This window comes from Rhizophagus irregularis, chromosome 8, assembly GCF_026210795.1.
Source record: "Rhizophagus irregularis chromosome 8, complete sequence".
In the NCBI taxonomy this organism is placed as follows: domain Eukaryota; kingdom Fungi; phylum Glomeromycota; class Glomeromycetes; order Glomerales; family Glomeraceae; genus Rhizophagus; species Rhizophagus irregularis.
Window position 1 is genome coordinate 1,027,341 of NC_089436.1, and position 113,677 is coordinate 1,141,017.

Genomic DNA, 113,677 nt, shown 5'->3' on the forward strand with positions numbered 1-113,677 from the left:
ATTAAACTGGACTGTTAGCAATACTAATATCAATAAATAAAATATATAGGGTAGAATTATTGTAGTTTGAAATTTCAAATTATAAATAATAAAAATCTAAATCAAGCAAGAATATATTAATGTTTTATTGAGAAATTTATTAAATAAAAGGATTTTGTCTATCAGTATGTGGCAGATGTCTATCAATAAATGCTTTAATTATTTAGTATTGTAGTATATTATTCATACTTTTAACTGGCATTATTTTATTATAATATTATAATATTTTCTTAATTTTTTTGTCATTCAGAAAGTTAGATTGAGACAAAATTACCATTATTAGATTCCTTTTTATTATATGATTCAAATGGTAGTTTTAAAATTCCTGTGTAGCATCTGTATAATGTGATAGTTTAAGTATAATAATAAGTATTATGATTTATGAATTTTTATATTGTATAAAAATAATCATTTCCAAAAGCAATAAAGCTCAATAATATAATAAAAGATCATTATTTAAATCTTATAATTGCAAGAAATCTAATAGTTGTAATTTGTTTCAATACAAATTTTAGTTGATAAGAAATGAAGTTTAAACTTTTTATTTCAAACTTTTATACCAAATTCAATTTTAATGTAAAAATTATTAGTAGTATTTCTCTGTAATAATGTAATATAACAAAATGCAATTATAATAAAAGTAAATAGTTTTTTTTTAAAAAAACATTGAAATTTATTATTATGTAGGATTTTGAGCATTTTAAAAAAGTTATAGCTAATTATTATGCTTTGATTTCTATTAAATTTATAACTACTTGGTTTTTAAAAGGTAAAATAGATGTAAAAACAATAATAAATTTTCATTTTTTTTATTACTTTTTAAAATAATATTCTAAAAATCCATTGGGTATTACAAAGTTTTAATTTAAATAGGAAAATTCTAATCTCATATCTAAAATAACAAATTTGGCTTTTTAGAGGGGGGAAACTAAAAAAATTAAATTTATATTTATATACTAAAAATGCTTCAAATATTATAATTTGTTTGGAATTAATATTAACTAAAAAAAAATTTTTTTTAGCAGTTTCCTTCCCTTTTATTGCAAAGAGCCCAAATGATATTTGCACTACCATTCTTTTACCAGGAACTGTATTTCAAATTGAAGTCAATTATATAAAAATCATTTAAATTTAAATGCTTATAACTTTTTATTTAGATATCTGTTCAAAAATCTAACTGGTAGTTTAATAGTATCCATATTAAAGAACAAAGTTACTGGATTAGTTTTTTAAAATTTTGTTTTTTAAGATGTTAAAAGTTTTTTTTAAATATAGTTTCTGGCACCATATAAATTCAATAGAAATTTATGTTAAAAAAATAAATTACTATTTATTAATACAATATAAATAATTAATCTATTAGTTTAATCTATTAATTTAATCTATAATTAAATTTTTAATTAAATAAATTGTTACAGATTGTAAAATTTATAAGGTTTAACCCAAATTATAAAATTTTCTAATTCTATATTATTTTATGTAATTACAGATAAATTAGTCTATTACAAAGAATTTCATATTTATGATAGGCGTCCATAACGTACAGTGAGAGTGTATGATATTAACGTACAAACTGGCCCGAGTTTAGGAGTTATGCATTTGCACGTGATGGCGTTAGAATTAACCCCGGCCAGTTCGTACGTTAATATCGTACACCCCCACTGTACATTAAGGAACCCCATTTACCATTGTTATATCCCTTTATTTGTCACATGGTTAATTTTGGCCAAAAAGTTCCATAATTTCGGTAAAAAAAATCGGAATAACAATTTTACACGAATTTAGTAAATCTGGCTGACATTAATAGCCCCAATTATATATATAAAAGTCCTGATCCGGAACACTTCCGGAACCTCCTAATTTTATATTGTGTTGTAAATTAAACTTATCAGCAAACGTTATAATATATATTTAATTTAGAAAGTTCTTAAACTCGCGTAAATTTCACTATTTAATAAAGATAGAAGTTCTAGTATTGGTGCATACATTTATTCGCATAAATTAAACAAATTATAAATATTTGTAACAAACAACAGAACAACAACTTTAACTGGCCAATAAATATTAATCTGATTCATCATTATATTTTGATTTTTAATGAGTTGATAAATATAATTTCGATGTATTTGACATTAATGAAAAATTATGAGTAAAACAAATGAAATATATCTTTTAAATTTTCAAAGGATAAGATCATTTTTATATTATAAAACTAATTAATAAACAAGTTTTATATCAAAGTTTAATACATTATAATATTATTTCGAATTTTTTTTAATACTGAAAATAATACGCGAGTTTGCTTTATTATAAAGAATTATGAACGAATTATGAACGAATTATGACCCGGATTATGACCGGATTATGACCGGAATAAAAAACCACTGATAATAAATGTGATGTTGAATGAATCGTTTCAGTGGAGAACAGACTTTGCATACTAATAACTTGCCGAACTTTATAATATTTATGGAAAATTAATAGGCATGATTTAAATGATGTAATTATATGCATAGTAGATAGCTTTGTATGCATGATGAAATAATTTATATATATGAAAATCTAAACCTTCTCTTTTAGCATCAGCATTTGATTTTTATTTATTACAAAATTGGAAACATTCGGGTTCATCCGTGAATCTAAATGAAAAAAAAAATAATAATTTCATTTCCATACGATTACACAAGTAAAATGATTAATGAGAATAAAAAATTAAATTTCTTATGAGTATTATCGATCTTTTTTAAAGGGCTAGGTCGTATGTTTTTCATAAATGATCGATATATTACTAAAACGTGGCATCAAATTTAGGCATTTCAAAATTTTTGACGCCTGTCAATTTTTTTTTGGATACATACCATCAAAAAAGTTCTAATACGAAATATTTATCACGCCAATGCGTAATATAAAAAACAATTATATAGTATAGTATCAATTAAGGGGCGATAATTAATGCAGTGAAACTTAATGTACAAATGTAACAGTTAGTCAGTTAGTCATGGGACAGCCATCATTTTGTTGATCGAACCGGTGAACTCTGTATAGAAATAAAAACCGTTTCCGTTTCTCCGTAATATTTTAATATTGCAGTACATTTTTATTGTAGGGGATGAATTTTGGGCTATTCTAGCCCTTTTAAATTTGGCTATAACCAATCGAACGTTACTTTGTATATGCGAAAAAAAATTATTATTTTTTTTTTTTTCGCGGTAACGGAAGTCTCCGCTTGGTGTTAAACTTTTCTCAGCCTTACGACCGAACAATCAATAACGCGAAATTAATCTTACTTGATCAACAATTACCTGGATTCTATTCTATATATCGTTCGGTATTGGATAAACTTTCGGCATTACAACAAATGGAAGCGTTTCGGCATACAATCCAATCCTAGTGACATTCTTCACAAATCACATTATTAATGTACTATTTCTTTTATAATATTTTTTATAATAATAATAATATCTAAATTAGATTAAATATTATTATATCAGAATTTGAATAAATTTAAATTTAATGTCGTTCAAATAAATAAAACAAATTTTTTTATTCTGATTTTTTTAATTCTTTTTAATTACTTAATTTGATTTAGTTATAAAAGAAAAAACAGAATGTATTATGAAAATCAATAAAATAACAACAGGATTTCTATTTTTAGTATATGAATGTCTATAGGTCTGTCTTTTAAAATGGATTCTTATTCTTATATTAATGAAATCATTACGTGTGACAGTAAAAAAGGTGCTTTATTATTTGGTTCCTTACCTTAATATTAAATTATAAAATCTTATATTATCACATATATGTTTTGTGTAAAAAGAAAAAGGAAAAAAAAAGGAAGAAAAAAAAGAAGGTTTTCAAAATTTATAAATACCATGGGGTTGAATTTTTGAACTGGCTGTTATCCTGATTTCTTTATAGAAAAAAAAATTCTGAGATTTATTCATTTTTATTTATCATTCGTTTAAGACAAATTCAGTAACTCCTTCCCCCTTTTTTTTATTATACGATAAAAAACGAATTTTATAATTTGTTCAATTTGTGTTATATCCATAACCACAATACGATTTCTTCTTCTGGAGGAACCTCTGAGTTAACAGAAATTCCAACACGTGAAATTCGACACAAGGTTTGTTTTTTTACATGAATAAAACTTTATGTATAAGAACGCTTCGTGTTTTTAATTTTGTTATCTAATGAATTTTTTTTTGAATAGTCCTCAGTTAAAGTGCGATAACGATGATTAATCTAAATCATGTTGATTTAGAATAAGATATAATTACAGTCAAAAAAGAAAACAGTCGATAAGTAACGTTGGATGGTGTAAAGGTTGAGAAATTAATACTCTTGAAGAAAATTTAAAAGTTAAACTATTGCTAGACACACTGCAACACGAGTAGATGATATCATGGATCATGTTTATTTCGAACGATTAGATCTTGTGGAAGTACGAAATACGAAAGAATGTCAGACTGTACACATAAAGACGCCTAACGTATAAATGCTGCAAATTTATAAGTCATAATTATTTTAAAGAAGTTCATTTTTCTCCAGGTTCGTAACTCTTCCTCAATGGCTTATTATAGGAGTAATCACATGATAATGACCATATTAAAATTTAAGCATTGATAATTACAAGTGGAATTGTTGCAGTTTGTGTTGAAATTATAAGATTCTGCTACTTCAAATTAAGATCGTATGTTTGGGGGAAACTTTCATTGAAGAAATTGAAAACATTCATGGATCAGCCTCGGTCTATGTATCATTACAAGGCCCAAAAAGATATATGGGTTTTAATATTGCTCCCTAAATCTTTGAAGAAAGGACAAAGGCTTATATAATCATGTGGACTCTTTTCTGTCAGGTGGTATGATATCTCATGATTTCAGAATACTCATGATTATTGATAGAACACCAAAACTGAAAACATTCAATTATCCTTCACGTTCTACTGCATCTAAATTATTATATGAATTATTAGGAAGTTGTAGCTGCTAATTGTGATTAACTATCCAATTAATTTGATGCTGCTAAAGACAGATTTGAAGCAAAATAAATTTGACAACTAAATAATCATCTTATATTTTCTAACAATATTTAATAAATTTATAATTTAATATTTTCTTCAAGAGCATTAATTTCACGATCTTTACACCATCCAACGTTACTTAGAGATTTACAATTTTACTACAAAGATTTATTATAGGTTTTATATTAATAAATTATTACTAATAAGAATATAGTATACATTAATTTAATTAATTTCAAATATTTAAAATTTCATTATATTATATTATTATTTACATATAATTTTATTTTATTATTTATTTATTTCAATCTATATGGAGAAAAAATGCAAATAAAAATAGATAATTATTGAAAAATCCTTGGCATACGTACTATCAAAAATAATGCTTACCAAGATTTTAAAAACAATTATGTCAGCGTATAAAAATTCACATATATACTGTATTGATTAGATTTCTTTTAAACAATTTGTAAAACACTAAAAATGCAGAGGATCCATCTGTTTGATGGCGCCCCGATCCTGTACCACCTTTCAAGCATGAAACCAAACAAAGAACTATTTATTTCTTTTTCTTTTTTTTTTTTTTTGAACCTAAATTTTATTCATTTTTGGAAATATTTTTTAATTGAAATTTGAAACATTACTCAGAATCTTTTACCAGGTTTATCATTAAGGTTTAACTTTAAAATTAAAATAGAAATTTATATAATAAACCCATTTTGAGATGGACCATTATTATGAAATAGATAAGATGTATGCATCTTTATTGTTAATTATTATCGAGATCAAAAAAAAAATCAATAATATTATTATCAAAGTTTTTTGGTAAGAAATTGAAATTTTGCGGATTCTATTTTTATTAATTAAAAACGAACACGTATAAATTTTATTTTACAAAAGAAAGTAAGACCAGCGCAAAATTAATACGAATGATTTTATGAATTGATAAATATATATAATATGATATATGTAATTCAAAAAAAAAGAAAGAGAATATTAAAAATGGTTGAAATTTTTTACAAAAAAATAATGAGTGTTTTTTTTTTAAACAAGATTTTTTTTTCTTATATATATATATATATATATATAAATTCTAATATGTACAAAAAGGAAGGAATGTTATTATAAATAATTTTGTTATTATATAATAGATTATTTGGAAGGTATAATTGGTTATTGGTTATTGGTTATTTTTTTGTTGCCAAAAACCGATATCCAACATTATATGGTTTATATTCATTTAATTCTTCGTACCAAGCTTCAATTAATTTATCATATTCTACTTCATTCTCAACTCCAAGCGTAGTTAAGAATCTCGTTTTAAATGTACGGAATAATAAGCCTATATAATTATCATTAAATATGTTAAAAAAATCTTCGAATTTTCTTGTATTTCAAAATCAATTATTATTTACCAGTATTATCAGATAATAAACTTCCAATTCTACCAGCCCATTTACCATATGAAGCCATAATTTCTTCTTTTTTTACGTCGGTAAGACTTTCAATATCATTCAATAGATCAATCATATGTGAATATATTGTAAAATCAATATTTCTCGATGTTAGATCCATGAAAACTAAAAAAAAAAAAAAAAATTGTTAAAAAAAAAAATGTCGGGAAGCCTTTGATTGGTAATTCCGCAAATAAGTCCGCAAAAAAAAACACTTACGTGCGCTAAATAATAATCGTGATATAGGCCCATCTTTTCTTGGCTCTAATTCTTCTTCAACTAATTCTATAATTCCACCTGATTTTGTAACTCTAACAATTTCATTAATTGCAATCTTCCAATCATTTGCACTAAAAGATGTAATCAAAAATCTCATATGTACGTAATCAAAAACATTATCTTCAAAAGGTAATCCATCCAATATATTAGCTTCCATGAAATCTGCATTATCTGGTTTACTTTCTCTAGGGAAAACTGGGGTAATATCCATCCCAGTAAAATGTGATTTTGGGAATTCATTTGCCATCTCAATTAACCAAGTTCCTGGTCCACAACTACAAGAATGATAAAATATTATTAATATTTATTATACAATATTAATTATATTATTAATATTATTAAGGAATGAGTTAAATTATATACCCAACGTCCAAGACATGAGCACCACCAGAACTTAATCTTTCTTTCACGGGCGCAGAATAATTTCGTTGCCATATGTGTTTACAAATATAATGTTTTATATGTAATCGATCAAATTCATCATCATCACAGGGGAGAAAATATTTCGAGTTTATAACATTATGAAACCTTCGACCATCAATGAACCGATATTCATCATTACTTCCATAATCCAGTACATCACTAATAATTAAATGTGTGTCAGATATTGGAGATCCTATGGTAGAAGTTGGCATACGATAAGGTTTAGGTTTTCTTTTTGATTTTGGTTTACAAAAACAATTCCCCATAATCAATAAAAATATATACAAATAAATAAATAAATTTATTTATTTATTTATTTATGGATACTAAATAATAATATAAGAGAAATTAAATTTTAATATTAATTCAATCGATTCAATTGAAAAAAAAAAATACGATTTCTTACGGTTTTTTCGCTGTTGACTTTTCTTTTTTTTAAAAAAAAAACAAAGTTTCTTCAATGTATTGAAAATCTAAAATCGAGACTAATTCTAATTTCGTTTATTCATCGCAATCCACATTCCGTTCCAGACAAAAATAATAGGGGGGGATGAATATATATAAAAAAAAAAAATGAAAAAAATTTCTTTTGGTGGGAACCTGTCCTTAAAGTTTTTTTTCTAGGATGAAGATTTTTTATTATTTATCCTTTTTTTTTACAATGAAAAATTATTATGAAATAAAATTTATTTTTTTTTAGAAAAAATCAAAATACTAAATTGGGATTTAATGTCTTTTCCTCTTAATAATAATAAACTAAAAATAAATTTTTTTTTTTTAATGTCCTTTGTTCTTTGTTCTTTATATATATATAATTTACAGAATAAGTGATTTACAGAGATTTTTGTTTAAAAAAGTGACAGGAATATTTTGACCTTTTTTTTTTTCATCAAAACGTTAACCTAAAAAGAAATTTCCTTTTGGGTTGAACGTCTTAGGAAGAAAAAAAAATTGTACAAATTTAACAAAAAAAAAAATACCCAAAAATTACCCCGTATTTAAATATCGATTTCTGGCATTCGAATATTTAAGATGTAGATCATATAATAAAATTGACTTTATTTGGTTATTTGAAATGTTAAACTTTGTTTGAATGTATAATACAACCATGCAATAGTGATACAGGGTTGAAATGTTACGGGTATGATTATAAATAAACCATTCAAAGCTTATCAACAAATAACAATATTTTTCTTTTTTCTTTTTTTTCTTTTTTAAATAAAGAAAAAAAAGCGCGGGAATTCACATAACATGCACACATACTGATTATTATTGTTACAAACAATATCATAGTCATAAACAAACATAATCTGTTAGGCAACAGCCAACGTTTTATTTGGTGCAACCGAATGTTCACTTCTTTTCTATCAAGATGTTTATTTAAATACTAAGAATAAAAAAGAAACAATATTATTTTTTATATGAGTCATTATTACCATTTAAGAAGAACGGCGAAACGTCTTTTTTTGATAAAAATTGGAAAATAAATGCAGTTAACGAAACTTTAAAAAAAAACCCCCCCTAAAAATAGAAGTAAGATTGGGGTATCAATTTCCTATTTTTAATGTACTTGAATAACTTGAATAACTTTAATACCCGGCATAAATTTCGGCCGATATTTAATTATCGGTAATTAAATAGCATTGAAATATCCGGATCATTTAAAGACAATGATAAATTAAACTCCGATACAAAGGCTTGATAATTCCCGCCTAAGATCCTATTGGAAATTTGTGTTACCACGCACCTGCGTCATGGGGTTTAATCATAAATATCGTAATGCAACTAATGTCACATTTTTAAAGCCCTAAATAATAAAATTTCGTCAATCAAAAAAATTTCCGTAACCCGGTAACAACTAACAATGTATTTATAAGCGTTGGGAACATCTATTTTTTTGTTTGACTATTTTATCCCTGATTTTAAAAGAGATAATGTTGTAATTAATTTTAAATGAACGAATTTTGTAAGACATAATCATTGAAATTTCTCCTTCCCCCCTTAAATTTTTATATCTAATTTGGAAAATTGGAAAGGACTTGATTTTTTTAAATTTAAAAAAAAATTTTTAATTCAATGAGACATTACACAAAGATAATACCGCCTTTTTTTTTTCTTATGTAAATAACGTGCGTGTTACCAAGCAAACAAACAAAAAGGGCTTATGATGATCCTCATTTTTAATTAATTGAATCCGGAAATTTTATTCGTTCATTACTATTTCACTTTTTATTAGTATAAAGCAGAATTAATGCGTTAAAAGTTATTATTTAATTAGTATTTATTACATTATACGAATAAAGAATACTGGAACATTTTTGAAACCTGTTGAAAAAATTAACATTGATATTTTGAAATTTGATTGGTATACGTTAAAGAAATTTATTTATTTAAAAAACAAGGTTTCTATCTTTTTAAGATAAACAATAATATTTTACGTACTTTATAAGGAAATTTCATTTATGATATATGAAGTAAACAAGGGTAAACACAATTAATTCAAGGTAATGAAGGTAAAGATTCGTCGTTTTAAGTTTCTTTTGCATTTTTTTACAATGTTTAAGGAATTTCTTTTTACGGTTGTCTTTTCTAACAAACTTTCTCATACTGTATGCACCTTAATTTATGATTTAATGATTCAAGAAATCATTGGTGTATAACATGTGTAACGTATGCTGTATGCATACAATAATCTGCACTACATTACACACCGTTCAAATATACAATAATACTATAATAATATAATAAATACTATATAATTTTTTTGATCATTCCTGATCTATAAAATAATAAAATAATAAAATTGTTAGAATAATATTAGAAATGAAGTAATTACTTTCCGATTTTAGTATTAATTACCCCTAATTTATTTTTCTTATCTGAAATTGAATCAAATCCTATTTTTGGATTTAAATAGGATAAATAAGAATTAGTATGATATTCCACGTTATATATATATATATTATATATATATATGTATAATTTGAAATATAAAATAGTTAGACCTTTTATTATTATTAAATTTAATATTATTGTCTTTAGAGAATTATTATTATTGTACACATGAATGAATTTTTAAAATGGTAAATTTATCTTATAATCAATACACGTGTATTAGCTTTGTGTGATTTCAAATTTTCGAACTTTCTAGTACCTTTAGAAGTTTAGATACCTTTTGATAAGATGAACTTACTTTGATCAGTACTACTTTATGAACAATAATTAAAAAAAAAAAATTAAAAATTATTTTTATAGTATAGTACACGATTAAAGTTATCAAAACTTTTACACGGCGTAAACAGTTCTGTAAATCTCTTTCAAGACCATTAATGAACAAGGCGTATTTGCGAACTTGGAATAAAAAAACAAATTAATTTAACCTAAAAAGTATTTTGCAATGATTTTCTAAATATAGTATATTTTTTTAAGAATTATTTTCTTTTATATCCAATTATCTTCTTTATATTTAACATGGTCCTAATGATTGGTATTCCAGCAGATTTTCTCATCTGGATCTAAAACTTGATTTTTGAATTTATATTAAAAATTTTTTTGAACAAAAGTATGGGAAAGTATCCAATCAAGGATTATATATTTATTTATTTATAAATATTTATGAATATTAGAATAAAATACTCCTGTAAAAATTTTTTAATAAATTGATCACATGTCTGAGTTTTTCAGATATAGAACTAGAAAAGTGATCATTTACCGGAGTTACGGAAAGTTTTTTACGGGACCAGTTATATTCCATAAAACACAACTCCACATATCATCATACCTTTAATGAAAAAAAAATCACCACTTTATTTTTTCGTTTATGAAGTTCAAAACTTCAGTAACAATAACGACTGATTAAAATTCTCCTGACGAACTCCGTAGTCAAATAACAATTTTTTATAACATACCGATTATGGAGTATATGCAGAGGTAAAATTCATATGCAATCTCAATACTGTGTCTCACCAAATAAAGGCAATCAAAAAATGAGGTCATCTTATCCAGACCTTAAAATACTAGCAGACTCAATATTCGCTCTTATGTACAGATGTTAAACTTCTATATCAAAGTATTTAGACTGGCTATCGGTATAATAATTTTACTATCCGAAACGATGGACCGTCAACATCACAATCCATATTGTTTATAGACTATTATAAAAAGTGTTTTACAATTATGAAAATGTGGAACGACTCCGTGCGAAATTAAAGGAAAGTAATTATAATATAATTTTAGTCCGTGCTATATAATTAATCGTTGAAGCAATCGATTGGCTTTAGTTCAGGCAACGTGCGGAGAAAAGGAACGGTAAGAATTTAAGAACACTGAAAGGAGTTAGTTCAATGTCAAAAGACTTTTAGAATCACTATAGTATATAGACTCCGTCAATGGATCACAGGAGAATTATTTAACCCTGGCTACGTCAAATATCGATTACATAATCTATGTAGCTTGTTTTAATGCATGTACATGTACATGCGTGCAGAACTGAGGAATATAGATATTGTACCCACAGTCCTATGTATAGTAAGTACTCATCATTTCTGGCGATCTTATTTAAACATTTACGCGTTCCCGATTATTCATACATACATACTTCTATTAATAACAAAAACTTACGTAATAGAGGGATACAGAGTCAACCTTCTGAAATTCGCAAGATACCCGAGATACTGTACTATACGATCTACAGTATATTATAATATACTGTAGCATGATTATATAGTTGATGAACATTATTTTGTTTTTAAAAACTTAATGTTATTAATTGCTTCATTTTAAATTTTTATTGGTATTATAATTTTAGGAAGCATAAAAAAAATAATATTTCATCATAGAAATAAATTATTAATTAAATTATTTAATATTATAAAAGTATGATTTTTAAATTGACTGGTACAACGATTGGGTTCTTTTTCATCAGAAGTTTGAATATTAACAGTTAATTCTTAATCATATTTTAATTATGTAAGATTCTGTCGGGATTTTGGATCCGAGATTTTGAGTTTCGAGATTTTTGGACGGAACCCAACTAACACTAAGAACTAATAGTTTTTGGTAAAAGGTCTGTATTTGTGCTGTCGAAATTGTTTTTACGGTTACAGCACGTGGAGTCACTGGCGTAACGCCGGAATAAATCGTAAATGCCGTAAATTCAGTAGTGCCGTAATTCAATTTGCTATAATTTAATTCGATTTGCTATAATTTTTTATACGCCGTAAATATCTGAAAGCAAGAGAACTTAATACCGTTTCTTAACGGTAAATTTCAAAAAAAAAAACCCTCTTCCCCTTCCCACTCATCAGTAAGTAAGATCCGCAAAAACTGCTCTAAAAAAAAGAAAGAAAATGGTGTGCGCTTTGAACTGGTTTTTTTTTAAAAAAAAAAATTATGGGGAACCGTGTTCGATCACGTGATCTAGAAAATTACATCAACATCCTGTTTATTGACCTTAGTCACGTGATTTAAAATCGCTGCTGAGTGCTGAGTTAGAACCACTTGCTTAATTCTGGCCGATGCGATAATCAATCACGTTATCTATTAGGTTGGATTACCGAATCTGCTTACTACATACTACTTCTAAACAGTGAGTTGAAGTTTTATTATGATATCGAAAAAGTTCAAATTACTAAAAAATTAACTTCTTAAATCCAGTGATATGCATTGAAAGCTTCTAACGACTTTATATTGGAATTGGACCTTCCAATGATTTTTTTATCCATATTATTCTACATATATACGATATGTAAATCTATGATATTGGAAACTTCCAGTGAAGAATTGGAAGTTTCCAATAATAGCACATCGCTGATCACTGTGACTTAATCGTTCTTTTAGTTCACCTCATTCAATTTCAACCTCTCCTTTTATCTGTAGGCAAATGAAACGTGCAACATCAAATGTGATGAAAATTGGGAGATTTTCAGCCAAATTCCTAAGTTGCTTCAACGGAGTGTTTTATTTTCTACTTTTGATGCGTTAATGGAATAGCCCAAACGGTTAATATTCCCCGTCTCTTACACTAGTCAAATTATATTGCATTAAAAAAATTGCCTCAAATAACTTTGTCGTATTCAAGTTGATGAAAAAACGTGCAATCTATTTTGTCCACTGATACTTAACTGGTAAAGTGACTTATCCATGTAGCGAAAGGCGCTTTTACAGTTCGAGTATACTGAGGACAATCTCAATATAACGTACAATATTAAGTATTCTCACTACAAAGGATGTATGGTAATGCGGTAAAAGAATCTTGGACGATTGATTGAAACTATGACGATTGATGAATGTATAAATAATAATTGTCGTGAAAAGTATAAATATGCTGAGTTTGAGTCCAATGCTTTTGTGACACTTCATAACTTTTAAGAGTATTGTAGTGCTAGTTATTTGTTAAAATTTTTTCTTAATTTCAATCAACGAAATAAATAGAATTGTTTTGTCAAGGATAAAATTTTACAATTCCAAATATTCTGGATATAAACTGAAGTTTATTGATAAAATTATAGTACAGTCAAATATAGCAATACAAATACCTTAACTAAATAAATTTTACTTCATAAATTCCACCAAATTTTTTAAAAAATAATGAATACATATATAGTGAAAAGTATGAATAAGAAATTAAATATACAGTATTTAAAAGAAATTTAATCATTATTACTGTTACTTTCTCCCTCTTTTTCCCTCTTCCTCAAGTTCTTTAATAAATGAATATGCTAGACCAAAGCCAACTCTAGCAATAACTTCAGTAGCAAATTCAGAAGCTTCTTTCCTAACGGTTTTATTCGAAGCTGCTTTATAAGCCAAATAACCAACTCCCGCAACGGCAGCAGCAGCAGCAATTCCAACAGCGACTTTTGCAACTTGGTCTTCAATTTGTTCTGAAGATAAAAAAAAAAAGACTATTTCTTAATACATTCAATTAATTGAAAAAAGGGATACGTATAAATAAATTTACCTTCTCGTACTAAAGTTCCAATTCGATTATTATCGTATCTTTGTAAAGAGTTAGTTTCAATTCGATTATTATAACATCTTTGTAAAAAGGAATTGTTATAAATTCCTTTAAGATTTTGCATAATAATTTCATCATTATCATCAATGAATTCGAGCGTGGCTTTTTCCGAATCATCCTCATCATGATTGTATGTTGCTACAAGTATTGCAACATATTTTCCTTCAAAATTTTCCGAAGCTTTATTTTTATATTTTAAAGCTTGAAATCTACGACCATCTCTCGCATTTACTGTAACCACAATAAAAATGCCAGAATCTGAAGCAAAAACAAAATCTCCATAACAATAATTATTATAATGATATGAATTCCAAGAATATTCAACCAAATACTTGAATCCTGGAAGAAGATTTTTTAAATTATTTAAAATAGCATTTTCTCCATTTTGTTCATAAAACCATTTATTACTTTTTTGATTATTTATCTTTTGAAGATAATTAGTAAAAGGATCATACCATTCTTTTGAAATTTTTAAAAGATTTTTGATTAATGAATCATTATTAAATTCGTTCCATTTAAATCTAATTCTCCAAGTATTAAAGATTGAATAACTGCTTATTTCTTTACGTAATACGTTATTTCTAAAGAGTTGACTAAATTCTTCATTAATACATTCTTCAACTTCATTAGTATTACGAATTTGTCTATGAGACATTGAACAACTAATTTCTGCTATAGTATTTTCATTTTGAATAGCTTCAAAAATTCCTTTACAAATTTGTAAAATAAGATTTTGTTTATCGTTATTATTTGATGAAAGGTAGAAAGAACTCGTTGGATAATTAGCGTTACAATTATAACAATGACAAGATACACTCATGATGGATTATTATATACGAGAAAAAGAAGAAATAAAGAAGAAAGTAACTCTTTAAGTTGAAAAAAAAATTGAATCTTTTTATAATTAATTTATTACCAAATTCGGAAACAAAACCGTTTTCTTGAATCAGATTATCTATTCATCTGATTTTCACATAGTTTACATCATTTGTTTCATTTGTTGCAGTTTCTGCACAGTTATAATATTTATGCTTATAATTATCAATAAATTAAAATTCAGGAGTATTTTAGTTTTATTTAGGTTGTATAATTAGTAAACCACTATTCAGAAAAGTGAGTAGTACTAGATATAGGTGATAAGAGAACAATCATTACTGATCGATTGTTATCTTGGTATTAAACATTTTAAACCCACAAAAGAAAATTGCTAATGATAAATGTTGTACAGTACATGTATATAGGTAGTCTGACTGCCTAGCAATTTTAAAACAGTTGGACGAAATTTTTGATAAAATTTTAATCCCAGTTGGAGTTAAAATGTTTGGTTAAAATCTTAGGGTCTCTTTAATGTGATGCTCGGGCATAAATCACTAAGGTTTTAAAACCAATTAATCGTTGCTTCTTCCTATAAACTTTCATCTTTTGTTGCAACCGCAGCAAAATCAAAAATGCGACTAAGAAAACTTTCTCGTTATGTACACATATATTTATTATATGAATCAAGTCTATTATTCATTTTAAAAACTTCTTGAAATCAAGTAAAACAGCGATTCTTCACATTGTAAAGAGAATTTGAATTCATTATCATGTGAAGAGTTAAAAATAAAATAAAATAATAACGCTTGAACGTTCATGAATAGTAAAAATTTGTTCATTAACCATTTGATGTTGAAAACGTATTATAAATTGTAGATATTTGAAATATGCCCTATAAAAACGAAATGTGTTAAATTTATTTTAAATTCGTGCTCATGTGTAATAAATGTCTAAAAAAGCACCATTTTGTTTAATTTTTGTTTTTTTGTAATAAGACATAAATTGGACAAAATGGTACTTTTTTAGACATTTATTACACATGAGCACAAATATAAAACAAATTTAACACATTTCGTTTTTATAGGGATGAAATTTATTTATTTGGAAGTAAACTTACAAAAATTTCTTATTAATTGATATTGTTATTGGGATTATTTCTTGATAATCTTGTTGAAATGCTCTATAAATCATGGTGTCGAGTTTTTTTTTTTGAAATTTGTGTACAAATTACATAGCCAATTGCTATAACGGCAGCAATTTCAAAAACTACACCTCAAACTGCAACTGATATACCTTGCAGTAAAAAGCAATAATTTTTTAATAAATTTATTAATTAATGAAAAAACGATACGCTCATACGCATAAATTATCTTTACCTTGTTAGGATGGATGAGTATTAACGATTGGAAGATCGAGTGGAAAATTCATATATTATCGTGAAAATTATGAATTTCTTTAAGATTTTGCATAATAATTTCATCATTTTAATGAATTCGATTGTGACTTTCTCTCAATTACGATTCTCATCAAGATTTCTGAAGTTTTAATTTTTACATTTTAAAGCTTTTAAGTTTTAACATCATCTACAAGGCATATTCATTTTTTAAAGATTTAATCCATTTAAATTCTATTTGTCAAATATCGATTGAAAGATACTATTATTTTACGTGATAGTCGTAATACGTTTTCTAAAAAGTGAGAATTTTTCAGAATTTCATTAGTATCACGTGTTTGTTTATATAAAATTACACTACCGTATAAGAAATTTCAATGTTCATTTTTAATATCTTTGAAATTTTCTCCACAAATTTACAACATAGGTTCTGTTCATTTCTATTATTGATATGTTTGCTTGAAATTCAACGTTACAACTATAACAATGACAATAATTTGTTATATATAAACTATTTTCTATTGATAATAATTTTTTGATGGTTATAAAATGTATAATATATCCAATATATCTATCTTATCTATCTATGCCGATAAGTTACTAATAAAAATAATTTCGCAATTTCAATCAATGATAAAACAGAATTACTTTGTTATAGACGGCTTATAATTGGAAATTTCCAGTCAAAATCTCGTCATTTAAAATATAAAATACTAGTTAATAAATGTTAATAAATGCTAGTTAAAAAAAATGTCGTAAATCAATTAATATAATTTTACCAGAAAAAAAAAAAATATTTCTATAAATTCTAAATCCCATAAAAAATTTTTCAAAAAAAAATAATGAATACATAAAAATAAAAATGATTAGAGAATTAATCATCATCATTATTCCTCTCTCTCTCGTTTTTTTCCTCAAATTCTTCAAATTCTTTAATAAGTGAATATGCTAGTTGACCATAGCTAACTGCTGTAGCAGCTCTTCTAACGGTTTTATTCGTAGCTGCTTTATAAGCTAAAAAACCAACTCCCGCAACGGCAGCAACGGCAGCAATTCCAACAACAGCACCTGCTGCGACTGTTGCAATTTGATCAACAATTTCTTCTGAGAAAAAAAAAAATTATTTTATTAACATATTAATTAATTGAAAAAGAGAATATGCATTAGTTAATTACCTTCTCGATTTCGATTATTATCGTATCTTTGTAGAGAGGTGGTATGAATTTTTTTAAGATTTTGTACAATAATTTCATCACTATCATCAATAAATTCGAGAGTGGCATTTTCCGAATCATCCTCATCATGATTATATGTTGCTCTAAGAAGTGTAACGTATTTCCCTTCAAAATTTTCTAGAGATTTATTCTTATTTTTTAAAGATTGAAATCTATGACCATCCTTTGTATTTACTGTAACCTTAATAAAAATACCAGAATATGAAGCGAATACAAAATCTCCATAACAATAATTATTATAATATGAATTCCAAGAATATTCAATCAAATAATCGAATCCTGGAAGAAGATTTTTTAAATTATCTAAAATATCATCTTTCCCATTTTGTTCATAAAACCGTTTATTGCTCATTTGACTATCTATTCTTTGAAGATAATTAGTAAAAGGATTATACCATTCTTTTGAAATTTTTAAAAGATTTTTGATTAATGAATCATTATTAAATTCACTCCATTTAAATCTAATTCTCCAAGTATTAAAGATTGAATAACTACTTATTTCTTTACGTAATACGTTATTTCTAAAGAGTTGACCAAATTCTTTATTAATACATTCTTCAACTTCATTAGTGTTACGGATTTGTTTATGAGACATTGAACAACTAATATCTGCTGTAGTATTTTCATTTTGAATAGCTTCGAAAATTCCTTTACAAATTTGTAAGACAAGGTTTTGTTTATCGCTATTATTTGATGAAACGTACGTGTTTGTTGGGATATTAGTGTTACAATTATAACAACGACAAGATACATTCATGATGGATTATTATATACGAGAAAAAAAATAAGAAATAAAGAAGTACTTTTTAAGTTGAAAAAAAAAATTGAATCTTTTTATTATTGATTTATTGCCAAATTCGGAAACAAAACCGATTACTTTGAACCAGATGATCTATTATTCATCTTTGATTGTTACATAGTTTACATCATCTACTGCAATTCTACTGCAAAAAGCTTGTGTGTTTCAAATTAACTGGAATTTATTCACATAACTTTGAGTGTAACAAAGGAAAAACAATTATCAAATCGGCTTAACAATTTATAGCAATAAACTAGTTAAAAGTAAGTTAGGCGAAACAATATACCGAAATATCTGTTCCACCAAAATATCCGGTTTAAAACCAGTTCCGGTTTATTGAATATCCAATATAGAATACTGGTGAATTTTTATTTTGCTGCAAAATAGCTTTTTATAGAGCTATTACCTTCTTAGCACTGTACTACTTCTAGATCATTTTCGACCCAGCAACCAAAATTGGTGTCATATGTCCAGTCTTGTTTTGAAAGGTAAGTGAAAAAGAGGTAAACGTAAGAAATGTAAAAATTAATCGAGTGTGATTATTATTAAAAAACTTCTTGTACTACTACTAGATCATTTTCGACCCAGCAACCAAAATTGGTGTCATATGTCCAGTTTTGTTTTGAAAGGTAAGTGAAAAAGAGGTAAAGAACGTAAGGAATGTAAAGAGTAATCGAGTGTGATTATTATTAGAAGGCTAATATAACAAATGCGACTAATTCTCGTTATATATATAAGTAATGTATTGTATTTTACTACATCAAGTCTTTGTATTATAAGAATTTTGTTGAGAATTTGAATTCATGACCATATGATCATAATGTGAAGGATAAAAATAAAGTAAAATAACGCTTGAACGTTCTTGAAATATTTTTCACCGAATGCTGATAATTTTAAGTAAAATCGAATTCTGATCCAGACTTGAAATCTGAATTTATTATTTGAAAGTAAACTCGCAAAGATCATTAATCGAGTTTCATTTTGTTATCGTTATTATTATTATTGTTGTTATTATTATTATCATTATTTCTTGAAATTTCTTGATAATCTTGATACGCTTTATAAATCATAGTACCAGTTGTTACGACAGTTTTTATTGGAATTCTTGAACAAATTACATAGCCAATTGCTGCAGCGGCAGTAATTCCAACAACTGCACCTGCAACTGATATAGAAGGTGATTCTTCTATGAACGAAAAAAAAAAATAAAATATTATAATTTTAATAAATTTTTTTAAATTAATGAAAAAACGACGATATTCATACCTTGTTGGGACGGATGGGTAAGTTGATTGTGATTTATTTCTTGAACCGAAAAAAAAAGAAGTAACAAAAGTAAATATAAATAATAAATTTTTAATAAACGTAATAACGAATTGAAAATTGACACGTAAAAATAATTACCTGGATAAGTAATCTGATTATTATTGAAAGATTGTGAGAACTTATGAAATTTTTTAAGATTTTGAATAATAATTTCATCATTTATATCAATAAGTTCAATTGTGGAATTCGTAAAAGTTGCGCCGATAAGTGTAATATATTTTCCAACATATTTTTCTGAAGCTTTACTTTTACATTTTAAAGCTTTGGTTTTAACAGCATCTTCATGAGTTATATCAACTTCAACTACGATGAAAACACCAGAATCTGAAGCGAAGATAAAATCTCCTTTATGAAGATTATTATCATCATCATATGAATCCCAAGAATATTCAAATAGATACTTAAATCCTGGAAGATAATCTTCTAAATTATCTAAAAGATTTTGTTTTAACTCATCTTTATTTATATTTGTATCTTTATCGGATAACCATTCATTTCTTTTTTGATGATCTATCTGTTGAAGATAGTTGGTAAAAGGGTCATACCCAGTGTTGTACATGGGACATGTCCCGCCAAAATTTTAATGTCCCGGACATTGTCCCGTCCATGTCCCGTCCACATCCCGTCCAAAAATTGTCCAAGTTTACAATTTGTCTTATCAAGACGGCTATAATTTATAATTAAGATCACGTGATTTTAATGTCCCAATGTCCCGGACATTGCTAAAATCTTTGGACGTGTCCTGGACTGTCCCGTCCCGTCCTGTCCATGGACATGTCCCGTCCCTATGACAACACTGGTCATACCATTCTTTTGAAATTTTTAAAAGATATTTGATTAATAAATCATTATCATGAGATTCGGACCATTTAAATTGTATTTTCCAAATATCGGTTGAAAGTCTTTTTATTTCTTTACATATTATCGATATGTCGTTTCTACTAAATTCTTCATTAATACAATTTTCAATTTCATTAATATTATGAATTTGCTCATGTAATATTGAACAAATAATTTCTGCTGAAGTATTTTTATTTTGAATAGCTTCAAAAATTCCTTTACAGATTTGTAAGATAAGATTTTGCATATCTGATGATGGGTAAATGATTTCTGGATAATCAACATTACAACTATAACAATGACAAACTAAGCTCATGATTATGAATTATAAGATAAAGGTTTGGTTAAAAAAAAAAAGAAAGAAAGAAAATATAAAAACTACTCACTTTTTTTTTAAAAAAAAAAATAGTAACCGAATTTAGACTCTGAATTTCTCGCCTATCGTTATATGCGTGAAAATGGTTTCATTGTTGTTTTTAAGTACTATATGTGGCGTATTATAAATAATGAACAAAGAATATTTTTATCAAAATAATAGATGTTCATATGATAACATGTAAATTCATAACTGCATAACGTTAATAATTCCATGTTTTGAAGACCCTAATAAGTTTAGAGTAATCAGCCGGGATTAAAGATCAACATCTTACATTATCAACTACAATTAAGGCGTATAAAAAATGGATTAATAAAAAATTGGATTTTCGCTATTTTTTGCTATTTTGTTATTGCAGTTTAAAGGTAGTAATCTCGGTATTCCGATTGGGTCGTCAAAACTACTTTTTCATCCTTGATCAAAAACAATTAAAATAATATAATTCACTTAATAATTATTTGAAGGTGATTTCTTTATTTCAAAATGCGTGGTACTTAAAAATTGATATTATCTTATAGTAAGAAAATAATAATAATAATAATAATTAAACTTTTGATTTTCCATAATTCTACACTATAAATTTATTATGGTACAATAATTTAATCATCTCTTCTTGAAAATGTTCGACAGATCAAATAACCAACAACTACAGCTGCGGCTGCAGTTATAGTAATTGTACCTATAAAAAAGTATTATATATATTTTTTAACAAGTATTTTAATTAATTAAAAGCAATTAAAGCAATTCCAACAACTGTACCTGTATTTAATATAGAAGGTGATTCTTCTTTGAACAAAAAAAAAATAATAAATAATAATTTTAATAAATTTTTTTAAATTAATGAAAAAACGATGATACTCATAAGTTAACTATTTACCTTGTTGGGACGGATGAGTAAGTTTATTGTGATTTATTCTTGAACCGAAAAAAAAAAGAAGTAATAAAAGTAATATAAATAATAAATTTTTAATGAACGTAATGATGAATTGAAAATCGATACGTAAAAAATAATTACCTTGACTATTATGAAATTCTTTAAGATTTTGCATAATAATTTCATCATTATCAATAAGTTCAATTGTGAAATTCGTAAAAGTTGCACCGATAAGTGTAATATATTTTTTACACTTTAAAGCTTTGGAATTAACAGCATCTTCATGAGTTATATTCAAATCAAGTTCATTTCTCGTATTAAACCATTTAACTTCAATTACGATGAAAAGCACCAGAATCTGAAGCGATGATAAAATCTCCTTTATGAAGATTGTTATTATCATCATATGAATCCCAAGAATATTCAAATAGATACTTAAATCCTGGAAGATAATCGGCTAAATTATCTAAAAGTAATTGTTTTAATTCATCTTCCTTTATATTTGTATCTTTATCGGATAACCATTCATTTCTTTTTTGACGATCTATATGTTGAAGATATCTGGTAAAAGGGTCATACCATTCTTTTGAAATTTTTAAAAGATATTTGATTAATGAATCATTATATCGAGATTCAGACCATCTAAATTGTATTTTCCAAGTATCGGTTGAAAGTCTTTTTATTTCTTTACATAATATGTCATTTCTATTAAAATTTCTATTAATACAATTTTCAATTTCATGAATATTATGAATTTACTCATGTAATATTGAACAAATAATTTCTGCTGAAGTATTTTCATTTTGAATAGCTTCAAAAATTCCTTTACAAATTTGTAAGATAAGATTTTATGTATCTGATGATGGATAAATGAATTCTGGATAATTAACATTACAACTATAACAATGACAAGCTAAGCTCATGATTATGAATTATAAGATAAAGGGTTTGGTTAAAAAAAAAAGAAAACATAAAAACTACACCAAGTCCATGTACCAAATTCACTTTTTTTTTTTAAAAAAAAAAAAAAAATAGTAACCAAATTTGGACTCTGAATTTCTCGCTTATCGTTATATGCCATTGTTGTTTTTAAGTACTATATCTGATATGTGGCGTATTATAAAGAATGAACAAAGAATATTTTTATCAAAATAATGAAAATTCATATGATAAAACATGTGTAAATTCATAACTGCATAACGTTGATAATTCCATGTTTTGAAGACCCTAATAGGTTTAGAGTAGTCAGTCGGGATTAAAGATCAACATCTTACATTATCAACTATGATTAAGGTGTATAAAAAATGTATTAATAAAAAAAATTTTGGATTTTCGATATTTTTGCTATTTTGTTATTGTAGTTTAAAGGTAAACATCGGGGACTTCATGATTTGATATTTAGTAATCTCGGTTATTCCGATTGGGTCGTCAAAACTACCCTTTTCATCCTTGATCAAAAACAATTAATATAATATAATTGATTTCTTTATTTCAAAAAGCGTGGTACTTAAAAATTGATATTTAAAAAAAAAGAAAAAATAATAATAATTAAACTTTTGATTCTCCATAATTCTACAAGTATTCTACACCATAAATTTATATTTAATTGGAATGATTTCCTCTTGAAAATGTTCGATAAATCATATAACCAACTGCAGCTGCAGCAGCAACTTTAGTAATTGTACCTATAAAAAAAAATATTACATATATATTTTTAACAAGTATTTTAATTAATTAAAAGCAATATTACACATTAAAAATGATACCTTGTAGTATTGAAGTTGTATCTTGATTATTTTGACTTGAGAGAGTTTGTAATCCATCAAATTTATCATCAGTTACTTCATATTTATCCAAGTTATTAAATCCATTAAATTCATTATATCTTCGTGGTGAAAAGTCATGAACTTCCTTAATATGTCGCGCAATAATTTCATCATTATCATTAAACTCAAATGTAACTTTATCTAAACTATTCGCATCAAGATCACATATAAGTGTTGCTCCAAGAAGTGTAATATATTTTCCATTAAATTCCATTGCAACTTTATCTTTATATTTTAAAGATTGATCTTTAACATCATTATTAAGAGAAGATATGCTTATATCATTATATTCATTTTTTTTAACATTTAAATATTTAGTCTCAACTACGATAAAAATACCAGAATTTGAAGCGAAAATAAAATTTCCTTCATAATTATCATATAAATTCCAAGAATAATCGATTAAATATTCAAAACCTAAAAGATAATTTTTTAAATTATCTAAAAGACATTGTTTTAATTCATCCTCATTTTTATTATTTAAATCAGGATTAAATGAATTAAATGTTCCAATATCTCTTTTTTGATCATCTATTTTTTGAAAATATTTAGTAAAATTATAATACCATTCTCTTGAAATTTTTAAAATATTTTTTATTAAAGAATCATTATTAAATTCATCCCATTTAAATCCTATTCTCCAAATACCGATTGGAAGTTTTTTTATTTCTTTACGTAATATCTTATGTTCAAAGAGTTGAATAAATTCTTTATTAATCAAATTTTCAATTTCATTAATATTACGAATTTGTTTATGTAACATTATATTATCATCATAAGAAATTTCTGTTGATGTATGTTTATGTTGAATAGCTTCAAGAATTCTTTTACAAATTTGAATGATAATATTTTGTTCATCCTCATTATTTGATGAAAAAATATAAGCTTTTGTTGGATATTTAACGTTACAAGTATAACAATGACAAATTAAACTCATGATGAAAAAGTTATTGAGTTGAAAAAAATGTGGAGAGAAGAATGTTTTTATACAATTATTTTTTTTTTCTTTTTAAAAGAAATGTAGATATTTTGGAGACAAAAGCATTTCTTGTTTTAAGATGATCGATGATCTCATTGTATAACATGTACTTTTACGCCAAGTTACATAATCTTATAGATACGTTCGTTATGATATATATTTACCGGATTTTGAGGATTTAAAATTTCGAAATTTGGAATGTTCCACCGAAATTTTATGGCTTCTATGGCTTTTATGGTTATTATGGCATTTACAGTTTATGGATTACGCTATGACCACCAGAAAATAATATTAGAACGTGATAATTAATGCGGTGATATTTAAATTGTTATTGTTAAACAATGATTCATACCTTCCATTATACTAAATTTGGGATTTGTTAACCTTAAAAATCATGTTCAATAAAATAGTTCAATATAAAAATTGGGTTTAATAATAATAAACGAACCTATTTTTTTCTTTTTTTTCGATTAAAAAGAAAAAAAATTTATCATGAGTTCCTACGTAATTGATATAAATAATGAAAAACAAAGATCATTAATTCTTAATATATGTTTTCAAATATTATCTTTTCCTTATCAAGAAGAGACAGAATCATTACTTTTGGGATTTTTTGAATTTTCTTCACATGATGATGTTACTAAATTACTTCAAAAAGTTTTTGGAGAAAATGGTATTATTATAATGTGTCATGTTACAAAAGCAAATTCGAAAATGGAATTTTATGTTAATTATGATAAAACTCTATTAGAAAGAATTATGCCAATTATTAAAGATTGGTATAAACCTTTTGTTAATGAATTACAAAATCAACATAATGTGAAAGTAAAAGAATGGAAGGAAAATTATGATATTGATCATTCTGAAGATATTTTAAGAAATAGAATAATTGATAATATTAATGATTTATTACCTGGATTTAATTATTTTGTCGATTTTAAATGGAGTTATAATGATGATAATGATAATAATTATAGCGTTTGTGAGAATGAAATTGGTGATTTGATATTTAGATCTGATTATGGAGGAATTTATTTAGTTATTGAAACAAAGTGGCTTAATAATAATCATGGTGATAAGGCAAAAAAAGCTAGAATAGATGGTATAAATGATGTTAAAGAACGTACCCTAAAATATAAAGAACTAGCTAAAAAGAGGTTTAATGATATAGTGATTGGTATATCTTATACAAATGAAAAGGGAAAAGATCCTATTCATTTTGTTGATATTACTGATGAGAAGATTTTTAATGCTATTAAGTCTAATAAGAATAAGAAGATTAAAAAAAGTAATTGTTCATTTATTTTTTACATATTTTTCTTATTAATTAATTATACTAATATTTTTGTTAATTTAGATGAATCTTCGTTTGATCCAGGTTTAATGGGATTTATGGCAGGGGTATATATTTATATATTGTTAAATTTTTTTTTTTTTTTTAATAATAAATTTAATTTTAAATTATTATGTTAACGAACATATACTTTTATTATAGACCACAATCACTGCTGCCGGAATGGCCGGAATTGGAATTTTACTCCGAAAGTAAATATACGGTCGTATAAATTATTAATTAAAACATTTTAAAATAGCCAAATGTTATTAGCCTAATGAGTCTAATGTTATCATTACTTAAGTTGTAGTATGTTAGAAAACATTATAGATTCTCGATCATCGATATTTTAAATACCATAATTCATATGTGTCGGTGTGGTCGCCATTCGTTTCTAAGTCATGTGATGTATTTAATAAATTAACGCGAATTCTAATAAAAACTTTGCTTAAAAATCCTAAAAAATTTCTCGTAAACCTCAGTTTTGGAGCTGATGATATTAGTAAAATTACAAACGTTCTAAACGTTTTTTAATTAGTATGATATGATATTTATTATAATATTCAGAAATTCAAGGTGTTTACTCTACAATAAATATAGAGTGAGTTATTGCAGTTCATAGTTTTGTTTAATCACGCTATAAAGTACTCAACTCAGCTGCTTTGTCAATTGTACGGTAGCATATACATGATGTGCAATTAATGCGGCACAAATTCATGACGCAATAGCCAGCCTATTATTTAAAAATCGTTTTTTAAACGATACGTGACCTTAGTCTCACATAGCATGATTGGGCTTCAGTTACAATCAAGAAAATTTTATTTAGAATTTATTTTTTAATTTAATTTTTTACAAGGACTTTTCAAAAGTAACAATTCACAAGTCGCGCGTCAGCGAATGTTAAAAGTTATTCAATTTTTTTTACACATTCGAAAAAAATATAATTTATAATAAAACAAATAGATATCAAAATTGATACCTAATTATGACAATAAAAATGTAAAATAAATTAATTATCTTAAAAGTGAATTTAAATGTATACTTCCGTAGGAGCCATAGAATCTAATGTAAATGATCCTGACAATTTTTCTTTATTCATAAATTGTAACGGATAGTGAACCAAGTGACCCTTTACTTTACTTAATTCTGCTTCAATTTCTTCGTTGGTTAATTTATGATTATGAACGTGACCAGCTGGAATCTTTGATCGATCTGGAACAAACGTTTTGAAATCATCCCAGCTCGTAACTAAAAAAAATAATTGTAAAAAAAAAATAAAATAAATTTCAATACAAACAAATTAGAAAAAATAAAATTATTAAGAAATCATAATTACGATTATCATCTGGAACACAACGAAACACTGTACGAAAAGCTTCTGTATTAATGGTAGCAGTTTGGTGCCAATGTTTATAATAAAATTCGTCGCTAACTGGATCTTGAACAATATAATCTTCTTTAGAGAGTTCTTGATAATCAACAGGTATTGGTGGTGGATAACAGAATGTATTAACTTTTTCATGGTCAGTTTCATTAAACAATCCAAGATGTTCCTTAAAGATATGACGGCGTAAAGTGGCTGCAAACTTTCCAGCTTTCCACTAAATAAAAACAAATTAAATTGAGTACCTTCTAATGCTAACTAAGATTTAAAGATAAAAGAATAATTACGTCTTTGCCAGCCATTTTAGAATCAATGTATTCCCTGTCTTCAATAACAGCAGCAATTTCAGAGTCAAAATCACCATTTTGTGATCTTTCATTTAAATTAGCTATAATAAAAAAATAAGTACAATTAATTAAAGAAAACGCATAAAGATTTTGAAGAAGAAACTTTTACTCACCGGAACCACATATAACAATTCTGTCATCAGCAATTAAAAGTTTGCTGTGAATGTATACTTCTTCAGTTATGTAGTTCCCAGAAGGATTTTTATCAGCAGTTTCAGCAACTACAGGATTTCTTCCAAACTCTATTTCATCATTTAATACGCCCAAACCTTTTTCTACGGACTTAGGATTGATTTTGTCAAAAGTACGAAGTGCGTAAAACCCAAGGTACTTTTCAGGGTTAGTAACACCATTTTGTTTTAAAACTTCAAAAATTGAATATCCACCTCGGCAAATTGATTTGAGTTGGTAATGTACGATAGTACTAAGAAAGTTAAATAAAAAATGAAATTGATATTTCGCTTAAGAAATAAGATCACATCAAATTTGGGACATTTACCGAATAGTACCGACATTACTGGTAACATCACTGGAATCAAATTCAGATTCGTAAGCTGGAAGCAAAGGCATGGAAACAATGATTCTGAACTGTTCATTATTCTTATAGGCTCTAATAATTCTATCTACAATTGCCTGTATGATAATTAATGAATGTGAATATGTATCATTCATTTATACATATATTATTAAATCTAAAATTTTACCTTTCCAATAAGATTCTTTACTGGATAATTGTCACTTTCTTTTGTGGCAGTAACTATAAAAAATAAAATATAAATACATATATAAAAAAAAATAGTCGTATAAATAAATCCTTCAAGGCTTCAGGTAATAATAATTAGTGTAGACTTACCGAAGAATTGATTTTCTATATATATGAAATGTTGAGATTCTTCAATAATTTTGACGTAAGCATTTTGGATTGAATGCTATGTATACAAATTATGTTCAATATATATGAATATAGATTCATGAATTAATAAGAAATTATAAAAATTACCTCCACTTCGTTAAGACCAATACTCCAAATGGAACTAGATCTGACAATTTGAACATCGCATGTACCTTCATCTGGATGACAACTAATAGTTTGTCCGTTACCATAGCTATAATGTTTGACTTGCGGAGGATGTTCACGATCATATTGTTTATCAGATTTGGCAATCAAAACTGGATATTCAGGACGATCTTCTGCCTTATTTTTTTTGATAAAATTCCAGCGTTGAACAAAATGACGCACAATGTCAAGTGTAGGTTTGCCAACCTGTGAATATACGCAAAGGATCAACCCTTAAATATAGTATTAGGAAAATTCGCATTTTACGGTTAAATGTGATTATACTTACAAAACCGATGGATACATCATGCCATGGCATACGCCCAAATTGTTTTTTATCGATTATAGTTCTTGCCCAAAATTTTACTGTAATTAAAAATAGTAGAATAAATACATATTTACACATGTTGGAAAATAATGATCAAAATCAACAGATAATATACCATCAAAAAAGTCCTTGATTCTAGGATTTGAATAATCTTGACCAGGCCAGATAGAATAATGTTTAGAATATTCATGGAAATCGGCAAGTTGATGCGTCGAAGTATCATAACGACCAAAGCACAAATCCAAACCACCAATGAAAGAAGTATGCCTATCGACAACTATAATTTTCTATGATTTTAAAGAAAAGGTTACAATACTTATAATTATTTTACGCTTAAAACTTAAAAAATTTAACATTTACTTCATGATGCTAAATTTCACGTATAAAATAAACACGAAAAAAAAAATAAGAGATTAATTTTAAAAACATCAATGTTTAATGAATTAACTAAATCAAACGATTAAAATAACAATTAATCAAATAAACCATTTACCGTCCAAAGTAAAGTCCCATTAATAAGATGGTTAGGATGTCTTTGCACTACCCGTTAATTAAATTAAAAAGACATTAATATAAAATTTTTATATACGGTGTATCTCAAAATCCTAAATTTACAGACAAATAAAATAAAATGCAAAATATTCTTACCGAGGATGTTCTTGTGCAATGACTGTAAAGTAGTTTTACTATGCCAAGAGTCATAAGTACTAGTTTTGGGAACTTCTTTATAAACAACGACATAAATCTTCACTCCTTCTTCTGCTTTCTTTTTAAGTAAACGGTCAAGGCGATATTCTTCATTCTTGGCAGGAGGTCTACGAAGATACTAAATTGAAAAAATTAGATTATCACGTGCTTGCGTCATGATAAATTACTATAAAAAGCTAATACCACACACCAATTCAGGCGAAAGCCACAAGTCTTCGATTAAAATTTCCTCTTTAGCGCTCATTAGAGCTTCCGAGACAGCATAGAAATAGTCCTTACCGTCGACATACCATTTTGCATGACAATTTTTTCTTTCTTGAACAAATGACATGTAACGGTTTTCTTTATCCCACTCGCCTTTAGTTCCTTGTTCTCCAGTTATCAGACTGGAGATAGCTTTTACAGCATCTTCAAGGAATTCCATTATGAACTAAATTAACTTTAAAATTGAAAATTCAAAACGAAAGCTTGATGGAAAAAAGGTAAGGAGAAACTCGACATTCCCATCTTTTTATTGATGAAAAAGTGTTTGGTTACTCAAGTACTTTAAAAAGGTTTATGGGATCAAAATACTTGTTATTGCCAGAGAAGTGCGTAAAATTTGGAAAAATACTACTGTAATTGCTAATTCAATAATTTTATTTCAATTTCTTTTTTTTAACATACGAAAATTTCGTACACCTATATGGCTATACACTTCCAAATTTACTTCGTCAATGCCTATTTCGTTCAATTTTGATGAATTTAAAACAATGTATAATGATGGTTCATTAGTTCAATGAAATAAATCATTATAGACATTACAATTAAAATGTTTTTAGGCAATTAGGCTATATCAAATATCAGATCAACAAAGATCGAATTTTTCGTCATACTTTATTTCTTTATTGTGGCGTTTGTTCCTCCATTTTTGTCTTTTTAATTTTTCTAAATTTTGATTTTTGGCGCCAAGTTTCTATAATTGTCGACTAAAAAAAGTTAACTTATCACGAGAAATAATTGTTTTCTAACCCGATTCATTGTAAAAGCAAAAAATTACCCAATCATCAAGAAAATTTTGTTATACAGTCATCATCTTATAGCTAATGTAGAACGAATATGTGTGTGGTACGGATTTTAGTATGGAGATGAGCTAACGGTATTATTAATAAACTTCAACGATAGTAACCTCAGAGAAACAAATTTTTTGAAGGTTACTTTTGTTACATTAATAACCTTGTGATAATTCATTAATAAATTAACAAGTATTTAAAAATATACTGTTCCACTACATATAGTACCCAAAAATAATATTTAAGACTCGGGTATTATACTTTCACGAGTACTATTCAATTTTAAAAGTCGAGGTTCTTGAATAAGATCCGGGTACTGTAATTAATATATTCGATAGAAAAATCTTTATCTTAATTGTTCAATAAATATCATTTGTACACAAAAAAAGGAATGAGTGGAATATTAAATATTTTGAGCAACATGTTTTTTTCTAAAAGAATTGTTGTCCCTTAAAGACGTACGATCATCGAATATATGTCTTAATTAGGATGAGACATTATTTATCATGTTCACTAGTAAAAGAAACCATTCCGATATTCGAAATTTAGAATTAATGCATGTACGTAATTAAATACATAAAGATTTTTCTTTTCGAGAGTTAAAATCCGCGAGAGGTCCGATCTTTAATTTAAAGAGAGGGATAAACGGGGTAATCAATTACTTAAAAAGAATCCATATGATTGCCAAATTTTGAAATGATTTCCATTATGTTTCAAATCTTTATTGTAAACATTAACCCTAATTTCGAGATTAACGATTTTGAAAAGGGAGTGAAAATTTCGATCATTGTGGCGTTTAACCTTATTCTAATAATATTGATTGGAATTTCATATGAAATTTTGAACTCGATTGTTTAATATTATAACAAATATTTTTATAAGTTCTGGCTAAGTAAATGACTTCTTGATCTTTAAAATTTGATTCTTCTAAATTACTTCAGCGACGTGACGACAGACGACGTCAAAATTATTTTGACGTCGTCACGTGACTATAAGTTGAGACCCGTCTAAAAAAATCTCTACCCGGGTCAACCCAACCCGTCAACCCACCCGCTACCCACCTGCTACCCACCCGTAATCCATATAAAAAATTACTATTTATTTTTGAATCAGTAGCTATCCATTCAACTGTAGCACATTTTTAATTCAAGTTGTTTTGGTGTACAATGTGGTGACCATTGTATTAATATGCAATTGATTTGAGTCTTTAAGTTGAATATCATCTGATACAATTCCATGTTTGAAGATAAAGTTCCACCATCATGCTTGTAACTTTTTACATTCACCATTTGAGGAAATAAGTATTTTACAGATATCACGCCCATTTTCAACCTGAAGATAATCTCAAACAAACTTGTTTTTTTAGTTTTTAGGTTAATTCGGATCTTTTTTTGCATGTGGTACTCCTTTTATTTCTTCAAACTCCTTTTCTTATAGTTGAAGCATCAGAGAGTTCATTGCTTTCTTCATCTGTATCTTCATTAACATCATCAGAAACAACATATTCATCCAAAATATGAAATATTAAAAGAAATTTACTAAAAAGCTAATTGCTTGATTCACTTATGGAGTCATTTAATCGTTTTAAAATAATCTTAACTGGGCCATTATTGAATCCATTATCTTTCCATCCACACAATGGAATAAATTGTGCCGAAAGCATCTTGTAGATCAAAATTGATCGAACTCTATCCACTCAAAATTGTCTGGTATTTACTTACAAAAATTTTCCTTCAAAATTGCAAAATTTCAATTTTTGAACCGTGCAGCGGCGGTAAATAAAAATAAATGAATTTTTGTGAAAGCACAATATTTTTAAAGAATTAAACAAGACCTTTAATACTGTAATATATTCCTATGTTGTTACGTCAGAAGATCAATCACATTCTTTCTACCAAATAAAGTAAATATGAATTCATTACACAATAATAATTTTCGGCTGCAAAATTATGTATTATGTAACTAAAACAAATAAAATAAAGAAAAAAAAACATAGCTATTATTATGCGAAATCGGGTCCCAAGAACCAAGAATAGTCTATATGGAGTTATGGACAAAAATACAGTACAAATCTAAAATCAGCTAATGAAATCACCTAAAAGTGACAGTTAAGCAAGGCCAACTAGCAACTTCGCTACTTTACTTGTCAAGTGATAATATTAAATCCGACCAGGTAAGTACTATGTAATTACACCTTTTTTTTGTTTTTATTTTGACGCTTACAGTCGTGGATGAGTAGGTTGGGTAAAGAATTGTTTTATTTATTTATTTTTTTTTGTCGGTTAAATTATCTGAATTGCGCAGTACTTTGTAAAATAAGAGTTTGGAAAATGAATTTCAAAATGCATGAGGGGGCAATCGGATTTTTATTGGTAATTGGTGAGGTGATAAGGGGTTTATTTACTGTAACAAAAAAAAGTGGGATGATATTGTATTTTTTGAAACTTTCTTGTTAGAGGAGGATTTTATTAAGAGCTCGAGTTTTTGTTCAATATTTTTTCACCCAGCGTCACAGACATTTTTCAGTAAAATTCTGGTTGTCACGCGTTGTATATTTTTATTTAATTTCACAGCATCAATTAAAATACCGTAATAATAATACTTTTAATAAAGATGAAGCAATAGTCATATGACTAAACTCTTTTCGGTATTGATTTTGCATAAATCTAACTTATTTTTTACTTTTATTGAAAGGTCCATTGCTGATCATGTAGCAGGGATAAAATTTTTACAGAGAATATACAATTAATTACTTTAAAGAGTAATAATCCTTTTCAATAATAATTATTTTATGGAGGAAGTAACTATATAAGTCAAAGACCGATGTAACTTCATACATATTGGCTCAAAATTACACAAACTGTGGGATATTTAATCGTGTAATGATGATAAAATAATAATTAATAATGACATTAAAAATTTATTTCTTTCCAAATTCTTTTCTTTTAATATATTAATACTAGTTACTCGCATGATATTATTGTATTATTGCATTCATTCATCATTTCGAATTTGAATAGAATAATAATATATGAAGAGGTGAATGTAAAATAAATCGACAGTTAGATCATGAGTAACGTAATTTAGCTGATCAAACTGAAGAAATTTGGATCCTCCAATCAAAAATTTTTTTTTTTATGAGCTTATCATTTATTGTATCAAACAATGGTAACATTTGACATAAAAAAAAATAAATAAGGAGTGAATCCGATATACATACAACAAAAGAATATGAATAATTCTGTGACAATGTTGTTCAATTATTTCGATATGCTAAAATATGTACAACAAAATCATACTCCAAATCAATATCTTGTATAGGGAAAGATATGCAAGATACAGTATGCTTACTCCATCATATAATGTTATAATTATCATTATGAATCGAATTATCCAATCTAAATCCGTCGACCATCTGTTATCTTGTTATCTTACTTCATTTGCATGACATTAAAGTTTTACGAGAATGTTACACTGATATATAAGAATATTAGTTAATTATATCCCACGCATGTTTTTTTTCCGTACCGACATTAACAAAATGATGAATGAATATTAATTTGGAAATTATGTGCTCATCTTAGTAAATAAAACCGAACTTAATCGAATTTAAGAGAAATTTATATAAAGAATTGATTGTCATGTTTGCTTTAAAAAAAAATTATATTCTAGAACTTTAAACAAATGATATCAAGATAATGAGAAACTAAATTGGTCAAGATATTATTTAGATAATATTTTATTACTTTTCTCGGCGGGAAGGCGAATGCTTATTAAAAAAAAAAAATGATTGATCGATTTGCATACATATCACTATAAAAAAAATAGTTGATTTCATCAAAATTTCGTAATTATCAATGCATTTATGATTAGATTATATATTTATTATTGTTTTATTGGACATTGCAAAATTATCGGTGATTTAGTGAGGTTCAATATTATTTAATGGATTAATAATCAAATATTTATAGATACTGTTGTTGTTAAAAATTGGTTTATGCGACCGAACATCTCTATAATGGGTAAGATGGTTAAAGCCAAGAACCAGTATTTTTGTAGCAAACCATCCACGTTTGATAAGTCTATTTTTAAATCTTAAAATCTTATTGTATTATCAAGATTGTTCTAATTATGGATCTTTCTTTTATACAATTCGATGTTCTATATATGCATATATTAATTTTAAATATTCTATATATGCGCATATTAATTTTATGCTATTGAAAATTTCTGGTTCACTAACTAACCAATCAGTTAATAGCTAACCATAAATATAAATATGAAATTGGTTCTACATATCGGGACTTTGTCATATTTATTTTTCATTGATGCAAGTAATTATTTTATTGTTTGAATTTTGTGATCATTTTATATCACGCTAAAAAGGTTCTTGTGCTCTTATAAAGAAGTTAGTCATATTATATTTTATAGTTTTTCAAGAGGATAAAATATTGACGCGCATTACAACGTTACCCCAAAAATAATACGCGATCTAAACAGATTTATTAATAATGATGCAAGTATTGTTACTTAAAAATTTTTTGTAATTATAGTATTATAGTACATGCTAGAATGTATTAAGTATATTAATAAGTCTTTATTTATTGTGTAAAACAAAGACTGTCTTGTGCCCTGTAAAGTTTCTGATAAAAAAAGTTAACAGCAAAGCCTCTTGTTACTTTTATGGATTCCTATCAGTAAAATTCGTTTAAACATAACGATATTTTTGTGTCATGTATGTAACAAAGAATTTGGTTTAATCTAAAACTTAAATTCAAAGAAGATAATTTCTTGTTAAACAAGTTTGGTTAATTTGAAATTCATCTTTAATTTAACTAAATTTATAGAACATTAACGGAGATTTAACTGATTCATAACCGGAGCATTTATGCATGCTAACCCTAAAATACTGCCGCCAGACCTTAAACACGTGAAAATCAAATTCCAGTCAATCTAATAAAGCATTGACCATAAGTTTATGTATTAAAATTTTTTGTGTGATTTGTATCAATAAAGATTGTTATCGAACTTTAACTTTAAATTCTTGTTGAGCAAACAAAGAATTCGCGTTAAAATTTACATATAAATATTTATGATGTAATGATAGTTTTGGAAAATTTTGATTTCCGATGAAAAATTATCATTTAAATTATGTTACCGAAAAAAAAATTTCTCTGGTTCTTTTTTTTTCTCCTGTTTGATCTTTTGTACCTTCCTACTTATTTTATTTCTTTGTTTTAATTATGACTTGCTATAGTAATTTTTCTTATGATCAAACATTCGAACTTTAGAAGTTGGAAGGATTATTATACACGGCTTTACAAACGACTTTTTCCTTTAGAAGGAAATTATTGTATAGTAAATAATATTCAAGAATTTGTGCAATAAATAAAACAAACATGAGATAACGAGTTTAAAATATCTAGATAACTAATAATTACGTGATATATTACAACAGATTGGATGATCAACGGTTGGTTACATTGCATGGTTTAAAAAAAATTTCACGTATATATTAAGTAGCTTGGATTTGTTAAATTCTCCTCCATCGTTTTTTTTATATTTAATTATCTTCTTCAATCCTTTATATATAACATCATTTTATCATTTCTTACTTTCCTTTTTTTTTAATTTTATCATTAATTCCCTCTCTCCTCATTCTCTCTCATTCTCCTCATTCTTACGTTTTTTTTCAGTTTTTTTTTTATATTTTAACTAATATGAAAAATGAACGTTCCAACCGAGAATTTGATTCTTCGGATCCGCTAAAATCTGTTAATTCCAAAAATATTTTGGACTCGTTTCGTTATTTTAAAGGAAGAAGATATCATAATTTGACTGATGTAACTTATTTATTTCCAAACGATGATAAAGAAGGTATTTTTTTTTAAACAAAATAATTTATTCAAAATGGGTTGCTTTTTTTTTAAAATTTTTTATCTTGTAAAATAATAAAAACCTTCACGTAATATTATTATTACAGTTGAAAGATTACATTTACAACACAACATATGCAGATTTGTTTGGAAAAATAATTTTTCTTCCCCGATCCATGAGTTATTAAAGTCTGGAAATGCGAAAGTATTAGATATAGGGTGCGGAGCTGGGCACTGGATAATAGATATGGCAAAAGAATATCCACAAGCTACATTTGTAGGCATAGATATGTCGCCAATATTTCCTGATGTTAAAGATATACCATCAAATGTCATTTTCTTACAACTTAATTTAAATGATGGTATACCGTTTCCCAATGAAACGTTTGATTTCGTATTTCAACGATTCTTGTGCAATTGTGTAGTATTGGAGAAATGGAAATTTTATGTAAAAGAAATGATCCGCGTAACTATTCCAGGTAAAGTAATTTTTGTTAAAAATAAAAATATAAACAATGATTACTCATCGATTACATATTTGAAATTTCAATAGGTGGGTGGGTAGAATTCTTCGAATTTGAAATTGATCATAGTGACAAGCAACTAATAGAAGCAAGTATGTTTGTAGTACGGATTTTAATTTTTTAATGCGCCACATGTGCATTTTTGTGAGTGACACAGTAATTATTAAATGTCTAAATGAATCCTTAAATGGATTTTTTTTTTATTTATCATTTTTGTATTAGTTCATTCGGGATTTAAAGCAAAAGGAATCAATTCAAGTCCAGAAACCTGTGTTCCCCAATTTTTAGAAAAATGCCAAGAATTGTCGAAAGTTCATTATAAAGAAATATATATTCCAATAGGAGATTGGGCAGGACCATTAGGCACTATGGTATGCAATAAACGTTACAATTAATTTATTTATTTACAAATTTTAAATTTTCCTTTTTACCTTTGATTAGATGACGACATATGTTTCAATGAACTTTGAAACAGTTAGATTATTACTTACTTCAGCTTGGAGGATCGATGATAAGACGTACGATTCAGGCTATGATGGACATAAATTCGATTTTAACGCAACTAATACTTATCTTAAATCAATACGATGGTTTTCTAAAAAAAATTAAAAAAAAAAAACTTCAAAAAAAAAAAAAACAACAACAAGTATATTATATATTCGACACGTAAACATCATGTTTCGAAATTACTTTTTTTTTAAAAAAATCTTTTTAATAATATATATATACATACATATATATACAAAATTTTCTCTTACTTTAAACATGAAAATATCTTAATTTTAAGAAATAATTTGGGTTATAAGATTATATGAATCGTCTTTTTGCTGCGGCATAGACAAAATATATATTTAATTTAAGCATGCAATAATTTGTTATATCAATTTCGTTTTTTTTTACAATAGTATTCTCCCTTCTTTTGTAAACGAATTAACTTTTTTTCCGCTTATTTTTTTCTATACTATTTACTTTTTTTCGTAGTTTTTATATAAATCCTTTTAACTTTACGTGACTAACATAACAATAATAAAGATGTTTATGAAATAAACCGTTATTTTTTCTTTTAATCCATCATATCGTTACTGATCCAATTTTGAAATCACATTAGAAAGATGAAAATAATCTGCCAGATTGACGAATTGAGCTTATAAAGATTTATCGGAAAATGTGATTTTTTTTTTTGCTTTAATTAATTAAATTAAGAAGATATAATAATGTATAAGTGTGGGCGCATGACAATAATGTAGAGCTTTGAAAATTTTTTTATTAGATGTATCTTAGTATCGTGAGATGTGCAATAATAAAAGTTAGTTGCCGTAATTATTATATTTTGAATTACATTCTTAGGTGGTATAATATTATAAACGTAAGTTGTAAATGATATAGCCAATTACGATTATGATAAAGCAAAAGCAAATGTATAGTATTAAATAAAAAGTAAAAAAAAAATGCTCTGATAAAATAAGAGCATACAACCATTATAATTAATTACTTGACTTTTATTCTTTCCAACTATTTACGACAACCATTAAGAAAATAAAAAAATTAATTTTTTTCAAATTTAAAAAAAATTATATGTTTGTTTATGTAAAGGTCTCATGATTTTAAAATATGTACTCTTGAGATACTTATCAAGGTGACATTTTTTCATTTAATAATGGACAATACAATACGATAATTTTTCTTTTCTCCTTGTTGAACAATCAAAAATCATAATCTTAGTATTTTACATTGAAAATTATAAATTTCTTAATTAGGAAACTCTTAATTGTTTATTTGTAATGCGAGGAACCAATTAAAATCTTAATTTCAATTATATAAAATTTACCCAGTAAAAATCTGAAATCAATGAGAAACTAATCTAACTTTAATTGATGATTTCCTTTGTTTATAAAAAAAAAAGACTATTTACGAATTTTGTATCGCCTAAAGTAATAACAATTCTGATAAAAAATTACCAAATTCAGTAGAATGGTAACGTAACCAATTTTTGACTTCTTCTTTAAAAAGGATAAATTAATTTAATGTTCAGTTTATTATGCAAATCAAAAGAATTTTCATCCATTCTGCATGTGTTATTGGGATTTTATAACGGTAGATGTTACCGATAGATGTTACCGATGGAAAAGGTCTGGAGACGAGGGTAGAACTCTAGAAGGGTCGATATTACAAAATTTGTTTTTTTTTTCGAGTTACTCATCATTGATTATCATCAATGACATCACAACCACACCACTTTACTACTATGCGCCAGTAATATTCGTCAAAACAATGTTGACAATTCTGAAAACCGTTTTTTTATTATCGTTCAAAGAAATTACTTCTTGTAATACAATATATGCATGTAGTACTAAGCATTTTGATTGTCGTCCATACTTAATTTTAATTGATTTTGTCCTACTTTATTTGATCCCATTTGTGGTTACCTTATTTGGTTAGTACATCCTATTCTATATATCAGATTATTTATTAAGTGCATTTATTTAATTGATTTCAAATCAAAATTAATTTATGAAAGCAATTATCTTTTCCATTCTGTTTTATATATTTTCCTGCGAATCCAATACAATTTATCCAATCAGTGAAGTTTTATTTTAAGTTTAACAATGAGTCATCATGGAATCATTTCGCATAAGCTAGCGTATAAAAAAAAAAAGGTACAGTCGTCATTCCTAATGCAAAAGTTTCTTGTTAGAATTTTTTTTTAAAAAAAAAGCACGTCATACAAGTCTCGATTTGTACGTTCATACTCTTTACAAATAAAAACTTCACCTTTCATTCATTCATTATTAACAAAGGTAACCGGAAAGAAACAATCAGGAATAAGCTTTACCTATAATTCTTAAATTGGGAAATTTGTAAATAATAATACATATTGAGCATTATTTGAAAGTTTTGTTATTTTTCTAAAGTCTTTTTGTTTGTTTATTCTTTAAACATTTTGTAGATACATATGACAGATATGATCGAATAGTTATTTTTGGAAACATCTTACAAGGTATTCCAAATCTTTTTCTGTTAATTTGAAGTTTTTATAAATATCTCTAACCTTTCCCCTGAAGTATCTCACTCTTCCTAATTTTTTTTTAAAAAAAATTTACTAATAGTTTTTTCATAATGACAACATATTCAACGGTCGCAATCCTATATATTCTCCTGCAGATTCTAAGCCTTGTATTATTATCATGTCTAATGTGTACAATTTTAAAATCAAAACCATATTTTACAAAATGGACATTATTTCAAATATGTATAACGGCATTTGGAAGTGGTTTAACTAATCTCCCAGTAGTAGTAATCTATGGAGATGATTTAGTAAAACGAGCATATGATAACCCTTTATGTATGATCTTACAGAAATTTTCATTATTTTTCATATATCCTTTTGAGTTCTTCAGTTGTGCCTTATCTTTCTATTTATGGTACGCATTGGTTAAAAAGGATTTAGATATTGAAAAAAAATGTTTTCGATACGTTTCCATTATTAGTTGGGTTTATACAACGGTTTATAATGGAATTTTGTTGAAATTTGCTATTAAAGAAACTAATTGGGGTGTTTATGCTAGTTCTTTGAATTGTAGAACTAGTAAATTAGCTGAATCTTTTTATGGATATATTATAACATCATCTATATCGGCATTTTTGGCAATTTTAATGTCATGTAAGTTTTGATGTAAAAAATATTTTTTTTATGAATTAAATGTTTGTTCATCAATATCTAATCAATAAATAAATATTTAAAATTTTTTTTTTAGGTCATTCAGCATTTATATTATATAGACGTTGGTCTCATTTTGCTACTATTAAGAATAGAAGAACAGCGATAAGATTAGGCGAAGCTGTGCGTTCATGCGCTTGGTGTTTTGTATTTGTGATTTCATTGGCTATACCACTTGTGCCTCGAGCCATACAAAGAGAAAATGATCCAAGTAAAAACAATACTATTGCAGTAATTTCTGGTTTTGGCTCAGCTTCAGTGTAAGAAATTTTTTCGAAAATTTTTTTTTTTCTTTGCACTTAATTCTCGATTTCTAACATTTTTCTCATTTTGTAAATTTTAGTGGGACATTTTTATTTTTAATATTCGGAACGAATAATAAAGCAGCTTACTTTCTTCCATGTTATTATGCTCCACCAGATAATTTGCGATTTACAATGCCTGATGAAGAATTACCTAGAATGCCTGATGCATGTTTAAAATCGAACGTAGATGATGAATATCGATTTAGTGATAAAGGTTCTTATAACACGCTATACGAAGACTATGATATAAATATTGGGAGTTCTAACAATATATGTCATATGTAAGAAAACAAACAAATATAAGTACTTTATATGTATATGTATATATTTATATTTATAGATTCCTATAGAATTTTTTTTTTAAAAAAATAACTTTGTATATAAAAATTTATTATTATTAATTATTATTATGAAAGTTATGAAAGTTATGAAAATTTATGAATTATAAATATTGTATATACATATACACATATACGATATTATAATTTATAGTATGATTATTGGTTTTTTTTTTAAGAGCAAAAATATAGAAAAAAAAAATTTTATTAGCGTGAAAAAAAAAATCTTTAAGAAAAAAAAAAAAAAAAAATTCTGCGAGATTGATATTTATTATTTGTTGCATCTATTTTTTTTTTTAAAAAAAAAAAAAAAAGGAAATTTTTAATAAAAAATAATCCGAATATTTTCTAATCCCGGTCAAAAATAAATTGGAACAGTGATACTTCCTTAGTAATAACATATAAAATGATAATATAAAAAAGGTAAATACATAAATGAATGCATAAATGACATACTCCCCAAAATGATGAAATATTTGGGTCATGGGACTACATATATATTTGTTGTCTAATGTAGATCAAATTTCATAACTTTTCAAACGCATAAATTTTTTCGATATCATAATAAAAAAATTATTTCTTATAAGATGCAGATTGGTTCTTCCTGAATTCGTTGTTTGTCAGGAGGAACATAATAACAAAACGGAAGAAATATTGCTGCTCTAGTGTTTGTTCCAAAAATCAGAAACAATATTATTCCACTATTGAAAAAAAAAAAAAGAAAATTATTTATGTATTAAAATAAATTTAAATAAAAGTTGTGCATTATAATAAAATTTTTTTTACTTACGCCGATGCTATAGTAAAAGAGCCAAATGTTATTATTGGAGAATCAACATTTTTATTAAAGAACACGATTCTTGGAATAAGATTGAGTGAAAACATAGCTGTGATCGTCACACAGCAAATTTGTAAGCGTACTGCGTGTCCCAATCTAATCGCGGTTGTTCTATTCATATTATTATTAAAATTTTTCCAACGTCTGTATAGTATAACCGAAGAATGACCTAAACATGAGAAGAATAATAAATTAAAATTACGTTTTTTTCTGCAAAAAAAAATATGACTAGATCAATTCTTACATGTCATGATCGCCACGATAAAAGTTATCATTGAAGTTGGTATTACATAAGCATAAAAACTAACCAAATTAATTGACCAATCAGTTGCCTTACAATTTAAAGGAGAAACTTTAACTCCCCAATTTTTTTGTTTACTTGAACGAGATATCTCAATAATATTGAAAATAATAGTGTATAACCAAATCGCACCAGAAACGTACCAAAAACATTTTTTTTCGATATCGAGTCTATGTGTAACTAACACGTGCCACAAATAAAATGTTATTACTAAGGAAAATAATTCTAAAGGATATATTGTATTATTTGAAATTTTATTTGATATAATACAAAGTGGAGAATCAAATGCCCGATCAACTAATTCATTACCATACATAATTATTGGTGGTAAGGCAGAAAATCCATTACCAAATGCAGAAATAAAAAGTTGAAACAAAGTCCACTTTGCAAAATGAGATTTTGATTTAAACAATAAAAAGATTAATATGGTTAATAATAATAAACTTATTAATTGCAATATAATGTAAAATATTATGATAGGTGAATATTTTGGCATTATAAAAAATTTTTTTTTTTTTTTAATTTGTTAAAAAAAACTTCGTTTCTTCGTTTTAATGTTATGTTACATAAAAAGCCTTATATTTTAAAAAAATGAAAAAAAAATGAAGGGGGAGTTTATATTTATTTGAATCAATGAAATATGCTAAAACTTTTAAGAGGACGTCTAAAATTTCGAGTATTTATTTATTTTAGTTTCAAATTTGATTGCTTGTTTAATATCACATTTTAATGCATAATTATTTATTGATAAAGAACCCATAAATTTATTATGTATATATAATTGATCCTTATAACCGACCGTACCTTCTTGTAACACTATAATAATTAAAGTAATAAATAAAGCAAACCTTACATCTTAGGAAGGGTAGTTGTCTTTCATTGCACGAAAATCTCGTTCGTAAATCGTTCTTGATAATTTTGATTTTTTCGGATTATCCGCGCTCATCCCGGGGATAAATTAAAAATTGTAGTACTACGAAAGTAATTGACCATAAAGATAAATTCAACGTACTGTACTTTAAGAACTTTAATATGAAAACTCATTGTCATAATTATAAATCGGTTTGTAAGACATTTGTATAACAAGCAAACAATTTTGATTTTTACATTTTATCAATCAATCAAATAAATTGTCAAATGATCAAAACAATCTATAAACAATATTTGTACTTTTTTTTGTTCGATTAATTTCTAATTTTTTTTTTATACATAAATAATAAATTTTTAGGACGGAAAATCTAAAATTAGTATGATATGCTATGATATATTAATTGGTGAATTTTTCTTACAATTTAATTTAAATATTTCCGATTCTCAAACAATTTTATTTATTATATCATATGTCATTAATTATTAATTCTGACTCACTTATTTTTTTTTATATTTTCTTTTTTGGTTTTTTTTTTAAAAAAAAAATATATTTATTTGATACTAGATAATATTCTATGATCTTCTGTATAATGAAAATATTTAAAGGTCAGAATAAAAATTATTTATAGTTTTACCTAAATCTAAAAATATTTTTGTCATTCCAAACTTTCAAGTTTCAAGTTGTAAAAATAATAATAATTTGAATTCTTTTTTTTTCTCATTACTTATAATATCAAAGTAAAACCTTGTGCGTATACTCATTCGTATATGATTTTCTCATATTATTTACTACAATTATTGCACAAAATCTATTAATTAAAGAAGATTGTTAATAAAACTCTCGATTTGAGTAATACGGAATAAATTAAAAAAAAAACCCCGAGATTTGATCATCATGAACATGTCGTGCATTGCGCATTGGGCTATTGGTAGATCGGAATTAATAAACAAACAATTGGAACAATTGGTAATTTGACTACTAAAATATTACGCTAATTACTAAATTAACTAATTAGAAAAAATATAATATTCTATATAAATCTTTTCACTATAATTAAAACATTAGCTATATTAATTGGTGATTCGAATATATGCTCTTTAAATGTAAAATATTTTAATCTTTGTAAAATTCCTTCAAGATGTACAATAAAATTTCGGTATTTACGAGTGTTGTCTTGATAGATTTGTAATGTTAAAGATGATAATTGTCTACAAGATTGATTTATAGTTATTGATAATGATTCCAACTCAGTCTCTTCATAATTTTCATATATAAACCATAATTTCTCCAAGTTAGATCCATTTACTTCAATAATTCCTTTTAGAACCGTAAAAGGAAGTACCGAATACTCAAATTTTAAGGATTTGAGATTTTGAAAATGAATCTTCGATAGTTCTTGACATTCTTCCGGATAAATATCCCATTTGTAAAATTCCAAATTTTCTAATCTTGTACAAGCTTGCAAAATATCTAAAGAATGAATAGTATAATTATCATTTCTATTAACAAATTTTATATTTGTTAACGAAAGAGGATAATGTTTTAATAGTGGTTTATCAAATGATGGAAAAGAATTTGTGATAATCAGATTTTTTAAATTATGTTGAATTTGTAATAATTTAGAAATTTCTTTTTGATTCTGTCTAACACATTCAATGATAAGAGTTTCAATACCATCACAAATTTTTGAAAGTATTGTAAGATTTTCAGGAATTAAATCACTAATTTCTAAGAATTTGATTTTTTTTAAGGATATATTATTTAAGATTTCTTCGTTTAAAATTATATCAAAATTCTCATAAATACCAATATTTTCATTATATAAATCGATCGTTAAATATGATAAATATTTACTTTTTTGTAAAAGCATTTGAAATATTTGTTTCCCATCATGTTCATACTTAAGATATTTCCAATCTAACCTTTTTAAAAATGATGGATAATCAAAGAGAAGTTCTTCGGAATTAATGTATCTACGATATACATCCAATAATTTCTTGGATACACAGTTTGAAGTAAACGTTCTTGCAAACTCTAATGAATATCTCCAAAGAATCACGACAACTATTCTTGCCCAATATCGACTAACAAGTAAAATAGAATGTAAAGTTTTAATATCATCCTTATAATTTTCGAAAATATTTTGTAAAATTTCCACTGGTACACTCGATTTCATTATAATATTTTGTGAAAATTTCTTTTATTATTAAATTTTATAAGGCAAATAAATAAGTAAAAAATTGAAAAGAGAAAAAGGAAAAAGAGAATGTCGTTCGGAAGAAAACCAGATACTTCCGTGAATTACCATATTTATACTTTTTTTCATTTACTAACGATTTGCCTTGATAGTTTCCATATTTAAGCAAAATCATGTGATAATCGAATACAAAAATAAGCCTACTTTATAAATTTAACCAAATTCCGCGAAATTAGTACGCAATAGCTAATTTTATCATAACCAGTTTTTTATCAAAGTTGGTAAAATGCCTAAGTTGGTTTTAAATCAAGGTTATCGTAAAATATTAATACTATCTTTGCTGCAATGAATTTTTTTTTTTTTTTTTAAAAAAAATATAATTCAACTAATTACTGTATATTCTTAATTTAAATAACTAGATTTAAATTCATCATATTAAAAATGTTGTTAAAAAAATGTTATTAAAAAAATGTAGGTTATGTAACTTTTTTTTAACAATAATAAAAACATTTTCCGAAAAAGGGATTACTAATATTTGATATCCAGCTAGTGGCGCAGTGCATAGGATGGGATTTACTGCGTACCCTACAAAAATGTCACGAAAAAATCACGTGACTGTTTTTGACACATGCGTCACACCCTTCCTTGTTTCCATTTTTTATAATTTTTTCGAGGTGTGAATCCTATTTGTCACACATTATTTGTCACATAGTTAATTTTTTAATTTCTTAATGCCGGCCGTTTCGTGACATTTTTGTAAGGTAGTCATAGGAATGGCGTTAAAAAAAACAAATTTTTGCGCGCAAATGGATTAAAAAATTTTCAGAAAATTGATCACGTGCCTGAGTTTCTTCGGAATAAAAAACTAGAAAAATGATCATTTATCGGAGTTTTTTCCAGAATTTTTTTATAGGGTAAGTATATGTCTACTAGGATTATACATACGTTTATAATAAAACGTTATGAAAATTGATAAAAAACTTTTTAAGAATTATCCTAATTTTTTAATCGAAAATTTTCGTATGTTATGATCTGATGTGGCGCAGAGATTATATTTTATTATTGCAAAGAAAAGAAACTGAAGATGCAAACGGGCCCTTCATCTATTCACAGGTTTTCGGTGAGTACCAATCAAACCATTTTTGTATACATATATATTTTTTATCCAATATTACGTGAAATGTATTCGATTGATTTTATAGTATAATATTTATTGTATATAGTTTTTATTTAGTATTTATTTGTATAATGGCAAAAATAATTAGCCGCAACGTGATCCGGACCCGGCTCAGACGTAGATCGTCGTGGAATTCCAGGGGATTTTCTGCGATTAAACCGGGTCCGGATGATCGGCAATCAGGAATTCGGCTCCGTTTTTCGGCTAACTACACCATTATATTTATTATATAAATATAAAAATTGTTGATACTGTATGTCTAATTAATTATTCCATGATAGAATATTTATTGTATAGTTACATATCTACGAATTCTACACAATACAAAGAAAAAACAGAGAACGATAAGAATAAAGGATATATATAGTGTAGATATCCGACATCCGCGAATGAATACGGATATCCGTGTATTATAATCTGACGATAAAATCCATTAACGTTAATATCGTCACCACACCCTATAAAAAAATCTGGAAAAACTCCGATAAATGATCATTTTTCTTAGTTTTTATTCCGAAGAAACTCAGACATGTGATCATTTTTCTGAAAAATTTTTTATAGGACTTCTTTCAAGACTCTAAAATATCTCCTACAAAATTAAGAAAAAAATAGAAAATAATTTTTCATATCGATTCACAATCTTAGATGAATTAAATATGATATTTTTTATCAAATTATTTTGTTTATACGGTAGGCAAAGTTTTTCAATTGATCTCTCGCCCGATAATTATGTATTATGCTCCGTTACAAACATGCCGTATGGTATGAAGTGAAATACTAATATTGACTAAAGAATATGATTTTGTCATGACTGTTTGGCCGCTCCAAGTCAATTCTCTGTTTAGCATAGTTACAATATCCGGATAAAAACTTTCACCTTTAAATTTTTGCCTAAATTAAATAAATTATGTGTTGATGAAAAGGGGTGGGCAAAATAATTCATGGAAATATAGCCACAGGACAAATAAGTACTATTTTCTGTTAAATTTTATTATATATCGTTTTCCAAATTCCAACCCTAAATAAGTATGACATAAAAATAAATATGAATAAATAAATAAATAAATATATAAGGATAGCACAAATAAGAGCGCTTATAGTAGAAGTTGCCTAATCCTATTGTCACTAAATTTAACTTCCCCATTTGCCAGCAGATACGGTTCACTTTTATTATAAAAGTGATTTTTTAACTGTCCTTCATCACGTACGTCATTTTACGGATAAACGAAATTTTGTATAACGTATAATTAATAACTTACCATAATTTTATGGGAAGCGGGATAAACAAGAAAGACGAAAGGACTGAGAGATGAAAAGAAGAGAAGTGAAAGCGAAAAGTGATAATCGAAACGGTGAATGTACATTTTAAACATTTGACCTTTTTCGACAAATTTTTAACAAGTAAAGAGGGTAAAATAAAAATTTTAAGTTATTGAGCTTTTACATTTTGTTGCGAATCTAAATTAAATTAAAGCAATATAATTGTTCATTAAATTCTCATTTTCCTTAGAATAAAAGTTTAGATTAATTCTCAAAGGTTTGTTAAAAATTCCATTAAATCTCATTTACCTATTTGATTACTAGTTATAAATTTAACCTATTTATTCAACAATAAATGACTAACAGAATAATATATAGTACATAAATAAATATTGCATATTATGATAATTATATAGTTGGTATTTACATAAGAAAATCAAGTTGAATTACTTAATAAGATAAGAAATGTTTTTTTTATAAAAAAAAATCAAAAAAATCATTAATATTAGATCCTCCAAGTTCAATTAAATCGAGTTGAATTGAAGTCTATTTATAGAATTTCCGCCGGTCCAATTTCTCTTAAAATTGCAATATCGCATTTTTTGCATTAGTTTGCTGTCGCTTGCAATCTAGACATATAATTGAGATTCATTTTAAGTGTTAATATCATATAAGTACAAATAATAATACATCTAATTGAAAAAATGATTATAACATACGTAATAAATGTCATCATACGTAAAGCATTGCCTTCGTTTTATTAAATCTCCGTAAGAATAATCCATTATTTGAAGTTGTTTTCTTTTACTGAAACCTATTTTATTAATATTGGCTATTACTCGATCTTTAATTTGGTCAATTTCGTTTATATTGGTAGCTTGTTCAATTTGTTTCTCCCAAGTTTGATTACTTCTTTCTAATTCGTTATTTGTAATTTCCACTATTGGACTAAGATAATTTAGTTCCATTGAGTCTTGACCATTTAAACAATCATTAATTTCTTTAATGGCAATAGTTCTTGCTTCCTGAATCGTTATCATCCCGTGGTGTTTTCTATAGTCTGTAATTAATTTGACTAATGGTTTTTTCTTAATGATATCGTCATTCGGAAAATGGTAACTATAATATGGGTTATTCTTGAATTTATTCTCAAACTCTTGCTTCCAATTTTCTTCTAAAATTTCATGAGCTTTACTTTGTAAATTTACATTATTTAAATCGGTTTCTATTTCTCCAATAGCATTTTTAAAAAGGGTATTTCCCGTTTGTTCAGCAACAATTTTTCTTTCAAACATATTAAACATATTGAGTGAAAATTATTATTATAATAATTTAAACTGGCGCGTAACAAGATTGTTAGATTTTTTTTTGTTTGGCAGTTTAATAGATACAATGGACGTATTTATGAGGAATTTTCCGTACACAAAATCACATTATTTTGTTCACACGAGTCACGAGTCGTGATACTACAAAAACAAATTTTCAAAAAAGTAGGGGACGATCATGTAACATTTTATAAAAAGTTTATATCGCATTTAAATAACGCACATATCTGATCTATTCTAATTAAAAATTTATCAGCGTGACCAATAGTCGGATAATAAAATAGATCTTATATTTACCCATATGCATGTGATATCCGGTATTTGCCGATTATTGTCCGGCAATGACCGACGAAATTGGCGCAGCAGTATCATGCACTTAATTTCGTCTCACACTCCTATTTGTTCAAATTATAATCAAACATTGAAAATAAATAAATTAAAATAAAAGATGAAAAATAGATCATTGTTTGTGATAAACGTTTGATATATTTGCAACAAAAAAAAGTCAGCTGACCATGTATCTTCGTAATGGGAAAAAAGTATTTTATAAGATTATAAAGTCATGGTATTAATCAAAGCTTTTTAAAAAAGAGGTGTGCAAGATTGCTAGTATAATGCGAGAAAGGAGAAAAAAATAAAGTTGCGTAGCGTGTTATTATTTATTCTTATTTTGTATTATCTTATTCATTAAGATTTTGACAATTCTTTATTTTTTTGAGCTTTTATTAGTAAAGTACCTAAATATAAGATACCGCAAAGACTTTATATACTAAAGATACTAAAGTTTCACGGATCGTTCGATAAGAATAAAAGATATGATCAGTAAACGTATTGAGTTACGCCACATAAACGTCAATGAAATGTTGTAATATTAGTTATATTAACCAATCACAAGAATTTTACCATGCTCGTGGTGGAATTTGATGGATTAAAGCATCTAAAATGTAACATTAGCCTACTTATCATTAGGTTTATAAATATCATATGCACTAACACTGGGGGGCATTACGCCATAAATTTGATAGATTATCAACATTAATGATCTTCCATTAAATTACGGATCTTCGGTCCCTGAAATTATTTTTAGGAGGCTTAACCCCCTGACTAGAACTCCTCGATATTTCTCCTCTTCACTTACCAATTATTACCTTTTCGTTAACAGATCAACGGACAATCCGTTATCATGCCAATAATTTCCTCCCGAAAAATTCCTTTAGTAAAAGGATCATACTGTATATTAATTTATAAAAAAAAATTGTTTTTGCGATTTACTTTCAGTAACAAATAGTGACGACCAAGGAAAAATTTTGTTTTTTCTTTATTAATATTAGTAATTAACCTAAAGTTCTTTGAATAATACAGAAAGTTGTGGAGTCCGGTTGGTCAAATGAGTGGAGTACAGTCATGTGAAGTATTACAAAAATGTAATTTGCGAACCTATTATTATGTAATATATAACAAAAAACTATTGTACTGTACGACTGTATGCCGAATACTACTATAATTGAATTGTTAATAATACACTATAATTATAAATTGTAATAATACCTTATGTTTATTAAAGCTTGAAATGCGTTACTTCGTTCTTTAAATTGTTCTTTAAATTATTGGGCTGAATATTTTGCTTTTTCTTTTTTCTTCACGTTTTTAATGTCTACGGCGAATACTAACTTGCGAAGATGTATGAATGGAATATTTTGAATATAAAATATAACATAATAAAAAAAAATTGAAATTATAATTGGATTGTAATTGCATACAACTCTTTTTAATTTTTAATTTAACAAGCTAAATAATAAAATTCTTATATTACGTACTCCGCATACTTAAAAGGTTTACATACGCACTATTGAGTACAATGTATTATTAGCGTAACGTAATCAACACCTTTTTAGCACTCAACACCTCTAACGGACTCCACAACTATTCGTCCCACCTAAGTTCTTTGGCAACAATTCCTTACTTATAGGATGTTCTACGATGAGGAAAAAAAAGATCTATTTTTATAATTAAATGACTAAAATTTAATTTATTTTAATATGGAACTAATGAAATTGTGAGCTTTTAAAGTTTAAAAATGATGAAATGCCTAAAACGCGTTGTATCATCGGTTACGGTACATTTCGCTAAAATCCATTTCGCCGAAGCCATTTCGCCGAAGGGATGTTTCACCAAAGGGATGTTTCGTCGAAAATGCATTTTATCGGATTTCACCGAATCGTCCATTTCGTCGGGACATTTCGCTGAAAATGGTAGTGATTAACATTTTTATAAAAAATATTCATCGCGCAATGAAAATATTTTTAGAGATCTTTCTTTTTTCCAGAATATTATCACTTTAACATTCAAGTAACTGATATTAATTGTTAAGCAATAAATAAATAACTTTATCCTCTGAAAACATTTATTCACGAGAAAAAGATTAATGTATTGTAAACGAGATAAATTTAATAAAAATATCTAATTCAAAAATTTTTCTAGAAAAGATTTCTTAATGTATTTAGTGTAAAAACAATAAAATAACCGAATTGGATAAATAATTTTTCGGCAAAATGACGAAATGTCCATTCAGGAAAATGGCTTCGACGAAATGGACGTCACTTCGACGAAATATCTCTTCGGAGAAACATCCCTTCGGCGAAATGGCTTCGGTGAAATGGATTTCGGTGAAAATTTCCGATACCCAGTAAAGGTTAGTATGCAATATTTAAGAAATTTATTTAGGTTTAAGGCCAAGTGATTTCTTTTAGTTAGAAATAATATTACAATGTTTAGATGCTAATCCATCAAATAGATCAATAGCATCCCAACTTTCTGTTTCGAAACTATGTAAAAAAAAACCCAACGAGAAATATTAATGTTATTTAACGAAAAAAATAAACAATTCCTGACGAAGTATGCTTTTAATTTTTCTTGCCCAAATAGCAAAACTGAATGTCTAATATTAATATTGCTAACTATTTTAACATTTGACGTTAAGTGTCCTTACTTTTACATCATAGAAAAATTGAAATAAATGTTCGTTTCATGACATTCTAAAATATTAAAAATTTAAAATCTAAATTTCTTCACAGCATCAAATTGTTTAGATAAATCGGATGGATCAGGGTTATCATAAATTTCTGAGATACCAGTTTCCGAAGCAATCAAAGTTGAGATGCTGTTGGTCTATTTGATGGATTGGTATCTTAACATTGTAATATTAATCCAGAACAAGCAGATGGAGTTCCACTAACAACATTTGGTCTTAGCCTTATGTAGATTTCTTGAATAAGTTGTTTCATGAGGATATCGTAATAAACACAAGTAGCAGCTGATACATCCACATGATCACCAAAGCCATATCAGATTCTTTGGTTGGTGTACTATTCCCATCCAATATTTCTGGAGCAACAAAAGGTATTACGCCATAAGTTTGCTGAGATGACACTGATTTGAAGTCCAGTATCGGTGATTTTAGCACCAACTGAACCCATTTCATTTTCAACTAGTATATTACCTCCATGCAAATGACCATGAACAAGACCTAGTTTATGAATGGTAATAAGACCCACCACAACATATCCACAATATCTCTCCAGCAAATAATCCCCAAAGATTCTTCAAGATATGAGTACAAATTTCCATTTTAATACCTTAGAACGAACATATAACATGACGTTGGGTCTTTGGTTATACCAAAGCAATCTGCTAGTGCTCCACTTTGTAAACATTTATGATATTTGCGTAACCTTTTTTTTCAAAAAAAAGAAAATTTGTTAGATAAAAAAAAATGAGGACATATTTCATTAAATACTTTCGGATAAATTAACTAATAAAAAGACTGTGTAACGATTGAATACTAACTTGATTTATAAAGACTCATATTATAAACGTTTCAATATAACCTTAATTCGGACCATTACGTGACCATACTTCAGCTTCCTCATCCAGATTCCACCTTGGACCTTCCATCCATATGGCAGAATATATTGAGCTGAAAGCGCCTCTTTTATTGGTATTTAAATTGATTGAAATCAATCCATTCGAGATAATCCATATCCTCATTGGTAGTTAATTAAGTATAATTATCTGTACTAGGATTTCCGCTGGTCCAATTGCGTAAATTTTCTTTCAAAATTGCAATATCGTAAGTTTTACACCATGCTGCCGCAGTTCGTTGTTGTTTGCAATCTGAACAGTTGCCGTATAATTGAGATTTAATGAATCTAATGAGCTAGACTGATCTCCAAAATCCATATAATTTTGTTTTTATTTTATTTTTTTTTAAAAAAAAAATTGAAGTGCTTTATAAGCATAAGTAATTAAAGTTTTGTTATGTAATTCATTCCAGAAAAGAAACAGGTCACATATATACAAATAGTGTAAATATTCTAACAGAAAGTTCTTTTTTTTTTTTGTTTCATTCGTGTAACGCCAATCAAACGTGATCATCACAATCGATTTCCGATAACATAAACAAATATTTGTTTTAAAACAGGTTTTTTTTGAAACGTAAAATGAATTAAATGAATTTAATCTATTATTTTTAATTTAATAGTATCAAGTGATATCAATCTCATATTTTGAATTTGATCTCGAAGTTGTACTATCCATGCATTGACATTGAGTCACTTCTATGATATTCATCTATTTCTTTTGTATTTGTATTTTCATTGCTAACATTTTTAATTTTTTGCATGGCTATCCTGGGTCGCATCCATTCACTGACAGTCATTTCACCGACAATTATCTCATCACCGACAGGGTCATTTCGCAGACAAATGTTTTGATCTCATTGATAGGGAATTTAGGATTAGAGTTAGGGTTGGGGTTAGGTAAGGAAATTAGGGTTAGGATTAGGGTTAGGATAAGCGAATTAGGATTTCAAAACCGTCGGTGAAATGACTGTCGGTGAAATGACCAAGACCCATGTAAATGATATAATTTTGATCGTATTTTTTTTTAATGGTTACGGTACGATTTAAAGACAGCCATTTCATTGACATGAAATTAACCGACACCATTTTGCTGACTTCCATTTAACCGATATGAAAAATTACCTAACTTCACACAGAACTGACAGAAATGATATTTTATTGATATAGAAATTACTCGACTTGCGAAAATTTATATTCATCAACTATCTGAGCCTCACACCGACTTTCCCGAAAAAATGTCCCGAAATTCACGTGATTTCTTCATCAGCGGTGTCATACATAAGTATAGTTTTTTAGTAGAAAAATCCTATTCATGTCACCATTACGACATTCGGCTGAAATCAAGTATGGCGTACAGTGCATGTAACGTATAAATATTCATTTTTATATTTTGTATTTATCGTTTTCTAATCAATAAAAAACAAAAGAGTTTTCATCGAATAAGTAATAATTATTTATCGTACGAAACAACTATTATAAAATTGGATGTTATTTATTGATTAAATTAATTTTATTATTGCAATTTGAAAGTAAATATGCCTACAATTTTTTTAAAGTAGTAAAATCTTCTTTATTAATTGTAATTACAAAGGAATGTTATGAGCAATTCCCCTTAAAAAATTAAGCGATTATCACGATCAAATAATTTGAAACTAAGGCGCAAAATAGTATAAATATCGGTATAATTTTGACACAAAAATATTTTCGAAGATTTTCATACGGATCTCAACATATTGTTATATCGGAGTTTGACTGTAAGAATTAAAATACTAAATATAATCAACAAAATATATGTGCGCTTTTCAGGAATGTAGGAAGGTTAAAATCTAGATTATCAAGAAAAGGAGATTTCTAGATCATTATTTTCAAAAAAAATAATTTTTAATCGTATATTCCTGCTGGAAACGAGCAACGTCAATAGTGGATCATTTTTTTTTCTAGAAAAACTGATGAAACCTTTCAGGGATTTTTTATTTAGTAAAGAACTTCTCGTTAAAAATTATTGTTGTATATCATAATAATAAAGATTCGAGACGCAGGACGCCAACTTGAGAGGTGTTTGTCTTTCTTAATAGTTCTCAAATGATGGCACAAATATATAATCAAAAATGTTAAAACACGTTTTTTATTTGCAAGGTTACATCTAGAAATAAAAGTAAAAATTCATCTTTTTTGCTTATCTTCCTGTTAGGTTAAATATATCTTGGCTGTTAAAATTATATTTATCCATACTTATATAAATCCCAAAAAAGTTTGGCGATCTTCTTGTATAGTATGTGAAAAAAAACGGAAAAGTATTTTTAAAAATAATAAAGATGATAATCCATGATTGTTTAATTAGTATAGATATCCCTCGGAAAGGTGGGATGTCTGCGTTTACCTCAGCGACTTGGTGGTCTGATCTCTTTTTGTCTCACCCTTTCTGTATTACCTACCATAAACACTATTGTGATAAGATGATCCCATTTGCCCACCTGGACTAATGGCCTGACTACAGGAACATGCCACTATCTTTAACCAGTATATAAACTATAGACATATTAAATATGTGGTCTGATAATGAAAATATGCCATTGTTATAGTATTATTATTATCCGATATATACTATAAAAATCTCGAGTATGATAAAAAAGAACCAATTTCTGTACATGAGAATTTTAAACCTAATTGTAATATATCTATCATGTTGTGCATATAACGACTCCATCTCTCTCACTCTTCTTTCCTCTCCCTCTTCGCTTCCTCCCTTTCGCCTCTCCCTTACTTTCTTCATTACTTCCTTCCCCCCATAAAAAAAAATTCCGAAAAAAACTCCGATAAATGATCATTTTTGGCGCCAAAAATGATCATTTATCGGAGTTTTTTTCGGAATTTTTTTTTATAGGGCTTCTAATGAACAAATACAGTATCAACGCTGGTTTACAGCTGATTTGAAATCTTGCAGTTTGCGTTAATCATTATATGATAAAATCATATAACTATAAGCAGGATATTATCAATATATCTAAATAAATCATGGTTATGAACATGGTCGTTTTGTATGACTATTTGGAAATAACTAAGGGTCAGTAATTGAAATTTGTAAGTTATTAGATTTTTGAGTTTAAAACAAATTTATTAAAAATAATAAGCTAATTACACATTCTTAATTTGAAAATCGATTAGGGAATAATAAACAATATGAACAAAAAATATTATCTAAAAAATCATTTAGAGTAGATTTCGTGTAAGAAATGGAATGAATTTAAAGGTAGGTGTGTAAGAATTATATAATTAATAGCCCCTTCCAACCATTGATTTTACTAATAATTTTAAAAGGAATGTTGTTTGTGAATAGACATTAAGCGTGAGTAATGTTACACATCCTTACTTCGGCTTTCCTTATCCAGTTTTACCTTGAACCTTCTATAAAATTCATCTCTTTCTCAAAATCAATACACTCAAGATATTCAATAATGAATTCATCTATTATAGAATTTTTACTAGTCCAACTTTGGAATTATTTCTTTTCGAAATTGCAGTATCGCAATTTATGCACCATGCTGCCACAATTTGTTGTCACAATTTAGATACCTAGAACAAAAAAGATATTTTACCATAAATTTGCTATGGTGATATCGTATAGTTGCCATTATTTACATACTTCGCGGCTTCTTAATTCAGATTCTATCTTTTTAGGTTGTAGAATATAGCACTAGTTAGCGTGATAACGGTGTTTATTGGAGGAAATTGTTTGTACGCTTGTATTATTTATTAAGAAATTGTACAAGAATACATGGTAGTGCCATGGAATCGTAGTTAAAGTTCGTAATTTGAATTACGTGCTATTGTGACTATAGTCATATAATCTTTTGAGATAGAGAAAGTGTGTACCGATTTTTTTTTGAAAAGAAAGTATTTAGGAGAGAGAAGAGCAACGTGCTAGCTGATAATATTCACGTAAAATTATTGAGGTACTTTTGTTGATATCAAATATTTTTGTAGTATTAATCAAGTTTTGTAACCTGACATTCAAGTGAGAGAGCGAGAGAGAGAATGTTTTTATGCAATGAGTCTCGCAATGTTATCAGACAAGGAACTGTGGCAGAATGATACAAAACTTGCAATACTACAATTTCAAGAGAAAGTTTCCGTAATTGGACCAGCGGAAATTCTATAATAGATGAATAAGTGTGAATCATTTAGTGGATTGATCAGATAGAGAATGATAAATTTATTTTTTCATAGCTAAGACCGAAGAAAAATTTCGGTGTATTTTTACATACGGGTATAAATACAGTAGAGGACTGATTTACATAAAGAAAAAAAACGGGAGTAAATCAACAGGTTATGTTATACATTAGTATTCATTTCGAAAACCATTAAGGGTGACGATCATTTTAATATAAGCTAGAATAGTAAATGGGTAAATAATTTACCGTTATACTTAGAGAACTATACTTAGAGAACTGGTCAAATTTTTATTTCTTCTATTCAGAGGATTGTCACAACTTCATATTTTTTTATTCAGGGAACTGGTCCTATTAAAACCATTATGCTCATAAATGGACTAATCGGAATAGATTTACATGAGGGCTAAAAATTATAACGTATTAAATAAGCTAGATTTCTCGGTCTAATTATAGATGAGATAAAAGAAACTTCATTCGTTAATGATTTAAATAAAATAATGTTGATTAATTCTGATTGTGAGGGAAATTACATAATTATTACATAACACCTTAGCGTTAACATTAAACCATAATTGTTTATATTACTTATTTAAATCTGTGCTTGTAAACGTAAAGATTTAACAGCTAAGGAAAAAGGAGTCAACTAATCTATAATGAATTAGCATTAAATGGAATTTAAAGAGTGTATTCCAACAAACTTTTTTTATAAAATTAATTCGGCCTTTTAATAAATTAATTATTTATTTATTGAACGCCATTGTGTTCCGACAGATGATTTCCCGACAAGACATAAGTTTTGCCAGAGTTATGCAGAGTTATGCACGAACACGTGATCGAACGGCCAGCGTTAGGCTGACGGGAAAATGACCTGTCGGGAAACGGTCCGTAAGTGTTGTGCTGTAAGCAATTTGTCTTGTGATTATTCTGCAGAAACCATCTTACTTTAGTAATCATCAAATGATAACTTTAGACGAATTAAACAAGGAAGCAAAACTTTGTTTTGTTACGTTAGTAGATTAGTTTTTTTATGTTACACCCATTTTATTGCGCTAAAATTTAATCGGATTGACTTTTAATTCGTATCAAAGCTAGGGAATAATAGAAAATTTAATTATTATTATCTATTTTTTTTTCATTTGATTAAATATTTAAAGATGGGAACCCAAACAATCATCAATATTAATGTTGACCTTAACCTTTAACCTTTACTATGTAACATTGAATAAAAGTCATCAGACAGACAGACTTTCAACTAAAGCTATAGTATGGACTCGAAATTAAGACCATTCCATGCTCGACACCTCTTTTACTTATGTTAAGTTACTGTAAGTTATGATATATCAATATTTCTATTGTAAATATTCGCTACACAATTCTCTAATATCAAATTGTTCTAATTTTATTCGTAAACATGGTTTCTATTTGACATAACGAAAGATATTACGCCAAATTTGTTTTATTTTATTTGTTTTTCATTAGGTCCGTGTATCAGCATATTATTCAATTGAAACCATTTTTGCTTTCTTCCGTCTCTCTTTATTAAAGAAGCTATTTTATATTCCCTCACTTGAAAGCAAAGCGTGTTTTAATTGAAACCGCCGGATACATGGACCCATTGATAAACCAATATCATCTAATAATTTTTGGAGCAATAATAATCCTTCAATGCTCACGCATATCTTTAAGAATTTCGCTCATAATTTCATTAAGAAAGATACAACATACTAGAATCCTTTAATTTTTATTATTTCATTTAAGTTTTTCTCTCAAGGATCGAAAGAAAATCTTCAGTTAGTGCATGATTATGGACATTATTATCTAATTATATAAGCATTCTTTAATTTAAAATTATTAAGCATTCATATCGTCATAGTTAAATAGTATAAAAAGAAATTATGAATATGTATATATGCTCTTACTATTATTTCAAGTTGAATTATAATGCTATTTATGAACTGATCAACAGACATTTACAATCTGCTATTTAAACTCCAAAATTGGCAAAATGTTACAAGTAAAATATCTCACAAATAATTATGTAACAACACCTTAAAATTACATAAGAATCTTGGAATTTTAGCAAATTTCAAGGAATTTATTTCACTTTTAATTTATATCATTATTCTTTAAAATCATCTTTAAGAATCTTAAAGTATTGAATATAAAAATAGTAATTACGTACAATATCTTATTTATTTATTAGTAACTTTATTTTGAAACGGTGTCAGATTTTCTTTTTTCTGCCGTTCTTAGGTTCTTTTAGTCAATATGAAAGAATCCGAATACTGTAACTTTTACCGTGCTTTTACCGAGTTTTCTATATCTATAACATTTATGTAACAATAAAATAAACCATGTACGTCATAGATTAATTTAGAATTTTTAAACGCTATCTATTTAAAGCATAAAACAGGTTTTAAGTGCGTATACTGTATCCAAAAATTCTAACTGAATAAAGGTTTCATGCCAATCTTTGTATATATGTATATATTTCTTCGCTACAAAGAAACAAATAAGTTATTGATCATTGGTCATTTATCTACACTATCACAAAGAAAGGGGTGCATTTAGAAATTTTATTTCCAATGCTCCTTTTTTAAAATAGTTTCATTAAATGTTTGTATAAACTAAACTACTCATGTGCAAATATTTTGTGTGATCTGCAAATAATTATTAACGATTATTATTAATGTATTTAATGTACTTGTACATTCAACGGCAATGACCGAAATACTATAACTTAAAACAACAATGAACTGATAAATAAGAGATAATAATGAATTATTGTAACGAATCTAACGAATCGGATTGTATATTCATTTTTATACTTCTTTTATACTTCTTTATTGCGTCTATAACTTATTCAGTTAAATTGAAATAACTTTTTAATTAAAAAGCTAAAAATAAATTTATGCCGTCAGATCCATCTTTTCATTTTATTTTTCATATAAATATAATATTTTTTCCCAAGTTGACATCAGTTGACATGACATGTTCATTGATTATATGTTATACTTGTTATAATAAAAATGATGCAATACGTGAATAAAATAAGAATTCGTATTACTTTTTATAGTTGATTATTGATGTAAAATGGTAATCATACAATCTCTTTTTTTTGAAAAAAAAAAAATATTTTGTTCGCCTCCCTGATTCATGCGAACAATATTCCGATGTGCAAAAATTATGATACTGCAACATTGACTAATTCTAATAATGGAAGGTCATAAAATTTTAAATAATCCTTTTAATTCTTTTGAAATATTTGTCGAAATCAAGCAGAAAAGACTGGTGAAAATTTTATGGATTCACTAGATTTAAACGGTACGGATTTAATGGATGGGATTCTATTAGTTCGACTATTATACAAGTAATGAAATCTGGTAAGTTTATTAGAATTTGAATACCATGTTATTTATTCTTCGGGCGCAGTCTATTTGGCACGTGATTCACGTGATGAAAATGTAATTACATTTTTACAGATGATGTTAATTCAACATCGTACAATATGCAAATTATTACATAATTCTTACTCATATCTTGAAGAGTTTATGGTTGAATAAATAGTGGATATGCTTTACGGTCAGTATTCGCAAGCCTTTGTTTGTCATTCATGAGTTTGGTCTTCGTAGACATAATATATAGAGATATTATATTAATTAAAACGAGAAGTCAGATGTTAAAATTACGGATACTGGATTACGTGCATGGACTTAGTTATTAACAACTAATATCATCGATCCTTAACAAAAATTTGCCAACCAAAGAAACCGATGGATAATATTAAACCTCACGATAAACAACTTAGATTAAGATCAAGTACTGTGAGTAGAGTTCCTATTTTGCGACTGCTGAAAAAATTAAATTTGTAAATTTGAAAAATAATTAATTATTTTAGCATATCTTGAAAAACAATTGTTTTCATTTGTCTCGCATTTAGCATATTTGCTTTGGGTTTATATTAATTGATTGTATATGTTTCCGTTCGCTTTATAATATTCCTCCCAAAAATTATTTATTAAAGATCGTTCAATAGTATACGCACTTAGATGACAAGGACAACTACGCAAAAAAAGCCGTATTTTAGTACTAGCAGTAATTTCATTTATTAATATCAAATCTATACAAATTTCTGAAGAAGAAGCACAAAAGCAGGTTACTAATATTTTATCAAAATTGAATATCAAATCCATAATCATTTACTATTATTAGTTGCACAATTTTTTTTAGTTCTATTTAACTCCAGTTCAGACATTCTTTCCCTTAATGGATCACTTTCATAATATCCTTTTGTATTATCTAATCCTTTCGAGAATCATTACCACATTATTAATTAATGATGAAGCGCTTGAAGGATCATGCGAGAGAAATTTTTTTCTAAATATGTAAAAAGTAGACTATTAGTTGATCTAAAAATAATTATAAAAGTAAGTTGTCTATCTACTATTTTGTTTTATTGTTCCAAATCACGCTGTTCATAAACAATCTTTGTATGGTCAATATCTGCAGGTTCTATTTTACGAACGTTGTTCTCGTTCACGAAACGATAATATATCAAAATTCAGTAAACCAGATGATTAGAATTCGTAAATTTGGGATTCTGTTGTTGATTAATTAGTAAGGCCGTTCCAACTTGATTGTTTGTTTAACGTACCTCACCCGTCTCAACTTTTTAAAAATCTCAATGTTGATAAACATATAATAACACGTGTTTCTTCTAAATTTACAGATTTCTGAATTTTCTGAAATTTCCCGATTTTTCCCGATTTTTTCCAAAGGTTTATTACATTTAGTTTGTTTAATTAAAACCCTCTCCCCTCAAACTTTTCAAAAAATCTGGACGTCAAACAAACAATCAAGTTGGAATGGCCTGACTAAAAATTGTAACATTAATCTAAAAAAAAGCAGGCGGAGTTTAGTGTTTAGATAATTCCGTTAATAGCATTTTACGTTGTTTGTAATATTCTTTTATCAATGCGAAATAAATCACATTTGTGTAGTATGCGATCTATTTATAATTTTTCGCGTTTATTATTAATAAAAGAAATTTTTTATTTTATATGAAAAAGCTTCAAGGATGAATATCAATTTTGTTTATATATTGACCATTATAATTATGTCATAAAAAAGATATTATGTCCCTTGAAAAAAGTTAATATATATATTAAAAATTTTAAATAAATGTATTTTTGTAATGAGATCAGCCGAATCCAAAATCCCCGACAGGTACCAAATCCCGAAAAATTGGCCCACATTAAGCTTTAATGCTGCCCGAAAGTCTCTCTGTAAAGTTTTGGATTTCGATGAATTTATCTCATATTTATAGATTGGTTGTTTATAACGATAATACATTCATCTTTTTTTCATTTACTTTTTCGTGAATAAATGTCTTCAGGAAAATAAAGTGATTTATTTATTGCGTTACAATTAATATCAGTTACTTGAATGATAATGATAAAGTGATAATATCTTGAAAAAAAAAGATCATTAAAATAAAAATAATTCGTTTAACCGTTTATTTTTCATTGCGCGTTGGATACTTTCTTATAAAAAATGGTAATCGCTACCACCTTCGGCAAAATGTCCATTCGGCGAAATGGCTTTGGCGAAATGGGTTTTGGCGAAATGTACTGTAACCAAAAATATAGTACATTCGATAGGCTGATTAAATTGATATATTTTATTTTATTTTATTTTATTTTATTTTTTCTTCACAATTTAAATTGATATATTTTATTCCCAATTTAATTTAGAAATTGCGTAAAATAATAATCATGATTTTATTAATTAAACGAGAATTTATGTTTCAATTAACTAAGCTTAATAAGGAATCTTAAATGAACTACTTATGACAAAAAACGAAATTGATTTAGGATGCGTGATAAAAAAAGGGAATAAAGTCTTAATATAATTTTTTATGGTAATATTAGTAAATTAATTTTGCTTCAATGAAATATGAAATACCGTATTTAACTTACAGTACATTTGTTAATGTTATCAGCTAATTATTATAGCTCAGGATTAAGATTAACAGTGAAACTTTACATATTTTCGCTAGATTAATGTTACAATGTTTAGATGCTAGTATATCAAACAAAATAAACAGAATTTTTGTTACATTAAACCAAGCATAAATGGTTTCATTTAAGATGGTTTTGTAATGTCCAATAATCGCTGGAGCTGTAACCGCCATGAAAAGCTTCTAATCAAGCCCAGTAACCAACCTAGACATATAGCATTTGACTCTTATAAACAAATAATTAAGAACATAAACAAACCGGTTTTATAGTTTAAGACTTATGGAAATAAAATAAGTTCGCTCAGTAAAGGAGTAGCGAATTTTGTTGTGATAATAGTTGGTCAAAATAGCTTATGCGTGTAGTCCAGTGGCTTCAACCATAAACTTGACTGATTCATAAAGTAAAATCTTAATGAGAAATATTATAATCATACCATAAAAAATATAAGAATAATTTTCTTAATAATCTGAATTTGAATGCAAGGGCTTCATTATCCTTATATCTGTCTTTGATCTTATTAAACTTTTCATGAAGGCTATCTATGTCCAAAAAATAATTTCTATGTATCGAACATAATTTTCCAGATTATTAGTGAGCTGAATTCTCTTTATATATTTCACATGTTCCTTGACGACTAATTAAAGACAATAAATTCCAATCCATTTTATTGCCTTCCTTTTTTTTATGAATTATTAGTAAAGATGAATGCGAATTTGAAGATTATAAAAGGAATAAAGGATAATGAAGGAATTATACAACTAATGGAAATGATTGAGGCCAACTAACCTATTGATAAAAGAATCATCTAATAGGTGCATTCTCTAGTATTTGTGCTACTAGTGATATTTTTTAATGACAACACTGATAGAATTAAATGAATGAAAGAATCAATTACTTTTTATGACACACGTATATTTACTTCTTCAATGCCGGCGGCATCTGATGAATCAATAGAACAAGGAACTTCGTAAATGCTGTTGGCTTAATTAAGCTAGCATCTAAACATTGTGACATAAATCTAACAAAAATAGTGAAGTTTCGTTGAAAACACTCAATCGTCGTCTGGTTATTTTCAGCTAACACATTTCCTGACTATTGAAATATCACCATGTCCTTAAGACTAGCTTATCTATTTACTCGTCGAAATATGAACATAAGTTTTAATGTCTCAATGTCATTTATCTAGCAAATTAATTAAAAAATGTTGATCCGTGTTTAAATTTCCATGTTTTTTCGTGAATTCATTTTCATGGAATTTATAACCTTCATCTTTCTAACACGGATATCCGGGAATGTATTATTTTCACTGAATTTTTACAAATGCCACGGAGAAATAATGAAAATATTCGGATAAAAATTTTTTATAGGGCAGAAGTCAAGAACGCGTAATTTAAGATATAAGTAATGCGACGTGGTACATTGTTAATAAGTAATTACATCTTTCGTTTATTAATTATTAGTGTTGCAGTTCATTGTCTTAGAGAGACCGGAAGGGTCTGATGAATGAGACGAAGTTTAAAAGAATGTTTTTTTTTTTTAAAAAAAAGAGAATTTTGAATTTTGTTTTCTAAAAAAGAAAAATCTTTCTTTTTATTCATTTCCTGACATTAATTCACAATATATTATTATATAAAATAAAGTTTTATTATATTAGCACCATTATCTTTTGTGGAAGTAACCTGAACCAAACCTAAAGTTTGTATTATTTGTGTATTTTTATACCGAGTAAATAAGGTAAAGTGGTTCCGGGGAATTCCTTCCTATCCCGCGTTTCTAATGACTAATTTGTATAATCAATAATTTCTCAGTGGGGGTTCTAGTCAGGGATATTAAAACAAAATGATGTCCTAATTAAGGTAATCTATATCCAATACTATTTCGTGAATCGTGATACATCAGGACATTACCGAAGTTAATTTACGTTTTAAAATATAATTAATAGATTTATTTTTAATTACATAAATCCAACAGATATTACTAATTACTTAATAAGATTATAAAAAACAAAAAGAAAACGCGTAAAAAAATGGACATTTATTAAATAAATGAATTGCATAATTAAAAGTCATATAAAATAGCAAAATTTTTTATTTGTAGTCCTGGCAAAAGCCGTAATTGCGGTGAAAATATTATATGTTATTTGAATATAGGGGTGCAGATTTTTCTTTTTTTTAGCTACGTCACTCATTAAGTCAATGAAAGGTTGTAACTTGTAACATAGCTCGATATTAGACCAATTATTATAAAATTTTATGTGAGCATCTGCAGTGACATTACTTACGTACTTTTTTTACTGCAGTTACGTCGGTAAAGTTTGCACCTCTATTTGAATATAAGATTATAATTTATAATACTAATTAGCCTTTAGAATATTAAAAAAACAATCTGTCCAAAACGCCGAAAAGTTATAAATTTGCGTTTTTTATTTAAAAAAAAAAAAAACTTCTTATCTTTTAATTACCTTGTACTATAACTGGTTTTTTTTATTTTACATTATTGTGAAAAATGCTTGATTTCATTTTCCCATCAACAAGAGGTAACATTACACAATTATTAACACCTTTGGAAATTAATGGTTAGCTTTCAAATACTTTCATGGAATTCTTTATTTGCACATGTTGATGCAGAAGGTGGCTAATTAGGTTTCCTTTTTTTTTAGCTACGTCACTCATTAAGTCAATGAAAGGTTGTAACTCGTGACGTAGCTCGATATTATATAAAAATTCTATGTACAGTGACGTTATTGACGTAACTTTGTTACGGCAGTTATGTATCAAAAACTAAAATATATATATTTTTTGTTCCTTTAAAAAATTAAATAAAGAAAAAAAGTCATATTTCATTATAATAAACAACCGCCGGCGCCCGAAATATATGAACAGTAAAATATAAAATTATGATTAAATGTTATCACAAATCAAATGTGCAAAATAAATGGTTTAATACTTATAGGAAAATGTTTACTATAATTATGATCAAGTATATGTTCGAAAACAGTTAATTACTAGAAATAAATACATAATTAAAATGAACGTAATAAGTAATGATAAACGATGAAAATAAGAAAAATTGTATAATTGGAGAGAGGCAATCATAAAATTGAACTTAATTGCATCATACTCCTTTGTTTATTTCATATTTTATCAATTGCAGAAATGAGAATTTAATTTCTTCGGATCTTCAAATAAGTATTCGGTAAATAGGAACATCACAATTGGGACTTAGTTTTCGTAAAGGTGAGATGCTGTTCTTGAATCCCTATAAAAAATTTTATCCGTTATTTCTATAAAAACTCCGTAAAAATGAGCCTTTCACGGATCCATTCACGGAAAATGTAAATAATTCGATAAATTCTGCGATATAAGGTTATTAATTCCGGAAACATGAGCCTTTTACGGAAAAAAAAATGGAATATAAAAAACGGATTGACTTTTTTTACGGGGGATTTGCCAATGATCATGGTATTTGTCGTAATAAGAGTCACGTCAAATGCTTTAGTTTGTTTAGATTTTTAGAGAAGCGAAAGGTACTATTGCGTCTTCTAAATTTAGTTCTTCACTTAGTACAAGAATTTTGTTTACATCAAGCTTCATTTGTGATCTTTTTTAGAATAAAGGAAATAATTAGATAATTAATTGTACGCCCATAATTCATTAATAATTTGAAGTCTGCCATTAAAAGAAAAAAAAATTCATCTTAATTTTTTAAAACAAAAAAAAATCTTAATTAAAAAAAAATCAATCTCAAAAATACCAATCGAATGGTCGCGAGCGGCTACGGAATATTTGATACGAGAAAGAAAATCTTAACTTCGTTACTCTATGAGAAAAAAGTTTTACAAATAAAAATTATATAAGCTATATCGTAATGTTATAACAAAGACGAATTGATTCTTGATATATGTTCTGAGAATAATTCTAATCAATCCAGATTTTATCTTCACTATTCGAGTTTTACATGTATTATTATATTAAATAAGCAATCAATCATTGTTAGGATCAGCTATATCACAAATTTTAGGACAGTATATATTTGCAAAAAAAAAAAAATTAAAAGATGTTTATTGGCAATTTAATTAGGAATAATTGTGAAATGATAATAAATTACGTATCACGCGTTTCCATATACTCATGGCCAATAAGGCAAATAAATGATGTTCGGAACTACCATAAATGGTAAATTCTTCGGGGTATAATTTTTTTACTATATATAAATTCCGTGGGAAAATAATTGTTGGCAAATCTTACTATAATTACTATAATTCGTGTCCATTACATAATTTGTTATTTAAAAATAATCAGAGAAATAAATCGTTTCTAATTTAAAATTCTTTATTCGCAAAATTAGTTTCTGACTTATGGCGCAGTAAAACATGACTTTTGTTACTTTTGTTTCGTTTATATATATAGTAATATTTATGTAATAAAAATAAATAATTATTTTTATTTATTTGTTGACATTTGATAAATGTGAGATATATATGCATTAAATGAACTTAAATTAGCGTTAGATCAGGTTACCAAGATTATCTAATCTATTTTTAATAAGTAATGAGAGCAAATAACGTGTCATTTTCAATACGTCAATAATTTATGCAATCAGTCAGCTATTATATGCATTGCATTATTTATTTTAATTTATATTATATTTTTATGTTTGCACAATTGGACACAATTGGATGAAAAGAAATGATTGATTGACTTAAAATTTCGTTTTATTTTCGACATTAGTAAGCAACTTTATCAAAAAAAGAAAAAAAATTATTAATGCGCAGAAAATATCGTAGACTATATTTATTTAGAGTTCTATCACATGTACTAACTTTTTTAAACAACCACCTCCCTTTTTTACAATAATTAAAATTCAGCCATTAGCGTTGATCATTTTTTTAAATCACTGCTATTGGACAGCACGTGATTATATCCAAACTGCTTAATTACAATGTTTGTTTGTTATCTCTTAAATTAAAGTCACGAATCAGAAAAATATGTATTATTATAAAAACGATCTAGTATTTCATCCATTCATTTTCCTTTACCTCTTAAATTTTTTTTTTTTTAATTAAAAAATAATTTCTCTTTTTTTGGGGGGTCTGTCTTTTAATTATTATATTAGTTAATATTTTAAGGGGTGGGGACTGAGGATGATTTGTTGCACGTGATCACAAATGCTTATTGTCCGGAGCGTAGCGAAGGACTTTTTATTCTTATAATCGAACTAACAATTTTGGATTAACCCATGAAATTTTCCTTCTGTCCATCCGCTGACGTCACCTCACTAATTACCCCTGCTTTTTCCTTTCTTGATTATGCACTGTAACACTGCTTATTTTATTTGGTGTTACGTATTTTTATATTATGCGAGTAAATAAGCGCGACGGACTTTAACAGTTTCCGTTTCCTTCCTAGTAATAAAATATTATTATTAACAGTGCTGCAGGTGGGGGACATATTCTGTTATTAATAATTTTTTTTTATTTTATCAAAGCAAAAACGCTTGAACTAGATTTTTCAAAGTACAATTCTAACTAATTTAATTTCTTGTTTCATTTATTAGCTAATAGGCGGCGCAAATTTTGATAAATATCTGGAAATGATAAGGGTTAAAAGCAATTTTTATTTGGGATAAAAAACGATAAAAAATAGTCATAAGATAATTTCATTAATGTTCTTATTTGCACGCAGCTGATTTCGTAAATTGAAAGTCCATCAATCGTGAGACGACACATTAATCAGCCCACAACCCGTAAAAGCCCCGCCAGCACAGCCAATACAGGAGACCAACCCCACGCCGCCGGAGCCGAAAATACGTAGGAATGGTAGTAGGGAGCTTAATAACATGTAAGTACACTTTTTGAAAATTGGCTCCATTTAATAACTTGATAATTCAATATAATTAAATTAACTTGGTTGGTTTTTTTTAAAATTAATCATGATAGATACGTTAAATAGTATGTTCTAGTTAAATAAAGATTAGTATAAGACATTTGACTCCTATAGTAAAAATAATTTATATAGGTAATATAATGATCGTGAACAAAGTAAAAAATTCCTAATTGTATATAAACTATTTATATAGCTAAAGTATTGCTAATATTGAAATGGAAAAAGTTGTGCTGATAAGTTATGTGCGATATGTGCGATAACGATATTAATAAGCGAAGACAAATCAACTTTTAAATTAGGTGATATATTCTTTAAAAATTTGAGTAGTTTCAAAAATATTATGTATATCAGTAGAATAAGACTATACGTTATACGAACTACCTAATAATCACAGCCCATTTTCTCAACCTAAAATCATTCAATCACCAACACTTCAACATCCTAATCCAGTTGTTTTCAAACAACTTCGTCACTTGCCTGCGAAATTGATTCCACTCCGTTACGGTAACTACATCAAGGCTGGTTCTGCTGAAAAAAAACGGTTTCGAAAACGTGAGAAAAACCGGTTGCGTAGGATACGCGCACGCAACAAGAAAAAGATACCGCCTCTAACACAAGGTCTTCTCTCTTCGGATTTTTTACTAATATTAACCTTTTTGATTATAAAGTTAGAAACGATTCGACGTTAGTTCAATTCCACAATACAACTACGGATACAGTAAGGCACTCATTTTACATAATATACGCAAGACCAATCCTCCTGTCATGATTGACACCTTACCGGCAGATAAAATGACTGACATTACTTTCGTCATATCAGAAAAAGACTGTAACATCATTAACGAACCGTCCGTCTTTTTACGATGTACACCTCCACCAGATTGTGAATCAACCACCACCATTAGTGATCGCTCATACGTGTCAGCCGAGGAACCGGTAGATACTGTCGTCTACCCACCCACTCCGGCCCACGAATAGATATATGACAGAAACAATTCCGGACCTATACAATATGCATAATTCCACACCTGACAGTATTTACGTGTGGCGTTCTCGGACAAAAGAACAATACGTGAGATCGAATATGTTAGAACTGCCTTTTTATTATAGCTTCTGTTCGCTCTTCTTTTTTTTGTTTTTTCTTTCCTTAGCCTTTTACTCTCGTGCGTAGTGGGCGGGACGTGTTCAGCCACAGGTTTATTTTTCGACACCAGGGTGGCGCTGTCAGATTTGGCGGTTCGTACACGATTTAGTTTAGAATTACTTTAGGCTTACGAATAGTTTGTCCCTGTAATTTGTATCGTGACTTTGTTTACCTGGAAATTAAAAATAAAAATAAAGATAAACCATATAAATTATAAATGCATTATATAATAAAAAAAAATTTTTTTAATTTATATTGTTTATTTAAATTATGTCTTTTTTCGATTATTCTTATTAATAAAAATATTACTATTATCAATATTATCAAAGTTATATTCAATAATATTAAGAATCACTAATTCGGAACACATTATTCTTAAATTCGAAAAATCCATTATTTTTTATTTAAGAATTTTTTTTTAAAAAAAAATCTTATTGTTCAATAGAAAACCACTTTACTTCTATTAAAATATAAACTTCTTAAAACGGAATTCTCTACGTTATTTCAATTACTCTTTATCATTCGATCACACTATGGAATGTGACATTGAAAATCCGCACCACGTGCACACCTATTGCAAGAAAAATTCTATTCTATGGAAAAATTATTCATGACTGTATCATTAAAAAACCAATAATTTCCTAATAAAACGAAAAAAATATTTATTAAAACCTTTCCTATTTCAATCGTTTCCTTTATTATAAAAAATGAATCTTGATACCAAATTACCTCTTTATTAACAAAACAAATAGAAATATTTATATTTAATCTTTGTTCTATCGATTTTCGAGTTTAATAAAACTAAATTTATTTATTTATAATACTCTATTATAGATGTACGTACACTCCATAATATCAAAGTGTGTATTATGATCCGCTACTAGTTAACTAGGAAGAACTTTGCGGAGAGAATTTCTTACCATGATGTGAACACAAGAAAAAGGAAAGAACAAGGGTAGGGTACACAGATGCATCGCCATTATAATGGAGTTAAATGGAGTAAAGTTTTGATTTGCGTACAATTTAAGAATTTTCGTCCATAGTTAGATCGTATTTTTTATCAAAATTTTTTATATGTAAAAAATTAGTTTGCGTATTTTTGACCTAAATTTGGTTAATATTACATATACGGTACTTATATATATCATACTTATTTAGTTAACCGCATTGTAATATTTAATATTATTATTGAAAAAAATGGTAAATTTTATAGCGAATGTACTGTAGATTAAATATATTAAATTATTAATGAATATCGTTGATCCTATGGACCGTTATTTTTGCCGTAAATATGCGAATGTGGATCAAATATATTAAGATATGTGTTCCTGATCCAAAGGGTGTTCCTGATCCCCAAGGATGGAGAACCAGGTAACACAAATGATATGTACAGTAAATGTTGAAATTATATATTCAAGATGAAATAATCAAATGTTCCTCTTTTTAGGAAAATGTAAAAAATTGAAAAAGAGACAAGAAGGTTGATTAGAATTCCAAAAATCAGCCCATACGAAATTGTGGGAAAAATCACAATATCATTGGCGAATGTAGATTTAGTCCGCTCCAAAATAATTTTTAGTTTAAGTTCTCCCCCTCCCCCCCTTTATTTTTAAAAATTCCAAAGGTAATATGTTCACATATGCTGATATGCCCCTTCTCTTTTCTAAAAATTGAGTGGTACCGAATGTTTCCGATTTTACCGAATATTTCCGAATTTTTAATATGTTAAATTATTCCCTCCTCCTCCTCAAATTTAAGGGCGTTAAACTAATATTTAGTTCGGAATGACCTTAAATATATTGAAAATCGTCGATCTTATGGACCCGTACCAAAATATATTAAGATATGCACAATATCATTGGCGAATATTAAATATGTGGGAAAAAATTAGTATGTCAGTAAATTTATAATAATTCATTTTCTTATAAATATCACCGAATTTTGACCTAATAAAAAATATCAAATCCATATTCATCATAAAAATGGTCTCTATTTCTCCACTCAAAATTTTCATTTACTTTTTTTGCTTAACATGTTTAATTGTGGAAGTCTATCCTCAGATTAGATGTTTGAGCATAAAAGATCCATGCGAGTCTTGCCTCTGTTCATGCGAACTTCATGAAACTAAAGAACAATGTCAAAAAGGATGTGCATCTCAATGTGACAATTAATTACCACATATTACATCAAATATCACTTAACAAGAATCTTTACGAATCAATATTTCCCAATTAAAATTGGTGAATAATTTATTTTATATTTAAATTCCGTCCTTTTTACATTAACAATTCTTAATAAATATGTATACTATATACTGTATTTAATTATTTATCTGTTATGTATTTATTTATCAAATTAATTTTGACATTTTAAAATAATTATTCAATTTTGAATCATTAAGTTGATTGCATCAAAGTATTATTTTTTTCTGGGCCAAAACAAATACAATGTTCTTATCAGAAATGTTATTTATTGTATTAATGTTATAAATTACAAGAATAGAAAATCATTATTCAGTATAGTAATAAAAAAAACTTAATAAATCACACGTTTATTTATTGTCCATATAAAAATTTTTCAGAAAAATAATCACGTGTCTGAGTTTCTTCAGAATGAAAATTTAGAAATCAGCTTTTAAAAAATTGCAAAAATTTTTGTTGATCAATTTTTTTTGCGATTTTTAAAAGCTGATTTCTTAATAAAACTAGTAATTCAATTATTTCAATTCTTGAAATCTAAGCTATTTATGATTCGAAAAAATCAGATTTTGGGATTTATTTTTCTCTATCTGTTCTGGTTAAAAAAGTTGAAAATCCACTTTTTTACATTTCAGATAATTTTAAAAATTTTTTTGCTATAAATTAAACAAAAAAATACTTGTTAATTGCCCTCGGATATTCAAGCTTTAAAAATAAATATAATAATATTATATCAATACTAATTGCTTTATATTGTAAATTTAAAATAAAAGTTATACGATAATTATGGAAGTTATAGAAGCCATGATGTCTGAAATTTTATTTGCGTATTTTTGTACTACATACTCATGTAAAAAAGTCTCCGCGTACAGCTCATACGACCCCTATAAATACTTAGCTAACTAGTTTTTTTTGGCGTCCGGAATTTATGATTCTTAGTATTTTTGATTGATTGATTTATTGTAACAGGTATATTTTTTTATTTAACTAGGCTGCTTATCAAAAAATTCTTCAACTTGCATATACTAAAACACCGTGTCTCTCTTGATAAAATTATATACAATAACATATAATACTCCACAACATATTACTGATAGAAAAATTAATATCAATCAAAATTATAGTATTAATAATAGCCAAGATGATGTAATCAGGATGTATAAAATTGAAACAAAAAATCAAACTTGTATTCTTTCTCACATTTTAGCGATTTTATAATTCCGTATAGAATCTATTAAATAATGTGAAATTTTTTTACGTTATACACCGACAAATAAATAATTTATTGCTAGTGAAAATAACAATGTAAGTATATTGATATATACGATATGTTCTGGTAAATGATCCTTTCTAAATAAAGAAGAAATAAAATATTAATTTTACCGTGTTTTTTAATTTTCTTTTATTTCTTTGTTATCTTTTTAGCTTGTATTTTATTTGTTTATTCGCGTTAAAACTTAACATCACAATATAAAAAACTGCAATATCGAACTAATTTCTCTGGGATTCATCTTCCATTTGAAGAAATATTTTATAGTTTTATAAAAATACCATTGTTATATATTGTACATATTTATAACGAAAAATTAACTAAATCTTTATTATCATTTTTTTACCTTTAAGATGGTAGAGTCACCAACAAAACGCCAAAAGTATCAAGACAAAACCAAACCAAAACTGGAAAAAAATGAGAGAAGAAGAAATAAACGTACTGAAAAATAAATGAATTCGTTAAACCACCACCACGGTCGCCAAATCGTTTCATTCTTTACCGTAAACACTACGTACAAGATAGAATTGAATTAGATCTGATTCAAATAATCCTGCTAATATGAGGGATGTTGCAATAATGGTTGCTCAAGCAAGAAACTTCCGAAGTAAAACAACATTGGGACCAAGTGGCGGAACGTATTGATCTTAAAGGTCATCTTTTGATGTTATCAATGGAAAGGATATGTCAGAAAGGAGTCCTGTATGAGTTGTGGTGTATGAAGTAAATTGATATGTATAGTATGATTTATATGATTTATGAAACCAATATTGTGTATGTATTCATTTTTTTTTTCATTTCTCAATATCTGATATTGCCCAATATTATACTAATGCCTCAAGTATTTTGGCCAGCATTTACTAAGCCAGCCGTCATCTGACTCACATCAGCTGTCAGTTGACACAATAAGGCCGATTACGATTTAATTCTGGCCGGCATTAATAAGAACCAATTTACAGTCAGTATCATCAACCATAATCGTGACATCTAATTTTTTAAGAGCTGTGTATATTGTAAAATATATAGACAGTTTCGTTATAAATGATCACGATAGTTTGCATTTTAACTGGATAAATAATCCTTTTTTAACCTGTCAACTTTCCATCCAAGCTCTATAATGAGCGAGATGTCTGCCCAAGGTGGAATCTGAATGAAATTGTAGTGTAGTTCGTAAATATATTCGAGCTATATATGAAACTAATTAAAGCGCGTTTAAATAATTGTACTTATATAAGACTATATATTCATAATCGAAGCTTATGTTGATCAGCAGTTGATGCTATTGTAGCTTCATTTACTGTTTATATTAAACTGATTAAAAAAGCTTTCGCCTAAATTAGTTATTCAGAAGCAATATCGTTAAGTTGAAAGTAGTGAACCTTTGTATCCGACAGTAATAAACAATGGATAATTTAATCTTGCTATATCAAGACTTTTGACAAATAAATTTCGCAGATTTACCAATAGCACGTTACGATTCCATAATTCGGCTTTTTCATCCAGATTCAATTTTGAATCTTCCATACATATCAAATTAAGAATAAATTGAACTAAAAGCACTTGTCTTTTAATATTCTCAACGAATCAAAGTAATGACCATATTCTCATCAGTATTTAACTATCACTGATCTAATTACGAAATTTTGATTGCAGCCATAATTTTTGCATCATGAGCTGTAGTTGTAGTCGTTAATAGATTCATAATTTAAAATACTAGCCTCTTGAAATCTGAAAGGGCTCAATGAACAAGATGATAATTCAAGGGAATAATAAAATATTTTTTTTTAATATATTACAGTGTAGTTCATATATTGCATCATTACACGTGACTTTTAACGAGGAATCAATGATTTATTATTTTTGAAATAAAAACGTTGCTGAAGCAATCGATACATAAAAATTGCGAACTACGTAACTGCTGTTACCAAAAGTAACTAGAATACATATAAAAAATTTATAACTACTCTTTAGGGAAGAATTCGGATGTGAATAGAATCATGTTGCCGAAATTTCAGGTTTCGTTTTCTGCCAGTCATTCCTGAAACTGAAAAGTCGAAATTCAAGCCGAAATTGTCTGGCTGGCACTATACATTTTGGCCCGCATTATTAACTGTGTAACATGAATTTGTGTAACACAAAAATCCATCACAGGCATGAAATTTCTCTCACCTGTGGCGAAACTTTATCCGATGGCACGTGATTTATAATTATGACCGGCACCACAAATTTGGCCAGAAATACCAAATAATTTCGGCCATGTTCTTAAATTTCGGCCAGAGTTTCGCTTCGGATTTCAAACCTTTCAGATTCGGCCATATTTTCGGAAAATTTATAAGCGAAAATATAATGTTTGTGACTACCTATATCTTATATTACTATTACTTCTTTTCTCAGGGGCTTTTGTTTTTTTTTCTTGGTTTATAGCTTCGTAGCGGGAGTTTGGATAGTAGTTTTAATGTATTTATAATAACTGATATATTTGTAATAATTAAGATGTCACAGAACATACAACGACGGAAATAACGAACTGAAGACAAAATTTGAAAATAATGACATAATAGTAATAATAACGACTTTGCACCGAATTTACGTTAAGTGGATCAAATAATTGCAGAACGAAAAGTATTATGTCATAAAATTTTCGAGACGATATTATAATACAACATAACAGTATCCATCTGTTTGGAATAAAATAAATTATTACGTCCTTTTTTTTATATACAATAAAGTTATACATAGAAAATATATGATATTATACGTGTATTTCATAAATTTTCTATAGTCCACAAACTGCTACACATGAATGATATGCATTAACTTTAAATGAGGGCACTTGTCAGCCTTCAACTTTGGCAAAACTTCTCGAAAGGTTTGAAATTCTGAATTAATTCTGTATAATTACGATATGGTTGATGTTATTGACAATATCTCATCGATAACAGATCCGTCGAGATAGGACTGTATAATTCACATGTTCTCATGATATCTTAGTATGACGAACACGCAAAGGGTTGTTGTATACCAAAATAATCTTTATGTATGTTTAGACTAAAAAAAAATAAAAAATAAGAAGACAATAGTTTAATCAGATGATCAATTGTACTTAAGAAAATTTTTTGATGACTCTTCCACAAATAAAATTATTTGTATTAGAAAGGGAAAACTATAATCCCAAATTTAGATGTATTATGGTCCAAAAAACAATGTAAAATTATTGGTAACTTATATATGCAGTACAATATCAGATATTGTTTAAAATGTACTGCGCGTAGTTAAGATTTAGTTAAGTCATAATAATTTTATTAAAAAAAAAATATTTATGTATATGCATTAGGAATTCTAAGTTAATATTTGTACAAAGAACACTGTCAATTACACAATCACGAGGGATGTTCGTAACAATAATTTGTGATACAGCATTCTCTAGTACTGCATAGAATATCTCCTTTTTAAGCGTACCGGGTAATAATAATATCTTAATTATGGTAGAGTTGGCTTAATTTTAGCCATGTATCGAAAAGTACTTCGGATGTTAACACCAGATTTATGCGGTATTTTATGCGTTAAGTTAAATAAGTCTAATATAATGTTTTATTATACATTATTTGATTGTCTTTGAAAATTTCGCAATTATTCCGTATCTATATATTTTTAAATAGTATCTGATAGTATTTAAATAAGCCTTATTTTGACCTTTAAAATATTCTTTCTTCTTATTTGTAAATTTATTTTTTTAAAAAAAAATTAAAATTATAACACGCATCCTTTCAGTTTGCCCTCCTTTTATTTCGAGATATGGATTTAGAAGGCACATTTGGCAATTGTTCTGATTGTAAAAGACAACGAAGTGCAACAGCATGGTGCAAAGAATGCGGCATTGCATTTTTGAAAGAAAATTTCCGTTACTGGACCAGTGAAAGTTCTACGATAGATGAATTTATCAGACATACTCAGTTAAATGCTAATGAGAGTACGAGTGGATTGATTATGATCAATTTGACTTAGTCAGAAATGTTAATAAACGAGGTGCTTTCAGCTCTATATATTCTGCCACATGGATAGAAGGCCCAAGATGGAAACTGGATGAACAAGCCGATGTATGGACTCGTAGTGGCCCCATCAAGGTTATTCTAAAACGTTTAGATAATTCTCAATATATGAGTCAAGAATTTGTAAATCAAGTAAGTATATTCATATATGCAAGTCAACAATGTTCGGCTTTCAATATTTCTGATTTTTTTTTTCTTAATTTTAAAAAAAGTTATATAGATATCACAAATGTTTGCAAAATGAAGCACTTGCAGATTACTTTGGAATGACCAAAGATCCAACATCATGTTATATGTTTGTTATGAAATATTTTGAAAATGGAAATTTATATTCGTACCTTGAAGAATCTATGGGAATTCTTTGCTGGAAAGATATTATAGATATGTTGTGGTCAATATCTACGAGTCTTAATGCCATTCATAAACTAGGTCTTGTTCATGGACATTTACATGGAGGAAATGTATTAGTTGAAAGCAAAGCGAATTCAATTGATGCTAAAATTGCTGATACTGGATTACATGGACATGTCGATAAACAAATATCATCCAAACAAATTTACGGCGTAATACCTTTTGTTGCTCCAGAGATCTTTGGTGGAAATATACCAACCAAAGAATCTGATGTATACAGCTTTGGTATGATCATGTGGATGTTATCAGCTGGTGCACGCCCTTTTTGTGATAGACCTCACGATTCACAACTTATACAAGAAATATGCTCGGGATTAAGACCAAGTGTTATTAGTAGGACTCCACCTGTTTTCGCTAGATTAATGCTAGAATGTTTAAATTCTGATCCATCAGACAGACCAACAGCATTCCAAATTTATGAATCGTTAAGAAATTTGGTTTCTGATTTATCAAATCAAATTGACGATGCTGAAATTCCATTCGTAAATTTAGAAAAGCTAAGTCTTAAGTCTTCATCATGTCATGAAGGAGCCATATATTTTAGCCGCCTATTTGATTCTATTAATATCAAATATTGAGAAAATATAAAATTGCAATATCATTTTCTTCATAATTTGTACATACTGTACGTTCAAATAATTTGAACAACATTTATTTAGCGCTGATCAATATGATCAAAAATTCAAGCAAATGGTGAACTTAAAATTTTATCTTCAATAATTATTAAATTTAGGAGTATGATGAGTTACTATTTCTTTAAATAAAAAGCGAGAAAATAGATTTTTTCATGTTATTATATTATATAGAAATATAAACAACGCTCGATAAAATATTGGTTTAAATATTGTAGCGAATAAAATTTTAAGATCATGTGATTAATGACGTACGCTTACGTAATCGGACTTCTTAATCCATATTTAGCATAGCATAAAAAATCTGCAAAAATAAAAATTTCCCAATATATCACTCGGCTGTGTGAAAATTGCATTACCTTTTTTTTTTATTTCAGCGTTATTTTCGATTATCATATTACCGATTTATAACCGAACGGAATTGCCGGCATTATACACAAACTCCGAGAATTTTACTTTTTTCAAATATCCTTAAACAGCAGATGACTTATACAGTAGGACATGGAAATCTGTAATAGAATTCTTGATTGTATACTTTTTACGTGTAAATGCTTTTGTTAATTAGGTTAATTATTTTTTTTTTCACAACTATTTTAGCTAAGTATCGAACGAAATATTACAATATTGTATCAGAGGTATAGAAGATCAAAGCTCAGAATAAATTACTTGATATATATAAAATATTAATAGGACATTACCAATTTTAGATACATAAAAGTTCATGTACTACACCTAATATACAAATACGGCACTTAGTCACTTAGTTGATTATTCTCATTGATAATAGATTGTCGGCAATTAGCGAAATTATTATTAACCAATGAATTTACTGCTAAAAAAGGTCAATATTATTATTAAATTTAGTACGCATAATATTACCTATTTTCGGTTTACATATGATAGCACAAACACTAACCTACTAGAATTTTCTAGAGAAAAATTGCATATATAAATTTACTTTTGGTCTTACATATCTTATAAAAATATTTTTAAACAAAAAACGTATTCATTGCTTTTAACTTTCTATATCTCGAGGTATGGCTTTAAAGAGCTCATATGGCAAATGCTCAGATTGCAAACGACAACGAACTGCTATATCATGGTGTAATAATTGCGATATTGCATTTTTAAAAGAAAATTTTCATAATTGGAATAGTGGAAATACTAAAATTGACGAATTTATCAGACATACTCAGTTAAATGCTAATGAAAGTATGGATTATCTTGAGTGGATTGATTTTGATCAATTTGATTTAGTCAGAAATATTGATGAACGAGGTGCTTTTAGCTCAATATATTCCGCTGTATGGATGGAAGGTCCAAGGAAAAATCTGGATGAAGAAGCTGAAGTATGGACTCGTAATGGCCCAACTAAAGTTATATTAAAACGTTTAGATAATTCACAAAATATGTCTCAAGAATTTATAGACCAGGTAAATATGTTTAGTTCGTGGGGAATGTATCCATAGTGATTGTTGCAATTATAATAGTATTATAATATTTCTTCTTTTTATTCTAAAGTTATATAGATATCACAAATGCTTACAAAGTGAAGCACTTGCGGATTGTTTTGGAATAACTAAAGATCCAACATCATGTTACATGTTTGTTATGAGATATTATAAAAATGGAAATTTATATTCTTATCTTGAAGAATTTGTAGGAAATCTTTACTGGAGAGATATTATAGATATGTTGTGGTCAATATCTGTGGGTCTTAATTTTATTCATGAACATGATCTTGTTCATGGACATTTACATGGAGGAAATATATTAGTTGAAAACGAGATGGATTCAATTGATACAAAAATAGCAGATATTGGATTACATGGACATGTTGATAAATCAATGTCATCAATAATGCCATCTCAGCAAATTTACGGCATAATACCCTTTGTTGCACCAGAGATCTTTGACGGAAATGTGATAACCAAAGCCTCTGATATTTATAGCTTTGGGATGATTATGTGGATGTTGTCAACTGGCGTACGTCCTTATTGTGATAGACCTCATGATAAACAACTTATTCAAGAAATCTGTTCAGGTTTAAGACCAAGCAATATCGATGGAACTCCGCCTGTTTACGCTAGTTTGATGTTGCAATGTCTAGACGCTAATCCGTTAAAAAGACCAACAGTATCTCAAATTTGTGAGTATTTAGGAAATTGGACGTCTAATTTATCTAATCAATTTGAAGAAGAATACGTAAATTTAGAAAAGTTGAACCTTTGGAGTTTACCGTGTCACGAAAAAGCCATTTATTTTAGTCGTTTATTGGATTTTTAATTATTTTTTATGAAAAAATATAATTTTACAATATTGTTTTTATTTTCATGAATTTTATACAATACGTTCAAACAATTTAAAATTATTTCTGATTTCCTTAAACCGGATTGTCAAAACTGGTAAGATCGAATATCAGATTTAATTCAATCAACCTAATATTTTATTATTTAAATCACTATTTTATTATATGCAGACTTAAATATAAGCTAGGGGTGTGGGTCCAACTGGTTGGTTACACAATATAATTTCGTATTACCAAACTGTCCCACTACCGTCACCCCTGAATTTTATTATTTTAATATATCCAAGACAACATTCCAAGCCTAAAACTTTTGACACACAACGTTTCTAAAAGCCGATGTTCGAGAGTAGATTAGTGTTGGTAAGAGTCATATATTGGCAAATTTTCATGGCTATTAGAGCGTTATTGGGTTTCTCAGGTCAAAGTTTTAATATAGCTTATTAGAAAAACTATTATTTCGAAATATGTATTAAAAAAATTTTTTTAAAAAACAATGAAAAATATTTTTTTAACAATAAATATCACTTTTATATTAAAATTTTATTAAATACATTCTCTTTTATTAGTGAAAACTGCATACAACTATTTATTGTAGACATTTACTATAGACTATATTTTTTTCAGTTTTTTTTTTAAAAAAAAAAGGTTTAAAAGTTATTATAAATTAAAAGTCTATATAAATAACGTTCTTGTAAAAAATAAACTTGGTTTACTTGTTTTAGACTTCTAAATATTGATTTATTCATCATAAATACTAAAATAAAACCACCGATGTTATTTTTTTCTTCTCGGAGAAGGTCCAAACATTATTTAAAGTACTTGGACGCGACAAAACAGATGTAAAGATGATCATGTTTCAAGGATGACATAATTGGGTGGCTGGTTTTTTTAATTGCAGGGGTATTTTGTTCACCGATCATCGTAATTTACTAATAACGTATATAAATTTATATGGAGGACAGTTTTTGATTTATTAGACTTATTGTATATTATATTGTGTAACCAACCAGTTGGACCCCCACACCCCTAGATATAAGTATATTAATCGGAATCACGTGCACTTTTTCTTTTTAAGCTTCATTCCCTTTTTTTGAATATTTTTGAATAAATTTGATTACCTTATACTAACTTTAAGTGAAAAAGTTTATCCACGTTTATTCATATTTGCGGCTGATCTGCCGATCATGCGACATAATATAGCATGAAATGTTCGAGTATAATTTTTTATAGGGACACGGAAGCCTTAGAACTTGGAACCATTGTATCAAGTAGTCCTTTTGTTAATGTTTTGAATGTAGATGAATTTATTACTAAATCAGTTAGGGTATACTAAGTAATCAGGTATTTCGATCCTAATCTAATTGAATCTTTAATAATATTGTTACTACTTAGTTGAATGAGTCTTTTTAATCATTCAATAAATTAACGTTGATATTTTTTGATAATCTTTGGTCTTGGCGTTTTTTTCTACAAGATAAAATCATAAAGGACTACTTGAAAAATGAACGAACGCACGGCTGTATTAATATTAAATTAATCAAATTCTAATTCCGGAAGAATCGAATGATTAATTCTGACGACAATCATTTTAATACGAAAATGTTATGTTAACAACGTATATTCAGCAAAAAATAATGCATGATTATTATGTATAAATTTATAACATGTTCTATAGTAGAATTTTCAAAAAGTTCACTCATATTAGTAAGTTCACTATAACGAACTATAAAGAGAACTAAATTTACTATAATAAGCTTCACTATAATGAGCTTTGATTGAATATTGTAAAAATAGATTATGGACTACGGACTATTCCGTAAAGTTACAGTATACTAAAAACCGTTATACTGTGGTCCAATCAAATGAATCATGTAATTGAGGTTATCAATCATTTGTCATATGATTTGTCCTTTTATTAGTAAGTTTAATCATTGAATTTGACATATTGCATTATATGATATTCGAGATTAAAACTGTGCCATTAGCTGAAAATTTGACATTAAATGTTATCATATTTTTGTACAATTCTAAAATTATTAGACAATCATTAATAACTTTATTAATTATTACAACTTTATTATTCGTTTCAATTTTTCGCATATTTTACAATGATGACTTAATGAAAATATGCCAATCGATAGTCCTGACTGAACTATCTGAAAAATATTCTAAGCATGTTAATAAATTATATCCTATTTATTATACTCGGGCAGACTGGCTACACATTTACTATTAGCTCCACGTATCTCTTCGGGGCCAGAATTACGTAATGCCGCCTGGCACTACCTAAAAAAGGAAGGCATCACGTCATTTTGGTTAAACTCTAATGCCACAGAAATACTAGTCATTCTAGTCTAATAAACATAAAAAATCAATTTACCTTAACCTATTTTTTTTAAACATAAAAATAAAAAAATATATTAATATTAAGTAGTAAAAATAGTAAGTAATGTAATAAGTAATAATTATATCGTAGTTGTAAATGATCAGAATTTACTATGTTATAGATATAAATAGACAAAATATTAACAAAAATTTTCTTTGTATTACTCTATAACACCACATTGAAGCTATATTACAAATAAGGATCTCTGACATTTTAACTGCCTTTATCCTCGCTAAGATATTTCATGGTGATGACATAGTTTAGCTATGTTATCTGGTACGTTACTGCAATTGTACCTACAATTATTTGTGTAACCTTAAAATTTTGGGATCTGAATGATGGGATTGTTTTATCTTTAAATAATATTTGGTTGGATTTGGTTATAAAAATGATATGACAATAAATAAATAAATACAATTGATATGAGACGCTGGGGTGTGCTGTCAGCATAGTTTAATAAAACTATATCTAGTTAAATAGTAAAATTTACATTTTTTTCTCGTTGATATTGGGCTATTAAATGAATTTTCTAAACAGTTTCCCTCAAGCAATTACATCTTTCATGTAACAGAATGCTTTTTCCAATAAAAAAGTATTCAAGTTGACAATAATGATGTTATGTTATTCTTTAAGTTATTGTGAAGAAAATTCCCGAATTTGGTATCATATTAATTGATGCTCAAAAAAATATTAAAAATCAATTTTTCTACGAGACTATGATATTGATTTAATTACTAGTTGGCAGCACGCCCCAATGAGACGCCTTGTATTCTTTTATCTTGCATAATAGAGAGTTAAGCCTAAGGTATGAAATTCTAAACAAATACCGTCGTTCTATATTCGCTCTAAAAAAAAGAGCTGCTCACGTTATTATGAAGCTTTAATAAAGTGGAAGATCCACAATCGTTAATCGTTTCCTCAGAAGGTAATACGGTTAAACTCCGATATAACGATATTTCGAGTTCAATATGAAAAATATCGTTATATCAAAATTATACCGATATATATTTATATGTTCTCTCATAACAATACATCTTATCGTTGGTAACACCAAAGATTATAATTTCATTTAATGCTGAATTTTTGATGAATGTAATCATAATTACATAAATTGAGCAAAGCATCAGAAATGAAATAAAATAAATGATCGTCACGCATTTATATATCATGATATCAATCCTTTTCATTTCTTTTTTAGGCCGGATTTTCATGTGACTCCATTGGTACTATCCAAAAAGGATTGCTCGGGTCCTAATAAATGTTCCAAGTAGAAATCGTAAGCATTGGCGTCTTTTACTAAATATATATCTGATATTTTTGACTGGTCATTATTCCTTTTCCTTTTTTGTAATCCTTGAATATGAGCCTCTAATTTTCGAATAGCATAAAAAAATGATTATTGATGAAGTTATTTAAATTTCCAATACACATTAATTATCAGATTTTGTTCCAAAATATTTTCTAAAGCTAAAATGAAAAAAGTTAAGTCATATAACGAAGCTTTATAATTTTACGTTCTAAAAAACGAAACGAGAAAGATATCATTAAATGAATGGAAGGTAAGAGAATTTACAACAAAATTACAAAACTTAAATTTCCAGCAGACACTTCAAACAAATTTTGGGTACTCTTGGGTAAATTAGAGATGGGCCATAATATACTGTATAAAAAAATAATAAAAGCAAAATCGATGGAAGTTATTTTTTTTTATAAAATGTTGAGCAAGGCAGATTACCTAAAATAAGTTCATTATCCGTTCGATCTCCTTTCTCAGTAATGCTTTAATACGAAATAATATATATTGTAGTGTTGTTCATGTATAAATAAATTAATAATATTGTACTATTAAATTCTAAAGTCTTACATTCCCTATAAAAAATGTTTACAATTTAATACAAGATGCAGAGATTGAGAATTTTAGACCACATAAAAAACGTACAATATCATGATAATTGTCCAATAAATGTCAAGTAAATGTCCAGAACGGGTCAATTTTCTGAGAAAAAAACCGAACAGTGTTTGGCAACTTTTTTTATAGGGATTACGCTATATATGCAAGTTTGAAATATCAGTTGTCAACGCTTTTTAAGCCTCCTTTATAATTAAACATTTTTTCTAATTTTAACTATCTATAAAATCTCGAAGACTATAGCTAATTCAATTCCGCTTTTCTGTAGTCCAGTGCGTAGTTAACATTTAGGAGAGAGAAACTAAAAACTACTATATGTATATATCTCTAAATTTACAAGCTACTTAAGTTTGTTTCAAAAAATAATTGGCAATATTAAATTCTCGAAAACTAAAGAGTATCGAAAAAAAAAGCCGGATTCCTGACAGATTTTTATATTTTTATGCCTAGTACTGGTATTTTCAGTTATATATTAATGCTCATAACTGACAAGGCATTGGATCGTACCCCCTTTAAACTAAATACTATAAAATATTACTTAAGAAATTTGTGCAAGTATTTAAGTATTTTGTGTTGTGTAAGGCTTACCTGTCGATCCAAGTTGGTAAAATTTTAAAATTGATCGTTCATTTAGATTCAGAAGACTCAATATTAATGGAATCTAATGGACGACTAATATAGATGGCTTTTTCATGATATGATATTTTATTAAGTTCTAATTTTCCTATATTCTTGAATTTAATTTCTTCAGCAGTGTCAAATTGATTTGATAAATCAGATGGATGAGGATCATCATTAACTGCTGAAACCCAATTTCCTAAACACTCACAAATTTGAGATGCTGTTGGTCTTTTTAACGGATTAGCGTCTAGGCATTGCAACATCAAACTATAGTAAACAGGCGGAGTCCCATCGATATCGCTTGGTCTTAAACCTGAACAGATTTCTTGAATAAGTTGTTTATCATGAGGTCTATCATAATAAGGACGTATGCCGGCTGATAACATCCACATAATCATACCAAAGCTATAGATATCAGATTCTTTGGTTGGCAAATTTTTTTTAAAAATTTCCGGAGCAACGAAAGGTACTACGCCATAAATTTGTTGAGATGCCATCGATTTATCAGCAGGTCCGTGTAATCCAGTATCCGTTATTTTCGCATCAATTGAATTCATCTCGTTTTCAACTAATATATTTCCTCCATGTAAATGTCCATGAACTAGATTATATTCATGAATAAATTCGAGACCCGTTGATATCGACCATAATATATCTATAATATCTCTCCAGCAAAGAATTCCCATAGATTCTTCGAGATACGAGTACAAGTCCCCATTCTCGTAATATCGCATAACAAACATATAACATGATGTTGGATCTTTGGTTATGCCAAAGAAATCTGTAAGTGCTCCATTTTGTAAGCATTTGTGATATCTATGTAACTTTTTTTAATATTTAAATAAATAAATTGAATTAATATAAAATTATAAATAAATTAGCTTTGATTCATTTCCAGATTATTTTTTGAGATTCAGCACATGGTTTGGTTATGTATTTTGTCAATACATTTATCGAACTCGGATTTATTAACATTCGAAAATTATAGTATAGTTTGCAAAATTAGTAAAAAGAGTTTGTCATTGTGCATAAGAATTTTTGATTTGATTCATGATTTCTCAGCACAAATATTGTGTATATTTCTTTCGAAATAAGTAACGCGAAAAATTTAATGTCAAATTTAAACGTATTTTTTGTGAGAAACAATAAAAGGAATTTTTTACTTTATTTTACAGAAGCCAAATAATTACCATTAAAATATTATATCGTAATAGTGAGTATCTCGAATCCGAAAAAATGTTACCGACATCCTAAATACTTAGATTTTTATAACAAACCGTTCCGAGACGGATAATCGGATCGGATAAACGGATGGCGGATAATGACCGGATCGGATAACGGATGACGGAAATCGGATTGGAACACTGCCGTAACATTTCGTATAAAATTCCCATAATTTTTACATTTTTTTTATCTTAATAAGTAGCCATGGCCAAATCTCAATCGGCGGTTTAGACTTCATTAATAACACTTAATTCTGGCCGAGATAAAGATAATAATTCTGGATGGAAATAAGTAAACAAATAAACAGGTAAAACTTACTTGATCTACAAATTCTTCACTTATATTTTGAGAATTGTTTAAACGCTTTAGAATAACTTTAATGGGGCCACTACGAGTCCATAAATCGGCTTGTTCATCCAGCTTCCATATAGGGCCTTTCAGCCACACGGCAGAATATATCGAGCTGAATGCGCCTCCTTTATTGATATTTTTAACCAAGTCAAATTGATCATAATCAATCCACTCGAGATAATCTGTACTTTTACTAGCATTCAGCTGAGTATGTCTGATAAACTCATCTATTATAGTATTTCCACTAGTCCAATTACGAAAATTTTCTTTAAAGAAGGCAATATCACAATTTTTACACCAAGATATGGAAATTCGTTGTCTTTCACAATCTAAACAACTACCGTATGACATAATGGTTTTTTTAACAAACGTTCGCGTTTTTTCAAATTGTCAAATTGTCTAGTTTTATAAATTTTCGAGTACCCGCGTCATAAACGTCATCGTACTACAGCTTGTCCAAAACAGGACTGGCTGTGTTGTGACGGGGAAGGTATCACATAGCCATGAATATGTAGATCATTTATTTCTTGGTACCTTTGGATCCTGAGCTAGGACCCAGAAATATATATACAGGGGTAGGGTACACCGTAGTGACCGTACACGGATCAATCGGATCATAGTGTAATTAGTTTTGATTTTGCGTACAATTGCGTATTTTTGGGCTAATCTAATATATTTACTGTACGTTAACCGCATTGTAATATTGTAATATTTAGTATTAATTGAAAGAAATTTCTAAGGGTTAAATTAAAAAGTGAAATTTTAGAAAAATATTATTGAAAAAAAATGGTAAATTAGAATAAATTCCATTTTTTCACATTAGTAAAATTTGGGTTTATAAATAATATAGAAGTCATGATAAAATAATTTATAATTTAATGCTTGAAATTTTATTTGCGTATTTTTGCAGGATTTTCAATATCAGGTGTCAGTTATGCGTACTACTCATATATAGTAAAAAAATTTTTCTCCGCTTGACCCTTATGTATATATATTCTGGGTCCTATCCATGAATAGGTCTTATTCACGGAAATTTACACGGAGGAATTGGTTAAAAAAATAAAATCGATTGGCACCAAAATCGCTGATACGACCCTGTAAAAAAAGTTACTCCGTTTTTTATATTCTGTCTTTTTTCTGTAAAAGGCTCATATCTCCGGAATTAATAACCTTATATTAGGGAATTTATCAAATTATTTACATTTTCCGTGAATGGATCCGTGAAAGACTCATTTTATGGAGTTTTACAGAAATAACGGATAAAATTTTTTATAGGGCGAACCTGCTGTTAATGAATGTATCATTTTAATGGAATTTATAGCCTTAAATCATGGAAATTTTCATCTCATATCCGTGAATGTATCATTTTCACGGAATTTTTACGGAAGACACGGAGAAATAATGGAAATATTCGGATAAAAATTTTTTATAGGGACTAGAGTTAATAGGAATCACCTGGTTTCGATATATTTGAATGATACAATATTGTTTTGAATTCTGATTCATCGGATAACCAGCAGCAGTATCATTGTAAATTTACACTAAATATCGCACCTCTTCTAACAAAAAATAAATTTATCAGTTTTTAAAAATCATCTAACTAAAAATACTAAAAATCCAATAATTTTATCCTAATAATTTATTTATTTGCACTGATTCATATGATTCATATGACCAGAAATTCTAAGATTTATCGATTTATCCTAGATTTGATTTAAATAATAAACTTAAGTATTACAACCTAAAAATATAAATTTGATAAAACCAAATATATACCGATTTTTTTTTTAAAGAAAATTTCTAAGACATACTCCGCTATAAAATATTGGTTTAAATTTTTAATTCATGATAATTCTATAGCAAATTGAAAATTTTAAGATAATGCTTATGCATATTCGGACTTCTTAAAGTTAAAAAAGGGCTAGGTTTAGTTGATCTTTAAGGATATGGATTAATTATTCTCGTATATCGGGTGATCGGGTTTGAGTCATTTAGAATTAATTCAGGCCAAATTTATGATGCCGGCCAGGATTACAAATTTATATTATCACGTGATGATTTATCCATAGATAATTTTGGCCAGAATTATGATGTAATTTTAATTGACTCATTTAATGCTGAAATGACCCAATTGGGTCACTGGCCATCACTGATAGTCTTATCAAAGAAAAAATAGTTAATTGACATGAGAAAATGCTCATAAAATAAGCGGGAACGTATAATAGACGAAATTTTTTGATTGGTGCTTAAGTATGCAGAAATATTGTGAACCAAATAACCCAAGTCGGCGTGATTTTAATAAATTTTTTGATTTGTATGCATAGCAATCATCTAACACGAACTTAAGAAAAAAAATATGTTTGGAAATTGTTTATATGGCGAATACTACTCGAGATTCCGATAATTTGGTTTTTGCACGTATTAAAATGTGATATGGCTATTAACGGTTTGACAAACATCAATACGCCTAATGAAATTTGGGTAAATTTAAACGGACGTTGCATTAAAAAATTTGGTAATAATAACTGTATAAAAAGCAATGCCACTATTGAATATAAAATTTAATTCTTTAAATATTGAAAAATTTAGTTTTTTCCTTTGCTTGCTAATGAAAAAGAGAGAGATTTGTGTCAAACCATAAGATATCACTGTTCCTATCCGTTAGCGATTTAACAATTAAAATAATTATTACGATACCGATAATATAGCCTGAAAATTATATAAATTTCGCATATGCATAACTTACGCATATGTACAGCTTAATCTACTTTATCTGTTAGATTTAGATAAAACTCGGGTTAGTTCGGGTGATTTAGCTTTTATTAATGATATCACTTTTATCACTCTTAAAACGATGTGTTATAATTTTTATATTGTATTTCGTTTCACCACAAGTTTCATTAAACATGAATAAAAGGGAGGCTTCAGGCCTTTAAATTTCAATTTTTTTAAAAAAATTCGAAAGTAATTTTCATTCATAAAAAAACCGATCATTTCATTTTTTGAAATCAGTCTCTTTCTTCAGACCTTTTGGTCTTAAGAGACTTTTCAAGATCAAGTATTCCCTGTAAAGAAACAAGGTCCTTCAGCTTAATTTGTTCTGCAGTAAGGATGGAGGTCCAATATTTTTCCTCTAGATAATTACCATGCATGAACGAGACTATGTTCATGAATAAAATTATTACCAGCTGAGATAGTTTATAACGTAACTACAATATCTCTTCAGTAAATTAATTCCATAGAATACATAAATACTAGAGTGATGTATTCTAAATCAATTACAAGGACCTGTCGTCAAATTTACTACGTCGTAATGCTTTCGTTGCTCCGGGACGGAATAATACGCCGACAAAAATCCGACGTTTCTCTTATTATAACAGTTGGATTAATGATGAACTTTATATCAATAATTTTGACGACGTTTAATTAAAAGGGCATGATTTTACAACTTAGTTTTAGTATTGCTTACCGTAAATAGTTGTAAGATTAAAAATCAAGTAATTATAATGATTGTAAATCAGAATAATCATCTTTTAGTTAACCATAATAACGTAATATTTACAACTTATGATTATAATATTACAACCCACTTAGGTTGTAATTCGAAAAAAATAATTATTAGCAAGCACTATCAGTGAAATTTCGTCCGTTTACTCTTGATCAAATAGACAATATCTTGACTCTAGGAATATCTTGATAAATCTATGGGAGTTCTTTACTAGGGATACTTTAGTTATGTTATAAACCATATCAATTGGTTTTAATTACATCATGAACATAGTCTATCTCATTCAATATTTACATGGAGGAAGTGCGTGTGGTCAAATTTAATCAATATTCGAGCATAAATAGCATATAACTCTTACGAAGAATTTGTAATGATCAAATTTAGAAATGTTTACCATGAAAATCAGTCGTCTAATTTGATTCTATTAATGTCGGATGGTTTGATTGTGAAAGGGATTACAACTGAATGTTTTAGTATCTAAAGAAACAATTGATCTATATTGAAAATAATTGTTTTCTAATATTTTCTGTTATGACACCGGTTAATTATTACAATTTTACAATCGGTTTCTCTTTTGTTGTCGAATTAGTTTAAACATTTATAATATTTATCAGCTTTATTTTATGTTTTTTTTTTAACGCACAATAATTTTATTAGAAATTTTCCTTTAAATCAATAAAATGAATACATTTACGATTATTTTAAAACTAGAAAAAAAAGAATGTCCTATTGTTTGAATGGCGAAGTCCGCATTATTTTCCTAGAGTATTATAAGATAGTACAATGTCTTAATTAGATTTCATAAAATAAGATTAAGTTTTTAAAATTAAATAATCTTGCCGATTTTGCTATTTTTTAATAGGATGTATAAGCGACATTTGGTACATCTGATCATGTAGGATGCACGCAAAAAGAAAGGAAAGACTTTTTTGACATTTTCTCACGTAATAAAATTCGCGTTATCTTATCTTTCTTCCTATTTATTAACAATTAGAAAATGTAAAATTTCCTACTATTGTGTCGTGACCGATGTTATTCTGCAGTATAAGCTGAAAAAAAGTATTTTGTCGATCATTCGGACACGATTTGTTGGTTACAAGTTTCTAAATTGGTGATATGTTCATATTAATTTCCGCATTCATATAAAATTTAGAACTTTACGTAATCATAAAAATTTTCCAAAAATATATGCTTCTGGAAAGTGAATATGCTTATTATTTATGCAACTTACTGCAGAATTTGACATACTCCATAGAATTGAAAGAAATTTTCTTTTTTCTAAAAACAATAACAATTAATATCCGTATTATTCTTAACAATGGTAAATGTGCTTGCTTCTATAAAATGAAAGTTTATTTAAATCTTACAAAAAAAAAATGGCCTATTGTTTTTTGGTCTCATGACAAAGAAAGAAATTTCCATAATTGGATTAGTGGAAGTTTATAGAAATTGACATCACCTAGTAAACATCACATACTATCTGATTTACTACTTTTCTAAGGAAAATTATGATTTAATTTTAATCTAATGAATTCCAGTTTTGGGTTCGTTTCTTGTAAAAGGCACCAATTGCTACCAATTATTTTGGTAAGAAGAATTGCAACGGATTGTTCGGGAGAATTCGGAATTACTCAAAATTAGCAATAATAATCGTACGATTTCTCACTCAAGGTATATCGGCTTTTATAGGCGGCTATCGATCTGCATGGAATTTCTTCAATTTTTCCCGGCGATCACGCTATATATTTACATCACGCCACCAGGTAGCAAAAAAGAAACTTATATAGTGCCTGAATTTCCGAATTTTTCTTCACCTTCTAATTGTCTAGCTAACATGCTTGGAATTACGGGCCAACTGTCATTATACGGCAACTGTCCAGATTGCAAGAGGCAACGAACTACTGCAGCATGGTGCAAAACATGTGATATTGCAACTTTGAAAGAAAATTTCCGCAATTGGACTAGTGGACATTATAAGATAGATGAATTAATTAGGTATACTCAACTAAATGCAAACGAGAGTATGGATTACCTAGAGTGGATTGATTTTGATCAATTTGATTTAGTTGAGAATACTAGAAAACAAGGTGCTTATAGCTCAATTTATTCTGCAATATGGATGGAAGGTCCAGTATGGAACCTAGATGAGGAAGCCGAGGTATGGAATCGCAGTGGCCCAATTAAGGTCATACTGAAACGTTTGAATAATTCTCATAATATGAGTCAAGAATTTTTAAATCAAGTGAGCAGTCAAAATTCGATTTCAGTCGCTTACAATAATGTTTTATTTCAGATATTGTCACCGTCGAAGTTACGATATTACGGTACATTAATGCAATATAATTAAATTTCGACGGCGGCTATAACTTATTAACTTGTTAAAAGTCATATCCTAATATTTGTTTTTTATTATTGTAATATTCACATTAATATATTTCCTAATTTAATTTGAAAAGTTATTTAGATATCATAAATGCTTACAAAGTGGAGCACTTGCAGATTGTTTTGGTATAACCAAAGGCCAAACATCGCATTATATGCTTGTTATGAGATATTATGATAACGGTAATTTATATTCGTTCCTTGAAGAATCCATGGGAATCATTTGTTGGAGAGATATCATAGATATATTGTGGTCAATATCGATTGGTCTTAAATTTATCCATGAGTATGATCTCGTTCATAGAAATTTGCATGGAGGGAACATATTGGTTGAAAGTGAAATGGGTTCGATTGTTGCTAAAATCGCAGATACCGGATTATACGGGCCTGTTGATAAACAAATATCGTTTCAACAAATTTATGGTGTAGTACCTTTTATTGCTCCAGAGGTCCTTGGTGGAAATAAGTTAACCAAAGCATCTGATATTTATAGCTTTGGTATGATCATGTGGATGTTATCGTCTGGTGTACGTCCTTACTTTGACAAACCCCATGATAAGCAACTTATTCGAGAAATATGCTCAGGATTAAGACCAAATGTTGTAAGTGGAACTCCACCTGTTTTCTCCAGTTTAATGTTACAATGTTTAGATGCCAATCCATCAAATAGACCAACAGCATCCAAAATTTGCGAGTGTTTAGAAGATTGGGTCTCAGCAGTTTGCGATAATCCTAATTCATCCGATTTATTAGAACAATTTGATGCTGCTGAAGAAATTAAATTCACAAATTTAGAGAGATTAAATTATAATATTTTACCGTGTCACGAAAAAGCCATATATTTTAGCCGTCCATTAGATCCCATTATTAATATCGAATCTTCAACATAACTTTTCTAGAAAAACGTGATATTATTTTTTTCGTAGATTTAAAATATGTGTTTGCCATACAATACGAAATTCATTAATTTTATTAATTCGATGACGTTTATTCATTACAGCCGTAAACACCGTTTCTTTTTTTTTATTTCTTTACATCACGAACATTTTTTTTAAAAATAATAATTCGTTAATTATCGTTTTCGTTAACTGGACTAACAAAATCCGGTTATTAATTAGCTAACGTATTTATTTAAATCACGGACCGAAAGTTATTTAATAATTCGCTGAGTATTTAGTATTATGTAATTTACTATTATACATGTGTTTTTTTCATAAAAATGTTAAAAATTTATTTAAAATTTTCAAATAAATTTAAATTTTCGAATTTATACTCAATGACTAAGCTATTTCTATCATTTTTTTTTAGATTTTTCTTTACATTTATCAAAACGTCTTTTGATAGTTCAGTGAAAGTGAGGGTGAGGATTGAAAAATTTGATAAATCGTGGAACGACGTTGGCAAAATGTTTTGAATATGTAAACTATTCCCTATAAAGAAATTTATTCCCGGAATTTATAGCCTCAAAACATGAGATTATCCAAATTGCTTAGATTTTTAGTTATTTTTCCGTAAACGTATCATATTCACGGAGTTTTTACAAAAATTACGGATAAAATTTTTTATAGGGTCCCGTAAGTCGTTTAGGAGATGAAACACAGACAGATCAAATAAAATAATAAAACACATGATTTTCTTTAATCATTTAATCTTAAATTTATGTAAGTATATACTGTATATATCAGATATTAGTTATTATTTACTGATCTTACTGATCTAGTAGTATATAAATGGGTCATCATCCGAATATATACTACTAGATCAGTAAATAACTAATATAACTAATACTTATAATTTTGTTACTTTACCAAATTTCCGCGTTGTACAATATAAATATAAATAAATAGGTGATTATTGTAATCATGGCTAAGTTTAGCAGCTGATTTTTTTTTTAGCATACTGCATAGCATACGAGGACTTCATAATAAAATATTTGGGTTATGTGACTTATATCACAGGCGCTGGAGCGGAGTTATAAAGAAAGCTAAGTCTGTAAATAGCTAAACTTTGCGTCAAGCATTTTGTGTTCATCTTCAAATTCGATCCTAGGAGGTGAGTTACTAGATTTAGTTTTAAATTCTCTTTATAATTGTCCAAGCAAAATCTTCTTTGTCATTCACATTTGGATGAATAGAGATTGTGCTAAATCCTGTTTTCATAGCTGTGATGAATATAATTTGATTAATTTCTAATATTAGGAAAGAAAGGAAAGATGTACTAAAGAGCAATGTACTGTATGTAACATCATGAAGAAATTATTCATATTAATCATGCAAAAAAATTACTCACGATATGTAACAAGACCTTGGTACGTGTTTATATATATATAGTATTAAAAAAATGAATACATCTTCAATTCACCAAGATTCTTTAAGATTCTTTTTAGGACTTCTCTGAGCAATTATGCGGCTACATGGTCCACGAATTATATAGTCATTACCTCAGTCTTTTATATCCCGCTTTTCTTTCTCCCGGCCTTTCCCTTTCCTTTCGTCCTTTATGTCCGTGTGAGTGTGGATGTTTGAAGGAGATGTGTTCCTTTCACTCTTTCACTTTCCCTCAGAAGAGCTGAGGTGACAAGAGGTTTTTATGATGGTAAGAACTATAGGTACCAAATGGTTAAATAGCACGCCCTGTAAAAAAAAATTTGGAAAAAACCTCGATAAATGATCATTTTTCTAGATTTTATTTCGAAGAAACTCAGACACGTGACCATTTTCTGAAAAATTGTTTATAAGGACGGGTGGAAATCTCTCAATTTGCACATAAGTGATTCTCACTTAAGATAAAAAGTGTTCACGAGGATCGACATGGTCACAATGAATTATTAATATCGGATCGGCTGGCGGTAAATTTCACGTACCGTAACTATAAAAAATATTACTAATTACAGTATCAAAAAGGAAATGGAAATGGGTTGAATAATTTTTAAATTCGATTATTGGGAGCACCATTTAAACATATTTACATACATCCCTTATTATTACAGTACGTAATAATTAAAAATATCTGTCCCAATATTTACTGGCGTCTAGTTGCTTGAAGCTACACCGGATTATAACCGGTTTTTGCCGGTTTGGTTATTGGTATTTGTAATTTTTAATTACTAATACGTCGGTGTAGCGGATAAGGATTATGATATTATAAAATATGTATGAATGGCAGTTTCGTTGCTATGTTCCCTTTAAAAAAATTGAAATTTTAAAGCTGGATCATTTATTCTTTATAGACCAATCTCGTTCATTGGACCTGTCCTTTGAGCCTCAAGGGACTGTTTTAGACATTAAATCTCAACGATTCGGAAAATGTCTAGATTGTAAAAGTCAACGAACTGCTGTAGCATGGTGTAAAAATTGCGATATAGCATTTTTTAAAGAAAAATTTTCCAACTGGACTAGTGGTAATTCTAAAATTGATGAACTTATAAGATATACGCAATTAAATGCTAAAGGGAATATGGACTTTCTCGAATGGATTGAATTCGATCAATTCGACTTAATAAAAAATATTAATAAACGAGGTGCTCACAGTTCAATCTATTCTGCAGTATGGATGGAAGGTCCAAGATGGAATCTTGATGAAGAATCTGAATTATGGAGTCGTAATGGTCCAATTAAAGTTATATTAAAGCGCTTAGATAATTCTCATAACATGAGCCAAGAATTTGTAAACCAGGTGAATATTATAATAAATAATAACGTCAATATACTAATTCGCCTTAACTGTTTTTGATCAAAGGTTAAATTAAGAAAAAAAGATTAATTGTCATATGTTTTGAAAAGTTATATTACTAACCATTCATTATAAGTCTGCAAAATAAATTTTTAGATTTCTTGTAACGATAGATTTTATTTATTTGTGTAAAATATTTGCAAATATTTTTTCCTATTCTAATAACTGAAAAAAAGGTTAATATGTTACATTTTCATTTTAGTTATACAGATATCACAAATGCTTACAAAGTGATGCACTTGCAGATTGTTTTGGTGTGACTAAAGATCCAACATCTTGTTTTATGTTCGTTATGAAATATTACGAGAATGATAATTTATTTTCATATATTGAAGAAACTATGGGAATTCTTTGCTGGAGAGATATTGTAGAGATGTTATGGTCAATATCTGCAGGTCTTAATTTTATTCATGAACACAATCTTGTTCATGGACATTTACATGGAGGAAATATATTAGTTGAGAACGAAATAAATTCAATTGATGCAAAAATAACGGATACTGGATTACATGGACCTGTTGATAATTCAGTGACATCAATGCCATCTCAGCAAATTTACGGTGTAATACCTTTTGTTGCACCAGAGATCTTTGACGAAAACGTGTTAACCAAAGCATCTGATATTTACAGCTTTGGTATGATCATGTGGATGTTATCAGCTGGTGTGCGTCCTTACTTTGACAAATCCCATGATAAGCAACTTATTCAAGAAATTAGGTCGGGATTAAGGCCAAATGTTATAAATGGAACTCCACCTGCTTATTCTAGATTAATGTTACAGTGCTTAGACGCTAATCCGTTAAATAGACCAACAGCATCCCAAATTTACGAATGTTTAGGAAATTGGATCACGGCAATTTGTGATGACCCTAATAGATCCGATTTATCAGACCAATTCGACGCTGCTGAAGAATTTAAATTTGCAAATTTAGAAAAATTAAATTATAATGTTTTATCGTGTCATGAAGGTGCCATTTATTTCAGTCGTTTATTAAGTTTTTCAGATATCTGATCGTCACTTTTTTATGGAAAAATGTAAAAGGAGAACATCAATTCATGTTTTTCGCATATTTCAATAATATTATATAGTTAACGTATTAAAAGTCGGAACGTCATTATTAATTTCAGTAAGAACGTCTTAGGATAAGAACATATTAATAATCGTTCTAATTCTAGATTCTTTTCCGTTTTCGGCTTAACATATATGAGATTACAAATTTAGTCCTATTTACTAATTGTATTAATAATTGTAAATTAATTTTATTATTGATCATTTTGATTTATTATTATTGCTTATAAACAGAACAGTATTGGTCTTAAGTATCTTTAGAATTATTTACATTTATTGAAGAGCTTTATTGATGAAATATATAATAATGAACACTCTGCTTTATTACAATAAAACTTATAAATAAACTCGTGAATGATTTAATAGTGTGATCTTGAGAGTCTATATAATAAAATACTTATTGTATAGGTCTTTAGGCAATACTCTGCCGTTTTCGATTTCAGAAATTTGGCGGCTATATTGTGCCAAATGGCCGCGATCACGTTATTGCATAAATACTATATAATAAGTATAATCGACACTAAGTATCACGTAAGATGTAAGATGAACAAGATCGAAGTCACCTGAAATTTCGCGTAACCTCAATTAAGGGGTTTAAATAATTACGCGAATTTCATGTAGTTCTAAAAAACTTTTTAACGCGTTTTATTATCCATTTTGACCAAAAGTTATTAAACGTCAACGTGCTTCATATTCTATCGAACAAGAAAGAATTGTTGTTAATTATGCTTTTCAACGAAGCGGCTAGACATTTTGAACTTGATAGTACCATGGTTGGACGCTAGATTAAGGCAAGTAAAAACTGATCAAACGAAACAAAAAGTGATAGTAAACGAGTTGGTTCTGGCTGAATAGCTTTTTATCCTTAGGCTGAGAAGTTATACATTTGGGCTATAGAACAAAAGAAGAAAAAATTAGTTGTAAAATTTGTAACTATACGTCTTACAATGTTTGAAATTTTAAAAGAGCCGGATATGGTAGCTCAATATGGTACGTGATCAAACAACAAATTTTGTTGCTGCATTTCGTTGGCTAACTGGTTTATCAGAAAATACAATTTAGCTTTACGACTACATACAAGAATCTCTCAAAAACTTCCTTAGCAAACAGAAGAATTATTGGCAAATTTTCATCGGCTTGTCATTCGTCTTAGAATAAAAATTCTACTGAATTGTGTAATATTTTTATGGACGAAGCTCCAGTCTGGTTTGATATGGCTGGAAATATCACTATCAATCCAAAATGAGAAAAAACAGTCCATGTCGTGGGACAGGTGATAAAAAGATCGTTTTACTGTCGTTTTAACATGTGCTGCAGGTAAAGATTTATAATAAATCTTTTTTAAAAAAAATCATTAAACATTAGATATTTTTGATTATAGATGGAACAAAACTACATTTTAAAGGAAAGAGAAAAAGTTCATTCTGGCGTGATTGATTGGTTCCAAGAAAGTGGCTGGATGAATGCAAATTTAAATGAAATGTTATATTGTTTACTTTCATAATATAAGAAGGTTAAATAACTAACAGCCTAAATATCCAGCTATGATGGTATATGATAATTTAAAGAACATCAAGTGGATCTGGTAGTTATCCCGGGTGTTAACAAGCATTTGCCAACCGCTTGATGTTGCGATTAACAAACCTGTTGAGGATCATCTTCGTCAAGAATGGCATCAATGGATGAGTAGATAGGGGCGGTACTGAGTATACTAATGGACGCAACCTTAACCGTGCAAAGATAAGTGATATGTGTGGGTAGATTAAACGTTCATGGGAAGGGATCATTATTTGTTCTAATAAAAAATATGGAATATCATAAATACTCAAGATATTGATATAATTTTTAGAAGTCTTGATGAAGATGTATGTTTTAATATCTTTTGTACTTATATGGCAGGCCACAATAATTAATGAAACATTTAAAACCTTGACCAAAGAAAGCCTTGCTAGAAATGGAGAATGGATTATTGGTTTTGGAAAAGTAAATGTTCGTGAGTCATTGAAAAAATGGAAGTGCGAAAAGGGCGATGATGCTATTTGCGAAGATATTGGAGGAGGAATAGAAATAATTGAAATTATTGATATAAATGAAGACAAAGAAAATTATATAGATAGTTAATTTTGTAGTTTTGTTTATTTGTATTGATAAAATAATAAATAAATCATAATTTTTTTAGGAAGCTTATTTTAGGGATGCTTATTTTCGTTTTACTCATGAAGTCGTATAAAAGTAGGGGGGTGCTTAATTTCCGGCGGGACTTAATATTGAAAAAATACGGTAATTTATATAAATTATTTTGGTTCCTTCGGCAGATTATTAAATTTATTCTGGTTTATTGGATAGTTTTAAAATTATAATGTAAAATACCCGCAGATCTCACTATACGAAAACAAGTGAAAAAAACAAGAATCTTCCTATATGACTTGGATACCGGGCAAAAGTAAATTGTTTTCAGTTAGAAAAAAGAGATAAAATATCCTCACAACCACCGAAATTTATGAGATGAAAATTACCTATTATTCATGCCCTATTTATATATGAACGATGATTTTCATCCATACAGAAGCTTTATCTTTCAAAATACTAACTGTTAACCACTGAACATATGATTTAAGTATATTGTTAACATGCAAAAATTCATTTGCAATTATTGAAAATGATTTATATTTTAGACTTACAAATTGAAGAATAAATCAATATTTTATATTAATAAAGTTCGTACAATATACTTACATAATTTTCCGTCAACTACAAGGAATAATTTAATAATAATAAGTCAAAGTTATTGTTGATGTAAAGTTTATATTTACTGCTGCTAATTCAATAAAGACCATTGAAAATTAAATAATAACAGATGACATTAAGTATATAACTCAGTCAACATTGTAAATAAGATCCCAAGCCTCGATCTATAAAACCACATTTCTTAAATATCAGATCCGAATTACCATTGATTCTACACCTAGTCATTCGAGTCATTTAAAATTCAGGCCAAATTTATGATGCCAGCCAGAATTATAATAACACGTGATATTTTATAAATAATTTTGGCCAGAATTTATGTTACCACATGATATAATTTTTAATTAACATCGAAATGACCCAAATGACGCGGGACTAATGATCCAACATCAGATCACTTGCTATACCTGTTTTCTGGTGCTTCTAAGCAATTTTATAAGATATCATGATCTTTATTTGAATAACGGCGGAATTTATCGACCCTGTACATTTGCAATTGTGGTAATACTAAGATTTGTGAATTTGAATTTTTTTGCTGCTGTTGATTTTAGCGTCCTTCTTTGCTAGGATAATGTCCAATGAAAACTACTCTTTTAATTTACTAATCTCATAATTAAGTCTTTATTTGCAAATAATTCGTACACTGCTAACTAAGGAAGGTATCGTTGTGAAGCTGATAATAGTTTTGTTGTTGACTGTTACCATGAAGGATGTTATATAGTTAATCAGTATCAAACGTAAGCATTTCATTAATCATTGCTTTTTAGTAAATATTATTGTTTATCCGGCAAATTGAAACTAACGAATATTTCGTAATTATCTCATTTGACTGGAACAACGAACAACACTCTACTTTATTAATGAAAGGAAAATGCCAATTAATTAAATTATATTAGTAAGAGGTTTAATAATTTACGGATACACTAAAATTTTTGATAAGAGATTAAGACACTCAAAAATCTCGAAAATAAAAAATCTCAATAAGATACATCCATAATTCTGAATGCAAATGTATCACTCAATGCAAAAGGTGAGAGCGAATAGTTGTGGAGTCGTTGCGTGGAGTGCAATGTGTTGAGTACGTTACACTAATAATATACTGTACTCAATAGTACGTATAGAGGCCTTTTAAATATGTAGGGTACGCAATATAAGTATTTACTTAGCTTGTCAAATTGAAATAATTTTTTTTTTAAAAAAAAGCTGGAGTATCTAATACGAATGTAAACACCTTGCATATTAATACTAATAATTCTACGACTCTTGCGCCTCATAATACTACATTTGGTTTTATTTATTCATATCTATTGTGTTAAAAATATTCAAAATATTCTATTCATAAATTCTGTTAATTAATGATTAGCCAATTCAATTCACCTTCATTATGCGGATCTTAGCTTCCCTCTCCCTTAAATTCACGTTCTTTTAGATTAAGTCCTTTCTTGATATTCTAACTCATATTTCATAAATACACATAAATATAAACAAATAAATTGTGAGCGGTTTATAATACCTCTTCATCATTAAGGTCCTCTTCATAAGTAATATTCTTTTCATAAACGATCCATTTTAAGATTTTGTCATCTCGGCACTTTCTTAAAAATTCACTATCCGATAGTTCACAAATTCCGAAATTTTAATACAAGAATAAAATAATAATACATAATTTTATTACCGAGCAATTTATTATAAAATATTTTAAGTAATAATAATTTGGGATAACGGACTGTGGGATTGAAAATTTTCGTGATCGTGAATTTTCGTGATCGCGGATGTCGATATTATGTCTTATATTTCCGGGATTTTGTAGTAGAAGTATTGGAAGTGTAAGTTTACATTATTTAAGCCATCTTTTAGAATTGCATAGCATAAATTGGCAATAATATTCTACTCCATTTGGTTTACCATTGCTATTAATAATTAATTAAATGTGTGGAGGAACGTTAGCAATTGTGTAAGTTTCCTTCTATAGATATGAAATAAAACATTATGTGAAAGAATTCATAATAACCCAAGTTCATGGGAAAAAAAAAAGAATTCCGACATTCTCACCATTATCTAAGAGACGAAGACCATGATCGTGCACTTGTAAAATGCGTGTCGTAGCAGATCACATTGTTAAAATTTTATGTATGTTATAGTATATATGTACAATCTAAGCTTTTGTTTTTTTTAAAAATGGGGCTACTTAAGCAAACTGTTTATGATATTGTAATAATAATTTATAAGAAAATATAAGATACTGAGAATTATGGAATGAGAATAATCAGCATAGTAATTTGTTTATACTGTATATAATGAAACTTTGCGAGAAGCTTGTATTTTCTCCGTGTAAATGTCCATGAACAAAACCTAGTTCATAAATAATCACATTAAAGCTGATTATATTGCTTGAATACCTCGACAGCAAAAATTTCTATATATTCGTCGAAATATGAATACAAAATTCACCGTTTTTTTAGTACGGTACGCCGGTACGGTATATTTTATCTATGTTGTAAATTTTTGGATACAAATAAGACAGATGATCATGTATTAAGTATATTTCGGAAAGACCATAATTCCGAATTTAGATATATTAAAGTTCGAAAAATAACTAGACGCACGGCAATTGCCGGAAATATAATATTGTAAATATTCTTTAAATATATTAGTTCAGTTAATGGTTGGTTGTAACCGAAAATTTTAGATTGATATTTGTAACAAAGTTTGAAAGTTGATCAAATTTTTTTTAAAAAATGATTTAAGTTTCAGTAGTGTTACGTTATGAATAAAATAAATGTTTCACAGAAATTTGGGGACAAAGGCTCTATTTATCATTCGGTATCACAAATTTCACGTGATTAAGCATTTTTTACCTGAAAAATAATCGAAAAAAATCCAAGTTCCCAGAATACTTATGAAAAAGGGGAAACGCAGTGGGTGTGGTACCATGACAAATGGTATGGTACGAAATCCCGAATGTCAAAATCCCGACACCATATAATCCCGACTGTCAAAATCCCAAAATTGAAAATCCCGACTTATACAAAATCCCGAGAGTCCCGAAATTTAATTTTTAACCCGCCTCATATTACTTTTTCCTCAAAGTCCTGACTTCATATTAGATTTATACTAAAAAGTAAATTTCTCACTTCACAAAAAAGCCACTATTATACCAATTTAATACTTATTAAAGTGAAGCAACCATTAACGTGTTTAAAACACAAATGGGCATACAAAAAATGAATATTAGTATATTTATTTGTTTGAAAGTTACATATTTGTATAAATTACGAATTTATAAATACTAAAATTATATTTTAATATTTTGCAAATTTTAAGTGATTTGAAATAATTGATATCTTGCGAAAGTGACACAAAATTAAATAATTTTAAAAAAGTAATAGCAACACTGAATTTGAATATTAATTTATTTGTTTTTGTAAAATATCAAGTGTCGGGATTTTCAATTTCGGGATTTTGGATAGGACCCGTGACAAACCTTTTTACTATGATCACGTGGGGCAGAAAAGTGTAATGTATTTATATATCATATCGTCGGATGCTATAATAATATATAAAGAAAAGGTACAGTATAAATAAGGATTTCTACGAGCGAATTAAATATTTGTGTCAACTTACTATTATTTCTCGATTTCATTCTTTCTCGGGAACTTTTTTTTAGTGATGAAGAATCAAAATAAATTATAAAAAAATAGTCGCGCAATAATAAGAATTTACATTAAGGATCTCATAATTTTTCTAAATTGCAATATTACGCTGTATATTTGTTTGGACGTTTTGGCAAGGCAAATTTTTTTTTGCACAGTATTTTTAACACGCAGTTTGTTTATCAAACTGGAGTTTATATACTGTATACTGATTTACCACAGCATGCAAACCTGCAGCTATGTAAGATTAAAGAGTTTCAGGTAAATGATCAGGTCATTTGTTAAGTGAATTTTGAATGACCAGTCATTTCAAAATGACAAAATGACGTGACGATTTCGTTTTCGTTTTCGTCATATGAGTCATCTAAGGTTATTTTATAATCCAAAATTACGCTATTGCTGCTTAATATGTGCTACTAAGGAACTGTCGCACGAACGCTATTCAAACCAGATTTAAATTTGGATTGAGTTTAACTCTGGTTCTATATACTATAAAGATATCTAAGAGATAAGAATAAATCATATACTTTTATAATCAATACAAAGCCCTAAAGGTTTCCACCTCTCTTTACAGGACCAGGATGAGTAACTTCTATATAAGGTCCTGTAAAAATGGCTTTGTATCCTTTGTGCTCCCTATTGCCTCTTACAAAAAAGGAGATAAACCAAAAAAATAGTATTCCCTAGCATAATCCCTTTAATTACTACCTCTTCTATTTATCAATAATTCAATATTCCACTAAAATATCTCATTCTATCATATGACTTTAAATTATTAGGTTTATCAGTTTGATTTTTTGTCGCTTCCTCAACTTTGTATTCTTTTCTGAAACCTTGACCATATGGATAATTTAAAACTCTTGAAATTTTAACAATGGTACCAGAGCCTTTCATTCTGTATATGTTTGAAACATTTACTATATACTTAATTTATTACTATCTTATGCGGTTTATCATCATACAAGAATTATCAATATTTTTTTTTATAATTCATATATTAAGCTTAATTTGAAAGAATCGACAGTTACTTATTACTACTAATACATATACCGTGCGTATTTTTCTTAAAAAAAAAAATCTTAAAAATAACCAAACAAAATTTGACGAAAAATTAAGCAAAAATCTTTGATAGATCAGTATTTAAGAACGAAATTAAAAACGAAAAAACTAATTTTTCTTACCTAAGATTAATATTAACTTTATTAACGATTTTAGTAAAGTTAAGTGCTTAATGCGGAATGCTTTTAAATTTGAATAATTTATTTACATTTTTCCACAAAAAAATGGATTATTGGAGTCTGAAAATTCTAATGGACGGCTGAAATAAATGGCTTTTTCATGACATTGTGATTTATCAAAATCTAAATTTTCCAAATTTGAAAATTTTACTTCTTCAGCAGCATCAAATTGATTAGATAAATCGGATGGATCAGGATTATCACAAATTTCCGAGATCCAGTTTCCGAAGCAATCATAAAGTTGAGATGCTGTTGGTCTATTTGATGGATTACCATCTAAACATTGTAACATTAATCTAGAATAAACAGACGGAGTACCACCAACAACGCTTGGTCTTAGCCCTGAATAGATTTCCTGAATAAGTTGTTTATCGTGAGGTTTATCGTAATAAGGACGAGTAGCAGCTGATAACATCCACATGATCATACCGAAGCTATAGATATCAGATTCTTTGGTTGGTGTACTATTCCCATCCAATATTTCTGGAGCAACAAAAGGTAATACGCCATAAATTTGTTGAGATGACACTGATTTGTCAACAGGTCCGTGGAGTCCAGTGTCGGCGATTTTAGCATCAACTGAATCCATTTCATTTTCAACTAGTATATTACCTCCATGCAAATGACCATGTACAAGACCTAGTTCATGAATGACATTAAGACCCGCAGATATTGACCACAACATATCCACAATATCTCTCCAGCAAATAATCCCCATAGATTCTTCAAGATATGAGTACAAATTTCCATTTTTGTAATACCTTAGAACAAACATATAACATGACGTCGGATCTTTGGTTATACCAAAGCAATCTGCTAGTGCTCCACTTTGTAAACATTTATGATATTTGCGTAACTTTTTTTTTTTAAAAAAAAGAAAATTTGTTAGATAAAAAAAAATGAGGACATATTTCATATTAAACACTTTATATTCGGAATTTATTATATCAAACAGAAAAATCCTATAAATTATAGCTAAATACTTTAACTAATAACAAGATTGTGTAACGATTGAATACTAACTTGATTTATAAATTCTTGACTCATATTATGAGAATTATCTAAACGTTTCAATATAACCTTAATCGGACCATTACGGGACCATACTTCAGCTTCTTCGTCCAGATTCCACCGTGGACCTTCCATCCATATGGCAGAATATATTGAGCTGAAAGCGCCTCTTTTATTAGTATTTTTTACTAAGTCAAATTGATTGAAATCAATCCATTCGAGATAGTCCATATTCTCATTGGCAGTTAATTGGGTATATCTAATAAATTCATCTATACTAGGATTTCCGCTGGTCCAATTGCGGAAATTTTCTTTCAAAATTGCAATATCGCAATTTTCACACCATGCTGCCGCAGTTCGTTGTTGTTTGCAATCTGAACAGTTGCCGTATAATTGAGATTTGATGTTCAAAATGATCTCCCGATCGGAAGATGAATCTAATGAGCGTGACTGATCTCCAAAATCCATATAAATTTGCTTTATTTATTTTTTTTTTAAAAAAAAAAAATTGAAGTGCTTTATAAGCATAAGTAATTAAAGTTTTGTTATGTAATCCTTTCCAGAGAAGAAACAGGTCTCTATACAAATAGGGTAAATATTCTAACAGAAAGTTCTTTTTTTTTTTTTTGTTTCATTCGTGTAACGCCAATCAAACGTGATCATCACATCGATTTCCAATAACATAAACAAATATTTGTTTTAAAACGGGTTTGAAAAAAAAAAATTAATAATCAGAATAAAGTTGTGAGACATAATAAGGGTCATTGCTGCAGGGATTATTTTGAATTCCAAACATTAAAGTTGATATCATTTGATGTTATTAGGAAAAAAGATAGTACAAATGTACAATTTTTAGTATTTAATTCATTTTTTTTCTATTATTATTCCTAAATTTATTTAATAAAATGTCTTAATACTAATGCTATTCGTCTTTGTATAATTACAAGAAACTTCAACGTTTCGTTACTAATAAAGGTTAAACAAGTTGAACGCAACACTCAAACTCGAATTTTCTTATAAACTTTTTTTAACAATGATGCTAGCTGTATTAACAAGATTAAGTTAATTTGTTTGTATCTCACATTTTTCATTGATATTCCGCCATCCTCCGAATCCGATTATTATTTGTGTTAAATAAGAAAAAAAGAAGTACACACAATAAATGTTAATATATACAAAGTTAAATTTGTGATTCCTCGAAATAAAGAAACCGAATTTAGAAAAGAAGGAATTTCCGATTGTAACAAATAGAATTTAAAGTATTGGTTTTTCAACCATAGACTATTATTAATGTTTTTCTAACGAGTAACGATATACAAACTATATTTCATGGAAAAGACGAATGGTAAATAAATTATAAATTCTTCAGTATAAATTCTTTAAATATTTCCATAAAAACACTTGACAAATTATTTTGCCTTAAATTCCATAACATAGATTATTAAACACAAGATCTTAATAATTAATAATTAAACCACTGTTCTCATTTCTATATCGCATCGAAACGTCGAAAAAAAGCCCACATAAACGTAAAGTACGCAAGAAAAAAAGAAGCGTTCATAAACACCACAATGCCATTTTTGGGGATTTATTATGTTATGAAAAAGATTAATGTGATTAATGTCAAAATAAATTCTCATTCACATCTTATATTTGAAAATAAAATGCACAATAATAATTCCGACATTTAAATAATCGTGTAGGTCTTTCTTTTTTTTTAATTCTTGCATATAAAGAAGTCTATTTATAATATTTATTATCTTTTTCGCAAATAATAATAAATTTAGATTATGTGGAAGTTAAAATTATTCAATTCCAACAACATGATATCAAGTATAAAATTACAAACAGATTAAATTTGTACCAACTACAACCAAATATACATGATAAAATATCATAGTACGTTTGACAAGCTTTTGTATTTGTCTATTTTCAAAGAAAATCGAAACTTTACTATTTATATATATATAGAAAAATAATGTCAAAGAATTAAAGAATGTTCCGTAACAAACACATACATATCGGCAGATTTGATTACCCTAATGATCGACATATGGATATGGTATTTTTGTTACACGAAGTAATACACAAAACACAGTAACGAACATTTATATGGTTTTATTATACAATCATTTGATAAATACTTCTTTTAATAGTAATATTGATAATATCTTCTTTATGGGTTCTCACTATATACAATAACTTCTGGACTTTTTTCGTGTAAAAGTTAAAAGTACATGTGTTTACAATCAGTTTGAGTGTAAAAGTTCCGTTCCTACATTACGTACAATTAGATAAATGTAAATTAATAAATAATTATTAAAATTTTTTTTATGATAATTTTATAAAATTGTCTATTTTTTTATAATATAATTGAGTCTTAAAATATTTTTATAAATTTTTATTTAACTTTTGTTTGATTAAAGCATACTTACTTTCTAATAATACACATTAAAATTACTTATACAGGTGACAAATGGATTTTTTGTTAGCGAAATCTCTATAAAAAATTTTTTAGAAAATTGATCATATGTCTGAGTTTTCTGGAGTAAAATGATCATTCATCGGAGTTTTTCCAGAAAATTTTTTATAGGAATGGTTTTTTTTTGCGTTTGAATAATTTTAGTTTCGCAAAATGTAGATTTTATAGTCAAGTGATAGTCTATAGCAGGATTTATTTGCAGAGTCACGACTTCGGATATTAATTTCTGGTTGTTACGTTTGTACAGTACATCAATCACGTTCGTATCGTTAAAAAATCATTTAATATTCACATGTAAAAATGTGATCAAGATACAATTACATTGTGGGCATGGTTTTATGAGCATTATTCTTAAAGATAGTTTTCTTCAAAGTTAATATAGTTAACGAATTTCAGAGGTAAAAACACATGTTTATCATCATACGTACTGTTTAGTGCTCGTGTAATAAATGCTTAAAAAGTACCATTTTGTTTAATTTTTGTTTTTTGTAATATGACATAAATCGAACAAGATGGTGCTTTTTTAGACTTTTTTACATTTCATTTTTATAGGATTACGGTTTCGCTTGTTCTTGGCATAAAAAAAAATTCATCGTCAACTGCATTCCCTTTTCAACAATCAATTATCAAGGAACCAAAACAAAATACGAATCATTGACATATTATTAAATGGGCATATTTGTTAAAATAATACGTAATTTAACTAAAAATTGGCACAAGATAATATAAATTTACCTTATAACCGGCTAAAGGAGAAAATAGTTTACCAATTGTAGCACCGATGCTTTCGACAGTTTAAAAGCATAACGTATCAAATGGGCACAAATTGTCACGAAACAGCGTTCCCCTATAAAAAATTTTTTCAGAAAAATGATCACGTGTCTGCGTTTCTTCGGATTAAAAACTAGAAAAATGATCATTTATCGGAGTTTTTCCAGAATTTTTTTATAAGCTTCCAGTTATTAATACTAGTTATTAATACAATTAAATATTGATATTAAAGGTTTTAGACCAATTCGGCCTCTTCCTTCAAATCGACAAAATCTTGGCATGGGATGGAACTTGTGTTAATGGAAAAACATAGTATTTGTTTTGCTTTACATGTAAAGTTCAGTTTATATTGAAATATTGCAGTATATTCCAGAAATTAGAAGAATGCTTTAGAGAAGATGGGAATTTCAGTAAGACAACAACCTTAAGCTACAAGTTAGAATCCTTCAAAAAACTGTTTCCAAAGTTATTGATTGGTCATCATAGCTACTCGATATAACGAACCCTCCTCTCCGTTCAGTTGATCTTGTGTCCTTAATGCGCCGAATAATACGGCAATTTTTAAAATGTATTTTTATCAAAAAATTATTAATAAAAGAAGTATATTTATGTAGATTGTATATATGCTTGCAAACTTCTCTACTAATAATTTAAAATTTATCAAAATTCATCAAGTGATTTGCTGTGCACTTTAATGCTGGCCAACCTAATTTAATGCTGGCCAGAATTAGGATAAAATCGATACATATGGGGATTATTGGCGGATCGACAAAATGTCTTCTGATGTGATATTAAAAATTTTATATGTGTCCTATGTGATAATTTCGTGATAAGCATATCAAAATAAACACTTCAACACCCCCTCAATTAATAATCTAATCTTCCTTCTTATTTTGACTATTCTCTTCCTAAAATTAATCAAGTTCCGATTATTTTTCTAATCTCAAATTCGTTTCCCTCTAAACACGTTCTAAAAAGGAAGGTGGGCGTGTTCTAAAAAAGGAAGAAAATGTTTTTTTCAAAAAAAATTAAATTGTTTCTATGCGTCTTAAACTAATAAAGTCAAACTTTAATACAGTTTATTATGTTTCAAACCCCGTTTAATGAGTGTGAAACTCCATTTACTCGTGACGAAAATGAAGAACTTATTATTCATGAAGATACAAATCGTGCTTTTTTTCATAATTATCCTTCCAACTCATATATTCACGCTGTTAGAATATTTGGTGGTAAAAATTATTCACAGTCATACAATACTGTTGAGTGGACAGATGAAAATGGCCAAGTAAATTCAAGATATAGTTTATCATCTGCTGGAGCTGTAATTTCCTTATTTTTAAAAGTAAGTTTAATAATTTTTTTGTATTTGATTATTAAAAAATATGAAAAATAATTTAAAAAAATGTAAATTTATTTTGTAGGAAATTTGTAACAAGCCAAATTCGCGTGTTTCTGGAACAATACTTTTTGGTTTTGATATAAGTTTCTTGCAACAGCTTCATGAAACTATTGCGCACCAGTTATAACAACCTATTATACCTGCTGTTAATCATAAAAGATCTTATACTGATCTTACATCACGATCACAAAAGAATAAACGTATTTCAATGGTTGGGAAGGACATTGCAACACAGACTTTGACAATTCTTAATAAAAATAAATTTATTTCACCATCTGAAGAAATTATTGCAACAATTGAGTCTATAATACTAGTAGAATTACATTTTGATTCCGGAGATACAACTGCTGATAATATACAACATTTAGATTCAATTGTTCGTGCTTGTGATGAAACATTGATTTCACGTGATGGTTATCGAAAATTAGCTCAAGCAGTTCCAAATTTAATAAGGGAACATGCAATTACACTAATAATGAAAGCACTTGTTCCAATTAAAACTTTAATATTGATATTTCTATTTTTGATGGTGATGATGATGAAAATCAGCAAAATATTATTGAAACTGAATTTAATGATGATGAAGTAGGCAATGGTGCATATCGATCTATCCTATCTTTATTAGATATTGTAGTTCCTATTTTGATTAAATCAGAATCACCCTTGGTGATAAAATTAATATAAAATTAAGTGGAGATGGAAGAAATGTAGGTCATAAGCAAAAGTATGTAATGCTTATTATGTGTATTCTTAATGAAGGCGAAGCTGTTTTGAATCCTTCTCACCAATACAGGTAATATAATATATCCATGTATTTTAACTCTATATGTATTATTATTAATTTGTTTATTATCATAGTATTTGTTTACTATATATAGAAAAAGAGTCTTATAATTCTTTATCTACTGTATCAGCCAAATTTTCACATGAACTTGAACAGTTACTAAAAGAAGGATATAGAGCTTCAGATGGTACAATTTGGCCAATTGAATTATTTTTTCGGGTGATTGGAAGTTTGTAGCATTAATTTTAGGAATTAATGCTGCAATGTCCAATTATTTTTGTTTGTATTGTAATTGTCACAAAGATGAGCGTCATAATATGGATAAAGTATGGTTAAATTCAAAAACACACATGGTATATATAATACTTATTTTTTTTATTATGATTTTATGTATTTATTTAATAAAATTTAATTAAAAATTATAGAATGCAAAAATCCTATGCTTTTTGTGAAATTAATCAAAATAATTGGATCCCTGATGAGTTACATCTTATGCTACAATGCTTTTTCAATGTTTATTTTATGAACTTGTCAAACAAAATGAATTTACAAATAAAACACAAGCTTTAATAATTGAAGAAATGAAGAAGCTTCATGTTCATTTTGAAATTTTACCCTCCATCCACAAAAAAATGGAAAATGGGATTGGGCATCACTTATGGGTCATAAAAAGAAAATATTAAAGGATTTTCAGGTGGCAAATCTTTTTGAAGGACAAGAAGCTACAAGAGGACAAAATATTGAAAAAATTTGGCGTGAAT

General features: G+C 27.7%; 24 protein-coding genes across 25 annotated transcripts; 10 read left to right on the forward strand and 14 right to left on the reverse strand.

Moving 5' to 3' along the window:
• Positions 1-6,252: 6,252 nt before the first annotated feature.
• On the reverse strand, positions 6,253-7,487 carry OCT59_028110 (uncharacterized protein; the record flags this gene model as incomplete). The annotated part of the gene is made up of 4 exons (XM_066147085.1): positions 6,253-6,407; positions 6,481-6,645; positions 6,739-7,073; positions 7,162-7,487. 4 exons carry the CDS (start codon positions 7,485-7,487, stop codon positions 6,253-6,255), a joined length of 981 nt encoding a protein of 326 aa, XP_065993834.1.
• A 6,188-nt stretch (positions 7,488-13,675) lies between these two features.
• On the reverse strand, positions 13,676-15,059 carry OCT59_028111 (uncharacterized protein; the record flags this gene model as incomplete). Its single annotated transcript, XM_025329964.2, has 2 exons — positions 13,676-14,105; positions 14,183-15,059. 2 exons carry the CDS (start codon positions 15,057-15,059, stop codon positions 13,888-13,890), a joined length of 1,095 nt encoding a protein of 364 aa, XP_025187896.1. The 3' UTR covers positions 13,676-13,887.
• Positions 15,060-16,814: 1,755 nt separating this feature from the next.
• Positions 16,815-18,489, reverse strand: OCT59_028112 (uncharacterized protein). Its single transcript, XM_025309930.2, has 2 exons — positions 17,624-18,489; positions 16,815-17,552 (listed from the first exon to the last, which is right to left on the reverse strand). The coding sequence occupies exons 1-2, from the start codon at positions 18,438-18,440 to the stop codon at positions 17,323-17,325; spliced, it is 1,047 nt and encodes a 348-aa protein (XP_025187897.1). The 5' UTR covers positions 18,441-18,489; the 3' UTR covers positions 16,815-17,322.
• Positions 18,490-19,447: 958 nt separating this feature from the next.
• On the reverse strand, positions 19,448-20,964 carry OCT59_028113 (uncharacterized protein; the record flags this gene model as incomplete). Its single annotated transcript, XM_025309931.2, has 5 exons — positions 19,448-19,668; positions 19,749-19,787; positions 19,887-20,318; positions 20,456-20,475; positions 20,615-20,964. The coding sequence occupies 5 exons, from the start codon at positions 20,962-20,964 to the stop codon at positions 19,448-19,450; spliced, it is 1,062 nt and encodes a 353-aa protein (XP_025187898.2).
• A 659-nt stretch (positions 20,965-21,623) lies between these two features.
• OCT59_028114 (uncharacterized protein) lies at positions 21,624-22,700 on the reverse strand (the record flags this gene model as incomplete). Its single annotated transcript, XM_066147086.1, has 5 exons — positions 21,624-21,703; positions 21,784-21,810; positions 21,902-22,177; positions 22,239-22,583; positions 22,658-22,700. The coding sequence occupies 5 exons, from the start codon at positions 22,698-22,700 to the stop codon at positions 21,624-21,626; spliced, it is 771 nt and encodes a 256-aa protein (XP_065993835.1).
• Positions 22,701-23,500: 800 nt separating this feature from the next.
• OCT59_028115 (uncharacterized protein) lies at positions 23,501-24,734 on the reverse strand (the record flags this gene model as incomplete). Its single annotated transcript, XM_025309933.2, has 2 exons — positions 23,665-24,734; positions 23,501-23,583 (listed from the first exon to the last, which is right to left on the reverse strand). The coding sequence occupies exons 1-2, from the start codon at positions 24,659-24,661 to the stop codon at positions 23,501-23,503; spliced, it is 1,080 nt and encodes a 359-aa protein (XP_025187900.1). The 5' UTR covers positions 24,662-24,734.
• Positions 24,735-25,171: 437 nt separating this feature from the next.
• On the forward strand, positions 25,172-26,497 carry OCT59_028116 (uncharacterized protein). The gene is made up of 3 exons (XM_025313152.2): positions 25,172-25,991; positions 26,061-26,104; positions 26,199-26,497. Exons 1-3 carry the CDS (start codon positions 25,196-25,198, stop codon positions 26,250-26,252), a joined length of 894 nt encoding a protein of 297 aa, XP_025187901.1. The 5' UTR covers positions 25,172-25,195; the 3' UTR covers positions 26,253-26,497.
• Positions 26,498-26,831: 334 nt separating this feature from the next.
• On the reverse strand, positions 26,832-30,344 carry OCT59_028117 (uncharacterized protein). The gene is made up of 14 exons (XM_025308987.2): positions 30,051-30,344; positions 29,801-29,978; positions 29,646-29,692; positions 29,513-29,521; positions 29,268-29,439; positions 29,114-29,190; positions 28,768-29,031; positions 28,621-28,696; positions 28,472-28,524; positions 28,267-28,400; positions 27,881-28,191; positions 27,708-27,808; positions 27,373-27,637; positions 26,832-27,284 (listed from the first exon to the last, which is right to left on the reverse strand). The coding sequence occupies exons 1-14, from the start codon at positions 30,282-30,284 to the stop codon at positions 27,067-27,069; spliced, it is 2,139 nt and encodes a 712-aa protein (XP_025187902.1). The 5' UTR covers positions 30,285-30,344; the 3' UTR covers positions 26,832-27,066.
• Positions 30,345-36,459: 6,115 nt separating this feature from the next.
• Positions 36,460-38,386, forward strand: OCT59_028118 (uncharacterized protein). The gene is made up of 5 exons (XM_025313153.2): positions 36,460-36,789; positions 36,896-37,267; positions 37,342-37,404; positions 37,535-37,683; positions 37,754-38,386. The coding sequence occupies exons 1-5, from the start codon at positions 36,633-36,635 to the stop codon at positions 37,919-37,921; spliced, it is 909 nt and encodes a 302-aa protein (XP_025187903.1). The 5' UTR covers positions 36,460-36,632; the 3' UTR covers positions 37,922-38,386.
• A 2,043-nt stretch (positions 38,387-40,429) lies between these two features.
• OCT59_028119 (uncharacterized protein) lies at positions 40,430-41,620 on the forward strand (the record flags this gene model as incomplete). Its single annotated transcript, XM_025313154.2, has 3 exons — positions 40,430-40,973; positions 41,068-41,290; positions 41,374-41,620. 3 exons carry the CDS (start codon positions 40,430-40,432, stop codon positions 41,618-41,620), a joined length of 1,014 nt encoding a protein of 337 aa, XP_025187904.1.
• A 633-nt stretch (positions 41,621-42,253) lies between these two features.
• On the reverse strand, positions 42,254-43,308 carry OCT59_028120 (uncharacterized protein; the record flags this gene model as incomplete). Its single annotated transcript, XM_025313155.2, has 3 exons — positions 42,254-42,374; positions 42,464-42,680; positions 42,756-43,308. The coding sequence occupies 3 exons, from the start codon at positions 43,306-43,308 to the stop codon at positions 42,254-42,256; spliced, it is 891 nt and encodes a 296-aa protein (XP_025187905.2).
• A 1,373-nt stretch (positions 43,309-44,681) lies between these two features.
• Positions 44,682-45,899, reverse strand: OCT59_028121 (uncharacterized protein). The gene has a single exon (XM_025313156.2). It carries the CDS (start codon positions 45,857-45,859, stop codon positions 44,714-44,716), a length of 1,146 nt encoding a protein of 381 aa, XP_025187906.1. The 5' UTR covers positions 45,860-45,899; the 3' UTR covers positions 44,682-44,713.
• Positions 45,900-48,841: 2,942 nt separating this feature from the next.
• OCT59_028122 (uncharacterized protein) lies at positions 48,842-49,612 on the reverse strand (the record flags this gene model as incomplete). The annotated part of the gene is made up of 2 exons (XM_066147087.1): positions 48,842-48,946; positions 49,037-49,612. The coding sequence occupies 2 exons, from the start codon at positions 49,610-49,612 to the stop codon at positions 48,842-48,844; spliced, it is 681 nt and encodes a 226-aa protein (XP_065993836.1).
• Positions 49,613-52,693: 3,081 nt separating this feature from the next.
• Positions 52,694-53,123, reverse strand: OCT59_028123 (uncharacterized protein; the record flags this gene model as incomplete). Its single annotated transcript, XM_025324083.2, has 2 exons — positions 52,694-52,810; positions 52,977-53,123. 2 exons carry the CDS (start codon positions 53,121-53,123, stop codon positions 52,694-52,696), a joined length of 264 nt encoding a protein of 87 aa, XP_025187908.2.
• Positions 53,124-78,046: 24,923 nt separating this feature from the next.
• OCT59_028124 (uncharacterized protein) lies at positions 78,047-79,289 on the forward strand (the record flags this gene model as incomplete). Its single annotated transcript, XM_025331419.2, has 3 exons — positions 78,047-78,221; positions 78,314-78,432; positions 78,513-79,289. The coding sequence occupies 3 exons, from the start codon at positions 78,047-78,049 to the stop codon at positions 79,287-79,289; spliced, it is 1,071 nt and encodes a 356-aa protein (XP_025187910.1).
• Positions 79,290-80,380: 1,091 nt separating this feature from the next.
• On the forward strand, positions 80,381-81,064 carry OCT59_028125 (uncharacterized protein; the record flags this gene model as incomplete). The annotated part of the gene is made up of 3 exons (XM_066147088.1): positions 80,381-80,776; positions 80,865-80,947; positions 81,007-81,064. 3 exons carry the CDS (start codon positions 80,381-80,383, stop codon positions 81,062-81,064), a joined length of 537 nt encoding a protein of 178 aa, XP_065993837.1.
• A 5,508-nt stretch (positions 81,065-86,572) lies between these two features.
• OCT59_028126 (uncharacterized protein) lies at positions 86,573-86,830 on the reverse strand (the record flags this gene model as incomplete). The annotated part of the gene is made up of 1 exon (XM_066147089.1): positions 86,573-86,830. One exon carries the CDS (start codon positions 86,828-86,830, stop codon positions 86,573-86,575), a length of 258 nt encoding a protein of 85 aa, XP_065993838.1.
• Positions 86,831-87,966: 1,136 nt separating this feature from the next.
• On the reverse strand, positions 87,967-88,493 carry OCT59_028127 (uncharacterized protein; the record flags this gene model as incomplete). The annotated part of the gene is made up of 2 exons (XM_066147090.1): positions 87,967-88,023; positions 88,110-88,493. 2 exons carry the CDS (start codon positions 88,491-88,493, stop codon positions 87,967-87,969), a joined length of 441 nt encoding a protein of 146 aa, XP_065993839.1.
• A 4,991-nt stretch (positions 88,494-93,484) lies between these two features.
• On the forward strand, positions 93,485-95,038 carry OCT59_028128 (uncharacterized protein; the record flags this gene model as incomplete). Its single annotated transcript, XM_066147091.1, has 5 exons — positions 93,485-93,892; positions 94,107-94,318; positions 94,526-94,634; positions 94,932-94,937; positions 95,033-95,038. 5 exons carry the CDS (start codon positions 93,485-93,487, stop codon positions 95,036-95,038), a joined length of 741 nt encoding a protein of 246 aa, XP_065993840.1.
• OCT59_028129 (uncharacterized protein) lies at positions 94,668-94,922 on the forward strand (the record flags this gene model as incomplete). The annotated part of the gene is made up of 1 exon (XM_066147092.1): positions 94,668-94,922. One exon carries the CDS (start codon positions 94,668-94,670, stop codon positions 94,920-94,922), a length of 255 nt encoding a protein of 84 aa, XP_065993841.1.
• Positions 95,039-97,182: 2,144 nt separating the features above from the next.
• Positions 97,183-99,936, forward strand: OCT59_028130 (uncharacterized protein; the record flags this gene model as incomplete). 2 transcript variants are annotated; one of them, XM_066147094.1, is made up of 7 exons in its annotated part: positions 97,183-97,707; positions 97,967-98,159; positions 98,604-98,732; positions 98,854-98,891; positions 99,619-99,624; positions 99,703-99,823; positions 99,896-99,936. In XM_066147094.1, the coding sequence occupies 7 exons, from the start codon at positions 97,183-97,185 to the stop codon at positions 99,934-99,936; spliced, it is 1,053 nt and encodes a 350-aa protein (XP_065993843.1). The 2 variants fall into 2 exon arrangements, with proteins under 2 accessions (XP_065993843.1, XP_065993842.1); XM_066147093.1 differs by lacking the exon at positions 99,896-99,936 and adding an exon at positions 99,882-99,895.
• Positions 99,937-100,613: 677 nt separating this feature from the next.
• OCT59_028131 (uncharacterized protein) lies at positions 100,614-101,020 on the forward strand. The gene has a single exon (XM_025313158.2). The coding sequence runs from the start codon at positions 100,691-100,693 to the stop codon at positions 100,952-100,954; it is 264 nt and encodes an 87-aa protein (XP_025187915.1). The 5' UTR covers positions 100,614-100,690; the 3' UTR covers positions 100,955-101,020.
• A 5,114-nt stretch (positions 101,021-106,134) lies between these two features.
• OCT59_028132 (uncharacterized protein) lies at positions 106,135-107,972 on the reverse strand. The gene is made up of 2 exons (XM_025329966.2): positions 107,493-107,972; positions 106,135-107,325 (listed from the first exon to the last, which is right to left on the reverse strand). The coding sequence occupies exons 1-2, from the start codon at positions 107,946-107,948 to the stop codon at positions 106,495-106,497; spliced, it is 1,287 nt and encodes a 428-aa protein (XP_025187916.1). The 5' UTR covers positions 107,949-107,972; the 3' UTR covers positions 106,135-106,494.
• A 3,845-nt stretch (positions 107,973-111,817) lies between these two features.
• OCT59_028133 (uncharacterized protein) lies at positions 111,818-112,259 on the forward strand (the record flags this gene model as incomplete). Its single annotated transcript, XM_025329967.2, has 2 exons — positions 111,818-112,075; positions 112,155-112,259. 2 exons carry the CDS (start codon positions 111,818-111,820, stop codon positions 112,257-112,259), a joined length of 363 nt encoding a protein of 120 aa, XP_025187917.1.
• Positions 112,260-113,677: the final 1,418 nt, after the last annotated feature.

Bases quoted from the DNA above. Each gene is read 5' to 3' on its own strand.
- OCT59_028112 (XM_025309930.2), bottom strand. From the start codon at position 18,440: ATGAATGTATCTTGTCGTTGTTATAATTGTAACACTAATATCCCAACA. The intron at 17,553-17,623 runs GTAATTAACTAA...TTTTTTTCTCAG, and splicing joins TAATAATCGAAATCGAGAAG to AAGAAATTGTTGATCAAATT.
- OCT59_028116 (XM_025313152.2), top strand. From the start codon at position 25,196: ATGAGTTCCTACGTAATTGATATAAATAATGAAAAACAAAGATCATTA. The intron at 25,992-26,060 runs GTAATTGTTCAT...TTGTTAATTTAG, and splicing joins GAATAAGAAGATTAAAAAAA to ATGAATCTTCGTTTGATCCA. The intron at 26,105-26,198 runs GTATATATTTAT...CTTTTATTATAG, and splicing joins TAATGGGATTTATGGCAGGG to ACCACAATCACTGCTGCCGG.
- OCT59_028117 (XM_025308987.2), bottom strand. From the start codon at position 30,284: ATGGAATTCCTTGAAGATGCTGTAAAAGCTATCTCCAGTCTGATAACT. The intron at 29,032-29,113 runs GTAAGTATAATC...GTATATTCACAG, and splicing joins ATGATGTATCCATCGGTTTT to GTTGGCAAACCTACACTTGA. The intron at 28,525-28,620 runs GTAAGTCTACAC...TATTTTTTATAG, and splicing joins TATAGAAAATCAATTCTTCG to TTACTGCCACAAAAGAAAGT.
- OCT59_028118 (XM_025313153.2), top strand. From the start codon at position 36,633: ATGAAAAATGAACGTTCCAACCGAGAATTTGATTCTTCGGATCCGCTA. The intron at 37,268-37,341 runs GTAAAGTAATTT...AAATTTCAATAG, and splicing joins GATCCGCGTAACTATTCCAG to GTGGGTGGGTAGAATTCTTC. The intron at 37,405-37,534 runs GTATGTTTGTAG...TTTTTGTATTAG, and splicing joins CAAGCAACTAATAGAAGCAA to TTCATTCGGGATTTAAAGCA.
- OCT59_028121 (XM_025313156.2), bottom strand. From the start codon at position 45,859: ATGAAATCGAGTGTACCAGTGGAAATTTTACAAAATATTTTCGAAAAT.
- OCT59_028131 (XM_025313158.2), top strand. From the start codon at position 100,691: ATGAAGATGTATGTTTTAATATCTTTTGTACTTATATGGCAGGCCACA.
- OCT59_028132 (XM_025329966.2), bottom strand. From the start codon at position 107,948: ATGGATTTTGGAGATCAGTCACGCTCATTAGATTCATCTTCCGATCGG. The intron at 107,326-107,492 runs GTTAGTATTCAA...AAAAAAAAAAAG, and splicing joins GTCAAGAATTTATAAATCAA to TTACGCAAATATCATAAATG.